Here is a 122,435-nt window from a genome sequence, read left to right as displayed (position 1 = left end):
TCCTTTATGGTGGTCTCTAGATGGAGCAGATGAGATAAAGTGTCCTTCAGAGTGGTCTCTAGGTGAGGAGATAACATTTCCATAACAAGTATAGTTTCCCCTGGTGATGAACATACATGTCATATTCTCTAATCTACCAGAAGTTCCTCAATGTTGGAGTGTACAAAAATGAAAAACTAAAACAGTGTGAATTATGTAAAATAGTAATTTAAAAGGGGAAATTATTCAAAATACATCTCTAGTTTTTCCCTTTCATAAAATTGTATATCATGTCACAATTATTGTTATTTTTTGTTTATTTTTCTCTGTTATTTAATTTTTTAATGTCTCAATAAATAATTGTACCTTTTATAAAATATTTTCATGTTTCACTAAATATTTTTTTTGTTTTGTGAATTGTTTTTAAATTCACAATTCAAAATTATTATTTAATTATTTTTGCAGTTACCCTTTAGGGCCACCGTAATGATGTTGCTGGAGCCTGCTTCAGTCTGAATCATTAACAATGTATTTCTTATATTAGAGTGAGAATTCAGCCGCTCTGGGACTTTAAGTGTTAATCACTACAACTGTGTTTACTAAACCAGAGTATGCAACCACATCATAATAAATAACATTACAGCAGAATCATGTCAAATACAGTGTATTTATTAGAATAACAGCTGAGAGAAGGGGGCGGGGTTAGTGGCTATCATCACGGTGGTAGAGGTGTTGATGTGTGGTTCAGGTGATGGTGGTGTATGAGGAGGTGTGGATATGCTGCATCTATTAATAAACATGTTTGTTTTCATACACTGCTGTCTGGGTCTGAATATTCTTATTTTATATAACTAAACTCTGATTAAACAGGAAGTCCACGTCACATTCAGACCTCTCTCTCCTGGACGATCCAGCCAAACAGCCCAGCAGTGAATTTAGACAAAGACAGAAATACAGCAGACAAACCAGATAAAACATCACAATTTTAAGCCTGGCTTTGAAATGACCCAACGACAGTAGGTGTCCGAAAAATTCTCCCTGATCCACCTCTGACTAGTGGTGCCAGTGTGGAAGGATGACAGAAGAGCAGAGTTGTCTTTTAAGTTTCTTTACTTGCAAGGAATGAGCAGTTTATACTCATAAGATGCAACTTCCTCTCTTTGAAAAATGAAGCACAAACCCAGTGTATAAAAAGTGTCTTCACATAGCAACAGTGTTTAACAAAGAAGCTCTTGCACGACTACTAAATAATAAGTGGTTATCTTCAGAGTGTGCTTGGTGTGTATGCCAGCTGTTTTTCTTCTGCTTATCTGGTTTCCAGGATGTTTTCTGTTTAATGAACTATTGACATTTAACCTCATGCATGAACTTTTCCATCCTCCCAAAACAGTTTTCTGTGTGCAAAGGATTCTGATACTTCATAAAGATGACAAACATGGTACATAATGATAACATAAGCTTAGCAGAATATATTTAAGCATAATATTTCTTACAGTAGGGTTCTCAGGTTACTCCTGATCCAAGGATCAATAGAAATGATCGATCCTCATCCCTAACTCTACATCATGCTTTTCATTCTTTAATAAACTGAAGCTTTTATTCTTAAATACAGATTATTTTTAGGGTAGGAGGCGTTTTTGGATTGTTGCTCTTGCAAAAATATTTCACCATCATGACTCCTCGGTAAAGCAAGTTTAAGTTTCACTGAAGTAAAGTGTCTTTAGACAGCATTTAATATGAATTTAATGACTTACCAATAGAGACTGATTTACTGATTGATTAGAAGTGAAGCATTCAGTCTTCTGTTGTGTCACAGTATGAACTTATTATCATAAATGCATCCACATTTCTCCATGAGTCAGCTCCACAGTAAAGCTACGGTGTAAGAGAGCTTAAACAGCTGTGGTCAGTGGAAGAACCAGCACAACCTAAAGGTCAGGAGTTCGATCCCCAGCTCCTGCAGCCACATGCTTCTGCATCCATGGACACCACACTAAACCCCAGGTATCAATGTGTGAATGCATGAGCATGAATGTGTGAGTGTGAATGTATAAGTGTGAATGTGTGAGTGTGAATGCATAAGTGTGAATGTATGAGTACGAATGCATGAGTGTGAATCCATGAGTGTGAATGTATGAGTGCAAATGTATGAGTGTGAATGCATAAGTGTGAATGTATGAGTACGAATGCATGAGTGTGAATGCATAAGTGTGAATGTATGAGTACGAATGCATGAGTGTGAATGCATAAGTGTGAATGTATGAGTACGAATGCATGAGTGTGAATGCATAAGTGTGAATGTATGAGTACGAATGCATGAGTGTGAATCCATGAGTGTGAATGCATGAGTGTGCATGTATGAGTGTGAATGTATGAGTGCGAATGTATGAGTGTGACTGTATAAGTGTGAATGCATGAGTGTGACTGCATGAGTGTGAATGCATAAGTGTGAATGTATGAGTACAAATGCATGAGGGTGAATGCATGAGTGTGAATGCATGAGTGTGATTGTATGGGTACGAATGCATGAGTGTGAATGTATGAGTACGAATGCATGAGTGTGAATGCATAAGCGTGAATGCATAAGTGTGAATGCATGAGTGTGACTGCATGAGTGTGAATGCATTAGTGTGAATGCATGAGTGTGACCTGTGTTAATAAATCTCTTCCAGTTGTCTGTAGAGCTGTTCCATCCATGTCCATTTATCTTGAATCATTCTCAGATACAAGAGCTTCAGAATAAATCAAACCGTACTTACAGAGTAGAACATGTTAGTCAAAGACTGTGGAGAATAAAAGAGGAAGAAGAATTAAAAACTAAGAGTGATTAAATCTGGTTGTTCTTTTGAAGCTAATGACATCCTGGGGCAGAGACGCTGACAGATGTGAGTCCAGATGTTGGACCTCTATAATGACTGATGCTCAGGCTGCTGCAGTGCCCAACTTTAGACAGCAGGGGGAGCTCATCACACACTCTTGATTCTCATTTACTCTAAAGACTGAAAGTCCAGGCCTGCACTCTCTGTATGGACAAAAGTATTCAGCCACCTGACCCTTCCACCAGCAGGGACTGTAATGATGTTTCTAAATCCATGAACTTTAACATGGAGTTAGGGTCAGGGTGTTTTTGCAACCTTCTTGAATGTTTGCAACAATATGGAGGCGCTTAGTGCTCAAAATTAATCTACAGCTAAACTGGGATTTAAAGTGTGATGTCACTCTCCTGCGCCTTCCTCTTTTTTTCTACTTGTTCGGATCAGAACCCCGTTATTTAAAAAAGAATGTATTATGTAATTTATACTGTAGAGGGGGTCTAAATGTACGGAAGGAGATCAGGGCCACTGGAAAAACAATTTGGATGCAATTTTTTTTTACTAGTGAGATTAAAGTCAGAATTCTGACTTTAATCTCAGAATTCTGACGTTTTTCTGAATAGAAAAAAAAGTGCATCTCGAAATGTTGTTTTATTTCAGTGGCACTGATCCTCTTCCATATAAAAGAACTGTGGAGAGAAAGTGTGTGTTTTGTAACCAAGTTTGAAAGTGTCTCTTATTCTTCGAGTGTCTCCATAGTCGCCTGTTTTGGTTGGATGTAGAAAAACTCTATGATGTTCAGACCGACTCTAAAGTTTGATTAAAGGAAAACGGATGTTTTATTTTTCATGACAGTGGAAATGGAAACTGTCAAAAGAATTATATCTTGAATTTACTTGTATTTGGTAAATATTATATTCAACAGTGTAAATGGACTCAAAAGTACCAAAGATACAACAATTTAAAATGGAGATAGAATATTATATGAGCTCACTACATGGAATGAAACACAAAAGAGTGAAGAAAACTCTAGACCTTTGTGAATCCCTAAATCTGTTTATTTTATTCCCATATCTATGTATATATTTACATGTGTATGTAGTGTGTAATATTGTATATGCACGGGTGAATCATGTATGTAATGTTTATATGTGCTTCACATATATCACTAAATAAATATTTATATATCCAGTCTAAGGTTGGTATTTGTGAGAGTTTCAGAGCGGGGGAAGGGAAACCGTTTTGACTTTTCCCTTGAGGGATAAGGAGTGTGTGAAATGACAAGTGAAATATAAATAACAAGAATGTGTTATTTTATCTTTGAGTCACAAAATGAGTTTTAAAAATGAAAAAGTGTTTCTGTTATTTCCTTTTCATTTATTAAAAAGGCATTTCTGTTTAAATAGTGAGGGCAAGCAAAAGTAAACGTCTTCTTCTTTTACGTTTGAATAAAGACAAACACTGAGTAGAGTGAAGATGAAAATAAAAACGAAAATTGAATATTTATTTTATGAGTCCAAATTGCACACATATTTTGAAAATGGAAAAGCATTTCTCTTATCACCTTTGAATTTTCAAACTTGGGACTTTTCATTTAAATAATGAGAGCTAAATATCAGAGCAATTCCTGAAGATTAAAAATTCTAATGTCTTTTTCTTTCATTTTAATGTCAAACATTTAGCAAACTGAATATGAAAACCGAGAAATTAGAAAACTGAATATTATTTTCATTTTTGAGTCAAAAGATACAAACTGAGCATTTCTAATAATACATTTACTGTTTGAGTTATGAGAGCTATTAAGCTGGTACTTTTCTGAAAATTAAAAATAAATCGTCTTTTCCTTTTTTTTAACTACATTATTTTCATTTTGAGTCAAAAAATGCACCAATTTTTGAAGAATTGAACGTATTTCTTATAATGTGCTTAAATGTTCAAATTAGACTTTAATTTTAATTTTGAGCTCTACAGGCTGCCATACAAAAAAAAAAACCTTTGCTCACCTGCGACAGGTGTCAAAGTTGGAGCTCTTTGAAGAGTGTTGCATTTATCTGAAGGTATTTTACAACATGTGACTGCTCAGGGTCAGCTAAATCTCTTTTTACCTGACATCATAAAGCTTTCTAACCACTGTGCACACCTTGATTTAAGGTCTCAATCAGTTTAGGCCACGCCCCCTTCATTAACAAACACATGACACCTGCAGCTGATCTCAGCCTTAAGAGCAGTGAAACTCAACGTGTGGCTCTTTTGTGTGTTAATCCTGAATATTATTCCCTCAGAAACCTTAGAAAAGGGAAACTTTGACCTCAGAAATGAATCACATTGATCAGTTTGTTTCCCAGACGATACAGAAGGCTTTCATTGTTAAACGTAGTAGTCCCATTTACCCCATTTTTGCCCTTTTCACCATTTTTTGCCACTTTTAATCCAACTAAGCTACCTTTGCCATTAAAAATCACTTTTTTGTCCATTTTTGCCACTTCTTTTTGACACTTTTTCCACATTTTTGCCCCCTTTCACAATTTTTTTTCCCAACATTTTGCCTATTTAAGCTTCCATTTGCCTTTAAGTACCACTTTTATCCTATTTTTTTTGCCCATTTTGTCACTTCTTTTTTGATACCTTTTCCCATTTTATCACCTTTATCCCATTTGTTTGCCATGTTTTGCCACCTTTTCACCACTTTTTGCCCATTGAAGCTTCTTTTGCCATTAAATACCATTGCTTTTCTCTTTTTTGCCCATTTTTGCCACTTCTTTCTGACACTTTTTCCACATTTTTGCCCCTTTTCACCATTTTTTCCTACTTTTTGCCTATTTAAACTTTTGTCCTATTTTTTTTCCCTATTTTGACACTTCTTTTTGACACTTTTTCACCACTTTTTGCCAATTGAAACTACCTTTTGCCATTAAATACCACTTGTTTCCTCATTTTTTTGCCTTATTTTGCCACTCTTGACTGCTTTTAGTCTATTTTAGTCACTTTTCTCTCACCTTTGGACCATTTTTGCCACCTTTGACTTGTTTTCATTGCTACTTCAAGCCGTTTTTGCCTCTTTTCACCACTCAGATTGTGGCTCTTGCAAAGGTATTTTTCAACAGTTTGGCTCTTTGGTTGAGTAACACTGCTTTGGACAAATCTGCATAAAAATAATGTCAGAAATCTCAGCTGTGTAAATTTGTGCAGGCAGAGTAACACAGATGGATCAGATATGAGACGTCCAGGACGTAGAGCTGTAGGAGTGAAAGCACTGAGGAGTCACAGCCGCTTGTTTTCAGCCTTTATTTGAGGTAAACTAGGTGTCACACACAGCTGCTTCTCAGCTGAACAGCAGTTTCAGTGTCTTTGTGGAGAATCGAGGCGTGGAATTGAAAAAGCCCTTAACTGCTGGGAGACTGTCTAAACTGTTGGAAAGAAAAAACGAGAGGAGACAGAAACACAGAGACGAGACGGAAACACCAGCTGCTGAGACTGAAACAGAAAATCCCAGTCCTCTCTGTCAGAATAAAAAATATCAAACATTTAAAAAACACAGCCAACAAACAGACAGCTTCATCAGTCCCATAAAAAAACAACAAAACACAAAAAAGTCTTCTCAGTCCATCGTCTGATTCAAGACAGAAACCTCAGAATAAAAATACTGGTCGATAAAATATGAGAAATAGAATCCTGCATGCTGCTCTCCAACCACAGAGCAGGAATTTAACACGCCGTTAGACAGTATTTAAAATACATGAGTAGAAAAACATCCTGGAAAACATCCAAACAGCGCTCAGCTCCTCTGTGCAGCTCTGAAGAAGCTTTAGGACGTCCTCACATCAGACAGAATTCTTTCATACTGAGCCAGAGCCTCCTCTGGTCTGGACCCACATTAGGAACATGGTTCTGTGTCTGAGCACGCTCAGAACATACACGTCTGAAACAGTAGGGGGCAGTATGCATGTCACCGGTCTGCAAGAAGAAAGAAGAGACAGCATGGCAGTCCATCCTGCTAGTGTGGATGTTTTTATTATTTTGGAGAATCCAGGGACCCTGGTCCTTCCTCCACCTGCAGGTCTGAGGATGAGACAGGCCTGTGCAGCACAGATACCACGGGTTTTAAAGAGTTTGGAGAGGTTTAGAATCGACTTTAGAACTCTACCTGCTGGTGAATACCCCGTACTCGAGCACGGTTGTGTCCACATCTGCAGGACACGCTCGAGTGTCTGCGACCTTCTTTCATGCAGACTCACAGTGTGTGTTTACACTGACTGAATAACTGGACTTAGAGGTCAAGAGAACTTAAGCCCCTCTCTAGCGCAGGGGTTCTCAACGTTGGGGTCAGGACCCCACTGGGGGTCGCGAGACACTGAGAGGGGTCTCCAGATGCCTTAAAATAATACACGGTTGCCATTTTACACCAATTTTGTCAAATATCAAACAGTTTTTATCATTCTTCCCATCAATTTGCCAATTTTAACACATTTTTGCCACATAAAACCCATTTTTGTCAATTTTAAACCCTTTCCACCACTTTTTTCTGCCTGTTTTTGCCACTTCTAAACCAAATCTTGCCACTATCAGCCTATTATTGGCTCTGAGACCCATTGTTGCCACTATTAACCACTTTTACCACATTTACGCCACATTTCAAAATTTTTTATGCCAATTTTTGCCTATTTCTGCTTCAGCAAACCCCTTTTATGCCAGTCTATTGAAAATTTTACCTTTTTTAACCATATTTTCACCATTTTTTCCATTTTAACCCCACTTCAGCCACTTCTAATCCATTACCATTTTTTGCCACTTTAACCCATTTTTGTATATTTTTTTGCACCTTTTATCGAATTTTTTGCACTTCTTACCCATTATGCTACATGTAAAGTTGATTTTCACCACCCTTCCCACCTTTTTTTCCACTTTATCTAGTTTAACAAACTTTAATTTTGTTTATAAGAAACAGATTTACATTTTTTAACAAGGTTACTTACTACACAAATGAATTAAATTTGTTTCTTTGATAAGAGTGGTTATTATTGAGGTTAAATATAAAATACCACAGCTTAACTTTACAATGGACCATGATTTTGCTGGCCCCCAGTTTGGCTGGGCCATTTATCCCCCCTTATGTCGGCCTTGCCTCCACATGACTATTCTACAATGATCCTGGCTGTGTTCAACCACCTTCAGGTACACAGTCTCTGCTACCTTTATTTTGGGGGTTGCAGGCTGAAAAGGTTGAGAACCCCTGCTCTAGTGTGCTGAGTTGGCGGTTTCACATCAGGGATCCTGGCCCAGACTAACAAGAGTCTGGCTGCAGACCACCACAGAGAGACACCACCACCACAGATTTGCTAGACTGATGTATTTGCTTTAGCTGCATTAGTTGCAGTTGTGTTTTCATGGAGAATACATTTTTTTCTGCCAGCTTTAAAAATGGTTTTGTAATCAGGTTTTGCAGGACTGATCAGGTCTACCTGCAAGGTAGATGTGGAGGTAGGAAAAGGGTCTATGTTGTCTAAAAAATGTTAAAAACATCCACAGTAGCAGGATGTACTCTCTGAACACAGGAATCATAAACTAGGTAAACCCTGGAGGTTGCAGTAGTTGTCTCTCTGCAGACCAACTACATGCATATCACCATCTGTAGACACGAGTCTGGACACTCATGCCCATGCATGGTCCGAAACAATGATGCCTAATGTGACAGTGCTCACACAGTTGACTTTAGTCTTTCTATCTTCATTTAGCATTGGAACTAAGGATGCATGATATTGGGTTTTTGCAGCTACCTGATAAACCATATCTGTGAATTCAATCGAGCTAATACTGATATAGATACTGATATTTGTATATGAAGCTCAGATCTTAAACTTAAAGTGTAACCAAACCCCCAGACCACTGTATTTCAGCTGAAAAGGAAGAAATATTAGCATTTACTAATGTTGAATAATTTATTTGAATCATTTGAACTTTGTTTTAAATTTTGTCTAACAAATATGCTCAGTGGCTGCCCCCTACAGTTTGAAAGCAGGCTTCTGCGGCTGATTGGCTGAGCTGGTACCATCTGACATCATCACCCATAGAATCAAGTCACCTGATTAAGGCTGTGTGTCCATAGCAGACTCGTTTGTTGCAGTGGCAGCGCACAAGAACTCAATTTCAGAGCACTTACTAAAAAAAGAATCCCACTTTCCTCAATAGAATCTGTAACGTTGTTTTAAATAGCACTATGTGCTTCATATTTCTAATATCACACAGAAAACATACAGACAGTGTAAATGAATCCTGTCCTGGCACAGGCAGCAGCTGCAGACCTGAAAACTACCCTAGAAACAAAGACGAAGAAAGACGGTTGCTGTTCTGCTACTGTCAGAAGCCGCGCCCCTTCTTGATTTTGATTGGCCAGTAAGAAAATGTATATCCAAGTGTTATATTTAAACGAGTATTTTCCATTTGGAATCATTTTCGTAGCGTACTGTTTACTTCCGGTTTCTTGAAAGAGGACGTGATGACGTTGATCAATGTGATGATGACATAATGATGTAGACCAAACATCTGATTGGACGACAGCTTGAAAGTGGGTGATACCCAACGCTCGATAGTGGGCGATGTCAAACGAGCGTTGGTCACCGCCCACTACTGCACATTGCATTGAGGGTTACTGGGACTAGACTGAAATGAACTGCTCTGGGATTTTAGATTGTAGTGCTAGAGGGGTGGGGTTATTCCCCACTGTTCCCCACTGATGACATCATGAGCCCACATTAAACCCAGTCAGGAAAGAGGTGAAAAGCTTTCATAAAATTCAGTTACATGTAGATCTCAGTGATTTCACATGTTTACAGCAACCAGATTCCAACATTTCTAGAGTGTTAGGACAAAAACTTTTTTTGGCTGGGGCTCTGATCGCTCGGACTGCTGGTTTAGAGTTAAAAAAAAAACGTGCCAGTAGCACTAAAAAAAGCCGGCTATGGACACACACCCTCATTGCATTTAAATGCATTCTAAAGGTGTAAAATATTCTAAAGGTTTTCTAAAGGCATTTCTTAAAATTCCAGGCTAGATACACTTAAGCCAAAACTCTGGGGTTTAGTTACTCTTTTAGCTTTAAAACTAAAATTAAAATTTAAGGATGAACAAAGATAGATGTGAGCTGATGTTGGTCTGTTTCCAACATTTACAGGCAATACAATGGTTGTAAATATCGGCATAAATGCTATAATATCCTGCATCCCTGACTGGACAAATGTTTCTTATTGTTTGCATTTTGGTTGCAGAGCTTAAAATTAATCAATTTTTACAGACTATTTCTTTACTAGAGCAAACTGCTCATACTGTATCAGAATTTCTTTCGTATGTAGTTTTATTGCAGATTCTATTGCAGGTTTTATTGCTCTGCATTTTGTATTTTCAAACTTAAAAAAGATACTGTTTGCAAAGGTCAGATTTGGACCAAGCAGGAACCTCTGTGGTGGAAAAATCAAGACAATGCAGAGGTGCAATAACCTGCAGCTCCACTAGAGGCAGTCTGCGAAAGTAGCAGAAGTCACATCCACTCCCATGTTAAAATGTTCATTTATACAGCAGAAGCAAACATGTTTGCACTCTGCTTTATGAGGAAATTCTGGTCTGAATAGTTTTTGTTTTTATGGGCACACACTCCAGAGGGATGACTGTTTTGATTTGAAGAAGGTTTCGAGTTTTTGCAGAATTAGGGGTGTAGCTGATGTGACTACAAGTCAACAAATTGTTTATCAGGAGGCCTAAGACCTGCCTCTGCTTCAATATGGCATTTCCATCATGGGAACTACCACAGATCGGCTCCAACAGGCATCACTAACCAGACGAACCAAGCTTCATCTAACATTTAAACAGTCTATCGCTAACCTCCCTTTAGCTTGTTGATTGTGCCGTGATAACGGGTCTGAAAGTCATCGATGCACTGTGGGAAAACTGTGATTCAGTGCTGATGACACCCAACGCCATGACAGCCCAACAGCTGAGTCAAACTCTGCAGGCGGCCATCTTTAATCACCATCTCCAGCTCTGACGATGTCCCTTGTTTCTCCTTTTTCATTTTTCTGCTTCTCCTTAAAGTCCTCATCTTTTCCTTTCAGATACAAAAATCTGCTCAGAAAAAAAGCAACCGTTTGACCTTCCTAGTTTCTCTCCTACTGGTCAAAAATCCTCCATAGCTGCTTCAATGAAACCCCGCCTTCCTCCATTCCTCATCATCTGATAGGTCTGCAGTCCTGTCAATCAGTGATGCTCTACCCGTCTTCTCCCTGATTGGTCCAGAGTACCAGCTGATCAGAATGATGTCACGCAGGTCATCTCGTCAGCCAGTTCCTCTTCGTCACGGCCCGTCCTGATTGGCTCCTCGTCGCTGTAGAGAGCGGCTGGGTCTGCAGAGGCGTTGTTGAGAAAACTGTGGCTCCCGGCGCTGAGGAGGTCGCTGGCGGCTGATTCCATTTCGTCCACCGTCATATGACAAGCGTCTGCGATCTCCCGCTTGGCGAATGCTACAAACTTGGGATCCCGTGCGTATAGACCAAGACCCTCTGAGATGAGAACCTGCAGAGAGATCAACCAATCAGTGATCAGAGTTTGATGATGAGGTAATAATTAATATCAGGAATCAATTAATGTGTCCTCACCGCCTCCACCAGACTGTCAGCTGATCCTCGCTTCTCCGTGAGCTGAGCGCCAAGCTGGGATGGGACTCTGAGGGTGGTGTACGCTCGGTAGGGGGGAGGAGCTACTACAGAAATAGAGTGACATCATCAGTGACATTATAAGGGTGCAGCCAATCACAGGGCCGTCATGATAACCAGGATTTAAACTTCAGAGTGATTCAAGCAAAAATTAAACCACAAATATTTCCTATATTTAAACTTGCAAAGAATCAATTGTTGACAAAGTTTTCCATCAAAGCTACTCGTTTATACCTGGTGTCCCTGCAGGGCCGCCATACCAGGCGGGTCTGGGTGCTGCTCCTGTCACACTGACACCTGGTGGACAGCAGAGAGAAACACACCTGGTTGGTTCTAAGTTCAGTAACATTTTAAGCCTGGGTTTCTGTCTTAGTTCTACCATCACAGCTGTAGTTTATGCTTCAGCGTCAGCGGGTACTCTGCATGTGGAGTAGGAGATAACATGATGGTAGTCTGATTAACTATTACATAGCATCGAGTTATGATAAGGATGGGATAGGGTTGGGAATGAGATCCTGCCCCAAGTGGAGGAGTTGAAGTATCTTGGGGTCTTGTTCACCAGTGAGGGAAGAATGGAGCGGGAGATCAACAGGTGGATTGATGTGGTGTCGGCAGTGATGCGGTCTCTGCATTAGTCTGTCCTGGTGAAGAAAGAGCTGAGTCAAAAGGCGAAGCTCTCAATTTACCAGTCGATCTATGTTCCTACCCTCACCTATGGTCACGAGCTGTTGGTAGTGACGGAAAGAACAAGATTGCGGATACAAGCGGCCAAAATGAGTTTCCTCTGCGGGGTGTCTGGGCTCTCCTTTAGAGATAGGGTGAGAAGCTCTGCCATCCGGGAGAGACTCGGAGTAGAGCCGCTGCTCCTACTCTTCGAGGGGAGCCAGCTGAGGTGGCTCGGGCATCTAGTCCGGATGCCTCCTGGACGCCTCCCTGGTGAGGTGTTCCAGGCAGGTCCTACTGGGAGGAGACCCCAGGGAAGACCCAGGACATGCTGGAGAGACTATGTCTCTTGGCTGGCCTGGGAACGCCTTGGGATCCCCCAGAAGAGCTGGATGAAGTGGCCGGGGAGAGGGAAGTCTGGGCTTCCCCTCTTAGGCTGCTGCCCCTGCAACCTGACCTCGTATAAGGGGAAGAAGATGGATGGAGGGATGGATGGAGGGTTAGGATACTCAAACTCCCAAGCCACCTGTTAATGCTAAATTGACTTTCAGCTATTGTGTGTGTATATTGTGTTTCAAATACATGAGCCAGATGTGGCCATCAAACAGGCCAGACTGTGTAGTTACTAGAGCACCTCCTCTTCTTGCATTCTTCATTTGGGATGGAAATAAAGTAACGTTGGTTCAGCACGTCGATCAGAGGTCCGTAGGTGTAAAGCAGAAAGCCTTCCACAATAAGGATGTGAGTCTCCTTCTCCTTAGTGTCAGACTTTGGGACGATCTCAGTGTCCAGGGTGTTATTAACGCCATGAGATTTCTCAAACTTCACCGGGTTATCCAACCATGGGTAGATTGTACTCATCATGGCGTCTATGTCCAGAGCACTGATGACTTGAAGAAGTCATCCTAATGGACCACACAACAGTTGGGCAGGTTTTTGATCAGTCTGTTGGTGAGGGTGGTTTCCCTCCAGTGGTTACGCTGCCGATGCTGATGATGTGCTGCATGATTTAAGAGTGAGTTAGAAAGTCGCCGAGAGTTAAAAACGTCAATAAAACCGGTCAGGGATCGGAATTATCAGGCAGGAAGAAAAGTTAAAAAGAGAGGGTTGCAGCAGGAAACGTCAACTACTCAATTCCACGACTTTGGACCACTGAGACCGCAATGGACACTTGTAGAACAGGACACTTGTAGTCCATTTCCTGGACCAGTCTGTGTGGTGGATCTTGATCCACTGACTCCAGTCTCAGTCCAGTCCTTGTGGAACTTTTCATGAATCTGCTCTGATACAGCCTCTGAGAACAGCCTGGCCTTTCTGTAGTGACCTTCTGTGGCTTACCCTCCTCGTGGAGGATGTCAGTGATGGTTTTCTGGACTATAGTCCAGTCAGCAGTCTCCCCCATGATTCTGGTTGTGTGAACTGAATTGGAATAAAACCTGTTTGCTAATGACTCTTCTGAACAGTGTTTACCAGAGTGCAGTGATCTACTATTAAATGTTATGTGAAACGCTGAGTCAGCACTAAGCTAACATTGCTTCAAACAGCTAACACAGATGTGTCCTCGTCTCCTCACCTCGTCCTGCTCCTTTCTTCATTTCTCCTCCTCCTCCTCCTCCTCCCCAGGGTGGGCTGCCTTCCTCCTCCACCAGAATGAGAGGAGCATAGAGGAGGCGACCACGGCGAGGACACGGGTTCGCCCAGGATGCCGAGGACGCTGCAGGGTTGTGACCGGAGTGACGGGACTCATAACTGCTAAATGTTTGCTGAGGAAGAGGTCGAAGGTTATGTTACACCGAAGAAGACTGGTACGTGTTTGTAACAGGTCGATGTGTGTGTGCTTGTGTTACCTGCATGCGTGTGCGGCGCGGCGGAGAGGTGGGGTGGTACGTTCCAGGGATCGGTAGGTCATCGCTGCTGCCCTGCCTCCTCAGACACTGGATGTTAAAGGACGGCTTCCGACCTGACAGACGGCAACGAAACAAGCATGCCCACTCGCTGTCAGTTATGATGTCATAGCGAGGAAGAGCTGAGAGCAGGTATGATTCTGGACTGACTCACCAGTAGGCGTAGCAGGAAGTAGGCGTCTCCGGGTCGTCCTCCTGCTGTCGTTGTAGCCGTTACCATAGTTACTGTTGCTGTAGGGGGCGTGGCCATCGTAATGATCTCTGTACACAGGAGGTTCATCGTAGTAGTGTCTGTAAGGACGAACACATCAGCAGACAGTTCTGTCAGTGCACCAACATTTAGGACCAGGACATGGCACGGTTGTTTGGTCCACACAGGGTTGGACTGAGAGTTTACATAGTAACCTAGCAACCAGACTCCAGGTCATTCTAACCAAACAGCTCAGGTGAGATAAGTTCTACAGGTCTGTCTCTCAGCTCACCTGTCTCTGGAGGTGATGCTGTCGTTGTCGTCCTCTCGGCTGTAGTATCCATGCTCTCCGTACGTCTCCATGTCTCCATTCCTCCAGTATCTCTCCCTGGAGTCCCTCCTGCAGAAAGAGACGCTGTGATTGGCTCAGACAACCGTCAATCAAACACATTCCCTTACAAACATACACTTACTATACATTTAAAAAATAGACAAACTTGATAAAGGTCACATAGTTTTCAAACTAAAAAGCAAGTTTTAGTTTCTGTATCATATTTGATCAGTACTGCAGTACTGGTGGAGTACTGGTTCAGTGCTGGCGGAGTACTGGTTCCACTCCATACCTTCCATGTTTGTAGTACGGTGGTCTCTTGTGGGCGTGGTCCACCATGCCGTTCTTGACTGATGGGCGGTGATGATGGTGATGATTGATGGATGACCTCATGTTGTCTCCACGGCGATGATGCTCGTCGTGTTCGCTGCCATTCGGCATCTTAGTGAGCGAGCCGACACGGTGGATGAGGCCGCCGTTAGACACGCCCCCTTCGCTGATCACTCCTCCGGGACCTGAGGGAAGGTTAATGGAAAGCTCTGGTTCATTTCTACAGAAACCATCTAAGTCTGAGTTAATTCTGGAGACGAGGAGGGAGAATGTTTATTTGAGTGACGGCATCAAAAAAAAAAGACTGATCAGAAATAAACGGACAGGTTTATAAATGTTTTCAATTATAATCGTCATGATTAACTGATCTCTCATTAACTTTAACATGCTGTATTTCCTCTTAATCCTGTAACTATTGAGACATGTTAATGTCTACCTGTAGGTGTCAGTAAGGAGCCACGGCGATCTTTGTCAGGTCCATAACCATTTTCACCCTGAAGAGATGCAGAGAGGCAGATAGATGATAAAAACATGGTTTATATAGACCAGGTTAGAGTAGACGTCATGACCATGTGACTTAACAGAGGGGGAAACAGAGAGACAGAGTCCAGGATGAATGAAAAAGTTCTGATTGTGGTGAACATGTTTTATAACCTGTAGACACGGCCTCATAAACGGTGCTTTTAATTATAGATCGAAGAAATAGTTTGTTTTTATCAATTATTCTGCTCAATGATTATTCACATCAGGCTCCAGAACTTTCTGATGAGAACTGACCGCTTGCTAACTTTCTGCCACCAGTTAGGCTCCGCCCACAGATCACATCACACTGTATGCAAACACTAACATGAGCTGGTTATGTTTTAAATATAATAGAGTTCAGACCTTGTATGCAGCGTTGTCGTCCATTTCATCGTCCTCCATCATGGCGTCCTCCTCGTCCTCCTCCAGGTCCTCGTTCAGAGCCAGACGCATCTCAGGACCCAGATCCTGCAGGGTCTTCAGACCGGCTTTACACAGCTACACAGAGACACACACATGTTATTTAAACACATAAAACTAAGGAATAAAAATGGATTAATGTATGTTATTTAGCCTTAAGTTAACGGTTAGTCCACTGAGAACAGAGATGTCTTTGTAAGGGAGACCCAAGAATGGCAGTAAAACACAGTTAAAAAATTAAAACACTCATATGGAAAACATTAAATGATAATTATAATAATTCATCAATTAAAACAGCTGTTTACAGACATTTTGACCTTTCACTAAGGACTTAAACTTCCACAGTTTTGGAGTTTAAAGTCAGTGTGCAGAAGCAAAGGTGCTTCTTGGGAATAAAGTGCACAAAATCAAACAAGTTTATATAATCTGTCCTTCAAGATTAAAAACAGGAAAAATAGAAAGATAAATCTCAGTGCATCACTATACCCACTACCCAACATATGAAGACTGAACCAACTCACTTTCTTGACTGTATTTAGAAACAATTTTCCCCGAAAATGTTCTTGAGGATGAGTTTAGTTTTTTCTGCATTTAGAACAAGTTTTTGACAAAGCTGATCTAGGACTAAATCAAATGCACGCTGAAGTTTGTGCAGACGTAGGTGCACAGCAGTAAATAACTGTATCATCATCATAACAGTGAAACCAAGCATTTGGTCCATTAAGTCTGAGGCACTGATAATTAGTAAATAAGAGTGGTGCTAAAACCCTGAGGTTCTCCTTTGTGAATCTGTGTGTGTATGAAATGTGTCTTAAGAATAAAGTTAACCCTTTACCATTATATAACACATAAATAAAGGCAGCTACAGGCACAGACCTGGACAGCAGACGGGTTGGCGGTGCCGTCATCCTCTCCAGGGAGGCCTCCTTTCTCTTTCCTCTTCCTGAACTTCCTGAAATAATCCTGGATCAGGAATGTAGCGTAAAACTTTCCAACAGTCACCTCCTCCTCTGTAGGAACAAACACAGAGAAACATGTTAGACGGGAGTATTTCAGAGTATTTTAGAAGTTACAGCAGGATTTCCTGTGTTAGCTGGTTTTGTATCAGTGTCAGAAGTGTTTGCAGTAGTTTTGGTACTGCTCCTTTAAATATCAGTCATGGTGTCAAGCACTGACACTGACTGTAGTGTCAACAGTTTTTGCACTAATTGGGGCCCGAGCACTGACCAGTGCGAGAGCCCTATTGTATCTTCAGGAATCATTTTTTTCAGGTCAACACTTTTGTATTTTTGGGGGCCTTACCATGCTCCAAAACTCACGAAATTTGGTGGCTTATTAGATCCTGGTGAAAAAATTTCGTATTCTGGTGGTTCCATTTATCTCGTTCAAAAAATGGCCCCTCAGGGGCCCCAAAACCTGGTTTTCGCTGGTATTCAGGAGCCCCGCCCACAGGTTTAAGTGACATGCATGAAAATTGGTACACATATGTATCATGAATAGACGAACAAAAAATCTGCTTGGGACCATCCTCTAAAATACACAGGACGTGACATCAAAAAGGAAAAGTGTCCAAATTTGGCCGTTTTTTGGTCATTTTCAGTCCTCCCATTTGAACGAACTCGTCTGAGGGAACTTATCCGATTGACTCCAGAGTGGTTTCTCCTGAAACTAGACAAGATGGAGATCTCAGCTTGTGCTCTGCAGGAGCTTTCACCAGGGGGCGGGGCCATAATAAGGCCCCAAACTTTGACGACCACTTCTTTCACAATTTTTCTAAAAAAACCCCCACTGTGTTAAAACATCTATTAGTGTCCATAACTTTTCAGTGCTAACACCAATCATCACCAAACTTCTCAGAGATGATTACACATGGGGCCTCTATCAAATCAAGCACTTACATCAGAAATTCATAACTCCACCCCCTTCTGACAAAACAAAATTTAATTTGGCACTTTATCCGCTTCTCTCACTTTAAAAATTCAGCCCCCAAACACTGTTGAACTTAGGCAGACGATCTTCAGTCAGGACACACACCATGACCACACCTACTAAAAAACCTCTTGGACCCATGCCAAAATCTCAACAGGAAGTCCACCTGGTCCACCTGAATTTCTAAATAACGCCTCTTTTTGGACATTCATTCACTGAAAACTGGTATAACTGTGGGGGAGATCATTCTATGACCTTCAGAGTTTTATGGCAACACAACAGTGTCCCACTGAACACGCCCACATGAAAACCGCTCATCATGGTGCCCTCCTCTGCCAACAGGAAGTGATGCAAATGGGTCATTTCTGCATTTGTCCAAGCATGTTGAACCTATCATGCTCTGATTTGACCTGAAGTCCTCAATATCTGTCCCTACATTGACATGTTTCATTAACAGATACCCCAGTGGCCATGGTGGCCATTTTGATCCTTCACCATTGGACAGGAAGTGGGTCATCTCTCTGTTATTCCTACTGTGTTCAACCTATAATGCTCTGATTTTGACTTCAATTACTGAATATCTGTCCCAGCATGGACATACTTCATTTCCAGTTGACCCAGTGGCCATGGCGGCCATTTTGATCCTTCACCATTGGACAGGAAGTGGGTCATCTCTCTGTTATTCCTACTGTGTTCAACCTATAATGCTCTGATTTTGACTTCAATTACTGAATATCTGTCCCAGCATGGACATACTTCATTTCCAGTTGACCCAGTGGCCATGGCGGCCATTTTGATCCTTCACCATTGGACAGGAAGTGGGTCATCTCTCTGTTATTCCTACTGTGTTCAACCTATAATGCTCTGATTTTGACTTCAATTACTGAATATCTGTCCCAGCATGGACATACTTCATTTCCAGTTGACCCAGTGGCCATGGCGGCCATTTTGATCCTTCACCATTGGACAGGAAGTGGGTCATCTCTCTGTTATTCCTACTGTGTTCAACCTATAATGCTCTGATTTTGACTTCAATTACTGAATATCTGTCCCAGCATGGACATACTTCATTTCCAGTTGACCCAGTGGCCATGGCGGCCATTTTGATCCTTCACCATGACACAGGAAGTTGGTTTAACTCTCATATGAAACCCCTGATTGCCTTCAAATTTCACATGGATGATCAGGGTCTGCCTTGCTACAAATATCATGTTAATTTCATGGTTTTGCTGTAGCACCCCCTACTGTATGATGCCATTACCACCTTAAAAATATAAATTCCAATCTTTTTATGATTTAACATGATAAATATTCCTTCCCTCATCACCTCCACATATCAACATCCACCTCTGACATACTGCCACCTACTGTTGAGGGGCAGTACTACCTCATATACGAAGTGCAACATGCTGATTTTTTTTTTAGTGCAAGGACGCTCAGTGAAGGATCGCCCTGGTCTCTCTGCCGTGCTGGAGCACACTGCACGGGTTTGCCTACATCCTGCTATTGCCACACACTGGCAGTTGCGCCACACCCAGACCTGCGCCGGGGTGTGAGTGCCCTCCAGTGCTGCTTGCAGCCCTAGTAGCAGTATTTGTTTTCCTATAATCAGTGTAATCAGCAGAATTATTTACAGTATCTGTGTTTTTGTACCTTCATGAGGCGGTATGACTTCATCCAGTAGTTTTGGTTTCATCCTCTTCCAGATCTTCTTAATGATCCCCCTCAGCTCCTCGTTTTCCTGTTCAGGGTTGCCTAGAATGGCAAAAAAAGCAAAAATGGATTCAAAGAAAGTCATGAAATGGTTCTCCCTCTTTCTGTCATAAACATGCTTTTTTAAACCATTGGTTAGAGGTGGACTGTACCAGCAGGCAACGGTAGGCATAACTTACTGAACCCTTTTCTCCTGCAGTGGTCTGTTTTCAGAACATTTGGAATTTTAAAGGGATATTTCCCTCTTTTTGAAACTGGGCTGTATGAGGGATCAGCAGTGGTAGTGGTGTGGTCACTATGTTGCACTGTAAGCTTTGGCTACGTCCTCTTGTACTGCATAAAAGTGACAAAAACACAAAGGCCTTCTGGGTGTAAAATAAGTAGATATGATTGGTCAAAAACTGCTTCACTGGTTGGTTAAATAAAGCTGAAATGGTTTGAAGAGCCGTTCTAAAGCTGAGTCAGTCCAAATGATCCAGATCAGCAAACAGAGCTGAAACTCCCGTCACTGAGACGAGGCTGCCAGTTCACCACATGTTGGTTACGCTCATCCTCTAAAGGGGAGGGAACCAGGAAGCAGAGAGTGGGGCGCTCTGTGAGCTACGGGGGAGGGGTATCAAGCTGATCCACATTCCAGGAAGAGGAGCAGCGCTGTATGTCTGAACTGTGTGCTCTTACTTGTAAATAATAATCTGCAGCTCCGAATGCTTCTCTGTGAGTCTTCCTCAGATTTCTCTCAGTCGTCTTTAACAAGTTAGAAACCAACAGAGGCAGAACGACTGTTACATTGTTGAGATCAGAGCTCTGAGTAGTTTCACTTTAGAGAAAGCAGAACTCATCCAGGGCTGAAATGGCGCAGAAAGGAGCTGAGCTGGACCGGGACTCTTTCTCTTGCTCCATCTGTCTGGATCTACTGAAGGAGCCGGTGACTATTCCCTGTGGACACAGCTACTGCATGAGCTGTATTAAAAGCCACTGGGATACAGAGGGGGAGAAGAAGAGCTACAGCTGCCCTCAGTGTAGGCAGACCTTCACACCCAGGCCTGTGATGCTGAAAAGCAACATGTTGGCAGTCATAATGGAGGAGATGAAGAAGAGCGGACTCCTGGCTGCTCCTGATGATCACTGCTATGCTGGAGCTGAAGATGTGGCCTGTGACGTCTGCACCGGGAGGAAACTGAAAGCCCAAAAGTCCTGTCTGCTGTGTTTGGTCTCATTTTGTGAGAAACACCTTCAGCCTCATAAATCTTCGGCCTTTGAAAAGCACAAGCTGGTGGAGCCGACCAGGAAGCTCCAGGAGAACGTCTGCTCTCGTCACGATGAGGTGATGAAGATGTTCTGTCGCACTGATCAGCGCTCCATCTGTTATGTCTGCTCTGTGGATGAACATAAAGGCCACGACACCGTCACAGCGGCGGCAGAGAGGGCCGAGAGGCAGAGAGAGCTCCAGGGGAGTCGACTCAACATCCAGCAGAGAATCCAGGACAGACAGAAAGATGTGAAGCTGCTCCAACAGGAAGCGGAGGCTATCAATTGCTCCGCTGATAAAGCAGTGGAGGACGCTGAGAAGATCTTCACCCAGCTGATCCGTCTCATGGAGCAAAGACGATCTGATCTGAAGCAGCAGGTCCGATCCCGCCAGGACGCTGAGGTAAGTCGAGTCAAAGAGCTTCAGGAGAAGCTGGAGAAGGAGATCGCTGGGCTGGAGAGGAAAGACGCTGAGCTGGAGACGCTGTCACACATGGAGGACAACAACCAGTTTCTACGCAGCTACCCCTCACTGTCACAAATCAGTCAATCTGCAGACTCATTCAGCTCTGACCTTCATCCTCTGAGATACTTTGAGGATGTGACAGCGGCTGTAACACAAGTCAGAGATCAGCTACAAGAAGTTCTGAGAGAGAAGTGGATCAACATCACACAGGCGGTGACTCATGTGGAGGTTTTACTGTCGCCAGAGCCCAAGACCAGAGCTCAGTTCTTAACATTCTCATGTGACATCACTCTGGATCCAAACACAGCATACAATGAGGTCGCACTTTCTGATGGGAACAGAAAAGCAACACTTACAAAATCCAAACAGGGTTATTCCAATCACCCAGACAGATTCACTGGTTGGAGTCAGGTTCTGAGCAGAGAGAGTCTGCCTCAGCGTTGTTACTGGGAGGTGGAGTGGGCTGGTTCTCTGGTTCGTGTGGCAGTTTCATACAAGAATATCAGCAGATCAGGGCGCTCTGATGAGTGTGGATTTGGACAAAATGACAAATCCTGGAGGTTAGATTGCTATGACAACAGTTATACATTCGAGCATAACAAAGTCCGTACTCCAGTCTCAGGTCCTTGGTCTAACAGACTGGGTGTGTACGTGGATCACAGAGCAGGTATTCTGTCCTTCTACAGCGTCTCTGAGACTATGACTCTCCTCCACAGAGTCCAGACCACGTTCACTCAGCCTCTACATGCTGGACTTTGGTTTGGGTCTTACGGAGTCAAAGCTGAGTTGTGTAAACTCAAATAGAAAATCAAAGCAAAGATGAACAGAATGATGATTTTAAACAGGGGTTGCATATTTTATCCCTTTAATTTCCATAACAATAATGCTTTGCTTCCACTTGTCCTCTCTTTTTGACTCTTTTCTGATTGGTGGATGATTAGCATCAGCTTTGGGTGGAGCTGTGCTTCAGTGCAGGGTGCTGTATAGGAATGAAAAAGGACTTTGATTGCATAATCCCATCAAATCAAAAAGGCTAGTTAACTAAACTTAGGAGTGTCCCAGCCTGGGTGATAGATTTTGACTTTAATGCTACAATATGTAGAATCTTTGCACTGAATGATCTATAGCAGAGCTGTAGAATTATTATGATTTGATTCAATCCTGTTGTTGCATTTTAAATGTCACTGTTCTGCATCTGAAACTGTGTTTGTGTTCTGTTGGACCTTGGTACTGTCTTTGGATGCAGAACTACTTTTATGAAACCTAAGCACAGAAAAATGAACTTGTTATGGATTTAAAAGCAAATAAGAGAATCAGAATGAAAATGTCTGATATGTCTGATGTTTGTTGCTCCTCTTTACAGCCTAACACATGGGTACAGTTTCTCTCTAGAGTTTAGGGAGTCACAAGTATAAATGGGCCACAAAACAGTGTTGGCTCAAATGTAAGCACTATCAAATATCTACCCAGAAAGCCTCTGTGTTTTTCTCACTGTTTAGCAATGCATAAACGTGACAAAAACACAAAGGCCATCTGGGTGTAAAACAAGAAGTTGTGATTGGTCAGAAACTGCTTCACTGGTTGGTTAAATAAAGCTGACATGGTTTGAAGAGCCGTTCTAAAGCTGAGTCAGTCCAAATGATCCAGATCAGCAAACAGAGCTGAAACTCCCGTCACTGAGACGAGGCTGTCAGTTCACCACATGTTGGTTACGCTCATCCTCTAAAGGGGAGGGAACCAGGAAGCAGAGAGTAGGGCGAGTGTGTGAAGAACTGGACAGAAATGGGTTAAAAGTTGGAAAAAGTGGTGAAAATTGATTAAAAAGGACAACATACTGTATGTAGCAATAGAAGGTTAAAAATTGCAGAATTGGGTTAAAATTAGTAAAAAGTCCCATAAGGGGGTTTACGGTGGCAGTTTGTGAGAAAATAGTTTTACAGTGTCAAGAAGGTGCTAAAAATGGAGAAACAATATTTATTACAAGTCACAAAATTAGGCTGTAAAGGCTATAAAGGGTTAAAAGTTGCAAGAAAAGGTGTCAAGACCTGGACAGAAAAGGATAAAAATTTGCAAAAAAAGTAGTGAATATTGATTAAAAAGAGCAAAATACATACATACTTATATTCTTACCAGGGACGTACTGACAGGATGCAGACCATCCCAGACTTTTGGGAACTAGTTCTGATTTTGTAACCATGCTTGTGTCAGCCAATCACAAACCTTCAGTCTTGATCTTGAGAGCGGTGCGGACCAGAGCGAAGAGCGTGGCGTTAAAGGTCACCATCCCATCAGCGTTCAGAGGCATGTTCATTGCCACCAGGCGCTGAAGAGGAGGAGGAGGAGAGATACTGTTACTCTGCAGAGTCATCAAAACTGTGGGTGTGGCTTAAACTACAGGAAGTGATGAGTTCAGAGGTCAAGAGAGTTCACATATTAAGACAAAACACATCATTAAAAACATCAGAGGACCCAGATCAGGGCTCTGTGGGACTCCTAAAGGGAAGATAACAAAAGTAAAACTATTCTATTCTTTGTGGCTGTATAACCTACATTAAAGAGATTTTTACCTTGCAGGCCACTCTGTGAGGACAGAGTTTCCCAAACCCTAAAGGAGGCTGAATCCTCCTGAGCAGAGCCACCACGTCCAGGTGTTTAATACGACCCCTAAAAACACAAAAAAAACCATTAATCTCACAGAAAATAAAGATTAGTATCAGCTAAGACCTTATGTCCATGATGGAGGAAACATTCAAGTCCCTGTCTGTGGTAAAATTATCATCTACATGCTTTTAAAACATGTAAAATGAAACCAGGCTGCAAGGCTAACAGTTTCCCTCCACTCCCAGTCATTGTGCTAAGCTAAGCTAAGCACATACTGGTGTTAAATGTGATCAAACTTACTTGGCCTCCGGGTCGTATTCCGACCAGATCCTCTTAAACTCATCCAGATGATGAGGCCCCAGAATCGACCAATCACGCGTCAGATAGTCAAAGTTGTCCATGATGACGGCGACGAAGAGGTTAATGATCTGAAAACACGCCAGCAGAGATTCAGCGCGTCTCCTTACAGTGAATATAAGTGAATGTGTTATATGTGAATGTGATTGATAGATCTATAGTAGATACGTGACTGTGATTGATAGTTCTACAGTAGATATGTGAATGTGATTGATAGATCTATAGTAGATACGTGAATGTGATTGATAGTTCTACAGTAGATATGTGACTGTGATTGATAGTTCTACAGTAGATATGTGAATGTGATTGATAGTTCTACAGTAGATATGTGACTGTGATTGATAGTTCTACAGTAGATATGTGACTGTGATTGATAGTTCTACAGTAGATATGTGACTGTGATTGATAGTTCTACAGTAGATATGTGAATGTGATTGATAGATCTATAGTAGATACGTGAATGTGATTGATAGTTCTACAGTAGATTGATAGTTCTACAGTAGATATGTGAATGTGATTGATAGATCTATAGTAGATACGTGAATGTGATTGATAGTTCTACAGTAGATATGTGACTGTGATTGATAGTTCTACAGTAGATATGTGACTGTGATTGATAGTTCTACAGTAGATATGTGACTGTGATTGATAGTTCTACAGTAGATATGTGAATGTGATTGATAGTTCTACAGTAGATATGTGACTGTGATTGATAGTTCTACAGTAGATATGTGAATGTGATTGATAGTTCTACAGTAGATATGTGAATGTGATTGATAGTTCTACAGTAGATATGTGACTGTGATTGATAGTTCTACAGTAGATATGTGAATGTGATTGATAGTTCTACAGTAGATATGTGAATGTGATTGATAGTTCTACAGTAGATATGTGAATGTGATTGATAGTTCTACAGTAGATATGTGAATGTGATTGATAGTTCTACAGTAGATATGTGAATGTGATTGATAGTTCTACAGTAGATATGTGAATGTGATTGATAGTTCTACAGTAGATTTGTGAATGTGATTGATAGTTCTACAGTAGATATGTGACTGTGATTGATAGTTCTACAGTAGATATGTGACTGTGATTGATAGTTCTACAGTAGATATGTGACTGTGATTGATAGTTCTACAGTAGATTTGTGAATGTGATTGATAGTTCTACAGTAGATTTGTGAATGTGATTGATAGTTCTACAGTAGATTTGTGAATGTGATTGATAGTTCTACAGTAGATATGTGAATGTGATTGATAGTTCTACAGTAGATATGTGACTGTGATTGATAGTTCTACAGTAGATTTGTGAATGTGATTGATAGTTCTACAGTAGATATGTGACTGTGATTGATAGTTCTACAGTAGATTTGTGAATGTGATTGATAGTTCTACAGTAGATTTGTGAATGTGATTGATAGTTCTACAGTAGATTTGTGAATGTGTTGTAGTTCTGACCAGGAAAGCACACAGCATGAAGAAGCTGATGAAGTAAACGATGGCGAAGTTGCTCCCACAGCTGAACTCCTCTCCCGGTTCGTAGTCTGACTCGGGGTCGCAGCGTTTACCGGGGAGGCTCGCCAACATGATCTCCTGCCACGCCTCACCTGTGGCACACCTGATGAACCATGAAGTAATCAAGAACACGCAAACATTAGGTTACATCACAACCACAGGTTAGCTTACAATATGATATGACATTATTGGATTTAGTGCACATGGTGCACAAGCAGGTCATGGATACTATAGGATACAAAAATGAAAAAAAAAATACAGAATAATACGATAAAATATAATAAGCTGCTAAATAAATAGAAAACATATGATATTTAACTATATGATGCAATGACATGCACCATAATAGTATGATTAAATGTTAAGTCCAAAATGATCCTGTGTGCAATATGGCATTTAGGGGATATTGCACACAGGATCATTCTGTATCTAATCAAAATGATCAATAAATTACTCAAAAGTCTTTTTAATACAGGCATTTATTTTATAAAATAGCCTTACAGTGGATTATCGGTTGACAAAAACACCTTAACCTCCTAAGAGCCTGCATACACGTATGAGGACATTACATTTTGACTTTCCTACATTATAGCAATCATTTTGGTATTAGAATTGATGTCATAATTGTTCAAAATGTTCATTCAAGTTTAAAGTATATGCTTGAAATGCTGGGATAATTTGCTATATGGATATTTTAGGGAATTTGCTTGGAAGTTATTGGAAGTATTTCTATGTAAATTAAGAGGATAGGCTTGTTTTGGATGGTTTCATGGCCTTAAATTTATTTTAATTTTTAATGCATTTTCATGGGAATATGGGGAAGTTATTACCAATTTTTTGGGCAGTTGGATTGAGCATTTGGGCTTCAGGATTGGCTGTTGAATTGTTCAGCATTTTTCTTAGAAAACTTTAGGGGGGTTGGGTTATTTCCATAATTTTCAGTGAATTTTGAAGAAAGTTTCTTGAAAATGTCTAGAATTTTCCAAGAAACTGAAGGGGGAATATACTTTAATATTTGGGGAATTTGCTTGAAATTTTCAGGAATTTGCATGGATTTTTTGGGGAAATTTTTAATTTGAATTTTCAGGATTTATGAGGAATTTTCACTGAAAGATTTGAGTACTATCTAATTGGGTAATTCAAAAATTTGTTTGAGAATTTTCAAAGACATTTTTTAATTGATGGAATTTTTGGGGTTTTTAGAAAGGAACATTTCCAAGAAATTCCTGTTTAAACACGAGACTAATTTTTTTTTTTTTAAGATTTATTTTTTGGCTTTTTCATGCCTTTATTTGACAGAGGAAGGACAGTGGATAGATTTGGAAATAGGGAAAAGAGCTGGGAGAGACATGCGGTGAAGGGCCACAGGCCGCCTGGGCCGCCCGCATACATGGGTAGCGCCTTAAACCACTCAACCATCTGCGCTCCCGAGACTGATTTTTTAACTGATCTGACCGTATTTATCCCAAATAAATGAGAGTAAATAAAAATTGCTTCTAAACAAAGGTCTCAGGAGGTTAATGTATCAAATGTGATAAAAAAAAAATATATATATATATATATATATATATATATAATTTATGGCAAATTTTCTTTTTTGGATTTGGGCAGAAGGTTGAAAAAATATTTCAGTTACAAAAAAATGAGATTTTTTTCTGGCTATTGGTTAACAGGCTTTAAGGGGATATGATAATATGATATATGAGGCAAATCATAACAAATGGGACTATACAAGAAAAAAATGCTATGATGACAGTGATCATCAACTGGAGGCCCGGGGGCCATATCAGGGCCCCAGAAAATCATTAAATACAGAAACACGGAAAAAAAAAAAAAAATAGGTCGCTGTAAGGTAAATTCCCTACAGCTATCTAAAAAACTCAAAACAATTTAAATTGATAAAAAATGATCTGGACTGGTTAAAAGTTTGTTTCATTTGTCAGAAATCCACCTTTCACCCACTGTTAGCAAACATGATGCATGATAAACATATTTTGAGTTCATTCTTGATTTAAACTGTAAGTTTCTTTTAACCTTCAGCATTTTGCTGCCTGAGAATTAAAACTAAATAGACTTTTTCTTCTCATGGCACATCATATTAGCATCAAACTCAGTGATGGAGAAGAGAGCAGCCCTGAAGATACTCAGCTAAAATTTCTCAATCGCCCCCTTGTGGCTGGCTATGGTATAGAAACTGATCTTACTTATAGAGGCTAAAATGGCATACATTTGAAATAAAATAAAATATTTAAATGTTAACTAGACCAAAATGTGTCTTCAGTTACATTTATTTGAAAGTCCAGCCTCGTAAGCATCCATCAAGGAAACTCCAGGCCTTGTGCAAATGTAGGAGATGAGCCCTGCTATACAATATTATATAATACAATGGCAAATAATACTCTTCAGTATTATACCATTCAATGTGATGTAGGATACTAATACACTATCGATCCTTTGGAAAAATCTGGCTTGGAATTTAAGCACTGCAAACATGAGCTGTCTCCACAGCATAATATAATAATATTAAAATAAAAATTTAAAAAGCTATGGATCAAAAATAAATACAAGAAACAAATGCACCATCCTTAAGAGAAGATGAAGAGGATAAAAACTGAAGATCTGACCTGAAGAGGAGGAGGACGGCCTGGGGAAAAGTCTGGAAGTTGTTGTTCCTGTTGATCTGAGTGTGATCCTGCATGGCCACCTTCCCAAACGTCTGACAGACAGAGAATACACATTTAAGAGTGAATCAGCAGCTGATAACGGTCAATACTAACTCAGTATTCACAGCCACGACGCTCTAAGAGGCTAATATTGAAAAGAGAGAATATTAGCACCGTCATATCTGGTCAGTTTTTATAGTCGACAGTACCAAAGGTTGTTAGGAATAAACGTGTATATTCCTGAAGTACGTCCAACATAAAGTCCCTGATCTTCACTGATTCCTCCTTTATTTCATTCCTTCTAGGCTGAAATTATAAAAAACAACACTTGGCTGCAGACTGACCTTCAGATTAAATCATTTAAGCTGAATCATCTCTCTAACTCAGTGATACTCAGCCTGTGGCTCTTTTGTGATGATTTGTGGCTCTTTTATGTCTAAATTTGAAACATTATTCCCATTTTTGCCACTTCTATTTGACTCTTTCATCCTGCTTTTTGCCACTTTTCACCCATTTAAGCCCTCATTTGCAATTAAATGCCACCAATTTCCCATTTTGCCACTGTTTTATGTTTTTTGCCCGTTTTCCCACCTTTTTGCTGATTTTTGCTCATTTTAGTCACTTTTCACTCATGTTTTTGCAGTCTTGCCGAATTTTGGACTCATTTTTTCCCACTTCTCACCCATTTTTGCCAGTTTTTCTCCACATTTTTGCCAATTTTTGCCACTTTTCTTCCAGTGTTTGCCCCTTCGTGCCTATTTTTACCACTTCTTGCCCATTTAAGCTGCCTTTTGCAGTTAAATGACACTTATTTCCTGTTTTTCCCCCATTTCTTTATTTTTGCCCATTTTAATCATTTTTTACTGATTTTTTGGCACAGTTTTGCCACTTTTTCTCCACATTTTTGCCACTTTTCTCCCAGTGTTGCCCATTTTAAGCCTATTTTTTGCCACTATTTTTTGTCACTTTTCACCCGTTTTGGATACTTTTATCCTGCTTTCTGCAATCGTTTCCCCTTTTTTCCTAATTTTGCCACTCCTCACCCATTTAAGCTGCCTTTTGCAGTTAAATACCACTTAAATCCTGTTTTTCCACCCTTTTTAAAAATTTTGCCCATTTTATTCACTTTTCACTCATTTTTTGCCACTTTTCCCCCAGTGTTTGCCCCTTTTTGCTTATTTTTACCACTTCTTGCCCATTCAAGCCACCTTTTCTTCCGATCTTTGCCACTTTTTGACAATTAATGCCACCTTTAACTTATTTTTTTGGTCACCTCCTGCCTATTTTGCCACTTTGGGCCCAATTTCTCCCAGTGTCTGCTGCTTTTTGACCACTTTAACCACCGTTAACTTTTTTAATTGCCACTTCTCTTGCAAATGTATTTTTTTAAAAACTTGGCTCTTTGATTGAGTAACACTGCTCTAACTAAACATCAGACTTCTTAAAGCTTCTGCAGAGTGATGCATCTTCTGCTATAAACCATCTTTGTCAGTGCTGACTGCTTCCTGAAGGCAGGATGTCTCAGAAACATTTAGAGCACCTGAGCGGACCACCTGAGGATAAACTCACCTGCATCCCGATGACGGCGTAGATGAAGAAGATCATGGCGATGAGCAGAGCGACGTACGGCAGAGCCTGTGGACAGAGAGGGAGATTAGAGTGCTGGTCACGCTTGAAAATGTGTCTCTGCCCTCTGTTAAGCCCCGCCCACTGACCTGCAGTGACTTGATGAAAGTCCACAGCAGCGTCCTGATGCCCTCCCCTTTACTCAGCAGCTTGACCAATCGCATCACTCGAAAGAGACGGAAGAAAGTGATGGACACGCGAGAGCTGTCCTCGCCGCTCTGAGAGAGTGAGGTGTATAAAAAAAGAGAATTAAAATCAGCGATTCCTCTGAGAAACAGCAGGGGGCAGTGTCTGAAACCCTCCTCTTCCTGACTTCCTGTCTCTGTACTCACGCTGAACTCTGTGACGACGATGTCGACGACACTGCCGACCACGATCAGAGCGTCGAACGAGTTCCAGGCATCGATAAAATAATGCTGCAGAAAAAGAAAGATATACAAGGTTAGTTTTCATTTTAATGTAGTGTTTAATTCTTTTATCTGTGTATGAAAACACCTGTAAGAAAACAGCAGGGTAAATTAGCAGCTACGTCTGATGGCCTTACCCGGGGTCGGAGGGCGAGCAGCTTGAGCAGCATCTCCACGGTGAAGAGTCCGGTGAACACCATGTTCAGGATGTCCATGACGTAGCTGAAGGTCTTTGACTGTTCGTAGTGCTGCAAAAACACACAACATGACTCCTCTGCAGCAGATCTTTAAAAAAACGGGTTTAAATAAAGGCGGGTTCATTCACCTGGATGGCCAGGGTGACCGTGTTGAGCAGAATCAGGACGAACATGACGTACTCGAATCCCGTCGAGTTTATGATGGACCAGAACTTGTACTGGACCGGGTTCTTGGGGATGTAGAGTTTGAGGGGCTGAGCCTTCAGGGCGTACTCCACACACTGACGCTGCACACAGACACACAAAGGGTTAATACGTACAGCAGGACACGCTGAGTCTCTGAGGGTAAAATCAAAACAGTTATCGACATTTCTTAATAAAGTTTCAGTCAACAGTCTGTGGCCCGCAGCATTTCAGTAACACAAGCTCAAAGTTGTTCCGTTTCTGCATCAGAACTTAACAAATGTGGCGAGCATTTCTAAAAGGGTCGGATCCACTTCCTGGGTGAAACCAGACTGAGAAAATGGGAGAAACTTTTGTTATTTCGTTTTTCTGTTCTTGACCGAAAATGAAAAAATAGAAAAACAAGCAGTTTTTCCATTTTTGTCACAAAAACTGAATAACTAATAACTTTTTAAAAACTGGAGTCCAATTTTTGTTTTTTCAATTATTATCATCAATCACTATTTTGTTTTCTTCATTTACTGGAAATCTCGAGGAAAAGGAAGTCATGTGACCAATGGGAAAGGTGAGTATTTCAAAATAAAAGCCTTCATGTCAAATCAATACATTTACTATTTTTACTTTTTGTTTCATATTTTGACTTTGTCAATTTATTATTTTCACTTTTTATCTCATATTTTGTGCTTTTCAATCTATAATTTTGATTTATCTAATAATTTTAGATTTTTCAATTTATAATTTTCACTTTTTATCTAATTGTTTGACCTTTTAAAATTATTATTTTGACTTTTATCTCACATTTTGACCTTTAAGATGCACCATTTTAAATTTTAAGTCATATTTTTGACTTAAAAACATGATTGTGACTTTCTTTTCTATATATTTGCCCTTTAAAAGCACTATTTTAACATCTAATTTTGTGTTTTGACCTTTTGAACTAATAAATTTGACTGTTTATCTCAGTTTATGAGCCTTTAAACTAATTATTTATACTTTTAAAATCTTAAAATCATTCATCATCAGTGCTAGTTTCTTTTCCCCAAAATTTATTACTGGTGAAAACGAGGTCAACAGTTTGGTTAAATGCGGACCCTGTTAGGCCCTCAGGTTAGACCTTAATTCAGAATCCGGCCCCTTCTGTGACTGAGTTTGACACCCCTAATCTAGAGTGTTAGGATAAAAACTTTGGATTTCACTTTACAGGGTCTTTAAATTTCAAAACTCCAATGTGAGACTTTTTAAGGATCTGCAGGAACCCTGAAAACAGCAGAATAGCCCTTTATGCTGTTATAAAGGGTGCAGGTGGGTGTTGATGAGGATCCAGGTGAGTCTGGTACCTGGTTCTTGTCCAGCTCACAGTTCTTGTACTCCTGCTCTCCCTGCTCCCTGAAGGTGATGATGACAAAACCCACGAAGATGTTCATCATGAAGAAGGCGATGATGATGATGTAGACGATGAAGAAGATGGAGATCTCCACACGGTAGTTGTAGATGGGGCCCGAGTTCTCCCCGTTAGCATCGATGGCTTTATACAGCAGCCTGGGAACGCACACCAAGGGTTAAATCAGTCTGTGTCTGAGCGTCGCTGTTAATAAAGTTTGTGTGAAGTGGGGTACTCACGCCGGCCAGCCCTCGAAGGTGGAGACGGTGAAGAGCGCCATCATCCCCATCAGCACGTTATCGAAGTTAAAGTCGCTGTTGTGCCAGATTCTCTCTCTGACCATCGGGTGGTTCACGTCACCGTCCTTGTAGACCACAAACGTCCCCCTGAACACAGACACCATCATACTAGACTATATGGACTAAAGTATTTGGCCACACCTGTTTATAATCAGATTCAGATGTTTCAGTCAGACCCACAGGTGTGTAAAATCATCACGTAACCACTCCGTCTCCTTCTGCAAGCATTAGTGAACCTAAACGAGTCTGAAGAGGTCTGCTAGTCTGAGTCAAACAGCTGTGGGTCTCAGAGTTACAGACATTTAAACTCACTTGCACTGTTCAGGAGTGTGTTTGGCTTCATCGGTGCAGCGGTAAAATTTACCCTGAAACACAAACGTGACAATCAAAAATCAGATCAGAAATAAAACAGAAATAAAGAGACACAGAGACAGGAGGGTGTGTCCCAGTCTCACCTTGAAGAGCTGGACCCCGATGCAGGCGAACATGAACTGCAGCAGAGTGGTGACGATCATGATGTTCCCGATCGTCCTGATGGCCACAAACACACACTGGACCACGTGCTGAAACACACACACACACACAAACACACATCTGTTTAAACACCCTAGAGCAGTGGTTTTCAAACTTTTCAGCCTGTGACCCCCAAATAAAGGTGCCAGAGACCTAGTGTACCTGAAGGTGGTTGAATACAACCATGCACATCCTAGAATAGTCATGTGCAGACAAGGCTGTCCATTAGGGGGGAGACATGGGAGAGCTTTCTGGGGCCCAGACAAACTGGGGGCCAGCAAAATCATGGTCCGTTGTAAAGTTAGCCTAGGGCATGTATATTTAACCTTAATAATAACCACTCTTATCAAAAAACAAATATCATTTTAATCCATTTGTGTAGGTAAGTTACCCTCTTAAAAATGTAAATCCTTTTGTTGAAAACAGAATTAAAATATGTTAAAAATAGCTAAAATGGCAAAAAATGGTGGGAAAGGTGGTGAGGTGGAGTTTAAAAGTAGCAGAAATGGTTTAAAAGTGCCAAATATAAGATAAAAGTGGCAAAGAAATAGCCAGAAAATTGCAAAAATTGTTTAAAGTGGCAAAAAGGGGCAGATTAAATGGTAAAGAGGATTAAAAAGTGGCTGGAATTGTGTTAAAAGTGTCAAAAATAGTGGAAATTTGGTGAAATGGAATGAAAAATTGATATAAACTGGCAAAAAAGGGTTAGCTGAGGCAAAAATAGGCAGAAATGGGTTAAACTGGCAAAATTGGGACATGTGGTTTCAAAAGTGCTAAAGAGGGGTTAATATTGGTAATAATGAGTCAACATAGCCAACAATAGGCAGAGAGAGGCAAGATTTGGTTTAGAAGTGGCAAAAACAGGCCGAAAAAAGTGGTGGAAAGGCTTTAAAATGGACAAAATGAGTCCTAAGTTGCAAAAATGTGTAAAAATTGGCGGGAAAAAGTGGTGAAAATGGTTTAAAATTTGGTAAAATTTAAGGCATCTGGAGACCCCCTCTTAGTGTCTTGCAACCCCCATTGGGGTCCCGACCCCAATGTTGAGAACCACTGTACTAGAGCACACCTAAGATCTCACCTAAGGCACACCTTCTCTATAGTCATGCAGAAGTTCTTCTTCATTTGACTTTATTGGATGTATAGTTGTAGTAATGGTTGCATGGTAGTTAAAAATCCACAACACACACCGAGACGTTCCTGGCCGTCACCATTCGGGAACAACTGGAGAACAAAAACGCGCTCGAAAACTTCTGTTTTTGCAGCGTACATTTTTAGTTACATCTGCCTTGTGCACAGTTGTCGGTTAAATCTGCTGCTGCAAATCCAACACCTTTTACACAGGTTACTAGGCATTTTTACATCTAATTATCCAAAATATGTTCATATGAAATAAAGACGGAGCTAGAAAACGCCAGATATACCACGGAGAAACTTTAGCCTTCGAAGAGGTTGTCTGAATTTTTGGATACTTTATGATATAATATCTGTCCAAATGTGTGAAAGTATCTGAAGGTGCTGTACAATGTCACAGACACTTTTATTCAAAGTTGAGGACCTGACTGGGATTTAAACCACCAACCTCCCAGACCAAAGTCAGCAAGGGCCCACTGTGCTAACCAGCATCTCAGATGAGACATGAGGGGAAATTCTGAGAAGGACTTGTTTTAGTACACACTTTCTAAAAGGTGAAGAAAGAGAGGGAATGGATTTTTCTGGTACTTGAGTGGATTGTGGACAGGCCAGGGACACATATTTATGTTAGAAAAGCCTGAAAAAGTGATTTTTGCATAATATGTCCCCTTTAAAATAGGCTTGTGTCCTCGACATGATCAAACTGCAATCCCAGCGCTGTTTAATGCATGTCTATCCTCACTCTCTCTCCCGATGCTTCCTGTCTCTCCTCAGTGGTCCTTCAAAATAAAAGCCTCAAATATGATCTTTAACTGAGAGAACAAAGTCACACCAAGCATCTCCTCCAACACAGAAGCTCCACTAATACTGCTACAGATCTTTAAGGGACTGCAGGCTGAGATTCTGTGGTTCTGTCTCAGCTCTGAATGCAAACACAGACTCGGTTACCTTGAGTCCCTTGGCTCTGTTGATGGCCCTCAGAGGTCGAAGCACTCGAAGGACTCGAAGGATTTTCACCACAGAGATCGCACTTGAGCTGCACACAACAAAAACGAAAAACAACACAATAAAACACAATTAGACCAGAAGTGTGTGAGTCTGTGGGTTGAGTCAGTTAAATGTGGTTTTTCAAAGTTAAGCATCAGAATATAAAGTTAGTAAACAAGGTCTACTCTAACAGCAGAAACATTAAAATGATTATTTTATTGATTCAATGTGAGTTTCTGCTCTGGTCTGTGTAAAAAGCCCTTTCACTCTCAGTCCTGTTAGTTTATTTTGTTGCCTCTAAACAGTCAACCATCTGAGAGAACCTTCATTCAGACACGAAGCTACCAGCAGGGGGCAGCACACACATGCTGATGACCTGTGAGGACCATTACTTCATGTTTGAATCTGAATCACTGCTGATCATTCCTCCAGATGTCTATGAACGTCTGATGTTAATGTTATTTTTCTGTTATTTAGATTTTTCTTTGAACTTCAGTCAGTTTTATAGTTTTTACAGCTGCTGCCATCAAATTCAAACTGAGCTAATAATCTTTATTAAATGGTAAAATGTCTCAGTTTAACATCTCATGTGCTGATTATATTCTACTGCAGTCATACTCAACACCTGGCTCTAGATCTATGTGGCTCTTTTGTGTCTTAATATGAAATACTATTCCCCCAGAAAACCTTAAAAAGGGAAATTTTTTGCCCCTTATCACAATTTTTCACCCATTAATGCTACCTTTTGCCATTAAATACTCCTTTTTTCCCCATTTTTCCTACCCATTTTACCCCTTTTTTCCACTTTTATCCCATTTTTGGCCAATTTAAACTACAATTTGCCAATAAATACCCCGTTATTCTTACTTTTTTGCCCATTTTTGCCACTTCTTTTTGCCACTTTTCACCCATTAAAGCTACCTTTTGCCATTAAATACCCCTTTTTCCTATTTTTCTACCCATTTTTGGCACCTTTTTCTACTTTCATCCCATTTTTGCTCATTTTCACCATTTTTCTTTGCCCATTTAAACTACATTTTGCCATTGAATACCCCTTGTTTCCTATCTTTTTCCACTTTTTTCACTCTTGACAGTTTTTTTTGCCTATTTTAGTCACTTTTCACTCATTTTTTTGCCCATTTTGGACCATTTCTTGGCACCTTTAACTCATTTCTGTCACTTCTCACCCATCTTTGCTACTTTCTGACCCATTTTCCACTTTGTCTTCTCATTTTTGCCCATTTTCACCCATTTTTAATAGTTTTTGACCATTTTTGTCCCCTTTAACTTATTTTTATTGCTTCTTCAAGCTGTTTTTGCCACTTTTCACCTCTTAGATTGTGGCTCTTGCAAAGGTATTTTTCAACAATTTGGCTCTTTTGTTGAGTATCACTGTTCTACTGTGGACAGTATGGGTTTATGAGATCTAACAATCACTGACTTCTGTTTTTTATTAACAGTTTACACAGCGACCCAGCTTTTTTGGAACTGGGTTACTGGAACTGATGACTTCTATATATTTCCCCTTTGTTTGGTGTTCAATTAAAGAGTTATGATACTGACTGAAGGAAGAAGGAGACCAGAGAGACGCTGACGACCAACAGATCCAACAGATTGAACCAGTTCCTGCAGAAGGAGCCCTGATGGAGGAACGCTCCGTGGACCGTCATCTGATGGAGAGAGGACGTGAAAGTTAAGACCAGAGAAGAAGAAATAGAAAAAGCTCTGATAGAGTTATTTAATGGTGATATTTACCTTTAACAGAATCTCCACAGTGAAGATGGAAGTGAAGGCGTAGTCAGCATAACCCAGAATCTACACAAAACACACAATTAATGCACACATCACTATAGAATGAGTGTAAAATAAAACACTCAGTCATAACTCAGTGGCTTTTCCCCCTAGAAGCTCTGAAGGACGGTGATAATGGCATACTTCAGAGCTAGGTGAAATTATTAGACAACAACATCAGAATATCGTATAATAATGGGTCATTGATTGAAATATGAAAATTGAAAGTTGCACTTTAGCTGTTTCTCAAGCTCTGTCATGTTGCACTGGGATCAAGTGTGAACGTCCCTTTCCAAGTCTAGCCACAAATTCTCTCTTGATTAAAGTCTGGGCTTTGACTCGGCCACTCCAGAACATTCCCCTTGTTGTCTTTAACCAGGTTCGGCTGCTGAGAAGCATCCCCACAGCATGATGCTGCTGAGAAGCACCCCCACAGCGTGGTACTGCTGAGAAGCATCCCCACAGCACAATGCTGCTGAGAAGCATCCCCACAGCACGATGCTGCTGAGAAGCACCCCCACAGCGTGGTACTGCTGAGAAGCATCCCCACAGCACGATGCTGCTGAGAAGCACCCCCACAGCACGATGCTGCTGAGAAGCATCCCCACAGCACGATTCAGCTGAGAAGCATCCCCACAGCACGATGCTGCTGAGAAGCATCCCCACAGCACGATGCTGCTGAGAAGCATCCCCACAGCACGATGCTGCTGAGAAGCACCCCCACAGCACGATGCTGCTGAGAAGCATCCCCACAGCACGATTCAGCTGAGAAGCATCCCCACAGCACGATTCAGCTGAGAAGCATCCCCACAGCACGATGCTGCTGAGAAGCATCCCCACAGCACGATGCTGCTGAGAAGCACCCCCACAGCACGATGCTGCTGAGAAGCACCCCCACAGCACGATGCTGCTGAGAAGCACCCCCACAGCACGATGCTGCTGAGAAGCACCCCTACAGCATGATGCTGCTGAAAAGCTGCCCCCACCGTGCTCCACAGTGGGAATGGTGATGGGATGGATGGAGACTTGGGAATGTTTTTGCATCCATCTCCGGACTTAGACTTTTCAGTCACCTTTTTCGCTGTAGTGTTCTTTTTATTTCATGGTGTAATAGTAGCCATGAATACTGATTCACTGGACCTTCCTATTTTCCCTTGACATGAAAGAGTTTTTTTAGTCATAAAATCCAAATAATACGGACCATGACTGATTAATAAAATCAATTAAAGGCTAAAGGGGTCAAATCTTTTTATAGCCGCTGTATTTGATCCAGAATGGAGGCTAATTCTGGGCTGACAGCCTCAGCGTGTCTGTGAGAGTACAGTATGTGTGTTGATTGCATGTTAGCGCTCGTTTGTCTCCTCAGCTGCTGCTAATTGCTACGTCTTGCATGAAGACAGCTGGTGCACGCTGGGAGTGTGTGTTGGGTGAGTTTCCTCAGGATCAGACGGTAAACTGGTGATTTGCTCCCTCCATGTGTTTCCCTCTTTAACCGGGTTAGTCACTGACCCATTTCTGCTGTGTAATCTGCTGAAGCCCCGCCCCCCTTCACGCTCAAACCACAGAGGTGTGCCCACAACATCGTCATCAGCACCCACATCTTTTTAGGCTTCAGCACACTGTTTCAACTGATCATTAAATAACAGACGGGGTTAAAAACTCACAGGGGTGAGACGCATCGATGCATCGGACATTTAGACTGTGAGGAAGAACTTCCCTCCTCAGCTTCACCCATTTATTTAACCTCTACATCAGCGGGTCTCAAATGGCAAGTCTAGGTGTGCCTTGGGGATCTGGCTGGGCCAGAGAATGTGCCCTCCCCAGCTGTGATTTATTGATGATATCAGTGTGTGTGTGTTGGATCAGCAGCATTGGTGCTAGCATCCTGGCTAACAGTTACCTCATAAAGCAAGCTACTATTGAGTTGAAATTAAAATGATAAATTCATGCTAATTTTAACCAAGTTAACCAATTTTCCCACCCATTTTGCCAAGTATTTTGACAGCTTAAGCCATTTTTGCTGCTGTTTCTGCAATTTTGCAATGTTTTTTAAATACTTTTGAACAATTTTTGCGACCTTTTTGGAACTTTTGCCATATTTAACCCATTTTTGCTAACTTTTTTTGCAGGTTTTTGCCTAATTTTGCTATTACTTGGACATTTTTTGCCATTTTTTCACCACTTTTTGCCACTTTTTTAGCAACCTTAACCCTTTTTGCCACTCTTCTGCCACTTTTAAGCTACAGTATTTTGCTACCTTTTTGACACTTTCAACCCATTTCTGCCACCTTCCTGCCAATTTTCACTAACTCTGCCTTTGTTTGGCTACTTTTCGCTTAATTTTGCCCATTTTTTAATCACTTTTAAACCATTTTAACCATCTTTTTGCCACATTTAACCCTTTTGGCCACTTCTAACCCTTTTTTTACCACCTTTTTGACACTTTCAACATGTTTTGCCACTTTTAACCATTTTTTTGGCACCTTATGACACTTGTTAACCATTTTGACATTGTCTTGCCCCTTTTTGCCCAATTTTTCCATGTTTTTTTCATCACATTTAACAATTTTTTGCCAGCTTTTGCCCACTTTTGTCACCCCTAGTTTTCTTAGGCCCCAGAAACCTCTCCCCTCTATCCCCCCTTATGGGCCACCTTGACTGTCATTTTATTTAAAAAGTATATTTTGTACTGATTTAAATATGGTGTGCCTTGAGAGTCTGGCTTTAACTCTAGGTGTGCCTTGGGCGTAAAAAGTTTGAAAACCACTGCTCTACATTCTCTGAGAAGACTCAGCTACACTGACGACACTCTTCTTCACACTTTTAGATCAAAATGTTTGTTAAACTCACGTTGTTCCTGAAGGAGTGCGCTCTGATTGGATCTTCAGCAGCCAGTGAGCAGCTGCTGAGGATGATGAAGACGAGGATGAGGTTGGTGAAGATGTGGTGGTGGATCAGAGTGTGACAGAACACACGGATCCTGAAGACACAGAGAGGAGAGACGATGCAAATATCTCAAAACGGCAACAAGTAGAAACCATCAGGATTTATCAGGGAGAACAAAATAAAGGCTTACATTATAAACAAGGAGATATAGAATCTAAAACTGGGAATTTTCAGTCATACAGGCATGAAAAACTTTAAATCGTCCGCTTTCATCACATCATCATAATTTTCCAAACTTTGTTCCAGGGGATCTGATACCGGGACTCAGGCAGATTCTGAACCTCAGAGACCAGAGAACCTATGTGGATCTCATCCTGGATTGAGACAGCAGACCAGATCTTTACTCCAGCAGGGTTTCTCTAAAGAGCGTGGGGGTTTGCTGATCAGGTCCTCATGTGTTTTGTGGACTAGGAGAAGTCCATGTTGCTCAAGAGGTCATATGGGTATGGTGCCAATTTCAGGATATCCTCAGGTCTCAGAGTCAGGTGAGGAAAAAACATCAGGTCTAAGGAAAACCTCCGTCAGGAGGAGGTCCAGGAAAAAAAAGGCATCAGATTTCAAATTTAAAAAGCCCCATGAAAAATGATGTCAGACTACAGACAAAAAAAAAACAAACAAACAAAAAAAAAAACACGAAGCATATTCTGAACAAAAATAATCTCAGGATAAAAATGCTCCAACTTCAGGCTAAAAAAGTTTTAAATTAAAGAAGACGTCAGACTTCAGAGGAAAAAGTCTCAGGAAATATTTGTCTGACTTTGGATGAGAAGTGCACGGGTAAAAAGATGGCCGACTTCAGACAAACAAGATCTGAGAAATAAAAGCTTCAAACGTTAAATGAAGTTTTTCATAGTTGTCAGCTTTCAGGGAAAAAACAAAGTCTATAACTGAGACCTTGATGAAAAAGTCTCTGGAAAGAAAGCATCAAAATCAGATTAAAAAAGTCTCTTAAAAAAACCACCAAGGCATCAGACAAAAAGGCACCATAGAAAAAAGGCATCAGACTTCAGGATACAATGAGATCAGACATCAAACAAAAAAGTGCACAGGTAAAAAGATGGCCGACTTCAGACAAATAAGATCTGAAGAAACAGCCATAATTTAAGAAGGCGTTAGACTTCAGACAAAAAAGTCTCTGGAAAGAAGGTGTCAGACCTTAAACTAAAAAGTTTATTGAAAGAAGGTGTCAGACCTTAAACTAAAAAGTTTATTGAAAAAAGGTGTCAGACTTCCGACAAAAAGTTTTTGACATGAGATGTCTGAACTCAGACAAAAAGGTCTCAAAGAAAAAGATGTCACACTTCAGGAGAAAATGTCCCAGAAACTATGACGTCAGAAAAGTTCTCAGAAAGAAAGATTTCAAACTTCAGACAAAAAAACTCTCTGACCTTTCTCCTGAGACTTTTTCAACTGAAGCCTGACCGTGAGACTGTTTCATCAAAGATCTGACACGGACTCTGAAACCTGAGCTCGTCCTAGAATGAACACAGGATGAGGAGGTACTGTTGAACTACTCCTTTGGAGGACTTCCAGGCTGGGAGGAGACCCCATGGTAGAGCTAGAGTTTACCGGAGGGATTATATAAACCAAATGTAGGATGGCTGGGAAATTATTTCTAGATCCAGCCTGGATATGTCCATGGTTAGCCAAAATATTGACTCTGATGCATTTTTACCAACACCGATGAAATCGACAGGGGCTATGTAAAGGGTTCCGTATCTTTGTTTCTTTGTCTGTATGTGTACGAGATAACTCGAGAACGGAAAGTCGGATCTTCACCAAACTTTCAGGGAATATTAAGATAGTGACAGGGAAGAATCGATTAGATTTTGGTGATGATCCGCAAACCCATTCGGTTTTTCTCAGACTTCGAATTTTGAACATCATAGTCATCAACGGGAGCGTGAGTTCCTCGGTGCCGCTGCTATTTCTAGTTAGTTTTTGTATAGCATCCGATTTAAAATTTAATTTAATTTGAGTCACTAAGGACGTCAAGTGACTCGAAAGGATAGTAAAATTTAAATCAGATGCTACACAAAAACAAATCATGCATCAAAGTCAATATTTTGGCTAATGTTTGACACACCCAGGACTGATTTAAAAAACAGCTACCATCCCCTCAACAGGTTGATTAAAAGATTTGACCAAAAAAAGCAGAAAAATATGAATGTACACTATTTTTATTGCAGTTTTTTTTTAAGTGGACGATTTTGTCCTTAATGACTCGAAAGGGTAGTACATTTTAAACTGGATGCTACACAAAAACTAAACATGCAACAAAGTCAATATTTTTGATAATTATGAACATGTCCAAGCTGGATTTAGAAATAACGCCCCAGCCATCCAACATTTGGTTTAAGGAAGATTTCACATTTTTTCACTTTTTTTTTTTTTTCATAAAAACAACATTGACTTTAAGTAATCAAACTGGCATTTAAAGGGTTAAAATCCTCAAAATGATTGAATGTTAGAAGTTTTGAGGACAGCTGAAGTTGTTTAGGAGATTTATGCAAAAAAAGCTGAAAAAATATTAACCTGTTAAGTTTTTGTAGCAGTTTTTTGGAAGTGGACATTTTTGTCCTTAATGGCTTTAAAGGGTTGTAATTGTGTTTCAGTGTTCCCCTCACCTGTTAGAGCAATTGAAATTTGAATTTGAAAATTTGCCAAGAAAGAAACTTTGTTGCAAAAAAATGAGACCATATGGACGAACACAGACAAAATGGTGAGCAGAGAAAGAGGAAAAATTTGCCCAAATAGACAAAAATGTCCCTAGAGACGCCTGAGGGTTAAAGAGGAAAACACCCCAGACACCAGGGGTTTTTATGATTTGACGTTAATGAAACCTCAGAACATGTTTTAGCTTTTTCCAGCAGTCATATGTGAAACAGGAGCCATCTGACTTACGGGTTGGTCTTGCTGAGGCAGAAGAACGCGCTGCCTTCTGGGATGGGGAGAACTTTTTCTTTAGGAGGAGCCAGGTCGGCCATCTTTAACTGGACTCCTCCGTCTGAACAGAGAGAGAAGAGGAACCATTCAGCCACGTGTGAGTGTCATCTATTTCATTATTTCTAGCTATGGTTCTAAATCCTGACTCTGACCGTCCTCTCCTTCAGGGATCTCCTCTTCCTCCTCGTACTCGGTGTCTTCGTCCACCTCCACCTGCAGAGACAAACACTGTCACTGTGATGGACTCAGAGCTAAGGCTAAAGGTTAAAGGTCACTCCTCTGTGCTCACCTTCACTTCTCCTTCTCCTTCGGCGCCCTCCTCCTCCTCCTCGCCTTCCTCCGTCTTCTTACTGCAGAAACAAAAGACATCATGAGCCACCGCGCTCTTCCTCTTTCCCTGCATCCTCCTCATCCCTCCCTCCATCACTCACTCTTTCTTCTTGTCGTCTCCGTCTCCTCCCGCCAGGTTATCCACAGCGATGGCCAAGAAGACGTTCAGCAGGATGTCTGACACGTTAAGAACACATAACCACAGCACGCTCTGACCACAGACCAGGATCAGTCATGTTTACTCTACTGTAACAGTCAGGCTAATGCTGATGATCTAATTGGACGGTTTTAGACTCCTCCCCCTCCTCCCTGACCCTGATGAAGAAGGATACAGTTACCACAGATGAAGAGGATGACGAAGTAAACGCAGACGATCATCCCAGGAAACACGGGGCCTCCGTACGCCATGATGCCGTCGTACATCACCACGTTCCAGTCCTCGCCGGTCAGGATCTGCACAGAGAGGGCCGTTAGTGGAAACGCACGAGTCTGAACGCCGTCCTAGATAAAAACACGCCCGGTCTCAGCCGTTACCTGGAAGCAGGTGAGCAGCGCCTGAGGGAAGCTGTCGAAGGTGCTCCGTTTGGTCTGCGTCTCGTCGAAGTTGAACTTCCCTCCGAACAGCTGCATGCCGAGCAGAGCGAAGATGATGAGGAAGAGGAAGAGCAGCAGCAGCAGGGAGGCGATGGACTTCATGGAGTTCAGCAGGGACGCCACCAGGTTGGACAGAGCCGTCCAATGGCTGAGCAGAGACACAGTGACATCAGAGCAGGTAGGAGGGGACCGAGCGCTGCGTTACCTGTCTCAGGTGTGTTCTCTCACCGTGTCACCTTGAAGATCCTGAGCAGGCGGACGCAGCGGAGCACCGAGATCCCCAGAGGAGGCATGATCTCCATCTCCACCAGGATGGTCTCCATGATGCCGCCGCACACCACGAAGCAGTCGAAGCGGTTGAAGAACGCCACGAAGTAGTGGGCCAGCCCCAGACTGTACATCTTCAACAGCATCTCCACCGTGAACAGAGACAGCAGGACCTTGTTGGCGATGTCTGCAGAAACACAGATTTTAGTCTTTATGGTCTTTATGAATCAGTATTTCACCTGCGTTTGGAGGTTTGGGGCTGAAGTGTTCAAAGGTTTAAAACTGGCATTCTTTTAAAGAAAATTGTTTCAAGAGTCACAAAAAAAACTTACAGGACCCAAAAACATTTCTGCAAAAACATCTTCTGAATGGAAAACAGAAAAAGCTTGACTAAAAAGAAGAAAAAAGGACACATAATCTAAATTGCAAAAGCAAATAAACTGCAAAAAAACATTTTATGAAATGTTGAAACAATTTAGGAAAAATAAAAAGAAGCTGGGAAACAGAAAATTCTTTGTGGCTAAAATTTATCTTATCAACTTGTAAAAATCAAAAACATTTTTAAAAATCACACAAAAAACTGGAAAAAGATGCATTTGTGAAAAAAAATTTAAAATTAAAAAAGTATCTCATAAAATGAAAAAACAATATGTGATGAAGAGTTTAAATATTATAAATTACATGCTCCAGAAAAACATGGACAAAAAAAAGGAAAATCTCAGGAATCAAAAACATTTAACAAAAATAAAAATTCATAACAACAAAAAAAATGCAAAATAAATTCACACAAATAAAAAGTCAAAAAATTAAAAACATTAACCAAAAACAACAACATTCAAATATTTTTCAAAAATCACAAATATTTCACAAAAATAAAAAAATAATTCACATTAAATCTAAAAACTCACAATTCACAAAAAATAAAAAAGATAAAAATTAAATACAACAAAAATGAAAACAAATCTCAGAAATCCAAAATTATTTACAAAAAAAAAGAAATCTTAAATATTTTAAAAAATAGCAAAAATCTAACAATTAAACAAATATTTACAAAAATCCTGAAAGGACTTTGTGAATCCCAAATTACTGAATACACAATAAAAAGACGAAAAACCCTTGAAACACACAAAAAGAAATCTGGAATAGGAAATAGAAAAGATGAGAACAATCATTAAAATGAAATAATAGAAATATTTCATAAAAATATTTTTTGGATAAAAAAATCATGAAATCTTCTATAAAATAAAAACATTTTATAAATCTAGATGTTTTAAAAAACGTTTCTTTAACTGCTTTGTGTTTATGAATACTTTAGGGGAGAGTTTATGTTATTTTTTGTATTGTATTAAATTTTTCATGTCATTTGTGATTTTTCTTGTCTAGTACTTTGAATTTCATATGATGTTTTTTCTGTTAATAATTTTTTGTTATTGATTTTTTTGTGTTAAATAAACATTCTTTTGTTTTTTGAATTATCTTTTGGGTAAAATTAAACTTTGAGTTTAGTGAAATGTTTTTAATTCACTGAATTATTTTGTGTTCGGTGAAATGGTTCAGCAGTGGCCCTTCTGGGCCACCGTAGAACGTACTGATTCATTAGGGACTATGTTACAGACGTAACCTGCTGTTCCTCTGCTGCAGGATGAATCAGAACTGTTTTACCTCTAAAAGTGTGGGTGTCTGTGGTACCTTGGACTTGTGTGAGCCAGTCCGGTTGGTTGTAGTGCTCCGAGGCGCTGAGGGAGGTGTTCAAGAAGACGAGCAGCAGAACCAGCCAATAGAATGTCACCGATTTCACGGCGGTGCGACAGTTTCTGCGACAGACTCGATTCCACCGACGTAAGGTCCGACTGACGGAGAGGAGACAGACGGATGTAAATAAGAACGAATGAGAGCTAAAACTTCACTAACTGTGACTGTGAAAGAACTCACCAGCAGCCGATCTTCATCATCCGACCGCTGGAAAGAGACTGAAGTTAGAAAACGAAAAACAAACCGCCTCTGTGTGCTTTAGATCTACGTGTGAGTGGATGTTAATGTGATTAGTACCAGCAGGCCTGGCAGCAGTTGGTGTGCTCCTCATCGATGTTCACCGTGTTTTCAGAACCGGTTTCACTGGCAGGAAGACTCGCTGGAAGATGGGAAAACACACCAGTAAGGCACAAAAACACATCAACACTGTAACACAATAACACACACCCATGGATCGGACTAAGAAGCAATCAGACGCAATCAGAACCAAGCGATTGGACTAAGAGTAATAAAAAGCATTACTCAGGCTTCTCTCCAGGATGGTGGAAGAGATCTGAATGCAGATCTGCAGCATTAGGATGATGCTACTGGACCAAAATCTCTGAGTGATGTTTGCAGCACTTTGTTGAATCTAAAGGTGTTTTCATGGTGCATTTAAGTGGCAGCGCCTTCACAAAGTCCTGCCAATATTTTGCCTTGAGATATTTACTCTGAGACAGAAACAGTGCCATGTTTGGTGTCTCGTCTGCTCAGTCAGGTTCCATTAGTTGTGTGAGTGTGAGAGATCATGGCACAGCAGCAGCTCTACATACGTGGTCTGACACGCACACACACGCTGCATCCCCTGCTGGCTCCACTGCTCCTGTTTTCGTCTGTTACTACCTCTGACAGCACAGAGGGGGGAATCACCTACAGGACGTCCACTGTAAACCTCACAGGGGAGTAAATATCACAGCTTTAAACGCTGCTGTGAAATGCTCTTAAGGCAAACAGACTACAGAACCTGATGCCAGCAAGGTGTACCTAATGAAATGGCAGAGAGAGGATGTATCGGTGTGGAGCGGAGACAGCCAGAGAAACGGCTGGTGATGAGAATCAGGGTCAGAACAATGTGAGCTCAGACAGAGACCCAGATATTTAAGAGGACAGAGAGAGAGCAGAGCTCTACATTTAGAGCGGCCTCTGCGTGAGAAACAGGAGGATTAACGTTCAACAGGAGGAAGGAGGCTTCACCGTGGGTCTCATTGGAGTGACTGAACCATCCGAACTTCCCTCTCTTCTTATCCGACAAATCGCCCAGAGACGGACCTGCAGGAGAGGAAATAGGTTTATATAATATAAACATGTTTCAGGTTTATTTACTGAAGAGAAAAACTAAATAAAGACAACAGAAACAGGCTGAGAGCTCAAACAGTCACAGAAATATCACTCACAGTTAATAACCTAAAAATACACACAGAATCTAAAAGAGCTCAGAAATGTCAACACCTGATTTGTACAGCACAAATTTAATACAGCACAAATATGAGGTATTTAAACTTTAGGTTCTTGAAAATATTTACATAATTCAAATTTGAAGCCTGCAATATGTTCCAAAAAAAACTGACAGGAGCATCTAAACTACATCATATTTTCTTCTAACAACACTGAAAGGACTGAAGACACTGATTGTTAATCTAGAGTTGAATTTTTCTCCCATTCTTGCTTGATAATCATCTTACATTGCTAAACAGCGCGGGTTTCCGTTGCTGTATTTCGTGCTCCATAGTGCTCTATACATTTTTAAAGGGAGACAGGTTTAGGGCGCTTTCACATTAGACCCAGTTGTTTTGAACAGCGCCGCAATTCCTGCCCCCGCCCCCCGCTTGCTTTCACACTAGCAAAATCGAACTGTGCCCGGGTGCACCTGCATATTTACTCCGTGTGAAACAGCAGGTGGCAGTATGCACGTAGCTGGTTTACAACCCCGCAAAGGAGGAGAGAGAGGAAGAAGCTACCATGGCAACCACTGGGGTCATGACCTGAGCAAAGATTATTTTTGTTTTGACCCCGTAAAAAGTCCATCCTGCAGCCATGGATGATTAAAATCACTTTTAAGATGCCAGGAACTTTGCTCTTCATATCTGCACATCTACTACAGCTCAGAGGATTAAATGGGCTCACACTGCACAGATACAGCGGTTTTCGAGGTGACAAGAGACTTTTATTGCCTTTGCACCTCCTCTCACTGACTCCAACTCATGTTCATCTGTAAGGTGAGTCACAACAGACCGTTTGACTGGATTCTGATGATTTCAGCCCTTTATTGAGGAAAAATATGAACAAACTGCCGCGCTGTTGAAAGAAGTTTAGCTTTTATGATGATGTGTTAAAGCTGATACAGCACTCTGTCCTGTATCTGAGCGCGGCTGCATTCACATCTCATCCGAACAGTCTCAGAGTCCATTTGAATCGCGCCTGAGACCACCTCCCCAAGTGCGCCTGGGTCCGGTGCCCAGGCGCGGTTCGTTTGCATTCACACTACCAAAACAAACCGGACTTTGGGCTCAAGTGCACTCAGAACCGGGACCGGCCCCCTAGTGTGAAAGCCACCCTAGACTGCATGCAGGCCAGTGTATGCCCAGCCCTCTTTGACTGTGAAGCCAGGCTGTTGTAACTCATTCAGAATGTATCTTGGCATTGTCTCAGTGGCAAAGGTGCTTGTCTGGATGGAAGCACATGTTGCTCCAAAACCTCTCAGTATTAGTGGTGCCTTCACAGATGTGCTAGTGACCCCTGCTATGGGCTATACACCCACATCATCACAGAACGCAATCTGGATGGTCCAGATGAACTCAAGCCAGAGAAGTGGGCGGAGCTTCTGGATGTTGTTGATGAACTGACAGTGGTTTCTGAAGCATTCCTGGGCCCATATTTTAATATCCACCACAGAATGATGACGGTATTTAATGCAGCGTCGCCTGAGGGGTCACAGGTCACCAACATTCATAGTGTTTGTCAGACCTTCCCCTTTGGGTGCAGAGATTTCTCCAGATTCTTTGGATATTATTGACTGTAGATTTACACGTTGAGGAGTGTTGCTCATAAACTGTTGGACTATTTGCCCACGCAGTCTTTCACAGAGAACTAACACCATCACTGACTGTGAGTAACTGAGCCTTTCAGGAGTGTGACACAGACACAGAAGCCATGGTGTACTGGTTTAACTGGTGTTGGATTAACTAGTGACAGTCTAGACAGATGTTCTGGACGTGGCTTTTGATGACTCTTGTTTACTTTAAATTATCCTTACTGCAGTGTTTCTCAACCCTGCTCAACCAAAGAGCCAAATTGTTGAAAAATACCTTTGCAAGAGTCAAAATCTAAGTGGTGAAAAGTGGCAAAAACAGCTTAAAGTAGCAATAAAAATAAGTTAACGATGGCATAAATGGTCAAAATGTACCAAAAAATGGATGAAAATGAGTGAAAATGGGGAGAAAAAGTGGAAAGAGTCAGGAAGTAGCAAAAAAAGGGTGAAGGTAGAGAAAAACAATTTACAGGTGGCAAAAAAAGGTCTAAAAGTGAAAAAACATGGCAAAAAAAGAGTGAAAAGTGAGAACAATGGGCAAAAAGCAGTCAATACTGGCAAAAATGGGCAAAAAACAAGGGAAAAAATTGTATTTAATGGCAGAAGGATGCTTAAATGGGCAAAATATGGTGAAAAGGACAAAATGGAAAGAAGTGGCTAGAAGTGGCAAAATGGGCAAGGAAATAGGAAAATAGTAGTATTTAGTGGCAAAGGCAGCTTAAATGGACGAAAAGTGGCAAAAAAAAATGGTGAAAGGGGGCAAAAAATTGAAAAAGTGGCAAAAAAATGGTGAAAAGTCATACAAAGAAGTGGCAAAAAGTAGGAAAAAAGGTGGTATTTAATGACAAAAGGTAGTTTAAATGGGTGAAAAGTGGCAAAAAATGGTAAAAAAAGGGGCAAAATGTTTCCCTTTTCAAGATTTTCTGGGGGAATAATATTTACAATTGAGACATAAAAAGCCACAGATAATCACTAAAGAACCACGTGTGGCTCCAGAGCCACCTCTCAGTATCACTGCCATAGAGAAATAAAGGCCAAGTGCTTGGAGCCTACATGACTATTATGGGTTTCTCTGTCTCGTGTGATAAATATAAATCAAGCACACGTACGGCTGTTTTATCATTAATTTACACATTTCAGAGGGAGAATTCCACATTTGTAGCTTTCAATCTAGAAATGGTTTAAAGTGCATCACTGATGTTTAAATCCTCAGTCTGGTTAGTAAAGATGTAAGAGACGCTGACTCTCTGCCTCGTTTACTCCAGACTCACTAATGGGATTTAATTAGCTCCATTAATTGACTCACATTAAGCCGTTATTGCTGAACGCCTTTTTAAAGAGGATAAATGGACGAGCGTTTGTGGCTCTGATTTAAAATCACAGCTCAGGATCTTACGTGGGTTTCCGTCCTCGTCCAGCTCGTCCATGTCCTCGGCCTGTGTGATCCAGTCCATGTACCCGCACAGGTCCTCCTCCATCTGCTGCTTCTCCCTCAGCTTCTGGAAGTCTCCGCGAGCCTTCGCCTTCTCTCTCTCTTTGCTGAACTCTCTGCAACATTCACACAGCATCCAAACAACATTTAAACCTCATGATAACACTTCAAACTCACAGCAGCATTTTAGTTTTTCTTTCCCTTTCTAACAGATTTTTGGCAATTTTCTTTGCAGATGACATCAACCTCTTTGTCTCAGAACAGAACAGAACAGCTGAACAACTCTACTACAAATAGAGCACGCAGCTTATGTTCAGGGAGGCCACAAACTCAGGTATAGCCATAACTGAGGTCAGCTGATCTCATCAGCCCTCAACAGCTGATTTGTTCTAGGCATGCTCTTGGCTAATCACTCTCATGCAGCCTGATTTAAACTGCTCTAGCCTGGCTATGCCCTGCTCTCTTTGCAAGCTGCTCGTACAACCCTCCTCCACCCTAGCTCCTCCTTTATCCTGATCAGCATCATTCTGTTGTCACTATAGTTACTCTGCTCTGAGGCACCATTATTATTCAGCTCTTGTTGACATCACAGAGACTATGAACATGTTTAACCCTAAATTCTGTGGATTTAATGAGAGTTTAAGTGTAGAGAGCAGACAAACCCGCTGAGGACTCCCAAAACCAGGTTGAGAACAAAGAACGATCCAAAAATGACCAAACTGACGAAGTAAACCCAGGGCAGCTCGAAGCCGATGGCGTCGTTCATCTGCACACAAACAGGAGGAAGTTAACTCACATTTATATGTTTAGAGTCTGGTCGGCCTCAGAGGGTTTTCTTACCCAGTAGAGGACGTCGGTCCAGCCCTCCATGGTGATGCACTGAAACACCGTCAGCATGGCGAAGAAGAAGTTATCGAAGTTCGTGATTCCTCCGTTTGGACCGTCCCACCTCCCCCGACACTCCGAGCCGTTAATGACACACTGACGACCGTGGCCGGCGAACGCACACGGCACGGGGTCGTCCTCCACGTAATTATCTGGAAACAAAGAGATAAAAACAAACGTGCTTAGATTATTGACAGTCTTTATTCTAAACCTTTTTGAGTGTTTGTTGTTAAATGTTAGCTTCTGTTATTTTTGGGGTGGAAATAAAGCCTTCCAAACCTGCCTGGCCCCCAAACCTAAAAACTGGCTGTCCCAGCCTTGGCCTAAACCCCCCTTAACCTCCAGAGACCCGAGCTTTTGTCGGTACAGATTTTTCTGTTTCTCCCACTCATTAGGGACTAGGACCTGATTAGTAAACCTAAGCCCTGTCTTTAAACAGGAAGTAGTTTTGACCAAAATACGTTGTCTGCATAAGACAACAGGCTTGCACCATTTTATTTCACTTATTTTTCTCAAAATTTCAAAGCAAATTCTACTTTAATTCCAAATTCAAATTCCCCCCAAATTTACAAATAAATTCCAAGGACCCCCCCCCCCCCCAAAAAAAAATCTGTAATATCTGAAGTCCCTAAAAATTCCATGAAGTTTCACGGAAATTTAGAAGGAAGTCCACTACTTAAATGTCCAATCAAATTTCTGAACTTTGAAAATTTTCCTAAAATTATCAAGAGTTAAACATTTCCAATTCCCTCCCAAGAAAATTCCTGAAAATTTCAGGAAAATTCCCTAAAATTAAAAGCAAATTCCACTAAAAATTTCAAAGCAAATGTACAAATAAATTCCGTTCAAGTTCCGTGGAAAATATCCAAAAAAATACAGGAAAACTCTAAAGAAATTAACAACCCAAATTATCATTCAAATTCCCAAAACTTTAAAAATAATTTCCCAAACTCTCTTGAAAGTACCAAAGATAAATTGCCCATTTTCGTCACTTTTCACTTATTTTTTTCCATGTTTTTGCCACTTTTCTCCCCTTTTTGACACTTTTAGACTACTTTTTGCAATTTTCTGCTCCTTTTTGCCACTTCTTGCCCATTTAAGCTGCCTTTTGCCATTAAATGGCACTTTTTGCCCAATTTAGTCACTTTTCACTCATTTTTTGCAACATGTCTGCCACTTGTAACTTATTATTTGGTCATTCCCACCCATATTTGACACTTTTATCCAGCTTTTTGCAATTTTTTTGGCACTTTTTACCCATTCAAGCTTTTTTTTTTCAACTAAATGTCACCATTCTCATTTTGCCACTCTTTGATGCTTTTGGTCCATTTTCCACACCTTTTTCTCTAATTTTTCTCCATGTTTTTGCCACCTTTGGACATTTTTTGCCACTTTTCTCCCCTTTTTGCCACTTTAATCCTACTTTTTGCAATTTTTTGCACAATTTTGTCACTTCTTGCCCATTTAAGCCACCCTTTGTAATTAAGTGACAATTTTTGGCCCAATTTAGTCACTTTTCACTCACTTTTTGCAATGACTTTGCCACTTTTAACTCATTATTTGGTCACCTCCCACCCACTTTTGCCACTTTTCCCCCACTGTTTGCCGCTTTTTGACCATTTTTTCCACCTTTTTCTTGATTTAATAGCCACTTCTGGAATGTTCCTGAGCCTATGCAGTGATTTCACAACAGAATCATGCCTTTTTTTAATGCAGTGGCCCCTGAGGGCCCCTTCAGCCTTGACCCTTGCTCTCAGAGATTTCTCCATATTCTCTGAATCTGTTGATGATATTATGGTCTGTAGATGGAGGAGATTCAAAGTCTGAGAATGGAGGGACATTTTCCACAACTTTCAGACCCATCTTTACTTCTGTGAGACTCTGTCTCATGAAGATGCTCCTCCAGCTCTTTCTCATTAGTATCTCTTACTTTTTGTTTCCCTGTCCCTACTTTTTTGAGATGTGTAGCTGCCTTTTAATTCAGAATGAGATAATATTTTTCTCAAATGTTAAAATGTCTCAGTTAAACATCTGATCGGTTGTTTCTGTTCTGTTGTGAACCAAATATGAGTTTATTAGATTTGACAGTCACTGACTTCTGGTTTTATTTACATTTTAAGCAGCGACCCAGCTTTTTTGGAAGCAGGGTTTTACTGTAGGTCTTGTTCGTACCTGTTCCAGAGTAGTAGCAGGTGCGGTGCATGCGTCCGATGAAGAGCTCCAGCCCAATGATGGCGTAGATGATGATGACGAAGAGGACGAGCAGAGCGATGTGGAGCAGAGGAACCATGGCCTTCATGATGGAGTTCAACACAATCTGTAAACCTGACACACACACACACACACACACACACACACAGACAACCATTAACGCCTCGCTTCTATAGGAAGCTAGAGTACAGGCAGACCGCCATACGACTTTATAATGACATCTTTCCAAAAAACATGGGACGTTCCTGACCGACCAATATCTTCATTTCCTCATTCTGGGCCTGCTTTAGTCCTGATTATTCTCCTAGCACATATTCTAAAGAACTAGGTGGGAAAAAACCAATAATATCAGTCTCTGCCTGTGGAAACAGGAAGTTGCTTCAGGTTTCTGTTAATAAATAAATAAACTTGTGACAGTAAAAGGCCTCCCCTCTACAAACACCAGCTACATCCATGAGTAGAAACCAGGCGTCACTAACATTCAAAAACAAGGACCAGTAAACTCACTAGGGACTCCAGAGACCAGTCTGAGGGGCCTCAGGACTCTGAAGGCTCTCAGAGCTTTGACGTCCAGACCTCCAGGTTTCCCCGGGACGTGATGAGTGGTCGCCTGCTCGCCAGATTTATGAGTCATCGTTTCCAAGACGACACTGAACAACCTGCATCAACAGAAACAGAAGAAGAAGAAACTTTAAGGCTGCAAATTTACTTCCTGTTCCACTGTGACCTCACGATTTCACAGAAACCACTAGGGGGCACACTAGAGAGCTCAGGCTTCACTAGAGCGCTCAGGCTGTACACAGCTACCTGATGTGAGGGATGTAAACTATAAGCATGGAGGGAGTTTCTACGATGTTAATTCAGAGAGAGGAAGTGCCAAAACATGATCATGAATAATCACCAATCAATATTAACATCAGATCAGACTGATGACTGATCGTCTGAACACACTCGGTTTCTACGACATTCTCTGTGCATGGATATAACACCACTCGTGTTTTGGTTTAATCTGTGACCATGTTAACTGGGGACCCTCAGCTGACTGTTCATAGATGGTCATTACAGAACTGCTGAAAATACAAAGTTGTCTTTTTTAGTTTTTCATTCTAATATTATAATTTCCTCATCAGATAAATATTTAATAAAAACTTAAAGGGGACATATTTTACCCTTTCAGATAAGTTTATATCGCTCTCAAACATGCCTGTGAAGTTTGTTGCTGTAAAAACACTCCAGTATTGATTTCTGCATGTCTAAAACCCCTCTGTTTCAGCCCTGCTCAGAATAGCTGTTTCTGTGTCTGTGGCTTTAAATGTAGAGCTGTCTGACTCCGCCCCCTCAGGAAATGGGTGTGGCTTAATGGATGTGGCTTTCCTTATCCTCATCTGCCAGCTGAGAGGAGGATCAGGAGAGGGGGGCGGAACTTACTTCCAAGTGTGGAGGTGCCAACCAAACCTGGGGGCGGGGCTAACTCCCTACATGACATCATGAGGGGGAAAATCTGAGAACGGCTTGTTTCAGTACTTGGGAGGATTGTGGACAGGGTCCCATATTTTTGTTAGAAAAGCCTGAAAAGTGATTTCTGCATATTTATGATTTCCCCTTTAACTGGTCCAAACAGCCACAGACGCGCTATAATGAGATTCAGCAACCACCTCCTGAATGGTCACACCAACCTTATTTTTCATTAACTTTGCAGGTTTAAACTTTTTAAACAGACTTTACATGTTTGCAGTGACAGTAACACATAAAGATGTAGGCCCCGTCTACACGGAGACGAATTCAGGAGTCTACGCAAAAGCTTTTTGTTGTATCAGCATTTCATCCACACAGAAACGGCATTGTGAGTCCCAGGGTGCACAAATCCGTAACAACTACCGTTTCGTCTCCGTGTGGACGACCAACAGCATCTTTCTTGAAATGATTACTTCACATATTGTGTAGCTCTCCTAAGACGCCTGCGCGGGTCCGGCCAAAACAACAATGGCAGACTACAGGGTTATGTTGGTGCTGCAGAACCTACTGAGCTTGTTCGGGCTTTTACGGCAAAATCTGACGCTCCTTTACCACCACCGTGAAAAGCACACACCAGATGTTCTTAAATCCAACGTGGAGAACAACCAGAGGGGCAACTGGAAGAAAGTGTGGCCGTTTTTAAATATTCCTACTATACTAGCGGTGCGTACTGATTTGCCCAAAATGCAGTATGCAGTATGTGAACAAATGTAAAAGTTGCAGTATGCCAAAAATACCCGGATGACGTGCTGATTCGGGAAAATTTCACAGAATGCATCAGACCAGTCTGCTTCGCCTACTGTTACCCACAATGCAAAGCGCATGGGTCAGAGTTTGTAATGGCAGAGAGCGGCAAAACTTTCACCGGAGCGGCTGACTGTTACAAAAGGTGCCATTACCTTTTATCTCCACCTGTCTAACATGCTATAGGGAAATAAGCTGCAATAAGGTCACTGTTGTTTTTGTTCTGCGTTACGGCTCGTAACGGCCGGAAAGGTGTTGTCAAGTGTGTCCTTTCACTGCACTGTACATGCTAAGCTAAAAACAATGGCTATAAAAAATCCCGAAAAAAAGAAAAAAAAAAAACACTTGCCAGATTTTTTCTGTACGTAAATGGAAAACACTGTAGCGTCGTTTAATATTGACCAGGGTATGACGTACATCTGTATACTGGAAACCAGCTAAACCGGGCCAAGCATACTACACAATAACGTCCCACTGGCAGTTATACTGCACGCTACTGCTGAACGCAGAACGCAGTGTGGAAGACATACTGGAGGTGAGCTTCTCTCTTTTGGTGCATTTCTGTGGCAGCAGTACAGCGCCACATACAGGCTTGGCATGTGCACTACAGCGTTTTCAGTCAGTTTCAGTTGTTCCATGCTAACGCGGATATTTCCTGAAACGATCCTGTGATACGGAATACTTTTCAACACGAAACGGCAAAATATCGTTTTTGTCTCCGTGTGGAGAGCTATATCTTCTGTCAGCTCGTTTAGTGAGCTAACTGACATTTATTCTGAAGATTTCAACACTGATTTAAACACTGAATTATTATTTTTTTTATTAAGACCTACTACACAGTTTAGAAAAACCTTTAAGGCAGTAGTCATCAACCACATCTGCACAAGGGCCAGATTTAGTCTCCACAGAGACTCTGGGGGCCGGACTTTCAAATAAACAAAAATTTAATAACTATTTCAATCTGATTAAAATATGATTGTATTAGTATTTGTATTTCATTTCAAACCCCAGGATATTTTTAGGTATTACAGTGAGATCTATCCCTGTTATCTATAATGCAGCAGGACACAAAGAGACAGACCGGCCCACAGAATTGTCCGGACCCCTGAAAATCCCAAATAATGGGCCCTCCCCAACTGTGAGTCAGCACTAATATTCATTCATTTTTGACACTTTTAACCCTTTCATTACTTCATTTGGACATTTCTGCAACATTTTCTGCCCCTCAACTTATTTTTATTTTTTATTTTTTAAAGATTTATTTTTGTGCCTTTATTAGATAGAGGAGGACAGTGGATAGAGTTGGAAACAGGGTCAGGGGTGGGGGAGAGACGTGCGGTGAAGGGCCTCAGGCCGGATTCGAGCCCAGGCCACCCGCGTACATGGGGAGCGCCTTTAACCACTGGGCCACCTGCTCCCCCCCCCAACATATTTTTGATCATTTTTGCCACTTTTAAAACAATTTTTGCCACTTTTGCCCATTTTGACACCCTTTAACCCATTTTTGCAACTTTCCTTCCAATTCCTGTTCCCGTGTCCCACTCTTTAACCACTTTTCACTACTTTGCCGGGCTGTTTTTGCAATATTTTTGCCACTTTTAACTAATTTTTGATACATTTTTGCCTCTTTAAAACAATTTTTCTTTTCTCTAACCCCCTCTTAAACCAATTTTCCTGCACATTTTGCCCCTTTGTGCCACTCTAGTATCCATTTTGCCACTTTTGAACCCTTTTTCATCACTTTTTTGCAACATTTTTGCCACTAATAAGTCAATGTTTATCATTTTTGCCCCTTTTTTCTTCCTTTACCAATTTTTTGCCACATTTTAACCTCTTTTCCTGCACATTTTTGCCCCTTTGTGTCTCTCCACAACCCATTTTGCCACTCTCTCACCCCTTTTCATCACTTACTCAGGCCATTTTCCTCAACATTTCTGCCAGTCTTAACCCATTTTTAAAAATATATTTACTAATTATGAATAATTACGAGTGAATTTCTGTGAAAACAGGTCAAAATCAGATCATTCTAAAACTATTTCATTAGTCATTTTTTCTGGATGGATTTAACAGCTGCAGACATTTGAAGCCAAAAGACACTCCTAAAACCAGAACATCTATTTTTCCTCCTTTTCTGAATTTAATGATCTTCTGAGGGCCGGACAGAAAGCTTTGGGGGGGCTGATTTGGCCCTCGGGCCGCCAGTTGATGATCAGTGCCCTAAGTATTTTTGAGAGATTTTCACATCATAAAGACCTGGACGATGAAAACCCGGCCCCATGATCCTCCTCTCCCAGATAAACATTCCAAATGAATCCCAATCAGCTGTTTGGAAGGACACGCTCATTTTTGCTCCTCTGTGTCATCAAACTCCGAACAGAGACCCTCAGTGTCCCACATACAGCAGCCTCTCCGTGCATCATCTCTGACTGCACATGGAGACCCTCAGGCGCCGTTACCAAGACAACAGGCTTCATCATCGTCGCCCCGAGGTCGTCCTGAGTCACGTCAGCGTCCCGCAGCGAGGACATGAGAAAGCGCCGCGGAGAACGTGCAGGAGTCGCTGTGACCTCAGCAGGTGACACTAAGACAACACAAATGTTTTCAGCTGGCTGCTTTTACAATTTAAATCAGTTTTTAAGATTTAGCTAAAAGGATTTCACGTTTTACCACGAGTTAACATTGTAGTTCTGAATTTGATAACCTGAATTTACTTTGTCGGTTCATGCATGAATTTCACACACTGAGGGAGCTTTAAAAACGGTGCAGCATAAGTGGGCCTGAGCAGATGTGAGCTGCACCCAGAGTACTCAGGGAGACTTTAGACCTGCTTTCACATCAGGTATGTTTCGTACCACTTCCTGTCTCGATTGCCCACCTGCACTCTTCCTCACTGGCTGGCTTTCACATTACCAGCATTATCCTAAGCCAGAGCCCAGACCTGTATGGACTCATGGAGCTGGTCTGCAAATCCACCAAGAAGAAGAAAGAAGAGGAAGCAACCTTTGCAACCACTCAGGTCTTGAGCTGAGGGATGATTAAATTCATGCAGGCAAAGGAGTTCATCCTGCAGCATGGATGTATTTTAACCGTTTTAATGAGATCAGCAATGATCCTCTTCATTTTTACACATCTACTGTCCAGTTTAGAGGATGAAACGGGCCTTCTGTGATGGTTTCAGAGCGGACAGGAGAGATTTATCACCTTTGCACCTCTACTCTCCGACTATAACTCGTGGACATGTCCATCTATAAGGTGAGACACGACAGACCATTTATGAACTGGATTCTGATGATTTCCACCGAGCATTTAGAAAAGTGTGGCATTACAGCTGACACAACTCTCAGTCCCGTAAAGCAGTGGTTCTTAACCTATTCAGCCCGGGACCCCCAAAATAAAGGTGCCAGAGACCGGGGACCCCCTCTGCACAGTGGGCTTCTCTGAGAAGTCAGAAATTAATCAAGCATAACATTCAACCACTAAAACTCATTTTTCTGTTCAGGAATGACAGTAAATAACTATAATTTGACATATTAATCAAGAAATATTAATGTGCTTTACTATTTTTCAGTTTTTTGTAAATCAGTAAATTTAAAAAATTCATGGATAACAATAATAATTCTATTTTAGCATTAAAAATATCATTTGGGTTAAAGAGCTTCTACATATTGGTGTATTAACCATTGCAGAAACATTAAAAATGATTTTGGTAATTACCAATGCTGTTAATTTAGGGCAGCTGTGGCAGAAACCTTACTTCGGGTGGTGGTCTAATAAATATGTTAAGCACTGTAAATGGGCTAAAGTAACAAAAATTAGATAAAAGTGGCCAAAAAATAACCAAAAATGGATTCAACTGGCAAGAATGGGTACAAAAAGTGGTAGAAGTGGATTAAAAAGTGGCTGAAATGGCTCTTAAGTGCAAATAATTGAGATCAATTAGGTGGCCTGGGATGAAAAGTTGATATAAAATGGCAAAAATGGGATAATTGTGGTTTAAATGGGCAAAAAGTGGTTAATAGTGGCAATGATGAGGCAACAAGAAGCAGAAAGTGGCAAGAATTGGTTCAGAAGTGACAAAATCAGGCAGAAAAAGTGATGGAAAGGGTTTGACATTGACAAAAATGGGTTTTAAGTGGCAAACAGCCAAAATGGGAAAATTTGGTGTTAAAAAGTGTCGAAAAAGGGTTAAAGTTTGGCTAAATTGGTGTAAAGTGGCAACACTGTAATTCAAAAAATATTCCCTGTTTTTATTCTTTTTTTTTAGGCATCTGGAGACCCCCTCTCAGTGTCTCTCCTGCACCAAGGTTGAGAACCACTGCTGTAAATGAGCACGGTGGCATGCATGCTCATGCATGCTGGGGTCTGCTTGAATCGCTCCTTTCACCACCTCTCCAAGCCGGCCCCGGCCCGGTGTTTGAGAGCGGTAGGTTTACATTAATGTGGAACCAGACTTTGGGCCCAAATGTGCTCAGATCTGGACCCATGCCCCTTTTTTCCTTCGGTGTGTGAAACTCATCCATGAAACAAAAATGTTGGTTTACTGATTAGTAGATAAACCTAATGGCAGCGCCCCCTAAGAATGTTGTCACATATTTGTAAGATTTGGCACCATGCAGGAGTTAGCCTTTACGTTTTTAGTTATTAAATAAGGTGCCTACGACTTCTATTTGATTCTAGCATCACACACATAGTAAGATTTTACTAGAATCATATCAAAGTTTAGAATTCCTGTGCCATGACATCTGCAGCGTGCATTTTTGGATCTCTATTTTGCAGCATGTGCATGCATTTAGAGCTCTCTTCTGTAGGGTGCATGTATGCATGTGTGCTTCTTTGTGTGTTTTGTGCATCGTGTGATTACAGTGAACACTGATACAGTCAGCTGTCACAAACGCTCAACGCAAAAACTACAAAATGAGAGAAAATGTGGCGTCGCTGCGGGCTCTGTTCCTCCACTGACCAAAGGACTGAGAGCTGCACAGTTTACTGCAGTCACAAAACATTTACTGACACAAAACATGCAGAAAACACCAGAAAACACACAGAAAACACACATGAAGACGAGTAAACAAAAACCAAGGTCCGAGACAGAACCGAAACCGAAGACAGAGCCGGGGTCGGCCGAGAGAACGAGGACAAAAGGAGAGTTTACTGCAGTCCGATCAGATTTAGCACATTAACTGTTCTACACTGCTTCACAAACACAGAGAGGACCAGAGGGAAGAACACAGACCCAGAGAGCAAGAAGGAGCAGAAATGTGAGGAGAAAACGAAGATTTAAAGAGAACAATAGTCTAAATAAAGAGCGTGCTGTGGTCACATCTGATTTACTGAAACTACTGTTAAACAGCGCTGCGACTAAACACGGAGATTCAACTCACACAAGGAGAAACAGAGGGCAAACAAAGAGGAGAGCAAAGTTAACATATGTTTCTGAGAGTGAGAAGATCTGCCTGTTCTAAATCAGAGTTTGACTTCCTGCTTCTCCAAACCTCGGCCTGTTAGGGCTGATGAAATAATGTCTTCATTTCAATTAATTACAAAAGAAATGATGTGTCATAAATATAAATATGGGCTCCTTAACCAGAGCCACAACCAGATGATTCAGATCCTCCAGTTTCCTCACCTCTCACCAGCTCACACCATTCATTCATCTACCTCAGAAACCTGTGTGACCTCCACCAGCTTCGTCCAACAATCCTTACACCCATCTCTACATCCCACAACCCCATAGGCATCCCTTTATCCCTACATTTCATCACTATTGCCCTTTTCTCTACATCCCTTAACCTTTCCCTTTATCCCTCAAACACAATCATTATCCCTTTATTCCTCCATCCCGTGACCCCTACCTTATCCCTAAATCCCTCCATCCCACAACTCCTATCCTTATTCCTTTATGTCCCCATAAAAACCACCCTTTCTCTTCCTCCTTGCACCCCACCATCCCACAGCCCCAATCTTCATCCCTTCATGCCTCCTCTTTTGACCCTTAATCTTATCTCTTCATCCACAACCTCTACCCTGATTTCTAATCCCTATACCCCAAACCATCATCCCTTCATACCCCCACCCTGGAACCCTTATGTGCATCTCTCCATCCCTTGACCCAAACCATTTTCCCCTCATCCCTCCATTCCAGCACCCTTACCCTCAACTCTACATCCCAAGACCCCTACCATAAACCTTTTCTCCATCCATTCCTTTATCCTTATACTAAACCCTTCATCCCTCTATCCCTAAAACCTAATCATTATCCCTTTATTCCTCCATCCCTTGGCTCCTACATCATCCCTTCATTCCTCTATCCCACAACTCTTACCTTTCTTCCTTCATCCCACTACCCCTACCCTATCCCTTAATCTCTTTATCCCACAACTCCTACACTTATCCCATCATGTCTTCATACCTTGACCCCCACCCCATCTCTTCCTACTTGCATCCCACCATCCCACTGCCCCAACATCATCCCTCCATACCTCCTCTCTTGACCCCTAGCCATGACCCCTACCCTGATTTCCCATCCCTATACTCCTACCATCATCCCATCGTGCCTCCGCCCCATCACCCTTACCCTAATTTCTCCATCCCTTTATCCTGCAAGCCTAACCCTCCTCCCTTCATCCCATGACCCTACTATCCCTAAACTCCTACCCTTATTTCCTCATCTCTCCATCCCTTAGACCCCTACCCTGTTTCCTTCATCCTACCATCCCTCCTATTTGACCCCCTAACCTTTCCTTACCCTCATCCCTTCATCCTCTGAACTGTGCCCTCATCTCTTTGTTCAAACTTCATATTCCAGAATGTTCTGACGTTCTGCAGGTTCTGTTTCCTCACCCGACGATGACGATGACGAAGTCAAGCAGATTCCAGCCGTTCCTGATGTAGGAGCTCGGGTGCATCACCAGACCGTAGGCCAGGATCTTCAGGAAGGTCTCGATGGTGAAGATGATGAGGAAGACGTACTCCACTTGTTCCTGAAACAGAGGACAGTCAGAGCGGTTAAAGGTCGTAAAGGTCAGACAGGAAACAGGGGAGGAGACGGCCATGACTAAAAGAGAGAGAAGAAGAGGCTTAAAGCAGCTGAACATGTTTCTTTAATCATGTTGTGAGGTTTCATGATCATGACATTATCAGATTCAATTACCATCATCGCCACGCTGCTGCTCAGATTATGGCCGTAAATTTGACGCCAATTATTCACTGACACACTTTTTTACGGCTTATTTGCAGAGATGACAGAACAGGGAGGAACATTTTTATAACGACTAATTTTCTTTTAAAGTTTTGAATAATTAGACGAAATAATTAAGAAAGGCAGAAATAACATACATGTTTAACTGTTTACATGCAGGGAGAGATCCTACAGCACACGCACAGCCTTCAGGCTCATGTGGTTACACATTTAAGTTGTTTTGATATCCTCATCTTTCTGTCAAAAACCCCAATTCCAAAAACATTGGGACACTGTGTAAAATGTGAATAAAATGGATTTCATTGATTTGCAAATCCATTTCTATCTATTTAGTTGAATACATCTCAAACACAAGATATTTAACCCCTTAATGCCTGTTGTCGCATATTTGATACACACTTTTATGATGCCTCTATCGAATTAATATGCTCAATAAATTACTAAAAAAAACCTTCTGAATACAATCTGATAAACGATAAAAATGCCCCCAAGTGGATTATCAGTTACCAAAAACACCTAATGGATGAAATGAGATACTAAAAATATAGTTGTTAAATTTTATGGAAATTTGGATTTTTTAAAATTTCAATAGAAAGGTAAATGAACATTTCAGTTCCAAAAATTTGAATTTTCTGGCTGTTATTTGTGTTTTCAGGCTTTAAGGGGTTAATGGTCACAATGAAAATATGACATAAAATTGGAAACCATGAGTCTAAAAGGCAAAAATATGAGGAAAAAAAAGGAAATTGTGGGTTTTAAAGGTTGAAACATGAGATAAAAATCCAAAATTAATACTTTAAAAGGTCAAACTATAAGAAAAAAACAAAATCATAAGTTTAAAAGGGAAAATTATGAGATAAAATTAGAAATCGACTTTAAAAGGTCAAAATATAAGTTTAGATTTTAAATTGTGACTTAAAATTCAAACATGGGATTAAAAGTCAGACTTGGGTGTGTATGAGGTCAAAAGGTGACATGAAACGTAAAATAATGAGTTAAAAAGGTCAAAATATGACTTAAAATTGAAAATTATGAGAAGCAAAATCAAAATTACGAAATGTTTTTTTCTTCATTCCTGACTTTTTATTTAATTATTTTTACTCTTTTTCAAATTTTTGTGACTTAAAGATATTTTTAAACTATCAAGGTTAAAATTTTTTCATTTTTATACTGGAGTGAATCTGGTGGGCCAGTTATAACTGTGCCAGGGGCCGGATTTGGCCCCTGGGCCTTGAGTTTGACACCCCTGCTTTAATTGATTTTATAAACCAATCATGGTCGACATAATTTGGCTTTTTTGGAAAAAAATTGTCAGCAAAAAAAGGCCTTTTCTAAGTCAAAGTGAAACCACATTTCTACAAAGTAATGCCAACCTAAGTGCAGTGAATGTGTCTCAGTGATTATAGTCTAAAGACACCTGAGTCTGGAAGCTCCAGTCACAGGTGCATCAGTATTCCTGGCTACCATTACACCATGAAGACAAAAGAACACTCAGAGAAAAGGTTATTGAAAAGTCAGGGGGTGGATACAGATACAAAAGATATTTTATGGTCACAATGATGAACTTGCAGCTAAAATGTGGACTTGTTCCCCTTTTTAGGTCAGTCCATCTCAGGTAAGCTCAGGCCCAGAGAAGTGGGCGGGGCTTCTGGATGTTGTTTCTATGCATTTGTCTTTGCATGCTAAAGTCTGAGCTCACATTTGCAGAAGCAGCAATGAACTTTGTTAACTGACAGTGGTTTTTCTGAGCCCACATTTTAAAATCCATACAGAATTATGTTTTTTTATGCAGCGCCACCTGAGGGGTCAAAGGTCATGGGCTTTCATAGTGATTCCCAGCCTCGCCCCTTACATGCAGAGAGATTTCTCCACATTCTCTGATGAGATTATGGACTGTAGACCAGTGACCATCAACTGGCGGTCTGAAGGCCACATCAGCGAGCTGGACTGTAGCAGTAATCCAGCTTCCTGTGCAAATAAAGCCCACACAGCGTCCCCTCCAGCCCTGTACATGATTATCAAACCACCTGTCAGTCACTGCAGGTAAATATTCAGCCAGGAGAAGAGCTGCCATTCTCTAAACGCTGTGCAGAATAGCTTCAGCTGAGAATCAAACCTGCCTCTGCTAGGACTAAAATGTTTGTTTCATGGCATGCATAAAGGCCTTTAACCCTGACCTTTGACCCTCAAGTTCTACAAAGGTCTTCCTTGAGTCAGAGTGGACTTTTGTGCAAAATTAGAAGAAAACCTGTTGAGGTGTGCTTGAGATATCATATTTACAGTGATACAATGCCTCCAGCCTCAGCCAGGTACGGAAGCCCTGAAGGGCAACTGTGCAAATATTTCATGATTGCAATAATTGATTTCATCAGGCATAAAAAACAAATGCAAATTTTTAAATGAAATGCTAGCACATTTAACACACTGTAAAAAAAATTATTTCAATATTTTAACCCTCAGTAAAACTAAATCTTTGATTTTCTTTGTGCTCCTGCGATAAAACATTTAAAGCACACGGGTCTGAAAGCTTCTGGACATCATCACAACAACAGAGAGAGAGAGAACGCGTGTGGGTGTGGCTGAGTGACCTGGTAAACGTGGATGTGGAGAATTTGTGAGCATTTCAGAGGATTACCAATCTGTCATCATCCCTGCTCAGCACAAACACACTCAGGCCGGCTCTTCTCTATATTTGTGAGGACTCTGTTTCCCATCATGCATTATCTGACGTCTGACCCTAAAATGTTTCTATAAAGACACGGTATGCTGTTCCACAACCAGGGGACCCTGCATCTAAACCAGGGGTTCTCAACCTGTGGCTCATTTGAGTGAAATAATATTTCCCCCAGAAAACCTTAAAAAAGGAAAACTTTATGCCCCTTTTCACCGTTTTTGCCCCTTTTCACCCATTCAAGCTATCTTTTGCCATGAAACGCCCCTTTGTTACAATTTTTTGTATTTTTTGTTTTGACACTTTTTGTCCATTAAATACCACTTGTTTCCATTTATCCTAAGTTTTTGCCTCTTCTTTTTGCCACTTTTTTGCCCATTTTTGCCCGTTGACCATTTTTGCCACATTTTGCCCATTTCAGCTTCCATCATCACATACTACTTCTTTCCTATTTTTTTGTCAATTTTTTGCTACTTTTGACTGGTTTTTGCCCATTTAAGTCACTTTTCACTCATTTATTTGCCACATTCTTGCCACTTTTGGACCATTTTTTGCCACCTGTAACCATTTTTAGCCACTATTTGTCCATTTAAACAACCTTTTGCCATTAAAAACCCCTTTTTTTCCCAAATTTGCCAATTTTTGCAACTTCTTTTTGACACTTTTATCCCATTTTTGTCCTTTTTATTTAAGTGTTTTGCCATTTTTTTGTCCATTAAATACAACTTGTTTCCATTTTTCACAAACTTATGCAACTTCTTTTGCCACTTTTTTGCTTATTTTGCCACTTTTAAACCAACTTTGTGCGATGTTTTGCCCATTTAAGTTACCTTTTGCCATTAAATACTTTTTCCAATTTTCTGCCCATTTTTGCAACTTCTTTTTGACACTTTTCCCCATTTTTGACACTGTTATCCCATTTTTTTGCCCTTTTTATTATCCTGTTTTGCCCCTTTTCACCCATTTGAGCTGTCTTTTGCCATTAAATGCCTCATTTTTACTATTTTTTGCCCATTTTTGCAACTTCTTTTTGACACTTCTCCATTTTTGCCGCTTTTATCTCATTTTTGGCCTTGAAATTAACATGTTTTGCCAGTTGTTTCTGTTTATCCTAAATTTTTGCCACTTATATCCTACTTTTACCCTTTTTCAACAGTTTTTCACCACTTTTCACCCTTTTAAGCTACCCTTTTGCCACTAAATACCACTTGTTTCCTATTTTTGCCCATCTTTGCCACTCTTGACTGCTTTTTGCCCATTTAAGTCACTTTTCACTCATTTTTTTTGCCCCCTGTAACTCATGTTTTTGTCACTTCTCAACCATTTTGTAACTTTCTGACCCTTTTGCCACATTTTCCTCCCCATTTTTGCCCATTTTCACCCATTTTCATTGCTTTTCGACCATTTTTGACACCTTGAACTTACTGTTATTGATACCTCAAGCTTTTTTCGCCCCTTTTACCTCTTAGATCGTGGCTTTTGCAAAGGTATTTTTCCAACAATTTGGTTGAGTAGGGTTGAGTAACACTAAGATAATAAATTAGTGCAGTTTTAGTCTGAACCAACAGACCTATGTCAGGTGAGGTATTTTTCTTTATTTATCCTCATTCTTTAAACTTTTAAGTGTTTTTTAAGGACTAAAGTTTGTTTTCTTGGTCATCTTTGAACCTTAAAGTGTCCAAAAAGACTGAAATTTTTTTTTTTTTGAATAAATATCAGATATCCATCATTGTGCATCCCTAGTCAGGATGGCATCAGGGCATGAACTTTCACAGCAGTTGGCATTAAAACAACAACAAAAAAGACAGACGTCTGTGGTTCTGAACACTTGTTGAATTCTTTGAGGTAAAGTAAAAATAAATAACAGATCTTTGTTCACACAATTGCACATAATTTAGCCCTTAAAGGTAACCTCTGAGCGGCTCTGTGGATGTGAGGAGCTGATAAACGGAGCTCAGCTTGAACAGAGTCAGATCTAAGCCGGTGCTCACAGAGACAGATAAAAAAGCAACCCTCTCTCTCTCTCTCTCTGCGTGGCCTCAGATGTCACTCTCCTCCTGCTCTAAATCTGTGTGTTATCTGGATGAAACACTGGGACTCAGACCAGCAGCCTCATGCTGTCACATTCACACACACATACTGTCACCTGATTTTATTTCAAGGATGCTAAAAGAAAAACCTGTGCATGTGTGCGTGTTTGTTTTCCGTCTTTATATAACCTCTGAGGTGCTACCTGAGCTGCCCTCCATCCTGCTCATGCTCAGTGTCGTCCTCCCTGCAGGCGCTCGTCATGATGACTTATACTCCTACATTTTAAGTCATAATGAAGACAATTAGAGGAAAGTGACTCAATGCAAACGGGTGTCTGCAGGCACACGGTTCATTTAAATGTTTAACACAGAATATCTTAAACACTGCAGGTCAGGACTGATGCACCTGCTACAGGTCGGCTCTGTCCAGTGTTTACTTAGATTTCAGTGCTTAGCATGATCAGTGAACTCATTATACTGCACGTATGAGCAGCTAATCCAGCAGACACGGTTTCAGGACCCATCGGACTCATGTAGCATGTCATAGTGAGCAACAATGACGGCAACATCTAGCAGAGCAGGGTCCACACTGCAAAATAAACGTGGTTCTCCCTCTGACCAAAGTCTGCAAACACCGGACTATCAGACGGTTCTAAGGATGATCCTGGTGGATATTCCTGTGGTGTGAGAAGGATAAGGGGGGATCTTTCCCTCTCAGATCTGCTATGAAGCCAGTCGAAGGTGGTCTGACAGCTGAGCAGGCATGAGCAGGACTGTGAGCGATAGCCAATCAGGACGCAAGTTCACAGAAGGAGGAAGCACAACAAACACAGCCATGACAGTAAACATGGAGCTAACGGTGGTCAGTATGGAAAGATATCATATCACAATTTTTAATTTTTTTTCTGGCAAGACAACGATCGAGATTTTATTACAGTTCTAAATTTTAAGGCTAATTTCCAAGCTAGAGACGAAAAAGTCACATCTTAGAGGCATGTGGTCTTTTTTTCTGCAACAACCTGGTGGTATATTCATGAATATTTACAGTGCTTAGAAAAGTATTCACCCCCTCGGATGTTTTACCCTTTTATAGATTTTATAAACCAATCATGGTCATCATGATTTGGCTTTTATGCCACAAATTTAAGCTAAAAAGGTCTAAAAAAGGTCTTTTTAATGTCGAAGTGAAACCACATTTCTACAAAGTAATGCCAACCTAAGTGCAGTGAATGTATCTCAGTGACTGTAGTATAAGGACACCTGTGTCTGAAAGCTCCAGTCACTGGTGCATCAGTATTCCTGGCTACCATTACACCATGAAGACAAAAGAACACTCCAAGAGAAAAGGTGTTTGAAAAGTCTAAGTCAGAGGATGGAGACAGAAACATTTCCAAGTCTCTGAACCAGTGGTCATTTTGACAGCACTTTTTAATTTAGTTTTAGTCTTTTGCCAAAAATATCTTTCAGTTTCAGTCATAATTTAGTCATCTAACTTGTTTCAGTTTTAGTCGTGTTGACGAAATTTACAGTGAATCTAGTCGACTGACTGGATCTCTCCCAACTTACCCCGCCGCTATGCAGCAAAAGCCGTTGTGATTGGATCTCCCCCGTATCTCATCCCACCTTTCCACATGGCCAAACTAGTTGTGATTGGATATATGCCTAACTGGCCCCTACTTTCTACACGAGGAAATTAGGTCTGATTGGATAAAGTCTTGGTCAAACATTTTTGTCTCGTTTTTATTTGTTGACTAAAGTCTCAATTAATTTTGTTTTAGTTTTTGTCCATGCACACTTGTTTTTATTAGTTACTGTCTCATTTTCGTCAGGGGGAAAAAGGCTATTAACGAAAACTATAACGAAAATAATTAGTCAACAAAATTAACACTGCTCTGAACATCCCCCAGAGTTCAGTTAAATCCATCATGAAGAAATGAAGGAATATGTCTCATGTATGAATCTGCCTAGATCAGACCGTCCTCACTAACTGAGTGGGCGTGCAAGAAGGAGACGAGTGAGAAGAACAGCGACTCATCAACCAAGAACCCAGGGTGTTTATAAGAAGACAGACTCAATCACCCTGAGACAGAGAATCAAAGAGGGTTCAGAGGGTGTCATCTGCATATGAATGAAAATTTGCAGTGGGTAGTTTTCATTAATAAAGTGTAGAAGACAGGGGTCCAAAGACTCCGCCCTGAGGACCTCCATTTTTAACTTTGCGATTAAAGAAGCTGAATTAACTCTGTTTGGGTCTGTTGCGAATAATTCTTGGACAATTCTTGGGGGCTCGTCCGGGATCCTTCCAACTGACCTCACCCTCTAGCAGATCAGTGGAGCTGAAACCAGGCACAGAGGAGTCTGGGACTCCAGACTCTGCCCAACCTAATGGACAAGGAAAGGAGAGGGGGTGAAAGAGCGGTCATGTTGGCTACAGCAGGTAGCTAACATGTAGCTTTCTCTTTTTGAGAGTGGAGACTCCTGTTGTTGGTGTGATGTTCATCCACACCACACACTATAAGCAACTAAACTGTTAAATCTGTCGGGGTCTGTCACCAGTGAAAGTCTCACAGTTTCAAATGTACCTGATATCCCCGGTAGCTTTTTCACAGATCCATGACATGGGATATATTTCACACCCTGTGGATAACAGCCAATAGGAAGCACCCACAGACACAGAAACCTTTCTGCGGGCCTCATCTTTCCTTCTTCACTGTTTAAAGGACAGGACTGATGTTCTACACAGACACAGTTAGACTCAGACTCACACAGAGGCAGTGTGGCTGTCACTCTGATTAAAAAGACTCCATGAACCCTGAATACAGTCCAACTGTGACTGCAAAGAGACCATCTGAGCACGGACTTCCTCTGATCTGATTGGATCACAGATGTGTCAGTCATCTACAGTAGCCCCTACATCTGCAGTCAAAAGTGACTCCATGAACTGAAGTAAACCCCTCCACATGGAAGCTACTTCCTGTTTGCATGGATAAAGACATGAGGGAGAGACACCTAAACACCCGCCTGTTTCTTCAGTCTGAAACTTCTGCTTCTGATCCAAACCGTAGGTCTGCACAGCCCTGAGCCCCAACGGTGGATAAGGGCCATTCTGAAGATATTTAAATAATGGATCTGCTAATTTTAAAGAAAAAAGATTTTTAGTTTAAGAAGTCAGAAATTTATTGAAACAAAAATGTAGAATTTTTGAGATTATAAAGCTGAAAATCGCCCTTTATTTGGGAGAATATCATACCATGAAGCCATTAGGGCCAAATTAAATCAGACTTTTACTGAAACTGAGCAAAAAGGGGCTAAATGTGATTTTAGCCCAGAGTCATCACACAGGCCAGGGGCCAGATCTGGATTTAGGTCTAAACTGAGGGCCGACCAGGGTCCACATTTAACCAAAAACTGTCAACCTCATTTTCAACAGTGATGAATTATGGGAAGTAAAAAAACAACCTAGCTCTGATGATAAACACCACAAACATAAGGAAGTCAAAATGATGAGTTTAAAGGCTCAAAATCTGAAGTAAAAAGGCAAACTGATTAGTTCAAAAGGTCAAAACACAAAATAAAAAGAAAAATAGAATAGAAAAAATAAATCATGAGACTGAAAGTCAAAATCATGAATGTAAAAGACCAAAATATGAGGGAAACCTGGAGTTCTAAATCCAGGACTTTATGTCGCTTTTTTTAAACACAGAACAGAACCCAAACCGTGACCTCAAAGCAGAGCTGCTGAACCCTGACCTCTGAGAATAGTTACACCACTATTCAAATCACTATGGTAACAGAGTTATCACAGCTTGTACTGTTCTCTGCTCGTTCTCGGTGTAGTTGTGTTGTTGTGTATTTGGACTCACCAGGTCGTGGTTGGTGGAGTTGGAGTCGTCCTCAGGAAACGGTTTAGAAACTCCCAGAGCGACGCAGTTAGCAAAGATGGCTAACAGAATAAAAATATCAAAGGGTCTGAAGGCAAGAGCTAAGGAAGCTTAAGAGGGACAAAACTTTTAAAGATTTGTGACAAAAAAATGAGAGCATTCCCGTTGATGAAAATGTTGAATTTTCATGAAATTTTAATGAAATGTCAGAAATGGCATAAGGAAGAACTGATTAGATTTTGGGACTGATCCGGATCACCATCTTAATCCAGGAACTTTTTAAAGGATTCTGTACTATTGGGAGATAGGGCTAATGGTGGAGGTCTGCGCTGTTATCACTTTACACCAGGAGATGGCGGACATGAGTAACTTCACTCCCAGCAGCATTTTTGGGTGTTTCTATTCACAGTTTTAGAGTTTGAAAGACGCACACCTGGTCGAGGAGACGAGTGGGAGCGTAACGGAGAGAAAGACAGTGAATTGTAGCGAGAATACTCACAATGCTGGGAGGAATAGAGGAATATTCACCCTCTGCCATGACTTCCAGACGTCCGGTGAGACCATGGGTGAGACTGTCAGTGCATCTGTTGGCACAGACAGGCAATGCTTCCACCATGACAGTGCACCCGTAGTGAAGCCAATGCTCGCCTCACCATGTCTCCACCCCACTGGGGAGAGAGTAATGATGGCGGAGGTCTGCGCTCTCTGAGTGCTTTTCTAGTGTTAAATGTTATTCCCCCAGAAAACCTAGCAGAAGAGAAACTATTTTGCTCTTTCTTTCCCCATTTTGGTCACTTTTCATCATAAAAGCTACCCTTTGCCATTAAATATTTCCTACTTTTTTGACACTTTTTTTTGCCACTTTTTACCCATTTTTCCTACTTTTGCCCCATTCACCATTTTTTCTCCCAATTTTTGCCCATTTAAGCTACTTTTTGTCATTTAATACCAATTTTTTTCCTAGTTTTTGCCCATTTTAGCCACATCTTGTTGCCACTTTCAACCCATTTTTGCCCCTTTTCACCATTTTCTGACACCTTTTACCCATTTAAGCTAGCTTTTGCAATTGAATACCACTTATTTCCAAGTTCTTGCCTGTTTTTGTCACTTCTTTTTGACACTTTCATCCCATTTTAGCCCCTTTTCACTTTTTTTTGCCATTTTCACCCTTTTAAGCTATCTTTTGCTATTAAATACAACTTTATCTAGTTTTGCCCATTTTGACCCTTTTCTTGTTGCCACTTTTATCCCATTTTTCCATTTTTCACCATTTTTGGCCACTTTTCACCATATTCTCCCAACTTTCACCCATTTAATCTACCTTTTGCTATTAAATACCACTCGTTTTCTCTTTTTTGCCTGTTTTTGCCACTTCTTTTTGCCACTTTTATCCCATTTTTGCCCCTCTTACCACTTTTCACCTATTTCAGCTACCTTTTGCCATTAAATATGCTTGTTTCCTATTTTTTGCCCATTTAAGTCACTTTTCACTAATTTTTTTTTTTTTTTTGCCACATTTGAACCATTTTATACCACCTTCAACTCATTTTTTTGTCACTTTTCACCCATTTTTTGCTACTGTCTGACCCCTTTTCCACTATTCACCCATTTTTTGTTGCTTGTTGAACATTTTTGCCACCTTTAACTTGTCACCACTTAGATTGTGGCTCTTGCAAAGGTATTTTTCAACAACTTGGCTCTTTGGTTGAGCAGGGTTGAGTAACACTGCTCTAGGGCAATAAAAATGCAATAATGTTAGAACAATATCTACAGTGATTAAATAAGACATAAGTGGATCAACAGTTCAGTAAAGTGGTGTGAAGCTGACATCTGATTGGTCAGATTAAAGGATACTTCCACTCCACGATGGACAGAGCGGCTCGTCTGATTGGGTTGTTGAGTTTCAGGCAGTATAACGCTCTGGGAGCTCTCTGGACCTGATTACTGCCCTGAACCTGGGGGGAGGAGACATGACATCATTAACCACATCATCATCATCATCATCACCTTCATCTTCCTATTCAACATTGCTTTCACGAAACTAACTCTTTGTTGGATCTCTTATTGGTTCACTGATCCACCAATCAGAGAGCTGCTGTGAGGTGAAGACCTTAATTTAGTTCCTTCAGCAGATTTGGGTGTCTGCAGGAGTGACTAGTGAAAATGGTTCCACATCACAGATGATTTGACATGCTATTTAATAAACAGATGTTTGCTATGAAAAATACCTTCTTTAGACTCAACTCACAAAAAATGTTTTCCATTTCAGTTTTTTTACATGTGGAGGAGACCAGCAGGAGAAATTTTGTCTAAGCTTGCATAAATAATCAAAGAGGACGGGTTTGACATCATCATCGTACTCGCTCTTATCTTCACCATCATCTTCACCATGATCATCTAGATTCTCATCATCATGTGTTATCTAACCTGTTTCATGGCGTGTTATCTCGCCTGTTTCATGGCACGTAATCTCCCCTGTTTCTTGGTATGTTATCTCCCCTGTTTCTTGGTGTGTTATCTCACCTGTTTCTATGTGTGTTATCTCACCTGTTTCTATGTGTGTTATCTCACCTGTTTCTTGGTGTGTTATCTCACCTGTTTCTTGCCGTGTTATCTCCCCTGTTTCTTGGCGTGTTATCTCACCTGCTTCTTGGCGTGTTATCTCCCCTGTTTCTTGGCGTGTTATCTCCCCTGCTTCTTGGTGTGTTATCTCCCCTGTTTCTTGGCGTGTTATCTCCCCTGCTTCTTGGCGTGTTATCTCCCCTGCTTCTTGCCGTGTTATCTCCCCTGTTTCTTGGCGTGTTATCTCCCCTGTTTCTTGGCGTGTTATCTCCCCTGCTTCTTGGTGTGTTATCTCAACTGTTTCTTAGCGTGTGATCTCACCTGTTTCTATGCGTGTTATATCCCCTGCTTCTTGGCATGTTATCTCCCCTGTTTCTTGGTGTGTTATCTCACCTGTTTCTATGCGTGTTATCTCACCTGTTTCTTGGTGTGTTATCTCACCTGTTTCATGGTGTGTTATCTCACCTGTTTCTTGGTGTGTTATCTCACCTGTTTCATGGTGTGTTATCTCACCTGTTTCTTGGTGTGTTATCTCACCTGTTTCTTGGTGTGTTATCTCCCCTGTTTCATGGTGTGTTATCTCACCTGTTTCATGGTGTGTTATCTCACCTGTTTCTTAGCGTGTTATCTCACCTGTTTCTTGGTGTGTTATCTCACCTGTTTCTTGGCGTGTTATCCTACCTGTTTCTTAGCGTGTTATCTCACCTGTTTCTTGGTGTGTTTTCTCACCTGTTTCTTGGCGTGTTATCTCACCTGTTTCTTAGCGTGTTATCTCACCTGTTTCTTGGTGTGTTATCTCACCTGTTTCATGGTGTGTTATCTCACCTGTTTCTTGGTGTGTTATCTCACCTGTTTCATGGTGTGTTATCTCACCTGTTTCTTGGTGTGTTATCTCACCTGTTTCATGGTGTGTTATCTCCCCTGTTTCATGGTGTGTTATCTCACCTGTTTCTTGGTGTGTTATCTCACCTGTTTCATGGTGTGTTATCTCACCTGTTTCTTGGCGTGTTATCTCACCTGTTTCTTGGCGTGTTATCTCACCTGTTTCTTAGTGTGTTATCCCACCTGTTTCTTGGTGTGTTATCTCACCTGTTTCTTGGTGTGTTTTCTCACCTGTTTCTTGGTGTGTTATCTCACCTGTTTCTTGGCGTGTTATCTCACCTGTTTCTTAGTGTGTTATCCCACCTGTTTCTTGGTGTGTTATCTCACCTGTTTCTTGGTGTGTTATCTCACCTGTTTCTTAGCGTGTTATCTCACCTGTTTCTTGGTGTGTTATCCCACCTGTTTCTTGGTGTGTTATCTCACCTGTTTCTTAGTGTGTTATCTCCCCTGTTTCTTAGCGTGTTATCTCACCTGTTTCTTAGTGTGTTATCTCACCTGTTTCTTAGTGTGTTATCCCACCTGTTTCTTGGTGTGTTATCTCACCTGTTTCTTAGCGTGTTATCTCACCTGTTTCTTGGTGTGTTATCCCACCTGTTTCTTAGTGTGTTATCTCACCTGTTTCTTAGTGTGTTATCTCACCTGTTTCTTAGCGTGTTATCTCACCTGTTTCTTGGTGTGTTATCTCACCTGTTTCTTGGCGTGTTATCATACCTGTTTCTTAGCGTGTTATCTCACCTGTTTCTTGGTGTGTTTTCTCACCTGTTTCTTGGCGTGTTATCTCACCTGTTTCTTGGTGTGTTTTCTCACCTGTTTCTTAGCGTGTTATCTCACCTGTTTCTTGGTGTGTTATCTCACCTGCTTCTTGGTGTGTTATCTCACCTGTTTCTTGGTGTGTTATCTCACCTGTTTCTTGGCGTGTTATCCTACCTGTTTCTTAGCGTGTTATCTCACCTGTTTCTTGGTGTGTTATCTCACCTGTTTCTTGGCGTGTTATCCTACCTGTTTCTTAGCGTGTTATCTCACCTGTTTCATGGTGTGTTATCTCACCTGTTTCATGGTGTGTTATCTCACCTGTTTCTTAGCGTGTTATCTCACCTGTTTCTTGGTGTGTTATCTCACCTGTTTCTTGGCGTGTTATCCTACCTGTTTCTTAGCGTGTTATCTCACCTGTTTCTTGGTGTGTTTTCTCACCTGTTTCTTGGCGTGTTATCTCACCTGTTTCTTAGCGTGTTATCTCACCTGTTTCTTGGTGTGTTATCTCACCTGTTTCATGGTGTGTTATCTCACCTGTTTCTTGGTGTGTTATCTCACCTGTTTCATGGTGTGTTATCTCACCTGTTTCTTGGTGTGTTATCTCACCTGTTTCATGGTGTGTTATCTCACCTGTTTCATGGTGTGTTATCTCACCTGTTTCTTGGTGTGTTATCTCACCTGTTTCATGGTGTGTTATCTCACCTGTTTCTTGGCGTGTTATCTCACCTGTTTCTTGGCGTGTTATCTCACCTGTTTCTTGGTGTGTTATCTCACCTGTTTCTTGGTGTGTTATCTCACCTGTTTCTTGGTGTGTTATCTCACCTGTTTCTTAGCGTGTTATCTCACCTGTTTCTTGGTGTGTTATCCCACCTGTTTCTTGGTGTGTTATCTCACCTGTTTCTTGGTGTGTTATCCCACCTGTTTCTTGGTGTGTTATCTCACCTGTTTCTTGGTGTGTTATCCCACCTGTTTCTTGGTGTGTTATCTCACCTGTTTCTTGGTGTGTTATCTCACCTGTTTCTTAGCGTGTTATCTCACCTGTTTCTTGGTGTGTTATCCCACCTGTTTCTTGGTGTGTTATCTCACCTGTTTCTTAGTGTGTTATCTCCCCTGTTTCTTAGCGTGTTATCTCACCTGTTTCTTAGTGTGTTATCTCACCTGTTTCTTAGTGTGTTATCCCACCTGTTTCTTGGTGTGTTATCTCACCTGTTTCTTAGCGTGTTATCTCACCTGTTTCTTGGTGTGTTATCCCACCTGTTTCTTAGTGTGTTATCTCACCTGTTTCTTAGTGTGTTATCTCACCTGTTTCTTAGCGTGTTATCTCACCTGTTTCTTGGTGTGTTATCTCACCTGTTTCTTGGCGTGTTATCCTACCTGTTTCTTAGCGTGTTATCTCACCTGTTTCTTGGTGTGTTTTCTCACCTGTTTCTTGGCGTGTTATCTCACCTGTTTCTTGGTGTGTTTTCTCACCTGTTTCTTAGCGTGTTATCTCACCTGTTTCTTGGTGTGTTATCTCACCTGCTTCTTGGTGTGTTATCTCACCTGTTTCTTGGTGTGTTATCTCACCTGTTTCTTGGCGTGTTATCCTACCTGTTTCTTAGCGTGTTATCTCACCTGTTTCTTGGTGTGTTATCTCACCTGTTTCTTGGCGTGTTATCCTACCTGTTTCTTAGCGTGTTATCTCACCTGTTTCATGGTGTGTTATCTCACCTGTTTCTTGGTGTGTTATCTCACCTGTTTCTTGGCGTGTTATCCTACCTGTTTCTTAGTGTGTTATCTCCCCTGTTTCATGGTGTGTTATCTAACCTGTTTCTTGGTGTGTTATCTCACCTGTTTCTTGGCGTGTTGTCCTTTCTTCCTCTGTGTTCCTGTTGAACTGGTGGTTGAGTGAAGCGTGTCGGTCCTAGTCATCTTTACTCCCCCCTCCTCTTCTCCGTCCAGCTCGTTGTCCCACTCTCCATCCTGCTCTTGTCCTCTTCCTCCTTCTACTCCCACGTCTCCGCCTCCTCCATCCCCCTCTCCTCCCTCCTCCTCTTCTTCACCCTCACCTCCTCCCTCCTCCCCATCCACAGCATTGGTGTAGCCATTTCGACCAGCACCTGGAGATAGAAGGGAAGAATATCAGTGCCTGTCTCCTCATAGTCCACCAACAGAAATGTGAATAAAACTTCTCATTTCTTCTCTGTAATCATTTCTCCAACTGCTGGCTGAGGATTCTGTCCTGCTCTCACAGTTAAAGAGGATTTTACTGAATTAAAGTCCTGACCTCTTTATCGTTCTCTCTGTGTGGTCCATGATAGAGATGATGATGATGAAACTGACAGTTGATGATGATGATGAGGATGATTAGGATGATGAAGACATAAAAGACAATGGTAATGATGATGATGATAATAATGATGAGAATGATTCTGATGATGATGAGAACTAACCTTGCTGAATAGGTGATTAATGGCAAATGGACATTGATTAGTGTACCAATTTTCTATCTTATCACTACTTGAAGCATTTTTACTCGTTTCTTGGCGTGGTGTCTCTCATCTGCCTGTTTCTTTACCTCATGTCTTCCTGTTTCTTGGCATTCTGTCTCACATCTGGCCTGTTTCTTTACCTCATGTCTTCCTGTTTCTTGGCGTTCTGTCTCTCATCTGGCCTGTTTCTTTACCTCATGTCTTCCTGTTTCTTGGCGTGCTGTCTCTGGTCTTGCCTGTTTCTTTACCTCATGTCTTCCTGTTTCTTGGCGTGCTGTCTTCCTCTATCCTCGCATGTTGTCTCAAAGCACTTTCACACCACAGGCCACATCCATTTACACCCATTCACTCCACATTCATACATTAATGGCAGAATCTGCTAAGCTGAGTGGCCATAAGTCACAGCTAATCAAGCTCATACACATCCATACTCATTTACACGCCATCGAAACAGCAGTGGGGGAAAATTGTGGTTAAGTGTCTTGCCAAAGATGCCCCCACATGGCCTGTCCAGATTCCACGTCTGTCATCAAGCAGATCCATCTCGCAAAGCTCCAGTCTGAAAAGTTTGTGTCAGGAATGAAAACGGACCTGACCAATCAGAGTCATTTGAGGAGAAGGAGGCGGTAGCTACAGGCAGGGTTTAGTCGAACTGGAAGCCGATAGCAATGGCTGCCACTGGATGTAGCGTTAAGCTCAGATGTAGTAATAGCATCATAATCCGAACTGGACCACATTTCTTTATTAAAATGACAGAAAAGAGCTACACTGAAGCTCTCTTTGGAAGAGAGAATGTTGTTGTTCTTCTACTTCTTCCCAGCATGAGTTTTATCCAACAACAAGCTCCACTGTTCATAAACTACAGCAGTGCCAATGTGAGTGACAGAATGTTCTTCCAATCACCTTCAGAGAATGTTTTGAAAAGTCTTACCCTTCCCAACAGCTTTCTATGGGGGATTTCCAGATGAATGTGAAATATTTTAATGCAATAGAGACATGAAACAGTCTACCTGGCGTATCAGGTTAGCTGGCAACAGAAACAACGATGATGATGATGATGACATTATTGGTGATGACGATGGAGATAAATAAAGAGGTGAAACAGAGGAGTAAGAGGAGGAGAGAGAGGTGACATTTTTCCAGTGGAAATGAAAACAGAAATATTGTAGTGAACAGCTGTGACCTAGATCTATGTGAGTGTGGGGGGTGGGGGGTGGGGGGGGGGGGGGGGGGTGTGATGTGGGCCGTGATTTATTTGTTGGTACCTGAGGACCCTGAAAACACACACACATACACACACAGACCCACACACCCCCACACACACCCACACATGCAGCACACACACATAGAGATAAACCCAGAGATGAGAACACAGTGAGATTACACCATGATCCTCTCTCTCTCTCTCTCTCTCTCTCTCTCTCTCTCCTCTACTGATTTCCTAGATTTCCTGTTACCCAGAATGCCTTTCTGCTGTGCCCAGCTGTTTTTGACATTTTCCCTACACAGGTGGGTAGAGAGGGGAAGGTAAACCACATAATTCTGATATGAAACTAACCATCACATTCATCACAAAGAGCACTTTCAAAATAAAACACTTTACAGTAACACACATCAAACTGGAATAATAACATGGAAACCTCTGACCTGCTCATGAATGAGGCTTAAGACACAAAATAAATAATCAGTAACATTATTAAATCTGATGGGAGGATATTCTTTATCTACCTGTTAACTATTGTTCAGCTGTTTGGTCATTCATTCCCTGATGACTTCCTAACAGTCTGGAAATTTAATATGTGACTATAAACCTGATAAACAGTGATGTGATCAATATCAACATTTTAGAATCTTGAACTGTACTCATTGTTGAAAGAGGAAGCTTTGGATTCAAACTATTATTTCAAAATGGATGGATGGATGGTTGGATGGATGGACAGAGAGATGGATGGATGGATGGATGGACAGAGAGATGGATGGATGGATGGATGGATGGATGGATAGATGGACAGAGAGATGGATGGATGGATGGATGGACAGAGAGATGGATAGATGGATGGACGGTTGGGTGGATGGATGGATGGATAGATGGATGGATGGATGGATGGATGGATGGATGGATGGATAGATGGACAGAGAGATGGATGGATGGATGGATGGATAGATGGATGGACGGTTGGGTGGATGGATGGATGGATGGATGGATAGATGGACAGAGAGATGGATGGATGGATGGATGGATGGATGGATGGATGGATGGATGGATGGATGGATAGATGGACAGAGAGATGGATGGATGGATGGATGGATAGATGGATGGACGGTTGGGTGGATGGATGGATGGATGGATGGATAGATGGACAGAGAGATGGATGGATGGATGGATGGATAGATGGATGGACGGTTGGGTGGATGGATGGATGGTTAGAAACACTGATGGATTGTATTTTCTATATTCTGATTCTAGTTAACAGCTGTTCAAATATTCCAGGACCAGTGATCATATGTAATCGTCTCTACAGCATATTTAGTATTTAAGACTCTTTAATGGTTACTGTTTAAAAAAAATGCATTCAAGCATTGAAAAAGTGTTATTTCACAATCAGATGCAGCCTTTTATCTAGTTTATTAAAAATAAGATTCTTTTAAAATATCAGAAATATTTTAGCTATAAGATGGTGGAGGATGTAGAAATGTTTCTTTCTGCCCTGTAGTTAGTTAAATGGATAATATCTGATATTAATGACAGCTCTGTAATTAGTTAAATGGATAATATCTGATATTAATGACAGCTCTGTAATTAGTTAAATGGATAATATCTGATATTAATGACAGCTCTGTAATTAGTTAAATGGATAATATCTGATATTAATGACAGGACTGTAATTAGTTAAATGGATAATATCTGATATTAATGACAGGCCTGTAGTTAGTTAAATGGATAATATCTGATATTAATGACAGCTCTGTAGTTAGTTAAATGGATAATATCTGATATTAATGACAGCCCTGTAGTTAGTTAAATGGATAATATCTGATATTAATGACAGCCCTGTAGTTAGTTAAATGGATAATATCTGATATTAATGACGGGTCCTGAATGAAATAAAACGCTCTGGTACCACAGCAGACTTGATGTGGGGGTTAATGGTGGCAGCATCAGTCTAATGAATGGATGGAATATTAAATCAGGATCAAACTGCTGGTTTACAGCCCTGCTTTCTACAGAAACAGTGGCTTTACAGTTACAGAGCTGTGAGCCTGAGTGAGGATGGATCTCTGCTGTCTGGATCATCACATCACAGCGGTCATGTGACCACAACAGGAAGATAAAGCTTGGATTATCTCTGAAGGTTCACTTTAACAGGACGGGATCAGTCTAAAGCCTGGAGAGTGAATCATAACAACACCACGACGCTTCTTTCCCGTCTCTGTTTAACTGAACTCAGAGCGGGCAGCGTCCCAGCAGGTTTGTCATCGTCCAATCAGCAGCTGAGCTTCGGACGGTTCAGGTCACATGACTGTGGGTCACGTTGTTTCTTCCTGTGGAGGAGCTGCTTCACCCGCAGGACGACAAGAACCGACTAATTATCCCTGAATTACCCCGAGTCAACTCACATCATCATGACAACGCAGTGTGTGTGTAGTGTAGTGGGGCATCCCATCACTAGCACACAACCCTGCACTCGCCTTGTTAACTTCCTACTTTTCACTGCCCTGTCTCCAACTCTCAGTGTGTGTGTGTGGGGTGTGTGTAGTGTGTGTGTAGTGTGTGTTGTGTGTCACGCTGCCCTGCAGCCTGGTCCAGCTGGAAGGTCATCAGTTCATTTAGTGAATGTTTGGGGCAGTTTTTTCTTCTTCTTCACTGCTCACATCCCAGACTCACAGCAGCTCTCAGAGACGGACTGAGCAGCCCGATCAATACATCAGCATCATCTATAGACTATCACTGATATTATCAATACAGACAGGATGGTGGACGCTATTTAACACCAGACCTTTTAAAATGATGTGATCTGTTATGGTAATGAATGTTACACTCCTCCTTAGTTTGTACCATAACATACCAGCCAGGACAAAAATGTCCGCTGTAAAAGCATTCATTATAAAATGTAGAAAAATATTTTTCAATCCTCATCATAACTACTCAGAATGTACAGTTCCTATGAATAAAACTGCAACTGTTTTCCCCTTTATTGATTTTATAAATCAGTCCTGGTCAATAAAATTGGACTTTTTTGACTAAAAAAACACAAAAAAAATCCTCTTTAATGCCAAAAATAAAAACATAAAACCATTCTGTAACACACAAAGCTATGTCCCCCAGAAATTTATATCCAATCTCCCAAAATCTACAAATAAATGTTCAAAAATTCTAGGAAAATAACTAAAATTTAAAAACCTGCCCGACCACCCAAAAAATCAAATCAAATCACCCCAAAAAATTTAAATTAATTCCTCAAATTTTCATAAAAAATATTTTTTTAAAAATCAACGCAACCTCCAATATACTTATTAAAAATTTACAAAAAAAAAATCTCAAATTTTCATGAAATTACCTAAAAGTTTTAAAGCTAATTCTCCCAGAAATTTGAATCAAATTCTCCCAAATTTACAAATAAATGTTAAAATTTTCCATAATACTAAAGAAGATTTAACTATAATATATATTTTCAAGAAGATACTTTAAATTTCAAAGCAAATTTCGCCCCAAAATTCCCCAAAATTTAATGCCAATTTCTACAAAGTAATGTTAATTACATAAAAATATGTAATGTAAAATAAGTGACTGTAGCTTTCTCTGTATGCTTCGGCTCATTGTCTTACTGGAAAATAAATCTACTCCACAGTTCTCTGTCTGACTGAATGACATTTTCCTCCAGGATTTTCCTGTATTTCACTGCTGAGAAGCATCCCCACAGCATGATGCTGCCACCACTGTGCTCCACAGTGGGGATTAGGGCAAAACGGTTTGGGGAAATAATCTAGTTGCGATTTTTTTCCCCAGTATTGGACTTGCGATTTAATATGCGATTATTTCTTAAGTTCCTTATATTTTATTTTTTACCAAAAAACACAAGCAATAAATCATTCTATATTATAACAACACAATATGAGATAAACTAGAGCTGAATTGATTTGAGAAATATCTAATTTTGATGATTTTGACTTGTATTGCAAATTGAATAGGAATTGATGTAATAAAGAGAGTTATAACTTTTATTAACCTGACACGCCAGATGGATGTGTTTCACACATCCATCTGGAAAGCTTCAATAGGAAACGTTTGAAAAAAGGCAGAGGAATTGAAAAAAACTCGGAGTGTGATTGGATGAACGTTCTGTCTGTCACATCTCTACGAGCCAATCAGAGCAACAAAACACGTGACGTAGCTGCTACTGAGCTGCACGTGTGCAGCTTCTGACGAATAATGCAAAACATGGCGACTATAGACATGTAAGTACTCGACTTTTGTCATTTTTGAAAACAACTCACTGCGGCTCTTTGTTCTTCTTTTAACAAAGAAATGTCGTCAAGTTCTGATAAAACTGGCGCCTTAGCAGCATCCACGCTAATCTCTCCCTCCATAACTGCACCAGCTCTTGCTGCTGCTTGTTTTTGTCCCGCCCCTCGTCGCTGATTGGTCCTGTCACTTTCTAACCGGGCCCAAACAGTTCAGATGGGAGCTTTGCGAGATGGATTCCCCAGTGAAAAACAAGGAAACAGGCGTATCCATCTGCTATGCAAGGTTAAATTTTTATTTTGTTCTCATATTTGATAAGAAAAACATTAAAAAAGTATGATTTTTGTGTACTATTCTAAAAAAATTGCCTGTGGATAATTGCATGATCTGTAATGCATAACATCTCTGCTGAAAAAAAAAGGTTTTAAACTGCTATTTTGACACAAATGTTAGGTTAAAGAAATACTGCACCTTCTGCCATTTGAAAATTGCAGCGGGCCATATTGCGATTTAATCTAATTTTCGATTAACTGCCCAGCCCTAGCGGGGATGGTGTGTTTGTGGTGATGTCAGTGTTTGGCGTCTTGTCTGATGGTCTCAAAGCTCCATTCTGGTCTCATCAGACCAAAGAACTTTCTTCCTCTTGACCATGGAGTCTCCCACAGTCCTTCTGGTGAACTCTAGTCCAGATTGAATCTGAGTTTTCTTCAACAGTGTCTTTCTCTTTGCCACTCTCCCATAAAGCTCTGACTGGTGAAGAACCCGGCCAACAGTTGTTGTCTGCAGAGTCTCTCCATCTCAGCTGCTGAAGCTTGGAGCTCCTTCAGAGTAGTCATAGGTGTCTTGGTGTCCTCTCTCACTAGTCTCCTTCTTGCACGCCCACTCAGTCTGTGAGGACGGTCTGATCTAGGCAGATTTACACATGTGACATATTCCTTCATTTCTTCATGATGGATTTAACTGAACTCTGGGGGATGTTCAGAGACTTGGAGATGTTTCTGTCTTCATCCCCTGACTTAGACTTTCCAGTAACCTTTTCTCTGAGGGTTCTTTTGTCTTCATAGTGTAATGGTAGCCAGGAATACTGATGAACCAGTGACTGGACCTTCCAGAAACCGGTGTCTTTATACCAGTGATTCTCAAATGGTGTGGCAAGGTGCACTAGTGTGCCTTAAGGCAATTCTAGGTGTACTGTGGCAATTTGTACCATACGTTATTACTACAACTTTATGGCAATCCCAGTTGTGATTTATTGATGATATCAGTGTATGTGAGTTGGATGAGTAGCACTGGTGCTAGCATCCCAGCTAACAGTGACCTCAGTAAGGCTAAAAGCATGGCAAGCTATTATTGGGTTGAAATTTTCTACCCATTTTCACCAGTTCTTTTGAGAACTTAAACCATTTTGAATTGCTGCCACTTCTTATTACCACTTTTGACCCATTTTTGCCACTTTTTTGGAACTTTTGGCTACATTTAACCCATTTTTACTACCTTTTTGCCACTTTTCACCCACTTTTGCTATTATTTGGCCATTTTCGCAATAATTTAATCCCATTTTACCACCTTTCAGCAACTTTAACCCTTTTCTTGCCCTTGCCCTTTCCTGCCACTTGATATGTATTTGCCACCTTTTTGCCACTTTCAACCTATTTTTGCCACCCTTTCACCACTTTTTTTTGCCCAATTTTTCCAACATGTTACAAGATTTATCCCTATTGGACCTCTTGTAACCCACTTTTGCCACAATTTTGACAATTTCAACAAGTTTTTGCCAATTTTAACCCATTGTTTGGACATTTTTTTAACCAGTTTTCGCCCATATTTTTGCCACTTTTTGCCAAATTTCGCCATGTTTTTTTAATCACCTTTAACCCATTTTTGGCACCTTTTGCCCACTATTTTCATCTCCATGATCTCCCAGTTGTCTGGTCCCCAGAAAGCTCTCCCCTTTATCTCCCCTTATAGGCCACCTTGACTGTAACATTATGTAAAAAGTCTATGTTGTATCGACTTAAGTATGGTGTGCCTTGATATTTTGGCTTAACCTTAGGTGTGCCTTGTGCAAAAAAAGTTTGAAAATCACTGCTTTATAATACAATCACTGAAGACACATGTTGGTTTAGCAGAGGACCAAAAGATACCGTGAAGAGATGATGTGACGTTAGCACACATGACAAACATCCAATCAGAGATGATTAATTTATTCATGTTTAAATAGCAGAGGACCGAGCGGTGAGCCCTGTGGTACTCCACGTCTGCAGGTTTCAACTTGTTTTTAGCACACTGAAGATAAGGTGAAGTTTTCTGTTCTAAAGTAGTTTATCAGATTTTCAGACGTTCCTCCTCTTCAGAGAATCTCTTCATTTTCAGAAGAACCTGCGGAGCGTAAATCCACCACAGGTTTTCTTATCAGACTCTCTGAGTTAAGCTCAGACCGACGTGTTCATTTCCCTACTGGTGCGTTCAAAGATATCTGAAATCTAACAACCAGATACCAAGCTAATCGTTGCTAAATGTGTTTGATTGCTGTATTCTGATTGGCCAGAGAGGCCTCGATAAAAACGCCATGGGTCTGAGAGATGAGCGCCTGTCAGCACGTGTCTTTGGGATCAAACGTCTCCCCTTTGTAAAGGTCTCTGAGATAAACTTAAAATAAGCCTCATTTCACGGACCGAACAAAAAGGGCGGATTAACTCTGCTGCCACGGCAACAGAAGATGTCACGTGTGTTAATGCTCATTTCCATGACAACACTATCAGGAGGTCCGTGGAGGCCATCTTAACTCAGAGAGCAGGAAGTCTGATCCCCGTCAGGATCAGGAGGATTAAAGTGAGTCACTTTTGATGATGATGGAGAGAGAGGACGCCGTTAACCCCGGCATGGCTGAGGACAAAGGTCAGAGCTGGCGATCAGACTCACAGGTGTGCGTTCAGACGCAGGTGAGGGTTTCTATAAAGATGCATGAACTGAAGGTTGTTGACTAAACTTCTAATGCCGTTTAATTCCAGATTTAAAATGATAACATCTGCATGACTGATAGAGTCAGACGGGGCCGAAGCATTTAAACACGTCCAGATAATCAGTCCGATTTTTAACTGAACATCCTCGAGAGAAAAAGAGTTTAGTTTGCACAAAAGCATTGACAACATTTGCACAAGAGGCCGAGATTAAAGAGCTGTATTCTCTTTTACAAATGCTTCTGTGCAATTAATCAATATTTGGGAGTTTCTCTGTGATTGGAAATTAGAAATTACCCAGTACTGGGCGTCCTGGACCTCCATTTTTGTTGCAGTGCCATCAAACAGATTAGCTGTAGGGCTCAACGATTTGGGAAAATTATCTAATCGGGATTTTTTTCACCCGACATTGCAATTGCAATTTAACATGTGATTATTCTTCAGGTCCTTCATCTTACAAACCATTCTCTATTATAACTCACAAAGCTATTTCCCCCAGAAATTTATATCCAATCTCCCAAAATCTACAAATAAATGTTAAAAAAATCAAAGAAAATAACTAAAAATTAAAAACCCGCCCCCCACCCCCCCAAAAAATTAAATCAAATTCCCCCCAAAATTCAAATAAATTCCTCAGTTTTTCAAGAAATTACCTGAAAGTTTCAAAGCTAATTCTCCCAGAAATTTGAATCAAATTCCCCAAAATTTACAAATAAATGTTAAATATTTCCATAAAAATACCAAACATTTTCTAAACAGATTTCCAAAGAAATTCAAATCAAATTCCAAAAAAATACAAATAAGTGTATCAAATTTTCAAGAAGGTACTTTAAACTTTTAAACTCAAATTGCCCCCCAAAATTTCCAATCAAAATCCCAAAAATGTCAAAATACATTTCTCAAATTTCCGCAAAAATATCCTAAAATTTCTAAGCAAAAATCCCCCCAAATTCAAATCATTCTAACGAAAATGTCTTACTGTAATTATTTTGTCCTATATTGCAAATTTGATATGACTTGTAATAAAGGGAGTGATGATTTTATGGATTTCTTATTTTGAAGAAGACAAAAATATACAAAAACAGGGAAAGTAGGAACTTTTCTCAATTATTCTAGAAAATATTGGTACTTGAATGTTTGCATGATGTGTAGAGCAAACCAGCTCTGCTTGAAAACATGTATTAAACTGCTATTTCAAAACACATTTCAGGTCAAAGAAATATTCCGCCCTCTGTGATTTGGAAATTGCAGTAGGTCACACTGCGATTTAATTTACATTTCGATTAATTGCCCAGCCCAAATGGGTTGTTTGCAATCGTGTGATTCTGAATGCCCTGTGGGGGTCAGGACGTGGGGGCAGCCAATAGGAATGATTGGAAACACAGGAAAGTTAGGGTTGAGATTCTGGACATGAGTTTTGCAGCAGGAGCCACAAAGAGACAAGTACACGAAGAAACGTCAGCAGGGAGTAAGACCCTGTTTAAAAGCCTGAAAGTCAGACATAATAAGGATGACACCATATTAAAAACAACATTATAATAACATACACAATGAAAAATCAGCCCTGAGCTCATACCGAAAATGGAGAAATTACTACCAAGTGCAAAATGCAAAGTGCAATAAAAGATGTGCAAATAAGCAATAAGAAGAGCAACCTAAAGGCTCGTTAGCATTTGTTTTAGAAAGTTTTCGTCGCCCCCAGGTGCCCAGGTGTCTTACTTTGACATTAAATTGGGAGATAAATATTAAAATGAGTTTTTACTGGTACATGTTGGTCCTTCTGTACTTGTAACTTCCTTAGCATTATTAATCCCAATAACAGTACAAACTAAATATCACATTTTCCCAAGAAGCACAAATTTAAACAAATTTAAAGTCACAAGGAGATTTGGATAGACAGAGCTCTGTGTGTCTGCTGGGACAGGAGAACAAGGGGTTAAAATAATATAGAAAACAGTCAAATTAAAACAGACTTCTATACATTTTTTTCCTTTCATAATTCCTCCTAATGTGAGTAGTCAGTCTCCATGTGGCAAAAACATGGTTATTTCCCTTCTCTGAGTATCTGACCGGTCTTGATTGTTTTCATTCTTGAATTATTTCACAGGAGAACAGCTGATCTCCAGCTCAGTGAAGTCCTCTCTGTTTAAAATCATATCAGTGGCTCAGATGGATTGATTATGTCCCAACAACACGTTACAGTTGTAAAGCCCGTGAATAAAAGGGCTGTTGTTACGGTGATAACTGAAGAGTTCTAGCTCAGAAAAGTGTTTATGTTCAGGTCTGTTCGTGCTGTGTTTAGCGTTAGCGTCTTAGCTAAACTTTAGCTCTGCTGTCTCAACAGGTGAGATTTATGAGCTGCCGTAGTTCTTAATCACTTTTCTCTAAAGCGTACAGACGGGCAGATACTTCCAAAGTTATCCTTCCTTCATATAAAGTCCCCATGGCTTTTTCCTGAGGTGCAGAACTGTAACTGAAAGACGTTTAGGCGACGATCGGTGAAACACATCCAGCTACACTGTAAAAAATGTCCGTAGAAAATACGGCAAAAGACTGTCAAATAGCAACAGTAAAAGACCGTAGAACAAATAAACATATATTACTGTATAAAATACACAGAATTGCTGTAAATCAAGCAACGGTATGAAACATAAATTTTTACAATTAAAGTACGTAATAATTACAAAATTGTACCGTTTAAACGAAAGAAGATTGTGAAAATAAAGGAAAAATACTGTAATCTTCAAGACGGGCAATTACTCTAAAAATTACAGTAGTATTTTGTTAAAATTACAGACTTTTCTCTCATGTACATTTAAATTCACAGTAAAAATCTGTGAAAAAAATTGCAATCACATACCGTAATTTTAGCAGGGACAAGAGGTTAAAAATACTGCATGATCAGGAAAGTTCTGTAGAAAATACAGTAAAAACCTGTCAACCTGCAAAACCTGTGAACAAGCACCAATTTGTTGTTATGTCCACATTTGTTTCTCAGTGCTACACCACATGATGCTGCCTTGTGAAATAAACGGACAGTTACAGTTAATATGAAAACCTTATTGAAACAAGAATGGTACCAAAAATCATTTTGTTTGTTCTTAATTTGATGGATGAAAGTGGTCAATTATTTTAGTTTAACTGATTTATTGGAAAAGAATGATGTTAATTGCTCTCACAAAGAATGCCATTGCATTTGTAAAGCCATTCCACTTCCTTTAATGCATCTAACACAAAATACATTGATGTACTTTAATGTTTCAGTCAATCTTCCAGAACTGAAATTGGATGACACATATTACCGATAGGAAATATAACAAGGTAATTGGAAAGAACTATTTTATATATACATAAAGAGAGAGAGAGAGAGAGATACATACTGTATATATAATATGTATATAACACAGTTGAATATATAGTATATACATTATATAAATACAATAGTTATTTTTACTGGTTAAATAACTTAAACATGAATGCAAATAGAATGACAAGAAACCCTCCATAATCAGTTTTAAAAATGAATGGGAACTGTACATATAGTCTATCAAATTGATTTCTAAGGGAAAAAAATTCTTAAAAAAAAAACAATATGAAACCATGGTTTAGTTTCTGAAATTTTAATATACTTCTCATACCTTATGTAATTTAATCTAAACTTCTCTTTACCTGTATGTGGGGTTATTTATGTCTAGTAAATACGTTTTGTTTCATGTGCCAATGCTGTATTAACTACTGGAATCTGTTCAATAAAGTTGTATCAATATAAAAAATAAATATATAAAAATAATTTTGAAAAACTGTTTCCCATCGCCATTCAACCCTGTCTACACAGGAACGATTTCTATTCTGTCTGTACTAGAACAGCGATTTGGGTGTTTAAAAATGGAACAATTTGGAAACGAGCTACAGAGTGAACAGTTTTCAGTCGCCTCCCTCCATGTACACAAACAGTGCTGCTTTCTCGAAATGCGTTTGCGCACTGTGGTTGCAGTCAATTGCCATGCGCGAATACGGTTTCGCGCAGGCGCGGGGAAAGAAGGACCTTATACGCATGCGTGTGTGGTTCGTTGGAAAATCAAACCGCCAACGGCTGCCTGGTAAACTACAGCGTTTTCGTGTCTTCTGTGGTCTCGTGTGCGCGGAAATATTTCATAAAGTTGCTGTCTGCTCGCAGAACGAGCTGCAAACGAAGATGGAATACAAAGCAGGACATTGGCGTGTATTAATTCGACGTCACCCGGAGCATCAGCCTACGAGCTATTGGTAAGGTATGTAGACCTTCTTTTGTCGTAGTGTCAAATATTTCTTGAGTTCTTTTCATTCAGTAACACCACGTGTTTATAGGTAGAAGTTAAATGGGTCAGGAGGCATTTTGTTTCAATTCTAGACCAGCCAACATTGCTGTTTGATTTGTATTTTTTGCTGTCATTTTAGCGTGGAGAACGTTTAACACTTGCTGTGTTGGGGTCCATAAGTGAACCCCAAGCTCAGAGCTAACTCCGCCCACTTCAGACTTTTGAAAAATGCACAAAAAATGGGCGGTTGGATACTGGGAACACTGGGAAGAGGGAAAGAAAAAGGACGGAGTTTTCCAGATGAGGTGGGAGTGACCGTGAGGACCGTGATGTCCCCTAGCCAAAAAGTGAGAGTCCCGCCGCAGCACTGATGCTTCAGAGCGACCTAAGGTGAAGGATTTTTCCCCTTCAGAGTCACATTCATATCTGTGTTCAGAGTCATATTCATATCTGTGTTCAGAGTCATATTCATATCTGTGTTCAGAGTCATATTCATATCTGTGTTCAGAGTCACATTCATATCTGTGTTCAGAGTCATTCATATCTGTGTTCAGAGTCATATTCATATCTGTGTTAAGAGTCATATTCATATCTGTGTTCAGAGTCATTCATATCTGTGTTCAGAGTCACATTCATATCTGTGTTCAGAGTCACATTCATATCTGTGTTCAGAGTCATTCATATCTGTGTTCAGAGTCACATTCATATCTGTGTTCAGAGTCATTCATATCTGTGTTCAGAGTCACATTCATATCTGTGTTCAGAGTCATTCATATCTGTGTTAAGAGTCATATTCATATCTGTGTTCAGAGTCATTCATATCTGTGTTCAGAGTCATATTCATATCTGTGTTCAGAGTCACATTCATATCTGTGTTCAGAGTCATATTCATATCTGTGTTCAGAGTCATATTCATATCTGTGTTCAGAGTCATATTCATATCTGTGTTCAGAGTCACATTCATATCTGTGTTCAGAGTCACATTCATATCTGTGTTCAGAGTCACATTCATATCTGTGTTCAGAGTCACATTCATATCTGTGTTCAGAGTCATTCATATCTGTGTTCAGAGTCATATTCATATCTGTGTTCAGAGTCATATTCATATCTGTGTTCAGAGTCACATTCATATCTGTGTTCAGAGTCATATTCATATCTGTGTTCAGAGTCACATTCATATCTGTGTTCAGAGTCACATTCATATCTGTGTTCAGAGTCATATTCATATCTGTGTTCAGAGTCATATTCATATCTGTGTTCAGAGTCCCCTGAGGCAGGCTTTCCAGCTTATTCCTACCCTTCCATGAATATGGGCGCAACTTCCGCTCCGTTCCATCTAAATGGGACTTTGCATAGAAACCAGATGCTAAACGTGACTATTAAAGCAATTTTAATACCAAACTACATAAACTTAGACTGCTTCACCTCAGACGGGATAATATTATTATTATTTCTCTAGCCTCTACTGGAGAGTTCAAATTGATGACATTACTTTAGATAACCTACAAGGGCATATTTAGCTAACTTTAGTAGCTTTATATCGGTATAAAAAGATACATTTCTAGTTAGTGGAGTTGCTGAAATTCTCATTTTACAAACTAATCCTCTTAAATATGGGAATTATATTTATAAAATTATCCATGACTCAAGTTGCCAGCTCTTCAGTTTGGTAAATGTCAAGTTTTGTAAGAATTAATGATAAATTAATACTAAAAGAATGTACCATGAACATAGCAACAGGTACTGAGCATTACAGAAAATATGATTAAAACATTTCAGCTCATTGATTTAACAAAAATGAAGCAGTATTTATTACAGCAAATATTTATTTATTTCAGAACAACCACTGTTGACACTAAATCACTTTAGTAAGCCTTTGGAAAAATCATGTTTTTGCTATTATTGTTACTGTACTGGAAGTTCCACTTCCATTCATAGCTACAGTAGACCCCCAGGAAGAATGTGGTATCCACCTTATTTACTTATCTACAGCTTATAATACAAACAATGTGAACATGTGATAACAAAAATATAAATATTTACAAATTCCAGAAGAATTCCTATTGAAACAACTGTGGTTCTTTGTTAGCATCCATAGTTAGCTGCTGTACTAGAATACATGTATTTAATGTAGCCTACTTCTGTTTTGGCACCGGAAGTTTCGCCCATATTCACATTTACAGTAGCGGCCCCAGGAATAAGGGGGATAGTGTGGTGGTGGACTGTGGTGGTCCTGGGCACTACCTGTTGGCTCCAGCACCTCCTAAATGCACAATGGGGATATGTGCACGTCAGTGTCATGGCACTAAAGATTTAATAGCTCACTTGATTTTTGCAGGATGCCACAAAGCTCAAGATTCAGAGAGGACAGTTGGAGGGCTGCTCAGAGGACATAAAGGGTATGGTGTTTCCCCTTCTCTCCTGTTTACAAAAAGAAGACAACCTCTTTTGCCTTGTTGAAACATTCTGCCCCATGTATTGTTTTTGTAGTAAGTGGATCTCAGAAACACTTTAAAGACTCATTTGGATGGTAATGGATGATTTGCTTGTAATTCTTTTCTCCTTTATCATCCTCCCAGGAGCCTCTTGCTAGGCTTCAAGGCAGCTCATGCTATGCATTGACCAGCATTGGGATCCACTCAGGAGTTCCTACAGAGGTAATAATTTTTCCTCTTTAGAGGTAGTTATATGGTATAGTGTAATGCTGGCAAAATGTTTTATTTCCTTCCAGCCGTGTGCATCATATGATACAATATCAGTTATTTTTATAACTGTGTTATCGTCACCTGTAACAACTGCTATCCTGAGGAAGACGGTTCAGGACAATAAGAGCCAAAACTAACAGACTGAAAAACAGCACATATCCCAGAGCAGTTGCAATAATAAACTAGAAAAGCACTCAGAGAGCGCAGACCTCCGCCATTAGCCCTATCTCCCAATAGTGAAAAGTCCTTTAAAAATTCCTAGATCCAGACGATGATCTGGATCAGTCCCAAAATCAAATCAGTTCTTCCTTTTGCCATTTCTGACATTCCCTGAAAATTTCATCAGAATCTATCCATAACTTTTTGGGTTATGTTGCCAACAAACAAACTAACAAACCCTGCGATCACATGACCTCCTTGGCAGAGGTAATAATAATTGCACTGAATGGAACTGTGCAAAATTTCGTTGTACTTGTGTACAATGACAATAAAGATTCTGGTTCAGATTTTTAAGTTTGATAGTATCCAAATTTTCAAATTTAAAAAACAAAAAAGAAATAGATGTGCAGCATTTTTTTCTAAACCAAAACTGTTGTGAGCAGAAAAAGCGCAAGGGCAAGCAAGATGACTTACAGAGCTGTGGGATCAACACACACTCTAAGTGGAGAGGGTAGCACCAGTCACAGCTTAGTGTTGATTTTAGAAGAACATATAAACACAGCAACACCCGTCTGATAACTGCTTAACAGCTGGATCACTCTACATGTATGTCTGCATTTTGTGTCTGCTGTAGCTTCTGCCACAAAACACAAGGGATGTGACAAGACATTCAGCTCACGGGACAAGAAGAGATTGGGTCCCCTCCTTTTTTGAGTGAATTCAAAATTGGATAGTACTTTGCAATCAGTGCATACATAAGTGTTCAAAACTTCTAAGTTGACATGATTTGGTGCTTTACCTTGTCTTTCTATTTTCCTTACTCTTTTTAAGGTCCTGTTTCTTCTGCTAGTGGTGACTAGGACTCCATTACTTTATACTGTCTCGGTATTCCACTCTTCTAAAAAGACGCCAGTTATCAAGGAAAAATAATGGTAAGCCTTGCACAGCATTTGTACATACCTCAATAAATTCTTTAGATTAATCTTTCTTTAAGCAACATGAAGCCATTTTATGTTTATTTTATGTAGTTTACACCAAGCACTGCATTAATCTGGTCATGTAGAAATACCCAGAATACTGCCATGCCACTGCTTTGTCCAGCTTGTTCTCAGTGTTCTGATGATCACACCATATGGGGCCAATACAGTTTTCTGTGTGAGTCATATGTTTTCATTATGATTGATTTAAAATTCAGCGCCCATCATCTTTGTTACAGCAAAATCCTTTTGTAGCATTTAGGGTAAGTGTACCCATTAGGCCCACCAAAATCTAAGTTCACGTATTTTTCATAGATACTAAGATGGTTTATAAACATGATCATTTGTTAGAATGAAGGATTAATCCCTCATTTGAAGGTATATTTATTTACTTATGCATATTTTAGAGAACAAATTAAAGAAATGTTATGAATAAAGTCAAAAGTCTGGCATGGGCTTAATTGGTACCTAAGTACCATTTAAGCCCACGTGTGTTCCAAATAAGCCCACAACCACGTTTATTGACAGAAATTTAAAAAATTATTACATTTTTCAAGTAGTAAACATATATTAATTCAGTAACATGTTATACATGTTAAACACAATTTATTTTTTGAACTTGGCTTTAATGTTTGGCTTGTAACAATGGACCACCACAAACATGACTAAGTAGGCCTAAAACTAATTTTCATTGGCTTCAGTATTTAACATTTCATTGAACATTTTATTTAATATTGACAAAATTTGATTCAATATTGACAAAATAAAAAAATGTGTTTGTTTTTAAAAGTATTAAATGACATTACAGTGAATCAACAATATCTTATTGAACTTGGATTTAATGTTTGGCTGTAACAATGATGATTTTAGGACAGTTGCTGTAATTCCTCTTTTTTGTTGGCATTTTTCTCACTATAAACAAATGATTATGCAAAATTAACTGACATAACAATTCTTCTGGTCAGTGTGTGATCTGTGATGTACTCATGTTAATGAAGTTAGTATAACAACATCCAACACAGGATTACAGCGAAAAGCTATCAAACCTCAAAATTTCATTTTTTTCTATTGAAACACATAAGATGGGCTTAAATGGAACACACTGGGCTTAAATGGTACTACAGTGACTACCAGGGAAATTAAGATAATATGTTCTCACCAAAATGAAACAAATGTTTAAAGAAATGCCTGTAGCCTAAATATGCTGCAAAACTTGCCATCACAGTTATTCCTCTTCTGCCAAACTTTCTGAATTATCAAGGAATTCTTGTTCAAAGTTTTATGTAAGATTTATGTAAAATGAATCAGAAAACACTTAGTTTGTGTACTTATCATTTTTAATCATTAAGCAGTGTATCTATCAGTAGGGCTACATGTATTGACTAGTGATTAGCTCGCTACGCTAGCTAGCATGACTCATCTTTTCACATAAAACTAAATAGTAAGAAATTACAAAAAACTACCTGTTTATACACAAAAAAACAAATCAATAATCTCTCAAATTACATAATATGAATGTACTTAACAAGTCAGTGGCTGAAAATGGTTGAAAAGAGGTTTTTTCTGAGGGTCCCAAAACACCAAAGTTTTGAGGCGACTTTATCTGAGCCTCCTTGAGACTGCACAAATGTAGGCGGGCCTTTTTCAATATCTACAAATGTGATTGTGTCAAACAAAAACTGACATATAATTAAGAAATTGTGTGATTGGACAAAATAATGTATAGCATAAGACAGGCCCCTCTTTTTTTTTTTTTAAATTGACTTCAAAGTCGCAAGTGGGCTTAAATGGTGCCTGGGCTTAATGGGAAGGCTTACCTAATACAATACAATAATAACTTTATTCATCCCGAAGGGAAATTATATAGAAATTATATATAAAACTATATATTATATTTACATGTAAAAGCAAATTCTATATTTATTTGGGTGGTCTTACAAGTAAATATATAAATAAAGAGCATAGTTTGCAAATATTTATCTTGTGGTTCAACTACCTAAAATCACAATATAACCCTTATGAATGGTTCTTACCAAGGTCTTTTGCTAACACTTGTGGTTTGGGCTATGGTGTGTAGCTTTAAACCAGTGTTAATTTCGTCGACTAAAACTATGACTAAAAATGTTCATCGACAGCTTTGTTTTCCATGACAAAAACTAGACTAAGACTAACAAAAATAGATCTGTGATGACTAAAACTGACAAAAACTAAGTTTAGTTTTTGACTAGAATGTATTGTAGTTTTCGTCGGACATTCAAAATCCATGATATCTCTCCACTGTGGGTAATTCTGTCAAAAAACAATGCAGCTGTAGCTCTTCTGTCTCTCAGCTGTAGAAAGCAGGGACCCCAGGTTTGGCAGGGTGCAGAGAACATCCCACTATGACTTGGTACCAGATTTCAGTAAGACAATAAATGCTTGGACTAAAAGTAAAACCTAAAATGTGAGGACTTTTTATGGACTAAAACTAAATGGACAGAAATTACTAAAATGTGACTGAAACTAAAATTCATTTCACTTAAAGACTAAAACTAAGACTAAAATAAAAAATATCTGCCAAAATTAAAACTGCTTTAAATAATGACATCAATTCAAATTTATGTTTAGTTTTTACAGCAATAGCTATGTCACTTCTTTGTGTGGGTCCATATCTTCTTGGATATGTGAAGGAGGGGGGAGCTCAGTGGATACAAGCCTGGGCACCACAGCTCTAAACTATAAAGGAAAAGCAAATTGCAATTAATATGTCATAACTGTCTCATTATAATCAATAACGGAAAAAGTAATTGGCTGTTGTTAGGTGATTGCTGACTTAATAGCTGGCACTTGTGGGTACATTTGCGTTTCTTCACCATATTCTATTATAGAAGCGATCTGTATGTACTGTACACACTGTTTATTTTATTCTGTTGTGCTGATTGTAAGCATGGCTTATTAGAGCCTAGTTTTTTCAAATTTACATCTGTGTAGGCATTAAACTGAAGCACTGAATCACTCTAACTTTGTTTTGTATATGTACTTCCTGCAGAGAGGATGGAGCCAGTCCAAAGTAGAACACCTGATGAACTGTGCTCGAGTCTTCAAGAAGATGAAGTTTCTTGGCCATGTGAAGCTTCCCAAGTGGAAGGCCTTCTTCAGTCAAGACTGGACTCATTACTCTTGAATCATTTAGGGCAAGTGACTTTGTTTCATCTTCATGCATTACACCAAGGACTACCTGTCATACATATGGACACAAGCTTTTTTTTCCAAGATCTAAACTGCTTTGTGAGTTTACAGACAAGTTATCAGATGTGTTGAAAGGTTTTTTATAGCAAACATATAACTGCAGAGTTTCTTATTGTTTATCAGAGAGCTTGAATCTTTTGTTAAAAGTAGGAGTATTAGGGCACTACTGCAAAAATCTAGCAAATTAACTGAAATTTCACATGTTTTGTACTGTATTTTTTACAGTAAATTTCTGGCAACCACAGCTGCTGGTAATTTACCGTAAAATTTAAAGTAAGGCAGTATTAAGCTACTACTGTAAAATCTGCAAACATCAGCTGTAATTTCTCATGTTTTGTCCTGTATTTTTTACGGTAAATTTCTGGTAACCACAGCTGCCAGTAATTTACTGTAAAATTTAAAGTTGGGCAGTATTTTGCTACTACCGTAAAATCTGCAAACATCAGCTGTAATTTCTCATGTTTTGTACTGTATTTTTTACGGTAAATTTCTGGCAACCACAGCTGCCAGTAATTTACTGTAAAATTTAAGTAGTTATAATAAAATACCGTTTAACATTATACGGGTCTACTGTTTTTATTACTGAGATAGATTGTATTTAGGTTTACAGGATTTCTGGTGTTTTTACAGTAATTTACCGTAAACAGGTTTGTTTCATTATCGTTATTTTTACAGCCAATCCCTGTAGAAAATGTTGTAATAGAGCTGTAACTTCTACATCAAATTACAGTAAGTTGTACAGCAAATTACCGTAAATATGATATTTATGAATATGATACAGTATAACTGTTATTCTTACAGCAAATCCTTGTATAAACGGTTACAATATTGTATTTTTTTAACAGAAATTTACAGTTAAAAAAAAACAGGTTTGAACTGTAATATTTACAGTTGTAGAATGAAAACACCGTTTTTTCTCATACATTCTCACCGTAATTTTTACAGTAAATCTCTGGTAACCACAGCTGCCAGCGTTTTACCGTAAATTTAACGGAATTTTTTTTACAGTGTACCTAGCGAGCACCTATGGCGAACGGAACTCTCGTTTAAAGGTTATAGGTCACCGCGGGTCGCGTGAGATTACAGACGCTGAGCCAGAGCATGGCAGAACGTGCTAACATTAAAACTGGTCCAAAGACCGGTTCGTGCCACATTTTTACCGAACCAGGGCTCCATGGACCGATGCACTTGGACCACTGACGTCAAGATCGGTTAACCGATCCGTATCAGATTATCTTTACACAACTACTAGACTACTTTATGGAGCTGGACCATCCAGTCTTTAGACAGAGGATTTTTAAACTCCTGCCTGCTGACATTTCTCAGTGAGTTTGAACTTTTTTTATCTTTTGCCAGACTATTTCACTCCTCTCAGGACACACATGTAACTAAAGAACTAAGAATGTTTGTATTTTTGCTCATTGAGCTCCAGTTGCATTTCTCCATGCAGAAATCATCTCTTGCCCCCCACGGGCAGGTCTCTGCTTCTGGGGGAGGTTATCTAGAAAGAACGTGTTTGAGTCATGTCAAAGGTTAAAAATTCATGGATCATGACAACCCATACACCTGCTCTTTATCTTTTCAGGTGTAAAAGGAATAACCCATATCAAGCTGTAATGTTCCATCAAACTAACTAAAGATAACCTGAGTAAATACAAACCCCAGTTTTTAAATGATGGTGTCGATTATTAAGGGAAAGATTCCACCTAAACTCACCTGGCCCTGTGTGAAAAAGTTACTTCCCCTCATTAATTTATGAATTAAGTAAAATTTGCCACATTTTTGTACCACCTGATTACTAGCAGACCTCTGAATGAAGAAATCCCTTAAATAGAACCTGTCTGATAAAGTGAAGTAGGCTAAAGAGTTTCAAAGACATTTCTGAGGCTTTGGGACTCCAGCTGACCACACTGAGAGCCATTATCCACAAACAGAGAAAACTGTGAACGGTGGTGACCCTTCCCAGGAGTGGCCGGCCTACCAATATGACTCCAAAACAACATGGACGTCTCATCCAGGAGATCCCCGAAGAACCTAGAACAACATCTAAAGACCTGCGGGCCTCACTGACTCAGGTAAGGTCAGAGGTCATGATTCAACAATCAGAAAGAGACTGGTTCCAAGGCCAAAACCACTGCTGACAAGAAAAAAACACAAAGGCTCGTCTCACATTTGACTAAAAACATCCTGATGATCCCCAAAACTTCTGGGAAATATTCTGAGGACTGACCAGACAGAAGAGGAACTTTCTTGAACCCTAACCTTCGACAGCTCCACCCACTTTTACAAAAGTTTCCAACTATGGCCGACTGTTTGGTAAAAATGGAGGGAAAAAGCCTCAACAGGGAAACTCCATCATCTGCCCTTGATGAATCCTTTCAGGGTTTTTTAAAGGATGACATCACCTTCCCTTTTTTTTGCTCAGGCCAGTCTAGACACCAGCTATCATTCCAGTCTAACCAGTAGCCTACAAAGTACTGGTATGTAGTACATAATTGTTCTTTAAAAGCATGTTTAGAACAAAATGAGGGAGAAAAGCTGTTAAACTAACACAGCATTTCATCAGAAGAACATCAGACCAACAGTCAGACGTGGTGGTGGTAGTGTGATGGTCTGGACCAGGACCTGGACCACTAGAACCATGAATTCTGCTCTCCAACAGCAAATCCTGAAGGAGAATGTTGGGCCATCAGGTCATGACCACTTGGGTTATGGAGCAGGACCATGATCCCTAACACACCAGCAAGTCCACCTCTGAATGGACTAAAGACTAAATGAAGGTTCTGGAGTGGTCTAGTCAAAGTCTGGACTTAGATCTGACTGAGACGCTGTGGCATGACCTCAAACAGGCCGTTAATGCTGGAAAACCCTGCAATGAGTCTGAATTACAACAACCCTGCAGAGAAGAATGGGACAGCATTCCTCCACAGTGATGTAGCCTCTTAGGACAGCATGCAGAGTTGTTTCCTGTCAGCCCTGCTATGAATAATGTAAGATTAGTTATTGTCTAATAAATGATTAAAATAAAAATATTCTATCATCTAAAGGTGTTACTGAAAAATACCGACACATCCACACGCTCGCAGCCGTCTGAATCAGAAATAGACGAGGAGGAAGAACAACTCTGAATGTTTCTCTGTCAGTGTCAGCCTATAGAAAACTACGACTGTGACTTACAGAGATGAGGAAGAGAGCTCATTTTGAATTTGATTGCAGCAACACATCTCAAAAAAGTTGGGACGGGGCAACAAAAGGCTGGAAAAGTAAGTGGTACTAATGACAAACAGCTGGAGGAGAAACTGATAAAGTGAACTGTCAACAGGTCAGTAACATGACTGGGTATAAAAGGAGCATTTTAGAGAGGCACAGCCTCACAGAGATTCACCCATCTGTGAAAAACTGAGTCTAAAAACTGTGGAACAATTTCAGAAAAATGTTCCTCAATGTAAAACAGCTCAGGCTTTGAATCTCCTACATCTACGGTCCATAATATCATCATCAGATCTGGAGAAATCTCTGAGAGAAAGGGACAACGCTGTCTGTCAATAGTGGATGCTGGTGATGTTGGTTACCATGACAACAGCCGTCTGTCAGCCTGCCTCACAGGGAGACGTAGGACTGCCGGTATAGAGCCACGACCAAGGGTCTCTTCACGATTGGTCATCTTTGGTCGTTAATACTGAATGATGTCAGACTGGACATGGCGGCTGAATTCTTCTTAAGTTAGCTGACATGTCAGATTTAACAGTTTTTCAGGACATTTATATTAACTGATGTTAAATGAGAATGCTCTTTAAAACCAAACTATGTGGGTTCTTAGTTAATGCTGTTTGTGACAGAAATGTTCTAGTTAAAGGAAAAAAAGAATAAAAACAGTTGTAAAGTCAGAACTGTTAACATGAGTGATGTCTGTTAGTGATGGTTCTAAATATCACTATATATGAACCCCTCTAACCCCAGATGGACATTATTATATAAAATAAACCTTTTCTTAACAGTTAAAAGTATTATCTACTCTTATCAGTTAAAAAGTTCTTATCATGCATCACTAATAATTACTAAATGTTTTTAATGAGAGATGCACCAGTCTAAACATGAGATGGAAAAAAAAGATCTGATGGAACTAAGAAGTGGAGACATGCCCTTCAAAATAAAAGCACATCATAGACCAGGTCTGTTGAATTGGCAGCCCGGGGGCCACATGTGGCCCAGAACCAACCCCAGAGTGGCTCATGCCAGAGATGCAGAGTGCAACCTGTTTCACAAGTTTTCATAAATTCCAACAGTATTTTAGACTGTGAATGCAACACTCCATGTAGCCTAGCAACCACGCTCATCTACAATGCACTGCATTGATTTGAAGCGTGGCTAGCGATGCTAACAGAAGTAGCCGCAAGACACTGAGTATAGAACATGTCCTTTTTCAACTGTAGCTACAACTGTGCTACTGTAGTTTTTAGGGGTGTAACGGTATTTGTATTTGTCCCGTACCGTCACGGTACGGCCGTCACGGTTCGGTGCGCGCAGTAATACGACGAATACGTCTGCGTGAGTATTAAAAAAAAGTCGAGTTCTCACTTCAGTCCAGGTGGCGGCAATGAGGCTAAAAGCTGCCAGCAACCGCCATTACAGAAGAAGAGTGATGGCGCGTGTGGAGTTAGAAGAGCCGCCAGCTTCTTTTAAATCACCCGTAGCTGTAGCGACGGTGCTCTGGCTCTGTGAGTCAGATTAACTTTACCTTCAGCCTCGGAGGAGTGAGAGAGGGACTCTGCAGCTGTCATAGGTTAAGTTATCCTCAGATTTCACATGGCTTTAAACTCTTTATCCTCCAAGATGGGCTGTGAAAAGTTCTTCCAACCTTTGTAGAAGGTCCCACTGGTTAGAAAAGTAGTCCAGTGCTGAAGTCTGTGTTGAAATTGGCGAAAAAGATGCTAATTAGCATACTTAAGCTAACTTGGTTGTGTGATGATGCGTTCAAGGTAAGTGGGAAATTTTAGAGTTTAAAGAATGGGTATAAATATGTCAATATATCAATGAAAATAACCTAGTTATTCAAAAATGTATTTATTTATTAATATTTCTAATCACTGAAGAACTTTTGGAGGGAGGTCGCAGCTTTATTTATAATTTAAATGTAATTTATTCAGCCTATTTATTTTAATAAAATTTAATTAAAGAATTCAAATTAAATTATATTTATCCGCTTCAATCACTGTCCTGAAAACGTACCGAACTGTGACTTTGAAACCAAGATGCGTACCGAACCGAAATTTTTCTGTACCGTTACACCCATAGTAGTTTTTATGCTATGTCTGGGTGAGATGTGACCAAAATTATTATTTACAGAATTTCATTTTATTTTTTCATTGTTTATATGATTTTTATTCAAGTGAAAAAACATTTCTACTACCTCAGGTTATGTTCAAATACAGTTCTGTTGTGTTTTTATGCCCTTTTTCATGTGTTTTTGTCATGTTGACAAATCTGAAAGGGAGAATATGAATAAAAAGTGCATATTTTTCATCAAATTGATCTGTATCGGTTGGAAATTTGACATTACCGGCTACTTACTGGGCACTGAACATGTCTGTCCAGGCTACATTTCTTGATTTTAAGTGGAATTTGTAATCAAATAGCCCTGTTTTTGACTTTTGCCTGGTTTTTCCCAGGTACACATCCTTGTCCTGTCAAAGAGCAGCTGAGCCAATCAGAGAGGAGCAGGAAAATAGTACGGTGGCCCTGAGAGCTCACAGCACTGCAACTTAAGAAAACACATGCAAAAAGACAAAACACAAGCAAATTAAGAAAACATCTTCATCAATTTGACAACACATGCGCAGCATTTAGAAAACACGCTGCAAAGACCAACACAACACATTAGAAAAACGCGCTGCAAATACACCACAACACAACGGAAGTGTTTCCAGAGGACAGTTAAAAGTGATGCACATGTTCGGACACGCTTGTCGATGTTGTTGACGCGGATTTTGAGTCACAGTGGTGCTGAAAAATGAGATAAAAAGTGTTTTTGATTAATTTTAACATTGTGATCGTATGATTCAGATATTAGCCTATTGCAGTGATCTGCTGTTAAACTGTCGTTAGCCTTACGCTTTTTATTAGCCTGCCAATTCTCGTAACCTGATGAAATAATACACACGGTTAATTCACTGTGAAACCATAGACTGTATATGGTGTGAAACACGCTGTTAGCTGGCTATAGTTACTATCAGAACCCTTAATAGGGGACAAGTAAGTTAAACTACCGGTGGGTTTTGCTGACATGGTTTCACACTATATACAGTCTATGGTTTTACAGTGAATTAACTGTGTGTATTATTTCATCAGGTTATGAGAATTGGCAGGCTAATTAAAAGCAAAAGGCTAACGACAGTTTAACAGCAGATCACTGCAATAGGCTAAAATCTGAATCATGCGACCACAATGTTAAAATTAATCAAAAACACTTGAAAAACACCACTGTAACTCAAAATCCACGTCAACAACATAGATGTCAAGACATAGATGACGCGTTCGCTATCTGACGGTACGTCTTTGGGGCCGCCATCTTGACAAGGGCAAAAGAGTGAGAGTGCAACAGAGTTATATGAGCAGACAGCATTGAAAAAGCCAACTTCCTGTGCTGACGCCCACAGATACGATGGGTTTCTCCCTCTGATGGTGGTGGTCTGGCTTTAAATATGTACAGGACTTCTGACCAGGTTGTTTATTAAAAGTTGTTACCTTATTTAAAATACAATGCACCCGCTGTTTTGGAAGGAAATGTGGAATCTTTCACTAGGTGTAGTACTGACCGTCATCTGAATGTTAAAAGCCAGATTGGTCATTTTAATGTTGCTGGCAGAAAGCACCTCCTGGCTTTAAGTATTTATTTTTTTACTCAGTGTTATTTTAATGTCATTAAATACAATACTTAAAATATACAACTAGGTGATATAAAATTTTTTGGCGTTAGTAAAGCACGCAGTTCTTATCGCCCACTCCAAAAATATATTTGCCTTCATTTTCTGCTGTCCCACAAACCAATAAATCAGTCATCAGAAGACTGGTATTTGACTTAAATGCAGGAAAATTCTCTCGTTTTGACGATAAGCATTATTATATGCACCGCAGAGAGAGAGAGTCAGTGTGCACCGCGCTGTACAGACAGTGTGAGTATCAGTTTGATTTAGGCTTTTTAGACAACATAAAGATGATCAAAGAAGCCAGGAACATTCAGCTTTAACTTTGCTCTCTCCTTCTTTGTTTTGCCACTTTTTGTTGTACCATAAAGAAGAAAATCATGAGAAATTAGAAATCACGTGACTCGTCGGGACTTTTACCTGTTGAGACTTTAGTTTTCCTCATGTAGCTCTCTCTCTCTCTGCCTCCCATCTGATGATCCGCTCAGAAAATTTTACTGGAATCTGCTAGCTCTGTGGGTGTTTCAGTCAGAAATCCATCCCCTGCATGAGTAATTAAGCCGTGATCGGCCGTTGTGTCCTCACATGGCTAATATGCACTGCAAACTCAAAAATCATCAGGTGAGAAAGGGCGTGACGACTCCCAGTGTATGCCTGCATGTAGCCTAGATTAAAGACCAGTTGCAAGATGAGAGGGAGAGAAATTATCTATATAAATCTATTTGGAGAAACAAAAACTATCTTATTATAGATTCTAAATATTCAATTACACATGTTCCCTGTGCACCTCATAGACATAATAGGATTTTTAATTTAAAGTTGATCAGACCCACAATAAGTACCTCGATTTAACTCCAGTAAGTAATCAGTGTGATGTTCAAGCTTTCATCTTTATAACAAAACAAATTTCATGTAGACTGGTTCAGGATTAAGCAAGGTAGGGCGGATTACAGGCGAATTGGGCTTGTTTATAATGAGCGTTCACTAATCCCGCCAGTTCCAAGATGGCGGACCGGCAGATGCAGAGCGGCTACGTTTAATAGCTGTGGACGCGTCATCTACGTATCCATATCTATGGTCAACAACATCAATAAGCGTGTCCGAACATGTGCATCACTTTAAAGTGTCCTCTGGAAACACTTCCGTTGTGTTGTGGTCTATTTGCAGCGCGTTTTTCTAATGTGTTGTGTTGGTCTTTGCAGCGCGTTTTCTAAATGCTGCGCATGTGTTGTCAAATTGATGAAGATGTTTTCTTAACTTGCTTGTGTTTTGTCTTTTTGCATGTGTTTTCTTAAGTTGCAGTGCTGTGAGCTCTCAGGGCCACCGTAAAATAGACCGTCTGGTAGCTTCTATTTGGGGCTTCATTCTAAATGTTCAGGGCTCACAGCAACAGATGCATGATGGGAGAGTCAAATATTTGATATTTAAAGCTGATATGTAAGGCTATATATGTATATACATACATATATACATACATATATGTATATATGTAAGGCTGATGTATGTAAATATCAGCAGATTTTCATCCCTGCTGATATCAGACCGATTATCTGCATGATTAAACTGAAGTTCTTTCCTCTCTTGCACAGATCTGGATTAAAGAGTCAACATAGCATTATGATGCGTTTAAGGTCGGCTCGGAAGAATGACTGTTGGTGAAAATAAATAAAACTGCCAAGTTTTTGCAAAGAAATACAAAAACAAGAGAACCCAAATGCAGGAAAGGTTTTAATAAACCAAAAAAGCAAACAAAAGTCCAAACACAAAGAAAATCAGCGAGGGAAAAGTGCACAAAACAAAACTCACTAAACGCACAGGAAGCTTAGAGGAGGAGCTAATGAGACAGTGACAAACGACAAAAGACAGGAAAATAGAAGCTGTTTTTCAAAGTCCAGGATCCTGGATCCTCCTGAGTCAGGACTCTCAGAGAGGCCAGAGTCCTGCTTGGTAACTCCTGAACACACATGAAGCAGGCTGGCGTGATTACATCATAGTAAGGGTCACGCCCACATATGAGGCGGCGGCGAGAATCAAAATAGGAGGGGCGCTAACAACAACCTTTAGCCAGTGCTGTCTAATGTGCTATCAAATCATCATATAATCACAACAAATATAAAACATCATAATTAAATCATATAATATCATTAGGTAATATAATCATATTCTATGGCACTACTTTTACCCGTCCAGCTTCACTTTGATGCCATAAAATAACTTTTTGAAGAGAAGGAAAACGGTGCACATTGGATTGTGGGTAATCCCTGCTAGCGGAGGATCCAAATGTGCATCCTCAGAAATTCTCTGTTTGAAGGACTCAGTCTTTGGTAAAGTTTTAAAGATCCTCGATATTGGAACAGTCCTCTGACGGTATCCTCCAGAAACGTCCGTTTAGCGGGGTACATACAGGATTTTCTACATCTTAAGACATGTTTTATCTGTCAGAGACCCATGAAGATAAAAAAACAGACATTGAACACTTTTAATCGTGCTGTGTGTGGTGTGCTCCGATAATCTCAACACAGCACACCGCACACATCAGGATTCTGTCCCACCGCTGATCTAGAATCTCGTCCTCCAAGCCAGAAATCTCGCGTGATCACACGTGACCTAACAAAAATGAAGAAGAAGAAACAAAGCAACAACAACAACAACCGGAAAACACAACAGGCAACATGGAAGAGGTGATACAAGAAGAGGGAATGATGGTGTTCCTGGGATGATAAATGGAAAAATCCCAAACTAAAAAAAGAAAAGACTGTGGAGAAAATCCTGGAGACAGAGCGAACACGGACTTTATAGTCTACTGTGTGAGCTAGAGGTGAGCTGTTGTCAAATGAAGCTAATGGCTCGTGTAATTAGCCTCGTAACACTAAAGCCTAAACGTAACTTAGCTAAATAAATCTGGCAGCCATCAAGAAAGAGACACTGCGCACAGTTAACCGTGTTAAAGCCGTTCATTTGTATTATGTTGACAGAGAGTCAGCTCGCCTCTTGATTGGCTACATTTCTTTCCACGTCACAATTCAGTCAGAGTCATGACTTGGGAGTCGTCCGCTTTCCCCACACACACGAGGATTTTTGGTCGTGATTATTGAACAAGTTTAATATTTACGATTGTTGGCCCTGACAGTTTTCGGAGCCGATTATCGGGACAAATTCACTCTTAACACACCTCAGACCACAGGATGATCTTACAGGATAATCTTACAAGACATAAGATAATCCGGCGTTTGCCGTCCTTGGTCGGGAAGGGGGAAAATCAGGACAAAAACAGCCCGATTATCTTTATGTGTGTACCACGCTTTAGAAGATCCTCCCTTAGCTCTGAGAAACGGCTACAGACCCCAGATCTACAGGGAGCGATTCAGAGCAGGAGACAGGTGTGACAAACGAGACACAGGTGAAACAGGTGAGGGCAATCAGAGTGGAGGGAAAACACCAGGAAGTCAAACTAGACCTGAAACACAGGGGACGAGGATTACAAAATAAAACAGGACCCAAGAGAACGCGTGCAAACACACGGGGACAAAATAACACAAAAGAGGAAACAGGAGGATTTAAAACCAGAGAGCACTGAAAGAAACCTGCATCAGTTTGTCAAACATGATCCTTTTATGAAATTAATGAGCTAAAAACCACAGTCCCTGATTCTTCTCTACCTGCTCTCTGACTCTAACATCCTGATCCCACAGAAAACCAGCCTGACCTCCAAACACGGCCGTTCATGTGTCGCTGACATTTAGGGTTTTAAATTATGAGCAGCCGCAGAAACATTTGAGATGCAAAGAGAACAGGAGGAGAGGAAGACGGTGCTCTGAGACAAAGGTCAGCTTCAGAAGGTCTGAGATCCAGCAGGATGTGAGAAAATCTCAAAAACTAGGGCTTCAGGAGGTTCAGAGCAATGAGCGCTAGGGCTGGGAGATAAGGGTTTGAACAGATTCACATATTTCTACATGAGAAATAGAGTATGTTGATTTAAAAAGATGCTCAGGAAAACCAGTAAAACCACCAGGAGATAATCTATCTAAATGTTAAGGCGGAAACGTTTGGTCTGATTTAGGAGTATTTAGCTGATGTGTGAAGCTGAGCCCTGCTGGTCCTCATGAAATAAAAACAAAAGTCCTAGACGCCCAGGATTCAGTGATTTACTGGTCAAAAATCACAGACAGACTTCTGCACAATGTCTAAACTACACAAACACACGACAGCTGGAAACAGTCCCAGAATGCACCTGTGAACAGGAAGCAGCACTACGGCACATCCTTATCCAGCATGAAGGCAGAAGTGTCTTTCAGTGCTTTTCTCCCTCATTATGTCCACAGACTAGAAAGATCTGGACAAATCAGCCGTCTGCTTTAAATAGGCGGAGTCAAACAGTGTTTGTAGCCAATCCACGGCAGCCTCCATATTGAAATCGCTGTCTCAACTTAACAGCAGACAAAAGCCCGCCCACTGAGCTCAACTTCCTGTCAGCTAAGCTATCACTAAAGCTAGCCTTCTGGAGGCAGCTTCAGATCTAACTCTGAAACAACTTACTGTTTTTCAGGAATATGCCAATTTGAGATCCCACCATGGTCACGCCTTTAGGATTCTGAAAACAGTTTGACAGCTTTTCTCCATCCAGGTCTCCTCTAGCTGAACACCAAAGTAGAAGTTGATTGGCTGAATGCCCTGGGACTAGTTTGTCCAAGTATGAGCCCTAGAAAGTGCCCAAAGTGCTCCAGTTTTAGCCATAGACTGTAGAAAGACCAACCCTGCGTAACGTCAGCGGTTTGCTTACAATAGGTGGACTCAAATGGCTCTTAAAGCGGCTTCCATGTTGAAATCACGGTCTCAACCGAACTTTGGATCAACCTAACGGCCCAAAGACCCCCCCGTAAAGTGAGAGTACAAGAAGACGTTAGCTAATGAGACACATTTGTTTTTTGAACCAGGCTGTAAACCAGTTTATTTCTAGAGTAAAAAAATGCTTTTAACAGGTGTTGTGTAAGGGACGTCCAGCATTCCTGCAGCCAGCCAGCAGGTGGACTACAACAGCAACAGAGGAGGTCTGTGTGACTCATCATTATTTTCTTTAAAGACCCTGTGAAGTGAAATCTAAACTTTGTGTCTGAACACTCTAGATGGTTGCTGTAAACATGTGAAAACATTGAGATCTACAAATGATGAATTCTGGATTTAGACTGTTAAAAACTTTCTCACCTCTTCCCCAGCTGGGTATAATGTGGGCGGGGCTAATATGTGGGCTCATGATATCATGATCCCACAGTGGGGATTGACCCCGCCCCTCTAACACTACAATCTAAAATCACGGAGCAGTTCATCTCAGTCCAGTCGTAAAATTTGAGCTTTGCACGCACGGGCCTCGCAGACGTCCGCTTTGGGTCCACGCGGACATCCGTGGAGTCCGTTCCGCGTACGTTCTGCCCGAGTATATTTGGGCCTTTTTACTGTAATAGTAAAAAAAAATTTCCAACATTCTACAATTTTCACTGTGAAAACAAATAAAAAGCAACAGACTCTGAGTGCAAGGTTTCAAGTGGTGACATTGTTTCGGATTACGGATCTTAAAATAATGGAGCCGACATGCAAAGACCTTAAAATCTACCAGAAATTCCTTTTTAAAATTTTATTTAAAAAAATGGTTTTAATCAGAACAGGAAGTAAAGTACCCTTAGATTGAAACAGCACAAATTACAAAGTAAAAGCATAACAAAGTAATTTCTTGATCAAACCTCTAGTCTTAAACCTTAACGTGACTCATGCAGAGAAGCAGCTAAACTCAAATCTGACATGCCAGATGGATTTGGATCCATCTGGTAAACCTTCCATAGATGCTGGTTGGGAAAAGGGCAGAGCCTTTAAAAAAAACTTGGAGGGTGATTGGATGAACATTCTGTCACATCTTTACAGGCCAATCAGAGCAACAAAACATTTCACGTCGTAGCCGCTCCCGGCTGGTGCACGTGCACAGCTACCGAGGAATAACGCGAACCATGGCAACTTCAGACGGGAGCTTTGAAAGATGGATTCTCTAGTGAGAAACACGGAAACGGGCGACTCCATCTGCTTTGTGAGGTTAGATAAACTCCTGAAAAGTGTAAATGCCGTCACATTCACTGGGAACCTTTGGACGTCAGTGAGTCATTTTGTACATGCGCTCCATCAGCGTTAGAATAAAGAATAAGCTCTCAGAATCTGTCTCCTAGATCTGAGTCCTGGTTCCAGATCACACTGCTCTCATTTAAATAATCAGTCTAAAAGTCAACAAGTCATCTCGATTTACTGATCAATACACGGAGCGATTCATTCACACTGACATTTTAGAAATGCAAAAACATGCCAGTAATATTTATGATGTATGATAATTACTGCAGAGTTCAGCTCCTGGATGTGATTGTTAGAAATAAACAGTCCGATTTTAAATGCTAAAATGTTTTGTTGGTAAAATTTAAAAACTCTTTCGCTTTAATGTTGGATAAAGGCTGCTGTTATTGATTATTACTGATTAATCTGTGAATTATAATCATGATTAATGACTCATATTTTAGCCCATAAAGCCCCAAACCTCCTGTACTGTCCAACAGAGAAATAAAACCAGGAAACTCTCAGGTATAAACTATAAAGTATTGGACTTTGTGCTGTCAATATGAATACGAGGATGAATCGATCAATAAACAGACTAATCGATGGATGACTTCAGTGGTGGGACAGCAGGAGTCCCAGGAAGTCCAGCTGTGAACCTCAAACAGATCCACATGAAAATGAAGCAGAAATCTTTCTTACTTTTGCTCCTCTCCTCGTACATGTTTCCCTCTCAGCTCCAAACACCGATCATCATCTTTAATCGATTGATCAGTTTCCGCTCGTTGCGATCCTCATCGGCTCCTCTCACACACACCGACAACTTCTCGGCATTTTACCCGCCAAAAAGATCGATTTAAAGCGATAAATCCACTTCTGCCCCTCTGCTGCAGCTGCAAATCAATTCATCGATTCATCTGGTGATCGAATTTGGATCCAACAGGAGGAGAAAAGTGAGAATAGGTCAGATAAATCCAAAGAGAGAGAGAGAGAGACCGGGAGACAAATTCTGCTTCTTTTTTCAGCTTCACTTCACTAATCTGACTCTCTCTCTCTCTCTCTCTCTCTCTGTCTCTCTCTCTCTCTCTCTCTCTCTCCATCTATCTGCTCATCTCTCTCTTACACACACACACACACCATACACACGCTCTCTCTCTCTCTCTCTTCCAATTGGGGATTAAACAGAAAAAATCTCGGTGTGTTAAAGGGGAGGGCAGCTGGAGCATTAAAGGCGCAGAGAATAAAAATATGACTCCTGCAGATGGTTGCTTTATTTAAAAACATTTAAATTCATGCAGAGATAATAATCATCAGAGTAGCTGCCAGCAGTGAGTGTATATATTATCACCAGTGAAAAAAAAAGAGCTACTACAGTGTGAGAGCAGATCGTGTTAGGAGCATCAGCATTAACCTGACACGCCACGTCTCCATGGCATGGGTTATATTTCACATCCATCTGGGCAGAGCTCCATGTGAAGCGTGGCAGAGGCTGTTACACTGGAGTGTCTAAATCTTCCCTGATTTTAAAAACATGGCAGAGCACAGAAAGACACTTTCAACCCATTTTTACCATTAGAATCCTCCAAATCACACAATAGAGGATTCAGCCAAACCTGTAGAGTGCACACCTGCTGATTATAGAGACAGTTTCACAGTGGAGAATCCACAGACACAAAAACCTCACAGAAACTCACAGGATCACAAAGTAGTAGTTGTAGTAGAGGATGTTTGATATTTGGTCAAAGTTAGCCCACTTAGAGGGCCCCAATGAGGACACTCTGTCAATTTAGTCCACTTAGAGGGCACCAATGAGGACACTCCATCAATTTAGTCCACTTAGAGGACACCAATGAGGACACTCCATCAATTTAGTCCACTTAGAGGGCCCCAATGAGGACACTCTGTCAACTAAGTCCACTTATAGGGCCCCAATGAGAACACTTTGTCAATTAAGTCCACTTAGAGGACCCCAGTGAGGACACTCTGTCAACTAAGTCCACTCAGAGGGCACCAATGAGGACATTCTGTCAATTAAGTCCACTTAGAGGGCCCCAATGAGGACACTCTGTCAACTAAGTCCACTTAGAGGGCACCAATGAGGGCACTCTGTCAATTTAATCCACTTAGAGGGCACCAATGAGGACACTCAATCAATTTAGTCCACTTAGAGGGCCCCAATGAGGACACTCTGTCAACAAAGTCCACTTAGAGGGCACAAATGAGGACTCTCTGTCAACTAAGTCCACTTAGAGGGCACCAATGAGGACACTCCATCAATTTAGTCCACTTAGAGGGCCCCAATGAGGACACTCTGTCAACTAAGTCCACTTAGAGGGCCCCAATGAGGACACTCTGTCAACTAAGTCCACTTAGAGGGCACCAATGAGGACACTCCATCAATTTAGTCCACTTAGAGGGCACCAATGAGGACTCTCTGTCAATTTAGTCCACTTAGAGGTCACCAATGAGGACTCTCTGTCAATTTAGTCCACTTAGAGGGCACCAATGAGGACACTCTGTCAATTTAATCCACTTAGAGGGCACCAATGAGGACACTCTGTCAATTTAGTCCACTTAGAGGGCACCAATGAGGACTCTCTGTCAATTTAGTCCAATTAGAGGGCCCCAATGAGGGCACTCTGTCAATTTAATCCACTTAGAGGGCCCCAATGAGGACACTCTGTCAACTAAGTCCACTTATTGGGCACCAATGAGGGCACTCTGTCAATTTAATCCACTTAGAGGGCACCAATGAGGACACTCCATCAATTTAGTCCACTTAGAGGACACCAATGAGGACACTCCATCAATTTAGTCCACTTAGAGGGCCCCAATGAGGACACTCTGTCAACTAAGTCCACTTATAGGGCCCCAATGAGAACACTTTGTCAATTAAGTCCACTTAGAGGACCCCAGTGAGGACACTCTGTCAACTAAGTCCACTCAGAGGGCACCAATGAGGACATTCTGTCAATTAAGTCCACTTAGAGGGCCCCAATGAGGACACTCTGTCAACTAAGTCCACTTAGAGGGCACCAATGAGGGCACTCTGTCAATTTAATCCACTTAGAGGGCACCAATGAGGACACTCAATCAATTTAGTCCACTTAGAGGGCCCCAATGAGGACACTCTGTCAACAAAGTCCACTTAGAGGGCACAAATGAGGACTCTCTGTCAACTAAGTCCACTTAGAGGGCACCAATGAGGACACTCCATCAATTTAGTCCACTTAGAGGGCCCCAATGTGGACACTCTGTCAACTAAGTCCACTTAGAGGGCACCAATGAGGACACTCTGTCAACTAAGTCCACTTAGAGGGCACCAATGAGGACACTCTGTCAATTTAGTCCACTTAGAGGGCACCAATGAGGACTCTCTGTCAACTAAGTCCACTTAGAGGGCACCAATGAGGACACTCTGTCAACTAAGTCCACTTAGAGGGCACCAATGAGGACACTCTATAAATTTAGTCCACTTAGAGGGCACCAACGAGGACACTCTGTCAATTTAGTCCACTTAGAGGGCACCAATGAGGGCACTCTGTCAATTTAATCCACTTAGAGGGCACCAATGAGGACACTCCATCAATTTAGTCCACTTAGAGGACACCAATGAGGACACCCTATCAATTTAGTCCACTTAGAGGGCCCCAATGTGGACACTCTGTCAACTAAGTCCACTTAGAGGGCACCAATGAGGACACTCTGTCAATTTAGTCCACTTAGAGGGCACCAATGAGGACTCTCTGTCAACTAAGTACACTTATAGGGCCCCCATGAGAACACTTTGTCAATTAAGTCCACTTAGAGGACCCCAGTGAGGACACTCTGTCAACTAAGTCCACTCAGAGGGCACCAATGAGGACACTCTGTCAATTAAATCCACTTAGAGGGCCCCAATGAGGACACTCTGTCAACTAAGTCCACTTAGAGGGCACCAATGAGGGCACTCTGTCAATTTAATCCACTTAGAGGGCACCAATGAGGACACTCCATCAATTTAGTCCACTTATAGGGCCCCAATGAGAACACTTTGTCAATTAAGTCCACTTAGAGGACCCCAGTGAGGACACTCCATCAATTTAGTCCACTTAGAGGACACCAATGAGGACACTCCATCAATTTAGTCCACTTAGAGGGCCCCAATGTGGACACTCTGTCAACTAAGTCCACTTAGAGGGCACCAATGAGGACACTCTGTCAACTAAGTCCACTTAGAGGGCACCAATGAGGACACTCCATCAATTTAGTCCACTTAGAGGACACCAATGAGGACACTCCATCAATTTAGTCCACTTAGAGGGCCCCAATGAGGACACTCTGTCAACTAAGTCCACTTAGAGGGCACCAATGAGGACACTCCATCAATTTAGCCCACCTATAGGGCACCAATGAGGACACTCTGTAAACTAAGTCAACTTAGAGGGCACCAATGAGGACACTCTGTTACCTAAGTCCACTTAGAGGGCACCAATGAGGACACTATAAATTTAGTCCACTTAGAGGGCCCCAATGAGGACACTCCATCAATTTAGTCCACTTAGAGGACACCAATGAGGACACTCCATCAATTTAGTCCACTTAGAGGGCCCCAATGTGGACACTCTGTCAACTAAGTCCACTTAGAGGGCACCAATGAGGACACTCTGTCAACTAAGTCCACTTAGAGGGCACCAATGAGGACACTCTGTCAATTTAGTCCACTTAGAGGGCACCAATGAGGACACTCTGTCAATTTAGTCCACTTAGAGGGTACCAATGAGCACTCTCTGTCAACTAAGTCCACTTAGAGGGCACCAATGAGGACACTCTATAAATTTAGTCCACTTAGAGGGCACCAACGAGGACACTCTGTCAATTTAGTCCACTTAGAGGGCACCAATGAGGGCACTCTGTCAATTTAATCCACTTAGAGGGCACCAATGAGGACACTCCATCAATTTAGTCCACTTAGAGGACACCAATGAGGACACTCCATCAATTTAGTCCACTTAGAGGGCCCCAATGTGGACACTCTGTCAAATAAGTCCACTTAGAGGGCACCAATGAGGACACTCTGTCAACTAAGTCCACTTAGAGGGCACCAATGAGGACACTCTGTCAATTTAGTCCACTTAGAGGGCACCAATGAGCACTCTCTGTCAACTAAGTCCACTTATAGGGCCCCAATGAGGACACTTTGTCAATTAAGTCCACTTAGAGGACCCCAGTGAGGACACTCTGTCAATTTAATCCACTTAGAGGGCCCCAATGAGGACACTCCATCAATTTAGTCCACTTAGAGGGCCCCAGTGAGGACACTCTGTCAACAAAGTCCACTTAGAGGGCACAAATGAGGACTCTCTGTCAACTAAGTCCACTTAGAGGACACCAATGAGGACACTCCATCAATTTAGTCCACTTAGAGGGCCCCAATGAGGACACTCTGTCAACTAAGTCCACTTAGAGGGCCCCAATGAGGACACTCTGTCAACTAAGTCCACTTAGAGGGCACAAATGAGGACTCTCTGTCAACTAAGTCCACTTAGAGGGCCCCAATGAGGACACTCTATCAATTTAGTCCACTTAGAGGGCCCCAATGAGGACACTCTGTCAACTAAGTCCACTTAGAGGGCCCCAATGAGGACACTCTGTCAACTAAGTCCACTTAGAGGGCCCCAATGAGGACACTCTATAAATTTAGTCCACTTAGAGGGCCCCAATGAGGACACTCTGTCAACTAAGTCCACTTAGAGGGCCCCAATGAGGGCACTCTGTCAATTTAATCCACTTAGAGGGCACCAATGAGGACACTCCATCAATTTAGTCCACTTAGAGGACACCAATGAGGACACTCCATCAATTTAGTCCACTTAGAGGGCCCCAATGTGGACACTCTGTCAACTAAGTCCACTTAGAGGGCACCAATGAGGACACTCTGTCAACTAAGTCCACTTAGAGGGCACCAATGAGGACACTCTGTCAATTTAGTCCACTTAGAGGGCACCAATGAGGACTCTCTGTCAACTAAGTCCACTTAGAGGGCACCAATGAGAACACTTTGTCAATTAAGTCCACTTAGAGGACCCCAGTGAGGACACTCTGTCAACTAAGTCCACTCAGAGGGCACCAATGAGGACACTCTGTCAATTAAGTCCACTTAGAGGGCCCCAATGAGGACACTCTGTCAACTAAGTCCACTTAGAGGGCACCAATGAGGGCACTCTGTCAATTTAATCCACTTAGAGGGCACCAATGAGGACACTCCATCAATTTAGTCCACTTAGAGGGCCCCAGTGAGGACACTCTGTCAACAAAGTCCACTTAGAGGGCACAAATGAGGACTCTCTGTCAACTAAGTCCACTTAGAGGGCACCAATGAGGACACTCCATCAATTTAGTCCACTTAGAGGGCCCCAATGAGGACACTTTGTCAACTAAGTCCACTTAGAGGGCCCCAATGAGGACACTCTGTCAACTAAGTCCACTTAGAGGGCACCAATGAGGACACTCCATCAATTTAGTCCACTTAGAGGGCACCAATGAGGACTTGCTGTCAATTTAGTCCACTTAGAGGGCACCAATGAGGACTCTCTGTCAATTTAGTCCACTTAGAGGGCCCCAATGAGGGCACTCTGTCAATTTAATCCACTTAGAGGACACCAATGAGGACACTCTGTCAAAGTTAGTCTGCCTACACCATGCTTTTAATTCAACCATGAATACCATGAAGATGCATGAGATCTGTTGTTGCCCTAATTTAGAATCAAAGTGTCTCAGACGCATTTTTCCTGAGATCATGTCTGTGTCTGCGTTCGTGGATGAATAGATTTATGTCAGTAAAGACTACGCAGGAACCATGCTTGTCTTTTTTCTGTTTAGAAGGCGAGGACAGGATGAGTTTTCATGTCACAGATTGGACTGAGACGTGTTTGAGGAGAGCTGAAGAGGATCACAGCATCCTCACAGGTAAATTACAGTCTGACAGTCTGAGGAGACTCTGACCTTCACACAGGAAGGAGTATTACTGTCTAATCTGGGGTCTGATGGAGTCTTGATGTGCAATTTCAACACAAAGTCAAAAGGGAAACCCTGAACCCTCCTCCTCCTCCTCCTCCTCCTCCTCCTCCTGATGGCCTGATTCTGAATGTTATAATGAAATAAAGGTGATAAACTAAATGTAGAGGATTGAAACCTTGGTGTTTTGTTTTGCAGACAAGAATCAGATGTTTCTAGTGTGGTGCTGAGAGGTGGGTTACTTTTGTTGCTGGGCCTTTTTTCCTTAAATCCTTGTTTTGGTTTTTAGAAGAATATGAGTTATGCATGGTTAGGGGCGTGGCTGATACGACCACAAGCCAGCATGTATGTGCAACACGTCCATCCTCTATAAAAGTAAGTGGTAATAAAAACCAGCTGGGAGACTATTTAGCAACTAATGAGGTTAGTTATCAAGAGTTCAGTCACGTGACTAGGTATAAAAGGAGCATTTTAGAGAGGCAGAGTCTCTCAGACGTAAAGATGAGCAGAGGTTCACCAATCTGTGAAAAATGGAGTCTAAAAATTGCTAAAAAAAAAAAAAAAAAAAAGGATTAATATAGCCCCGTCCCTACTTTTTTGACATGTTTTGCCATCAAACTCAGAATGATTTAATATTTTTCATGAAATAGTAAAATTCTCATTTCTGCTTTTCAGTAACATTTTACACAGTGTCCCAACTTTTTTGGAATTAGGGTTGTAAGTGCTTTTATCTTATGGTGAAAGTAATACCACCTCCTCAAGCTCTCCTCTTCCTCCTCTTCCTCTGTCCTTATTCCTGCAGCCTCTTCACCTCCTTCTCTCCATCCTAAACCTCTCCTCTTCACCTCATCTCCTCTTCACCTCCTCTCCTCTTCACCTCCTCTTCCTCCTCTCCTCTTCACCTCCTCTCCTCTTCACCTCCTCACCTCCTCTCCTCTTCACCTCCTCTCCTCTTCACCTCCTCACCTCCTCTCCTCTTCACCTCCTCTCCTCTTCACCTCCTCTCCTCTTTACCTCCTCTCCTCTTCCTCCTCTTCCTCTGTCCTTATTCCCACAGCCTCTTCACCTCCTTCTCTCCATCCTAAACCTCTCCTCTTTACCTCCTCTCCTCTTCCTCCTCTTCCTCTGTCCTTATTCCCGCAGCCTCTTCACCTCCTTCTCTCCATCCTAAACCTCTCCTCTTTACCTCCTCTCCTCTTTCTCCTCCTCTTCACCTTCTCTTCACCTCCTCTTCCTCCTCTCCTCCTCACCTCCTCTCCTCTTCACCTCCTCTTCCTCCTCTCCTCCTCTCCTCTTCTCCTCCTCTTCCCCTCCTCTTTCTCCTCTTCACCTCCTCTCCTCTTCACCTCCTCTTTCCCCTCCTCTTTCTCCTCTTTACCTCCTCTCCTCTCCTCTCCTCCTCCTCCTCCTCCTCCTCCTCCTCCTCCTCTGATCACCGTTGTAAAAAGGCCGATCCTCCCTCAGATAAACTCCCGGTGTTTGTGGCTCTGGCTGTCACTAAGCTTCTATATTAAGCCCTTCATAATCCCTGCAGAGGATTTTCCTCTTTTTTTTTCTTCTCTGGGTCGTTTGTTTCTGTCAAAATAAAACACATTTAAATTAAAAAATCAACAAAATAAAAGTCAGTTTCCAGTCTGCTTGTCTTCCTGTTTCTACTTTTTGTGTTCCCATCATCCTCTCTGTTTCTGGTTTCCTATCACACCTGCTCTTTGCCACCCCTCACCTGTCCACCAGGTGTCCTCGCTCATCAGCCCTGCCCACTGATCTCTGATTGAACCGGGCACATTCATGATTGTTTAAGGTCGTTTGATGGCTTTTATTTTTCTAACCTGATGAGCACTAACATGCCAGCTGACTACTATGACCTATATTTGTATTTATGTGGCGCCCTCTAGTGGCTGAACAATGGCAGGAGGACTAATGCTTCTGTCAGGATCTCTAAAACCAACCAGGTGTGGTTAATAATCAGGTGTTGGCAGCTCACCTGAGGGGAGTGTGAACTCCAGTTAATGTAGATTCAGTCTGTAGAGTCTTTGCTCTGAACAGGCCCAGATCACTCTGATAGCAGCCTTCAGCTGGTCTGGATTTTCAAGTCTGGTGTCCCTCATCTTCCAGAGATCCTCTACGGCAGTGATACTCAATGTGTGAGAGGGACCCAACTACAGTCAAGATGGCCGACATGGGCGTCGCTTTACATCCAATCCATGCTGGAAGTCCCAAGCAGAAGCTTCTTCTTGGTGTTGGACTCAGCTGCCAGTGTTTGTCCGTCTTTTTGGCGCCTAAGCCTAACCCTTGGTGCTGGATGTCAAATATATCACCCACTGCTTTACCCTGAACCTAACCACTCAGGTTTTAATGCCTGAGCCTGACCTCGGACGTCCGGACTTCCGATCTTGTCTGCAGCAAGGTACTCATGCAGCATGTGGCTCTTTTATGTCTTAATTTTAAATATTATTCCCAAAGAAAACCTTGAAAAAGAGAAGCTTTTTTTCCACTTTTCACCTTTTTTTGCCACCTTTCACCATTAAGCTACCATTTGCCATCAACTACCACTTTTTTCCTACTTTTTGCCCATTTTGCAACTGTTTTTAGCCACTTTGTCTCCATTTTTGCAACTTTTTTCCATTTTTTGCCTCTTATTTTTGCCTTGTTTTTGCCCCATTTTCACCATTTTACCACTTTTCACCCATTTAAGCTACCTTTTGCCATTAACTACAATTTTTTTTCTGACTTTTTGCTCATTTCTCCACTTCTTTTACCACTTTTCACCCATTTAAGCTACCTTTTGCCATTAACTACAATTTTTTTTCTGACTTTTTGCTCATTTCTCCACTTCTTTTGCCACTTTTCACCCGTTTAAGCTACCATTTGCCATTAACTACCACTTTTTTCTGACTTTTTGCTCATTTTTCCACTTCTTTTAGCCACTTTGTCTCCAACTTTTTTCCATTTTTGCAATATTTTCACCTTTTTTGCCACTGTTCACCCATTTAAGCTACCTTTTGCCATTAACTACTACTTTCTTCCTACTTTTTGCAAATTTTTGCATTTCCTTTTAGCCTGTCTTTTTTTCTGTGATTTAAAACTAAAAATTTAAACTTCCATATATTCTGGATTCATTTCAAATCAAACACAGATGTCCAGACTTTTTTGTTTTAATCTTGATGCTTACAGTTCAGAAAAATCTAAAATCCTCTCTAAATATTAGAGTTTTGAAAATGTCTGGTTTGCCAATGTTTCCTGAGCATATTTTGTATAGAATCATAATAATTTTATTTTTCCTCACAAGTCCTCAGTCATCTCTCTCCCATCATCCTCTGTGGATGATGTCATCCCCTATGAAGGAAACAGAGCTCTGCTGCCTCCTGCTGGCTACTGTGAGTATTACATACAGAGGGAGGAGGACAGGAGAAGAAGAAAGGCAAGAAAGAAAGGGACTAAGCCATAAAAGTGAACAGAAAAGAGGAAGTTCAACATGGAACCTGAAGAGACAGGAGACTGTTAGTAACAAAAAGAAGAAGAGGCGGTGTGGAAGGGCTTTACCCTCAAAGTAATCATGTTAGATGAACACGAGACAAAGTTTTCTCTGCCTGCAGACCCAAACAGCTGCTCTTCCACTGAGGTGGAAGAACATGTAGCTGGTACTGAAGCTAAATAGTTCCAAACACAGAAAATAGTTCCTAACACAGAGCCTTTCTGGGTGAAAATAAAAGCTTCAAAAATGTTCAACATAGCATACAACTTGTTTGAGGCCCAGTTTTACCTAAAACTTGCTGAGTTGTAGCAGCTGTACCTGTCTGTAGAGCTGTACAGCCTCACTTCCCCAAGAACGTCCTGAGGAGAGACGGTCACTGAAACCTCTGGAGGATAACCTCTGGATACAACCCAACTTCAAAAATCCATCCACTTTCCACACCTCTTATCCCGTTGTGTTCACCAGTCAGTGCAGGGCTGACATGCAGAAACAAACAACCAGGCACACTCACAGCTACGGGCAATTCAGAGTCACCAACTGACCATATGATCATGTATTTAGTCTGTGGGAGGAAACTGGAGAACCCAAAGAGAACCCACACATGCACAGGGAGAACATTCAAACTCTGCACAGAAAAGCCCTGGCCAGCAAGAGAACCAGGAACCTTCTTGCTGTGAGGCAACAGCGCTAACCACTGCACCACAGTACAGCCCTTCAAAAATACAGAATCAATTTCAAGATATTTCTCCCTGTCCTAATGTTTGTCCCTCCACTCTGATTGTTCTCACATCTCACCTCTGTCTCATTTGTCTCACCTTTCTACCCTGTGTCTCGTTTGTCTCACCAGTGTCTTGTTTGTCTCACCTGTGTCTCTTTGGCTCACCTTTCTACCCTGTGTCTCGTTTGTCTCACCAGTGTCTCGTTTGTCTCACCTGTCTCACCTGTGTCTTATTTGTCTCACCTGTGTCTTGTTTGTCCCACCTGTCTCACCTGTGTCCCACCTGTCTCACCTGTGTCTCACCTGTGTCTCATCTGTCTCACCTGTGTCCCATCTGTCTCACGTGTGTCCCACCTGTCTCACCTGTGTCCCACCTGTCTCACCTGTGTCTCACCTGTGTCTCACCTGTCTCACCTGTGTCCCATCTGTCTCACCTGTGTCCCACCTGTCTCAC

At 40.8% G+C, this 122,435-nt stretch overlaps 2 protein-coding genes across 2 annotated transcripts; one reads left to right on the top strand and one right to left on the bottom strand.

Moving 5' to 3' along the window:
* Positions 1–11,087: 11,087 nt before the first annotated feature.
* On the bottom strand, positions 11,088–119,578 carry cacna1fb (calcium channel, voltage-dependent, L type, alpha 1F subunit). Its single transcript, XM_041799068.1, is given in 50 exon segments — positions 11,088–11,351; positions 11,435–11,535; positions 13,728–13,917; positions 14,002–14,114; positions 14,213–14,349; positions 14,541–14,648; positions 14,872–15,094; positions 15,346–15,403; positions 15,795–15,929; positions 16,734–16,861; positions 19,434–19,535; positions 23,428–23,530; positions 23,775–23,871; positions 24,109–24,236; positions 25,623–25,782; positions 28,304–28,395; positions 29,912–29,977; positions 30,058–30,186; positions 30,301–30,384; positions 30,513–30,623; positions 30,701–30,859; positions 32,093–32,294; positions 32,376–32,522; positions 32,748–32,800; positions 32,891–32,998; positions 35,028–35,115; positions 36,630–36,736; positions 36,822–36,881; positions 39,708–39,837; positions 42,708–42,801; positions 42,896–42,956; positions 43,039–43,092; positions 43,177–43,256; positions 43,412–43,532; positions 43,614–43,821; positions 43,902–44,127; positions 45,630–45,790; positions 45,873–45,899; positions 45,990–46,071; positions 46,926–47,000; positions 50,156–50,307; positions 50,854–50,957; positions 51,032–51,228; positions 53,249–53,401; positions 53,795–53,946; positions 62,387–62,526; positions 71,309–71,414; positions 73,181–73,281; positions 77,354–77,622; positions 119,512–119,578. Coding segments are annotated over 50 exon segments (6,213 nt in total).
* LOC121518022 (tripartite motif-containing protein 16-like) lies at positions 20,146–22,536 on the top strand. Its single transcript, XM_041800179.1, has one exon. The coding sequence runs from the start codon at positions 20,344–20,346 to the stop codon at positions 22,009–22,011; it is 1,668 nt and encodes a 555-aa protein (XP_041656113.1). The 5' UTR covers positions 20,146–20,343; the 3' UTR covers positions 22,012–22,536.
* Positions 119,579–122,435: the final 2,857 nt, after the last annotated feature.

Source organism: Cheilinus undulatus, linkage group 11, assembly GCF_018320785.1.
Source record: "Cheilinus undulatus linkage group 11, ASM1832078v1, whole genome shotgun sequence".
Classification (NCBI taxonomy): domain Eukaryota; kingdom Metazoa; phylum Chordata; class Actinopteri; order Labriformes; family Labridae; genus Cheilinus; species Cheilinus undulatus.
This window is presented reverse-complemented; position numbering and strand designations above follow the sequence as displayed.

What these genes read in the sequence shown, in the direction of transcription:
- LOC121518022 (XM_041800179.1), top strand. Translation starts at nt 20,344, where the DNA reads ATGGCGCAGAAAGGAGCTGAGCTGGACCGGGACTCTTTCTCTTGCTCC.